Raw genomic sequence first — 144,179 nt, 5'->3', positions numbered from 1 at the left:
TACATCTTAGGGTATTGAGTGTTTTGATAATTTCAATATTGGATTCAATTCATTTTCATTCTGTATGTATTGAAGAGTTGTGTGTTCCTTTATGCCACTCAGAAATGTGAAATGTGAAATTTAAAAAGTTAGAAATCAAATGGCATTACTTCATTAGAATATAATCATTCAACCCCTAAATCATGTTTTGGCTCTGAGTTAGGAGGTGGCATTGTTATTTCAGAAAAAAGAAGTTTGCAGAAATAGCAGTTTTTTGGAAAATGTCCATATTTTTCTTTTTTCCTTTGACTCATTTTATGAGGATAGCTTTGAGAGAAAGCCGGAAAATGCTATGAACTACTGACCCAAGGAAAATGCTGATCTTATAATGAAAAACAGTGTAGCTATTTTCAAATTGGAGATTCTCCTTTGAATGGTTTAGGCAGGTGAGCAATTAAAATCTGGTAATTCACATAGGAGACATTTGGCTGGTTTATAAATTTTATTTAGTAATTGACTAATTTGGGGCAAACAGTGATTTATATTCATAAATGTGAGATGAATTCTCTAGATTTTGACATTACCTCCACATCCATCTGCTTTGAATGCTTAAATGAGCATCAGACACATACACACCAAATTACTCATCATTGGAAATGTAGAGACTATTGAAAAGTTATAGCAATAAACTAGAAATTTCTACTTTGGACGTGCACACACTCCTTAAATTCATTTTAAAGACGAAGGATAGTAAGATAATATTTTCCATTTTTACTTTCTATCTTCCCAAAGGCATGCACAAAGAATACTAAATATATACCACAAATTACAATACCTTTAGGAAGTGAAAGTTCCCATGCTGCATGTCAGTCTGACAGAAAGCTAGTAAAACATTCCATAAGAACATTCACAAGAACCAAGGACCTTACCAGTCCTCATATACTTTTAGTTATCACAGTCCTTCTTGTCTCTAGTCACAGCCATAAAATGGATAGACTCAACTGTGTATTTTTGTGTAGTGTCATAGAGATTATAAACATTCAGAAGCATAGACAGAACCACACATTGAACCTGATTCTCCAGTCCAGGAAACAATAAATAGGGGGTAGAACATTTCAGAGAGAAGATCTAAAGACTTTTAAAAATGAAAATGAATGCTGGAGACCTAATTTTATGTTGTGAAATTTTATTTCTTGGTGTGCCTCTGGGAGGCTGGCTAAGAAAGGCTGGGCAGAACTTGACCAGTATTCTCCAGGCATACCGTAGGGGGATATTTAGAAGTAAAAAACAAAACAAAAAAACTTCAGGGAACCATAAATCCTCACTTGGAAGTCCTCCTAATTTTATTCCAGTGCCACTTCTCTGCAAACCCCTCCTCACTGCTACCCAACACCCCAACTATGCCCCAGTCCCCTCAAGATCCATGGTGGTGACCCAATTTCCAGAATTTTCTTTTTCATCTATAGTCTGAAAATATCCATTAGGGATGTGCTAGATGGAGCTCTGTGCTGATAAATTAATGCATGTTATGATGGGACAGATAACCAGGCTTAATTTGATATGGTCTCAGGCTGCATATTTACCTTAACCCATATATCTCTTTTTCACAGCTTTCCCTCACACTCCACCACCAAGTCCCCTGTGAGGATAAAAATGCAGTTATATAGATGAAAGCACATTGAAATTTGAAAAGCAATATATAAGTATTAAATATTACAGCAAAAGGATATATATATTACACAATTTAAATATTTGAATTAAACACATAGTAACACCATATATATATAGTGTAGTAATATATATATATATATGCCTTTCAGTGACTTCCTATTTCACTCAGAATGAAATCCAGAATTCTTACCATGGCTAAAGCCTTTGCCTAAACTGTTCCGTTACTCATGTGACCTAATCCCCCTTTGCTCACTCTGCTCCAGCCACAATGGGCTCCTTGCTCTTCATCAAATAGGTCCTGTGTTCTCCCTTCTCAGGCTCTTAGCTTTTGCTCCTCCCTCTCCCCAGTACACTCTTGCCCTAGATATTTGCCAGCCTCACTCCCTCATCAAGAGATTTTCTGCTTAAATGGCACTGAATCAAGAGCCCCAGATCTTCCTATCAAAAACACGGACTTTTGTTCCCCAGCTCCTTTTACCTAGCTTATCTTCTTCAGAGCATTTCCACAGTCAGTGCTCTATTTATTATTTTTATTTTCTGTCCTTATCCTTCCATTAGAATGAAGCTCCAGAGAGTTTTTGTTCCCTGGTAAAGCCCCGGCACCTACGATCCTGACTGACACATAGGACGTGTGCAATGTCTGTTGAATGAATGAAGGAATATTAATTAGTAAAGGTAGCCCCAGCTAGCACTACTCTTCCCTCCTTGTTTATTGACCTGATGATTTGTACTTTATTTTCTTGGAGCAGTTTTAGGTTTGCCGCAAAATGAAGGGGAAGGTAGAGAGATTTTTCATATACCCTCTGCCCTGACTTTTGTCTCTCCCACTAGCAAAATCTTTTTTTTTTTAAAGATTTTATGTATTTATTTGAGAGAGAGAGAATGAGAGACAGAGAGCACGAGAGGGAAGAGGGCAGAGGGAGAAGCAGACCCCCCGCCGAGCAGGGAGCCCGATGCGGGACTCGATCCCGGGACTCCAGGATCATGACCTGAGCCGAAGGCAGTCGCTTAACCAACTGAGCCACCCAGGCGCCCCCACTAGCAAAATCTTATACCACAGCAGTACAGTGGTTGCACTTGGTGAACCTACGTTGACATTTCATCATCACCCAGAGTTCATAGGTCACATTAGGACTCACTCTTGTTGCTGTACAGTCTATGGGTTTGGACAAATGTATACTGACATGGATCCACCGTTATAGGAACAGACAGAGCAGTTTCACTGCCCTAACAGGCCTCTGTGCTTCACCTATTCATCTCTCCCTCCTTCCTGACCTCTGGTAACTACCGATTGTTTTATTATTCCCATAGTTTTGCCTTTCCCATAATTTCATATGGTTGGAATCATACATCATGTAGCCTTTTCAGATTGGCTTCTAGAAAGGGCTTTTCCAACTATAAAGTACTGAGCCTTGCTAAAACTAACCAACAAGAAAACGAACCATAGATATATATAACCAATAAGGCTTCACAAAACTGAATGAAAACAGCCAAAGTTAAGTCACATTAAAACAGTACAAAAGGAAACCTCTTGGGTTTAGAAGACAATTGTTCTTAAGGAAGAATTTTTGGATGACATGAGCTATGAGTCTAACTTTAGCTAAAGCGCACTTTGTTGAATTTTGTCTTTTAGTGGTCCTGTCAGCCTTATGTGTCGACGAAGATCCTCTGTAACTTCCCCTGTGTTAACTGGTATGAGCCCCAGGCCTGCAGCTTCCTCTGTGTACACTCAACTCAGCTGAGCCACTTCACCTTCTATGATTTTAGCATTCCTACCTTTGAAATAACACATTCAAGCTTAATGACCTCTAAGGGTTGCTCCTTGGACTGATGTGACTTGACAGTTGCATTTGATAAATTCCTACAATTGAATTTAATAAATTAGTTTTGTAGTGACTGGTATTTTTTTTCTGGCACAGAACGTAGAGATTACTGTAATCTCTATAAGTCAAGGTACCAGGCCTATTTGCTTATTGCTTATTACTGCTTATTGGTTATTATTCAGGCCTCATTGCTATCAACTCAAAATTTAGTGTTTGACACAAAATAGGTCCTCAATAAAAATCTGTTGATTGAATAAATGCCTGAATGCATGAATAAGTGAATGAAAGTGATTCTAAAGTGGGTGTCTACAAATGTACCAGGTTTACTTTTTAGTAACCTGATGGACTTTTCTGTTTTGTTCTCCTTAGTATTAAGTAGAAATACTGCCTCTACTATTTTAACTTCAATGCTATCTCATAGTTTTAGGGCCTGATTACTTAAATCCATGCTCCAGACATGTAAAAGCCAATGTTTTTATTTCCAAAGACATACTTCAAGCCTGGTGACATGAAAACAGTGCCACCTGATTGGATTTTCTCCTAAAGAATGGAGACCATAAAAAGGACTTATGTTCAGTATGTTATTCATACTCCCAACAACTTGTACATTCACAGGTTATCACTCGCCTCTTCACCAACAATAAAATGAAGCTCTGCTTTGAATAGAATACAGGTTGCTGTCAGGTGAAAATATATCCTGGCTTGAACAATGGATATTTGCATCCATCCCCTTGGGGGCAGCCACATGTGGCCATTACTTGGGTGAAACATAGCTATCAAAGCAAAATTGCAGTGAGGGAAGCTAAAACACTTCTTGAGATGTTCTTGCTGTGTAACCACCAGTCTCTGGAGTTGGGAGAAGAGAATAGAGGCAGAACATTTATTAATACTCCTTTGTTCCTCAGACCAGCCAGTCAGCTGAGCACTTCATTGCCGATGGCGTGTGTTAGGGTCATTAACTATCGGAAACATTCAAAATTAATGATAACTTCATGTCATCATGGATTTGTATCTTTTGGGTGACTCTGAGTACCTGAGGAAGGAAAATCTTGGAGAAAATTTTGGCTCCTGCGACATTTGGGGGCAGGGCAATTCTTTGTTTTACACGATTGCCATTTGTGCTGTACTAAATGCCAGGAGCATCTCTTTAGAGATAGTGTCACCCAAAATGCTACCACATTGTTCCGAAGACTCCCTGGTTCTTGGTGGTAGGGTGGTGGTACCACTTCTCATGGTGAATCATGCCCATTAGGGAGGGCTGTATAGAAAAGGAGTAGAGAGGGAAGAAGATATTTTCTTGAGATGATCACTTTGAATTTAAGAGCTTTGGGCTTAAATCTAACTTTTATTATGGCATTTGGACAACTACATCCTATACCCTAGTGTGTAGTTCTGTAAAACATTCACTAATGAATTCAGCATATACTTTTACTGACTGCCTATATTGCCCCAGACATTTTACTGGGTGTTGGGTATAGAGTTATGCATTAAACTATGCATTAAATATAGAGACATGCTGCTGGTCTCAGGGAGCTTAAGGTCTAGTGGAGAAAGGGGACAGAACAGAAACAAGTAAACAATATTTGATTACATCTTGGGATAAGTGCTGTGAAGGCAACACAGGAAATTGTGATGCAGAGCAATGCTAAGGGGTCACTGGAGACTTCCTCAGATCACATTGTTAGGGAAGTCTTATTATTTGGTATTTCAACCGAGATCTGAAAATGAGAAACATGGGGCATCAGTATGTGAAAGAGCAGGAAAGAGTGTGGCAATAACAGCCCAAACCAACAAGTGTGAAGAGAAGTGACACAGTGCAGTGAATAAAAGCAAGGACTTCAAGGTTCTGCTGGTTGCCCCTAAGAAGTATGCATATCACCAGTGACTTTGAAAAAGTCTCCTCTCTCTTCTGTGTCTGTTGCCTCACCTAAGAAATAAGGATGTTACATAAAAATATTCCTATGGTGTCTTATAGCTCTGAGTCAATTGAATTGTTTCTATTGGCTTGTTCATTCTTGAAAGCTGCCACAAAGCAATTTATTAGTCCCTCATACGATCATAGAGCTAGAAATGATCTTAGAGATCATTTAGTCTAACACCTTTAATTTGTTTTTAAGAAAACAGTGGCCCTGGGGAATTCTTCACTGTCCTGAAGCTGGTTATACTGGTAGAGCTGGGACTAGAATACAGGTCTCCTGCCTGCTTTCTCAAATAAATAGGTAATGAAATCCAGAGCAGTCAAAAAGAGACTCTGGTCTATTTAATATATTAAATGATTCATATTCAGATACTTTTTTTTTAAGAATGAGCATTTCAGGGGTACCTGGGTGGCTCAGTTGGTTGGGTGTCTGACTCTTGATTTCAGCTGGGGTCATGATCTCAGGGTCATTAGACAGAGCCCTGAGTTGGGCTCTGTGCTCAGTGGGGAGTCTGCTTCTCTCTCTCTCCCTCTCCCTCTGCCCTTTCCCTACTTGCACTCATGCACGCTCCCTCTCTCTCAAATGAATAAGTACATCTTTAAAAGAAAAAAGAGTGAGTGTTTCAATCAGGGCAAGAAACAAATGACACACTCAAACTGGGTAATTGGACAAGAGTTTAATGAAATGTGTAGGTAGAGTTTAGGGAAACTACAAGGCATGGTGAAGTATCCCTGGGCTAGTGTCAGTGGGGAATGTTACCAGCCATGGACCTGAATGGGGAAGAGGAGGGAGCCAGCAGAAACAGCTGCTTGGTAAAGATACCCCGTGGGAATTAAGACTTTTGTTTGAGAGTCATAGACCAAATAAATACTCCAAGTAAATACCCTATCTTATTCTTTGTTTTCCTTCTGATCTCCTGAGGGATCTCCCTGTTGACCAAACTCAACCAGAAACCCAGTAGATAAGGGAACTCATTGATGTAGTCCATGCAATGTAGGCTCCCTGGGAAGAGATACAGGGAAGAGGGATGGAGATTTGATCTGGAAGGACAAGATGTGAGGTATGTGGTACAGAAAGGCTTAACACAAAGAGGACTTTTATTTCTATTCAGCATTTTGTTCATGTAACACTTTAGGTATCTTATATCATGCCATATATTTGCTCAAAAGTTGTTATATGATGAATAAACATTTGGCCATTATTTTGGTTTCTACTGTCCTGTCCTTAAGTACTTGTCTACAGATTGCCAAAATGATAGTCAAATCACATAAAAAAATGAAATAATGACTTCATCTAAATAGTTTGATAAAATTATTTTCTCTCTCCATTTGAATTTGACCAAACACTAGTTTCAGTTAAGTTCTACTTTATAGCTATTTATTCTTTACTGGGAGACATGGGCTAGTCATTGAAACCATTTATTTTGTTTGTAGTGCACAAGGCAGTTGCCCACATTGAACGTCAACTGTTCACTCCCAGCATGTCCAAAAGACTGAGTAGACATCTGGAGCAGATTCACTGAGATTTTATTTGTATGAGAAATGATGAAGTCTCCTGGGCAAGGTTCATCCTCAGGGAGGAAAGGGGCAGAATTATGTTCCCATAAAATGTCCCAGTTTTCAGAGAAGAGTGGATTTTTTTTTTTGAACAATAAGAGCACAATGTCTATCACTAGAATTTGTCCTAAAGCTCTTTCCTTGTAGACCTATGGCTAAGTTTAAGGGAGAGAAGAGGATGTTAGGTCAAAAATGAAAGCAGTATTTTCACAAGATAGCCCCTGAGATCTTGGGAACATGCACTATTGCTTCTTTGAGCTTAGCATCTTCAGAAAAAGAGCAGTTTTCCCAGTAGCTCAAAGTGCAGCATTTTCTTCATTTGTTAAGGAACAGAGAGAACATAGGAAGCTCTGGCATATTGGAGACTCTACCCTTTCAGTGGCCCAGGCCTCAAGGTGTGTGTTTGTCCTAACTCTATTGGCATCTGTGGCCAGTAGGTTTTAACAACAGCCAGAGGCGGACACGGCACCCCAGTCATTCTCCAGGTAGCTCTGCTCTGCTACTGCAATACCCAGAATTTCCTGCAGTAACAACAGTACTGGTGGCTGGGCACACCAAACCATCTTAATGGTGGTCCTTAGCAGCATGGCAGTGCCAAATGACCTTCATGCAATCTAGTGGTTGGCATATGGCTAGTCAATAACATCAGTCAAGGGGAGTTGGAGAGAAAGAAACTGGAAGATGCAACCTGATAGGAGTACCTAGAAATAGTCTCTGGGGAATCCTCTTTCTTTGTAGGAGTCTGGAAGTCCTACAGTAGCAGATGAGGCCCAGGATGGGGAGGTACCATTTACTAGATTGCTGTGGCCTGGAGAAACACAAACCTCATAAATATTTTAATTTTGACATTCATTCATATATAGCTTCATGATGGGCAAAACGACTTTATTTCTGGATTACTGTAAGACTTTGCTGTTTATGCAGAATTATCTAGAAGACTAGTACTGCATTTTTCTTATTTAAACATTTTCCCTAACTATCCTACCATATTGTTATTGTCTAGTTTAATATTTTATTGTTTATATGTATTTTTTTCTTTTAAAATTCTGCAGAGATCTTGAGTTTTCTTTTAAATGTATAACAGAAAGCTCACAACCAGTTCGTAGGAATATTGAGATATGAACAAAGTAGATACCAATTTTTACAGTTTTCATTCATGCTACCAACATTCCTGACTGTCCCTTCAAAATTATTTGTTAAAAGTTTACATCATTTTGCATATGTCCCCTTCTTTTATCTCTTTTTTATAAATATTGACTCATCCCTTTGTCCTGGTCAAAAGGAAATATAGAGCATTCACAGAAAATTCAGAGTGGTTTCTGTATTAGTGAAAATCATGCCCTGGGAGATAATTGGGTGAAGGTGTCTACTGGGACCAGGTGCTGTATCAGAGATAAAAGAGTCCTTTCACTCTCCATTTCATTCACAGTGTACATAATAACTGGAACTGAAGAAGACTAAGTGAGGAATTGCAGCAGAAGCCCAAAGAGAAGAATATGAGTCATTAAGATTGTTCAAACACGTATAATCATCCACTTGGAACTCCAGCCATGGAAAGGCAGCTTCTATGACCAGCCACAGGATCACCATGGGTAGCCCTTACAAGCAAAGAGTAAATATGCAGATATTTCTTTGCATCATTAGCAATTTATTCTCACTGGAAAAAAATTTATTAAGACTATAAAGTGATACATTTACAGTTTCTAGATCTGCAAAACGGGACTAATAATATGTATACCCTGGGATTGGAAGATTCAATGTAATTAAGTGTAAAGTGCTTAGAACAGTGCCTAGTACCAAAAAAAAAAAATGATGATGTAAGGTAATAGATTTCTAAGGATCATTTCATTTAGAATCTTTTTATAGTTGTATTATTCCTTTTCAGAACTTGGATAAATGCACTGTTGCTCTCTATACATATCAAATAATAAAAGCACAAAAGTTGGTAGCCATTTTATTTTAAACCCTATTTCCAGCAGTTTTCTTCTTGCTTCATTTCTGAATATTCAGTGTTTTTTTTTTTTTTTTTTTTTTTTACAGACCCCAAAGAAATGGCACTGTGAAAACTGTGACATCTTATTTTAGTAAAAATGCCTTTAGTGAATCCTTTGGATACTGCTTCTGAAGTCTAAATTACATTGTAATCTATTCTATGGGAAAGGTGATTTATGAGGCAATTCTTTTCTGATATTTGGTTGGTATTAGCATCCTTTCTTGATTAAAACTCTCCACTGTGTAGGGATAGAGGAAACATACCTCAATATCATAAAAGCCATATACAAAAAGCCCACAGTGAATATCATTCTCAATGGGGAAAAACTGAGAGCTTTTCCCCTAAGGTCAGAACATGACAGGGATGCCCACTCTCACCACTGTTGTTCAACATAGTACTAGAAGTCCTAGCTTCAGCAATCAGACAACAAAAAGAAATAAAAAGCACTCAAATTGGAAGAAGAAGTCAAACTTTCACTCTTCACAGATGACATGATAATTTATGTGGAAAACCCAAAAGACTCCACCCCAAAATTGCTAGAACTCATACAGGAATTCAGCAACGTGGCATGACACAAAATCAATGCACAGAAATCAGTTGCATTTCTATACACTAACAATGAGACAGAAGAAAGAGAAATTAAGGAATCGATCCCATTTACAACTGCACCAAAAACCATACAATACCTAGGAAAAAAACCTAACCAAAGAAGTAAAGGATCTGTACTCCAAAAACTCCCAAACAGAACACTTATGAAAGAAATTGAGGAAGACACAAAGAAATGGAAAAACATTCCATGCTCATGGATTGGAAGAATAAATATTGTTAAAATGTCTATGCTACCCAGAGCATCTACACATTCAGTGTAATCCCTATCAAAATACCATCAACATTTTTCACAGAGATGGAACAAATAATCCTAAAATTTGTATGGAAACAGAGAAGACCCTGAATAGCCAAGGAATGTTGAAAAAAAGAAAACCAAAGCTGGTGGGATCACAATGCCAGACTTCAAGCTCTATTACAAAGCTGTCATCATCAAGGCAGTATGGTACTAGCACAAAAACAGACACATAGATCAATGGAACAGAATAGAGAACCCAGAAATGGACTCTCAACTCCATGGTCAACTAATCTTTGACAATGTAGGGAAGAAAGATAGTCTCCCAGTGGAAAAAGGACAGTCTCTTCAATAAATGGTGCTAGGAAAATTGGACAGCCACATGCAGAAGAATGAAACTGGACCACTTTTTTTTTACACCATACATAAAAATAAACTCAAAGTGGATGAAAGACCTAAATGTGAGACAGGAATCCATCAAAATCCTAGAGGAGAACACAGACAGCAACCTCTTCAACCTTGGCCTCAGCAACTTCTTGCTAAACATGTCTCCAAAGCAAGGGAAACAAAAGCAAAATGAACTATTGGGACTTCATTAAGATAAAAAGCTTCTGCACAGCAAAGGAAACAGTCAACAAAACTAAAAGGCAACCTACAGAATAGGAGAAGATATTTGCAAATGACATATCAGATTATGGGCTAGTATCCAAGATCTATAAAGAACTTATCAAACTCAACACCCAGAAAACAAACAATCCAGTCAAGAAGTGGGCAGAAGATATGAACAGACATTTCTCCAAAGAAGATATACAAATGGTCAGCAGACATGAAACAACGCTCCACATCACTTGTCATCAGGGAAATACAAATAATAACCACAATGAGATACCACCTCACAGCAGTCAGAATGGCTAAAATTAACAAGACAGGAAATAACAAATGTTGGTGAAGATGCGGAGAAAAGGGAACCCTTTTACACTGTTGGTGGGAATGCAAGCTGGTACAGCTACTCTGGAAAACAGTATGGAGGTTCCTCAAGAAGTTAAAATAGAGCTACCCTGTGCCCACCAATTGCACTACTAGGTATTTATCCCAAAGATACAAATGTGGTGATCCGAAGGAGCACCTGCACCCCAATGTTCATAGCAGCAAAGAGCTGAGATGTCCATCGACAGATGAATGGATAAAGAAGATGTGGTATATATATACAATGGAATATTACTCAGCCATCAGAAAGGATGAATACTTACCATTTACATCAATGTGGTTGGAACTGGAGGGTATTATGCTGAGGGAAATAAGTCAGCCAGAGAAGACAGTAATTATATGGGTTTCACTCATATGTGGAGTATAAGAAACAGGGCAGAGGACAGTAGGGGAAGGGAGGGAAAACAGAATGGGAAGTCACTGGAGAGGGAGAAAAACTATGAGAGACTCATAACTGTAGGAACAAACTGAGGGTTGCTGGAGGGGAGGTGGCTAGGGGGAGATGGGTAGCTGGGTAATGGGCATTAAGGTGGGCACATGATATGATGAGCACTGGGTGTTATATGAAACTGATAAATTATTGAACACTAGACCTGAAACTAATGATATACTATAAGTTGGCTAATTGAATTTAAATAAAAAAGAACAGAGTCTGGCACATAATAAATGCTAAATCATTGGTTATTGGTAAAAAAAAAAATGAGCTTGATTTTAATCTGAAGAATTATAAGAGCACCACTTCCAAACTGGCATGTTGTCTTGTTTCACTGAGTCAGTCAAGATGAGCATGTTCATTTACTTGAGTGGACATGTATTAATACTATGCTTAAGAACACAATCCAGCTATATCTGGATGGACATATATGATCAGTTAAAAACTATGAAACTGTAGCCTTTTATCCAGTTCTCTGACCCCTATCTTGGATTATGGACCACCACAGAGAATATGCTGCTCACTCTAAACTCTCTTCCTCTAATTCTTAAAAACACATTTAACCAATCTGTGACAAGGTATATAAGAAGGGTACAAAATAGGTACCAACAGGGGCAGAGGTGAGAATCCATGAATTCTGACTGGAGAAATAACCACACCTCTTAGAGTATAAACCCTTTAGCTACGTCTGGAAAGATGAGCAGAAGTTCCGCAGAAGAAGTCAAAGAGGTTTTGAAGAAGAAAGTTTGTCTTGTGTGTTCAGGTGGTGGTGAGAGACCCAGGGAGTGAGTCTCTCGGTGCATTTTCACAGACAAAGCAGAAGGAACTATTTAATTTCAACTATTTAATTCTTCTGAAGTGCCTTCAAGTTCTTCCCAGTCAACAGAGAAAATAATACACAAGATGTGTGATAATGAAGACACTAACTATCAATAAGATACAAAAAATGGGAACGTTGGATCATTTGGTTCTATCCATCCTTCAGGTCATGGAAACAAGATGAGATCTCTTATTTGCTTATTGCCTACATCCAAATGTGATTCAGAAAATGATTTCCCTGCCTCCTCTCACACTAAGATGTGTCAGGCAGCACACACTGAAAAGCTGCTCAGAGCTGGGTTGGAAGAGGCGAAGCAGAGCCAAAATGGGAATCAAAGTGTCTCACCGAACAATTTTTTAAAACCATTTATTCCTTAAGGCATCCAGAGAAGGCAAAATTCCCAGCACATGTTTCTGCAGTTCCAAACATTCCCTTAGATTTGTTTTCCATTTTTAGTGAAGGTATTCAAGATTAGGTTAGGTGGCAACTCGATCCGCTGAACACTCATCTGGAAACTGGTCTCGGAATTATTTTCTTGATGGAGATGAAATATCTTGGAATGAAGTTGAAACAAAGGTTCGAACTGGGGCCACGTTAAGACTTGTTTATAAGGTATGTGGTGTGTGGTTTACTTCATTCTGTGCCAAAATGCGATGTGCTTTAGTGCAGCTCGTAAATGAAGCTCAGGAGAAACACAAATGTGGTGCGTCTCCATTCGGTATTCCTGAGCGGCACTCCCCCAGGTGGCATGGCCCCATGATTGTCACTGGCTCTGTCCTACCCCTGTCAGTTCACTAAAAGCAATTTGGTCACAGCCAAGCTTGGCCCTGCGATTCTTTCAGCTGTTGAGCTGGTATATTCCTGTTAGAGGGAAGATTGCCTAAACTCCAAATAATGGACTTACAGAGAATGAGATGAAATATCCCTGCCATGGTAGGCTGACTACTAAGATAGCTAATGCTCTCGCTTCCTGGTATTTGTGCCCTCATGTAATCTCCTCCTCTTTTTGTTCAGCCTTGACCTAGTGACCTGATTCTAAGGAACTGAAAGTGGCAAAAGTGATAGGATGTCACTTCCAAGATTGGGTTTTAAGTCTGTGACTCCCCTCTTGCTGGCACTATATTTTGCTAGCATGTTCTCTCACTTTATGGCTATCGTTGCTTGCTTGCACTGGGGAAGCAAGCTGACATATTTCAAGTAGCAGGTGTCTCTGGCAAATAGCCAGTGAGTAAATGAGGCCCTTAGTCCAAAAGCCTATAAGGCATAGAATCGTGTCAACAGAATCCTCCATGTGTGTGAATGAGCTTGGAGGCAGACCCTCAGATGCACACTGAGATGGCTCCAAAGGGAGTCCCTGAGCCAGAGGACTCAGCTAAGCCACACCCAGGTTCCAGGCCTAGAGAAACTGAGATCGTTAATGGTGTTGTTTCAAGCGGCTAAGTGCTAAACTAATTTGCTACACAGCAGTGGTATTTATCTGCTTATAGAAGTGGTAAGTCTTGGAAGTGGGAGTACAAAAATTGGAAAGAGAATAGGTACATATATTTGTGTCTGTCTGAGTCACCAACCCAGACAGAATCTTTATGACAGATGTTTTCAGTATACTGTTTATAATCATTGCAACAACCTGGCAAGGGTGGTGTTATTCACATATTTTGGATAAAACTGAGGTTATGGCAACCAAGTTACTTGGTGTAGAGCACATAGCTAGAAGGTGACAGAGATGAAAGAGAAACAAAGTCTCTCTTACTCTGAAGCCTTTGATCCTTCCTCTGCCTTAACGTTCATAGGTGACAAGGGTGGGATAAGGCTTAGGATGGAAATCAGAATCACCTGGAGATCTTTTTTAAAGCTCGTTATGGTGCTTTCTTTTCTGGAGGTCCTGACACAGTTTGAAATGAATCATACCACACGGTGGGATTGTAGCAGAAGAGCATTGAACTTACAAGTTCAGCTATCCCCCCTCTGGCAGCTTGGGCCTATAATTAGAAAATTAAAATTCCACATTTCAACTACATTCTGACTGAGGATCTGGAAGTCCTTAGCAACTTCCGTGGTGATTAGGAAGATGATCATGTGATTTGGGTAGTCTGATGTTAGGTTGTTTTAATTAAGTTACAAATAAAGCAATAGCACCCAGATCTCCACTTTTGATGGAGATCCACATAGTCTGATGCATCCTGGACTCTCCCTCACTTAGAGCCAAAAGTTAGTGAAATGGGTTTGGCTAAACAAGGATAGGTTGAAAGTAGAATGGGTGAATGGTAAGTGCTGCTTTCGTTTGGTGTCAGGAACAAGATTATGAAATAATGGAAGAGCACACCTCAGTGCTGCACCCTAGGAAGATATGTTCGGCCCTGGCTGCTTGTAGAGTGGCTTCTAGAGCTGAGAAGGGCAGCTCAGCAGAATGGAGTAGCCTGTGAGCTGTCTGACCAGCTCCTGGGCCAGGTCCAGAGTCCCTCTTCTAGATTTAGCCCTTCAACTCTTGCAATAGCTTCCCTGCTTCTGGCCCTGAGAAGAGACTGAGTGGGCTTCTCATTGTAGATCACAGTCTTACTTCCACAGCCATGGCATCTATTTGTGGAAGACGTCACAATTAATGACAAAGTGCACAGTTTCTCCTGGACCAGATGACTGTAGTGCTGCTTCTTTACCCCCTTCCTGCTACCTCATTGCATAGATTTTTCTAGAGAAGCACTGCCCAGTGAGCTAGCTGCTAGTTACTTGAGGCTATCGATGCAGCATTTGGAATGCAGTTAGTGAGACAAAAGAAGTGGATTTTTCATCTAATTTAATTTCAATTTATTTAAATTCAAATAACCATATGTAGTTGGTGGCTAACGTGTGGGATAGCATAATTCCAGAGGCTGTCATCCTTATGGTATTCTTTCGTTAATTTATTTTTGGCTAATATTTATAGAACATTTCCTATGTGTCAGGCAGTATACTTAGAATTTTGCATGTATTCATCCAATTTTCACAAAACCTGATGAACCTCATTATATTATTTACATTTTCCAGAGCAGAAAGTTAAATTTCATAGAGATGAAGTGGCCTGTCTCCCATCATACAGGCAGGAGACAGGATTCAAAATAAAGTCTATTTGGCTTCAGTCCTGTGTTTCTGTACAAAAGAATGAGGCTAAATCAGCAGAAATGAAGGGTGAAACAAAATGGGCACAAGAAAATTAAAATATAACCCGTTATGGTGAGTTATTTCATTTTATTGTTTATTGTAAACACTCTGGCCACAGAACACACATTAGTTTTTAAATAACCATAATTCAAAGCTTTCACATTATATAGTATTTTCCTTCAATGTGTATCATCTAGGAAAATATCAGTGAACTCCAAAAGTCTATATGGATAATGTGCACATTTATGCTCTTCTGACACTAAACATAAATAGTAAAAATGGTCATTGCTTGTAGGTCTTTGGGTCTATGCTGTGCCTTAAGGGAAGCCATAAAACAACGGTGTGGACTCAGATGGCTCCCTATGTGGGTAATGTTTGCAGAACATAGGAGGTATGCAGTAAATGTTTATTGACGGCAAAGATGATGAGAATTCAATTTGCGCTGGTCTTTTCCTCTCCATTTTTCTTAAGGAATTTATGGCTCATTTGCAACCAACATTGTGAATGTCACGGAGACCCCCACAATTTGAGTTGCAGAGCTGCCGTGTAATTGGATCTGATCACACTTGCAGAAGAGAGAGAAAGCATATGTACTGCTAAAATTCCAGTCCCTAGAATAGGCTGGAACTCTCGAATTCTTTGTGTCCTTATAAGTCAGAAAATCATCAGTGCCTACAAATCAAGCAAGTCATTCAAAACAAATCTAGCTTTTAGATCTCACTGACAGACAGACCTCATTTCAGTCAGATCAATGTATTTGAAAGAAAATATGCTACTTATGTGAACTACTAAGTTTCCTAACTATAAGGACAGGAACTATAATTTTATACCTTAAGACATTTATTTTCATTATTTTATTCAGCAAAATTCTTAGCATCATTTTGGGACTTCACTGAATTATGATGATGATGTTACATTAAACATTTTAGATTTAATTGCAAAGTGACATAAAAATTTGAACCTCTCTTCCCAGTATTTTTTTATGCATGCAGTGCAGTGTTTAAGCAGACTTGTAATGAAGATCTTTCTAGGGTTCCTGGGTGGCTCAGTAGGTTAAGTGTCTGCCTTCAGCTCGTGTCATGATCCCAGAGTCCTGGGATAGAGTCCCACATCGGGCTTCCTGCTCCGCAGGGCATCTGCTTCTCTGCCTCTCTCTCTGTCTCTCATGAATAAATAAATAAAATCTTTTTTTTTTTTTTTTTTTTTTTTTTAAAGATTTTATTTATTTATTTGAAGAGAGAGACACAGCGAGAGAGGGAACACAAGCAGGGGGAGTGGGAGAGGGAGAAGCAGGCTTCCCACAGAGCAGGGAGCCCGATGCGGGGCTCGATCCCAGGACCCTGGGATCACGACCTGAGCCGAAGGCAGACGCTTAACGACTGAGCCACCCAGGCGCCCTCTTTTTTTTTTTTTAAAAGATCTTTCTAACCAGCTACTAGCAAGTTGTGTTCATCACAGTGTTCTTTTGGTGAATAGAAGTGATACACGGTTTTGTTTTGTTCAGTTTTATTGAGAAATAACTGACATGCATCGCTGTATAACTTTAAGGCATACAGCGTGATGGTTTGATTTACATATGTTGTAAAATGATTATTATTGTAGGTTTAGCTAACATCCATCTTCTCATACAGATACAATAAAATGCAAGTAAAGAAGAATAAAAGAAAAAAATGTTCTCCTTATGATGAGAACTCTTAGGATTTACTCTCTTAACACTTTTCCTATATATCATATAGCAGTGTTAGCTCTAGTCCTTATGTTGTACATTACATCCCTAGTGCTTATTTATCTTACAACTGGAAGTTTGTAACTTTTGACCACCTTCCTCGAATTCCCACTCCTCCCACCCACCACCTCTGGAAACCATAAGTCTGATCTCCTTATCTATGAGTTGTTGTTTTCTTTAAGATTCTACATATAAGTGAGATCATATGGGATTTATCTTTTTTTTTAATCTAACTTATTTCCTTAGCATATTACTTTTAAGGTCCATCCTTGTTGTCCCAAATAATAGGATTTCCTAATTTTTTAATGGCTGAATTACATTCCTTTGTAACACACACACACACACACACCCCCCACAACTTCCTTATCCATTCATCTATTGATGGACACTTAGATTGTTTCCATGTCTTGGCTATTGTAAATAATGCTGTTATGAACATGGGGGTACAAGATATCTTTTTGAGGTAGTATTTTCATTTTCTTTGGATATATTCTCAGAAGTGGAATTTCTAGGTCATTTGGTAGTTCTATTTTTAATTTTTTAAAGATTTCTCCATACTATTTTCCACAGTAGCTGCACCAGTTTACATTCTCATCGGCAGAATCTCTTATGATCCTTTGAATTTCTGTGGTATCAGCTGTAAGTCTCCTTTTCTATTTGTAATTGTGTTGATTTGGGTCCTTTCTCTTTTTTCCTTAGTTGGTCTGGCTAGCGTTTTGTCAGTTTTATCTTTTCAAAGAGCCAACACTTAGTTTGGTTTATTTTTTTCTATTATTTTTCTGTTCTCTATTTCTGTTGTAATCTTCATTATTTTCTTCTGCTAACTTTGGGTTTAATTTGTTCTTCTTTTTCTAGTTCCTTAACGCATAGAGTTACGTTGTTTATTTGGGATCTTTCTTGCTTCTTACTGTAGGCATTTATTATTATGAACTCTCTTAGAACTGCTTTTGCTACATCCCATAAGTTCTGGTGTGTTGTGTTTCCATTTTTGTTTCTCAATAAACTTTTTTATTTCCCCTTTAATTTCTTCTTTGATCCACTGGTTGTTGAGGGCAGTGTTAATTTCTATATGTTTGTGAATTTTCTGGTTTTCCTCCTGTTTCACACTAGTTTCATCTAGTTTCACACTATTGCGATCAGAGAAGATACCTGGTAGGAGTTCAGTCTTCCTGAATTTGCTAAGACTTGTTTAGTGGCCTAACATATGGTCAGTCCAAGAAAATGTTTCATGTGCTCTTGGGAAGAGTGTATATTCTGCTGTTGTTGGCTAGAATGTTCTGTATACTTCTGTTAGGTCCATTTGGTCTTATAGTGTTGTTCAAATCCACTGTTCTCCTATTTCCTTATTGATTCTCTGTCTGGATGATCAATCCATTGTTGAGAGTGGGGTAATAAAGTCTTCAAATACTGAAATACTGTTTATTTCTCCTTTTAGCTCTGTTAGTTTTGCTTTATATATTTAGGTGCTCCTATCTTGGGCACTTAAGTATTTATAATTGTTATATCTTCTTGATGTGTTGACACTTTTATCATCACATAATGACCTTCTTTGACTCTTTTTTTTTTTTTTTTTTTTTTTTTAAAAATTTTTTTTTTTTTATATAAATATAGCTATCCCTTCTTTTTTTTTTTTTGGCACAATTTGCTTTAAATGTCTTTTTTCTGTCTGTTCATATTCACTCTCAGTCCATGTGTGTCTTTAAGGCTAAAGTGGTCTCTTTTAGTTTGATATTGTTGGATCTTGTTTTTGAAATACACTCAGCCATTCTATGTCTTTTGATTGAAGAATGTAATGCATTTACATTTAATGTAATTATTTATAGGTAAGGGCTTACTATTGCCATTTTGTTAATTTTTTTCCTCATTTCTTTGTAGATCCGTTGTTCCTTCTTTCTTATCCTGCTTTCTTTTTTTTGTGTTTCGATTTTTTTGGTATCAGTATGCTTTGACTTATTTATTGTGTTCTTTTGTGTGATTACCTCAAGATCTTCCCTTGTGGCTACCATGAGGCATGCATAATATATCTTAAACTCATAACACCCTATTTTAAACCTATATTAAGCCTATAAATAAATACAATTTTTATACTTTATACTTTTACTTCTGCCCCTCACATTTTAGATTATTGCAGTTATAATTTATTTCTTTTAGCTGGTGTAACTAATAACAGATTATTGTATTTATGGTTATTTTTGCTACATTCCTTTAAAAAAATTTTAAACTAGAGTTGTGAGTGAGTGATGTATCACTATTACCATATTGCAGAATCCAGTTATGACTATATATTTGTCATTGCCAGTGAGATTCATGTTACCTTTTTGTGTTTTGTTTCTTGTAAGGTAGGTCTGGTTGTAATTAACCCCCTCAGCTTTTGTTTGTTCAGATAGTATTTATCTCTCCTTCATTTCTGAAGGACAGCTTTTCCAGGTATACAGTTTTGGTTGACAGTTATTTTCTTCCAATGTTTTGAATATGGCATCCCATTTTCTCCTGGCCTGAAGAGTTTCTGTTGAGAAATCCAATAGTCTTATGGGGGGTTCCTTGTATGTAAGTTCTCTCTTTCCTCTTGGTGCTATTAAAAAATATTTTGTCTTTGACTTTTGACTATATAATTATAACGTGTCTCAGTGTAGCCCTCTATCCTTAGGTTCAAACTGTTTGGGATCCTTTGGGCCGTGTGGATCTATATATCCATTTTTCTCCCCAGGTTCAGGAAGTTTTCAGCCATTATTGCTTTCTGTCCCTTTCTCTTTTTTTCCTTCTGGACATCCTGTGATGCACATATTGTTTCTTTTCATTGTCATATAATTTCCATAGGCTTTCTTTGCTATTTTTAATCTTTCTTTCTCCTTGGGTAATTTCCAATGTCCTATCCTTCAGGTTGATGATTTTTTTTTCTGCATGTTTGAATCTACTTTTGAAACTCTCTATTGAATTCTTCAGTCCATTTATTGTATTTTTCAACTCTGAGATTTCTGTTTTTGTTTTTTTGATGGTTGCTATTTCCTTGTCAAACTTCTCCTGTTCATGCATTGTTTTCCTAATTTTGTTAGTTTTCTGTCTCTGTTCTCTCGAAGTTCACTAAACTTCTTTAAGAGATTTGTTCTGAATTCTTTGTCTGATAGTTTATAGGTTTCCATTTTTTTTTAGGGTCAGTTCTTGGACTTTTATTAGTTTCCTTTGGTGGCATCATATTTACCTGATTTTTCATGACCCTTGATTTCTTGCATTGGTATCTGAGTATTTGAGTAATTAATCTCTTCTTCCAGACTTTATAGGTTTGCTTTGGCACAGATAGTTCTTCACTAGTCAGCTCATTTTATTTTGCTGGGTGTGTCTGTTGGTAATGTCGTTGGGCAGGCAGGGCCTGCTATTATGGACTGCTTTGGTCAAGGCAACTTGCCTTGGATGGACAGGGATGGGGTATTGTACCACTGGATGAAAATAGTTGGATATGACTCCTGGCTTGGTTCGCTATCCAAGTGAGGCTGTAGGATGGGGTCCTCAGTTGCCTTATTCTCTGCTCAGCCTTACTAGACGGTTGGGACTGGGTCTGTATTCAGTAGTAGATGGAGTTATGTTCCCTGCTTCTCTTCTTGGCAGGACAGCAGCCCAGGTTCAGGGCACACAGAGATCATTGTTTGGGGGCTTCAAATCAGGCCTGAGTGTCCACTGAATTCCCTGCTCAGGTGATGCTCTGCAGATGGAGGAAGTTGTGCTCACTGTTCAAGCGCCACTGTATGTAGGGCTGTTAGATGGACTATATGGCTTCCCTTGTGCTCTGGTTAGGTTCCCTGGTCAGATAGCTGAAGGCTATATTTAGCCATGAGCAAGGCCATGAATTAGATTCCCTTTCTGTGTGCAATAGGAGAAGCAGCTGTAAAACTGGTAAAGCTCTTTGTCTTAACCCAAGAAGACCCACGCCTTAAGTTCCCTGGCCAAATTAGGCCAATGGCTCTGCAAACTACTGGCTCTGTCTGCTCTTCTCTCAGCTCAAGTGCCACTGGGCCACACAGCTTCCAGGAGTTGTCTCTAGCCCTTCTGGTCAGATGGTGCTGAAGGCACTCTCCACAGTGTGTGGGGCTGTGACTCAGTACCCTGTCTACGTATGAGCAAACTGGGCCATAGGACTGGCAAACATCTTGTTTGAGGATCTCAATCAGGCAGATCTGTACCTCTCCAAGTTCCCCAGTCAGAGTGTACTTCTAGCTTGGTTCTACAGATGAGCAAAGCCACTGGTTGAGATTACTATTTGGGCACTGCCAATATGAACTTGGTCTGCCAACATCCATGTGCTGGTTGTTGTAAGCTCCTCCCTCATTCTCTGTCATAGTTATATTTCCAGTGGCTGAGCCCTGCAATTCCAGTGGTATGGGATGAGAGTAGGGGTGCTCACAGAGTGACCCACAATGCTGGGGGAGCAGTGCTGGTTGTTCCCTCTTGGGTTCTCTTTTCCACTGGAGGAACTGGAGGCTCAGAAGACACCTCTCCCCGTGGTGCTGCACTGTCCTGGGGAACGGGCAATACAGTCAACATGCAGTAACTTCTCTTACCCCTCTAATACAGTCTATCTCAGTCTCTGAAGTCTGTGTGGGGGGTATTCTTCAGCTTCAGTCCTGCATTCTAGGATTCTCTCAATGACGTCTTGTTTTGGGATAGCTGTTAGTTGTTCTTGTAAGGGGGAGCAAATTCAGGAATGATGTATGTCACCATTTTGGTGGCATCACTCTCCCCCAATATTTTGTCAGTGTAAATTTTAAATATATGAAAGGGCCCACATAAAAATATAAATGTTAAGGTCACTTGCAGCAAAATACAGCACATCAGAATTATTTAGCCAAAATTTTATACTTGAAGGTAGGCACTTCATAACATTTGGACTTTGGCAAAAGGCAACAGTTTGATGTCAATATCTTAACCTTTCTATTAACTGTATAACTTTTTCAAGGGAATATATTTTCAAAATATTACAGAAGAGAAAGCTGTCTAAGCTACATATGAATGGAATTCCACAGAACAGAATGCAAATTTCATTTTCCCTTCTTCTTTTCATAAACTGTTATATATCTTCACGGTCAAGTTCTACAGTTTTACTCCCTGATGTAAAATCCCATGGGAATATTCAGCTTCTAATCTTTTAATCTGAAATGAAGTATCTGTTGTTTGTAGAACTTGATACAGTGTTTTTTTCCCACAGTTGGAATAACTTTTGTCATAATAAAACACTAAAGTCAGATGATTTTTAGACGGCAGTAGCTAGCACTGAAGAGTTCTTGGCTTCAAGCAGCTGTCGAGTCCCTTTGATCCTGTTTTAACTTGTCAAATTAAATAGATAAGATTAAACTGTTCTAATTGTTTTCATTCTTGGAGGCATAGAAATTTACTTCACACTTAACTAAACCATGAGCAGAATGTTTGGGTCCCAGTGGACCCATCTACCATTTGATTTAGCTGTCCTTTCTAGAACATGTCTCTACCAGATAGATTCTGTTTGAAGTCTTGGTAATAGGAAACTTCACAAAACAATCTAGTCACAATAAGGAAGCTCCAACTCCTCTTTCTTATCCTGAAACCAAAGTTCCTTGTTCTTATCCAGAAACCAAAGTTTCTGTAGCTTCTATCCAGTGCTTTAAACAGTGAAAGGCACAGAGTAGGCTCTCATGCACTTGAACAGTATTTAATGATGAACAAAAGAATGAATAATTCTAGTTCTGACTTTTAAAGCTACACAGAATATAGTTGTTTCCTTATGTACTCCAGGCTATTCTCCTCTCTTACATCATTCTTCTCTTTTCCAGGATCAATATTGTAGTTTCCTTAAGCAATATGATTTTCAGATGTTTTGTCTGTCTCATTACTCTTCTCTGAATGTGATTGCATTGATCAGTACATCTCTTCAAATGTGATACCATTGAACCAAACAGTACTCCAGATGGGGTCAGCTCAGAGAGGGGTAAAAACTCAGTATTTCTTAGCCTGGATATTCCACCTGACATATTGTTTGACCCAAAAAAGTATTCCTTAGAGCAATCCTTTCCTGTTTCTGAGTAGAGGCATTTTATTCCAGGCAAGATCTCTGATTGGCACATATTCTGTTCTGGGAGAAGGATTGTTTTCTTGAATTTCCAGGGTAAGGAGGGGGTGGAGAACGCTGTGCTGAAGCCTGTGGGGTCGGGGAGTAGGGAGGTGGCAAGTCGGCACAGTATTCCATCTCATGGTCATAACTATAGGGGGGTGGTGCCACTGAAAAAGAAAAAGTAAAGGGCATCAGGCATTTAGCAAATATTTGAGTGTCTACCATGTTTAAACCACTGGGCTGAGTGCTTTGGGACAGGGCATAATTTTTGCCTGCAAAAATCTTAGTTTTATTGGTTTGAGGACACGTGTATGAAAGGGCGAGTGCTACAAAAAGTGGTACCATTGGCCAAAATGTTTAGAATTGGTTGCTTAGGGAAAGTTTCTTGGAAACAGGATGCTAAATGGGCAGATAAAGAAAAGACTAGGCGCTAATTCCAGATTGAACAAAAGCACAAGCAGGAGAGCACTTTTGTTGAAAGCAAAAAGTACATGGAAGGGGGAAATGGGAAGTGTTGAGAAATCTGATGGTATCATCATCATGGTGGACTTTGACTTTCACATAAGGAGTGTGTGATGTGCAGTTACCAAAGATTTTTTGAATATGCTAGTGAATATGCTTGGGAGGGTGATTTTCTCAGCAGTATGGATTGAAGTGAGCAGAAGAAAAGGAGAGATGATGTAATAGCATATGTGAAGGATTATAAACGACTCATGGCATTGGGAGGGAAAATCATAAGAGACCTTGAGCAGCTGAGTGCTTCGGTGATGACTAGGTAGGTAGAGAAAGAGGTGGAGAGTGAAAGAAGACATCCAGGTATTGGGCACCATTTATTAGACTCCAGTAACTTAGAAGGTCTTGGAGCCATTATAGGAATAAGAAAAAAAAGCGAGGATGGGCAAGCACATTTGTGGATGGGAATGAAGAACTTAGTTTTCTAAATATTATTTGAAAATGTTTCTTAAATTATTTTTTTACTGTAATATATGTCAGTGTGTTTTAAATCACATTTAGTACACTTCATTATGACCATGTATTGGGGTCTATTTTGTAGTGATCTCAGTCCCATGTCAAGGGTTGGAAGAGAGGTACCCCTTGAGTATTCCATGTCTTCAAGAACCAATCATTCTGCAACATCTGAGCAACCCCTCTGATGATTTGCCAGTATTTGAATTATCATCAAGATCATGATGCTGGTTGGAAACTGGCATGCCTTAATTGCTTACTATGAATGTAGCCTAAATCACAAGACTAGTGTCATAATAATGCAAATAAATGGCCAAGATTTTTAAACATTAGAATGGCAGAAAAGAACAAGCAACATTTCAATAAACTTATTTTTAAAATATCTTCTAGGGATGCCTGGCTGGTCAGCTGGTGGGGCATGAGACCCTTGATCTCAGGGTTGTGGGTTTGAGCCCCACATTAAGTGTAGAGATTACTTTAAAATAAAATCTTAAAAAAATAAAAAAATAAATAAAATGTCATCTAAATTGTGCTCTTACCAATAAGATTATGGTAGTGTTCTGATCAATATACATGCAAAAACATAGGGCTTCACCCTATTTGCAAACACTAACAATGTTTCTTCTGGATCCCTTTAATTTGGCTTGTTTTACCAGGAGCTTGATGATTTGAACCACTACTGATCTGCCTATACTCAGGGATGTGAGGACACAGAATTGGGTCACCTGAGAAAAGAGGAAAATGGAGACAGAGAACTGGGTGGGATGTCCTCTGAGGACTGCTCTACTGAGCAAAGGCTTTGCAAGTCTCCCGGTGAAGGGCTCATAGCAGAGGACAGCTGTATTCAGCTTCTCTAAGGCTGCTTTAAACACTTGAGGCTGGGCTAGCAAAAGCTTTGTTTTCTGGGCGCCTGGGTGGCTCAGTTGGTTAAGCGACTGCCTTCGGCTCAGGTCATGATCCTGGAGTCCCTGGATCGAGTCCCGCATCGGGCTCCCTGCTCGGCAGGGAGTCTGCTTCTCCCTCTCCCACTCCCCCTGCTTGTGTTCCCTCTCTCGCTGTGTCTTTCTCTGTCAAATAAATAAATAAAATCTTTAAAAAAAATTAAAATTAAAATTAAAAATAAAAAAATAAAGTAAATAAAAAAAAGCTTTGTTTTCTATAACAAAATGGAACAACTCCTGTGGAGTCTAAACACACATTCCCTCTGCATTACACCCACTCCTTTGCTTCATTATATCCAGGAGGACTAAGACAAAGAGATTTAGAATATACTTCATCCAAGCCAAGAAATACAGGCTCCATGTAAAATAAGAAGTTACAGCTGGATACGTATTGAACTTTTCTTATAAGCATGTGGTTCTAAGCTGTTTTTATGTTGAAGCTTTTTCCTGCCTCCCACTTGTGGAGCACACGCTGAAAGAGTCTACAGATTGCATCATTCTCTGTCATGAAGCCGTGGTGTCTAGTTATGCTTCAGTAACAAAGCGTTTGTATTTTGCCATCTGCATTAAAACTGCTAGAGGACATTTCAGTGAGATTCCCTATGGTTTATACAGCTGCTTGTTGAACATGAAAATTTAAGATATGATTAGATTCATATGGCCCTCTACTCATATAGCTTTTGAATTTTGATAAAGTGATAATATGCAGAAGAGCAATATTTTGAGGACTATCCATCATGAAATAAACATGGCACATCTTTTATAGTATTAGCTACTAGAAGACATTTTAAAATAAGACTTATATAACTGTGGACTCTGCTTTCTTTCTTTTTTTCAGATAATAAGGTTTCACTAGGAAGTAAACTTTTCAAGGTATCAATTTTAGAAAATTCCTGATTAACTCTAAAAGGTTTTGTTCTTTCTTAAAGGTCAAAGCATCTTTCGAAGACGTATGGATGCAGCTGGAGATATGGTGTCTTTGAAATTCTTTCATCATCAATATTCCAACTCTCTTAAGTACAGCAAATATGCCATTTATCCTTAATGTCATTATAGTTTTCTACAATATTACAAAATTTAGGGATGCTATGAAATTCATAAAAGAAATTTATTGTTTTTCACCCACTCAGGCCAACATCTCTGAAGCAAACATAAAGGGAAGATGCACGGTGTTACCAAAACCTATACAACATTATTTTTAAAAATTTGGAAACAGAGGAAAATCATCCATAATTTTGCCACCACGATTTAACAAGTAGCATCTTTATATAATCTCTTCTAGTCATTTGTGGTTTTTATACCCTTGTAGTCATGTAAAATGAGTATATGCTTTTTTACTTTGGATTATAACAGTCTTTTTCATTCTGCTACATATTCTTCATAAACTTTATTGTTAATGGCTGCCTATTATTCTGACTGTTCACTTATTTTGAGATTAACAATTTTTTATTATTATAAGTAATGGAAAGATGATTACCTTTTCACACATTGACTTTTTTATTATTATTTTGAATTAGTTCTTTAGAATAAGATTCCAGGAATCAACTAACTGGTTATCATTTAATATTTTGGTAATTTAACGTTAAAAAATAGTTCTTTATTTTATATTTCTTTGATAGTAGCTAGATTTGACATTGTTCTACAACTTGTTTACTGTCTGTAGTTTACTTAACATTTTTCTTTTTTAAAGATTTTATTTATTTATTTGAAAGAGAGAGCAAGCGGGGCAGGTGGGGAGATAAGGGATAAGCAGACTGCGCTGAGCTTGGAGCTAATGTGGGGCTCGATCTCATGACCCTGAGACCATGATCCTGAGATCATGACCTGAGCCAAGAGTCAGACATTCAACCAACTAAGCCACCCAGGTGCCCCTACTGTTTATTGGGTAATTGTTGTTTGTTTTGGACTGGTAGTTTAAAAACTGGAATCTTAATTAGAATCAAGATATAATTAAGATAACAAGATATAAACAAGTATACAAAGGTATGTATCTTTTCTAGGTATCTTTCTAAAAATAACTGTCAAAATGGTTAATTATATTATTTTTACTTACTGACATACTGAAATTTAAAACTTGTATCTAACAAAATATATGGTTATCTTTTTTATCTTTTCTCTATTGTTAAACTCAAAAATTTGTCTTCTCTTTTGGATATCTGATTCATAGCCAAACTATTTCTATTTATATATTTAAAGTTTCCTTATATCTGTTATTTTATTTGGTGTATTTTTGTGTCAAAGTTTATTTTTCTTAAGTTTTAAATTTTAGCTAAGCCAAATTATCTATGTGGTTTCTTAATCCTCATTTTTCACATTGTTTGTTATCTCTCCTTTAGTTTGTTAAATTTTAATGTACTAGTTCTGTTCCAATGATCAAGACATATCTTTTTATACCATTAACACCTCATTTTAATTATTTATTAATTTAAATGGTTTTAATATCTGTAGGACAGGTGAATCTCATGACTTTTTTTGACATGTTTAAAAAAATTTTTATTGAGATATAATTGACATATAACATCATGCAAGTTTAAGGTGTACAACATATTGATTTGATATATTTATATACTGCAATATGATCACCACCTGTTAAATTAATTAAACAAGGAGACTCTTATACTGAGGTGGCTCTATTGTCATAGTGAGTAAACCAAAATGTAAGCCTGTAAATGCTTCAAAGTTACAAAATCAAAACACTAAGGACAACCAGTCACAAATTGCCAACTAGGCTTTAAGCTATAGCCAGTGAAATAATTTCCTTTCTTTGCTTCTACATTTTCTCTGTATAAGGCAGGGAACTCCTAATCATTTCCAGTATGGTGCTATCTGATTCAAATCAATTTTTGCTCAAATAAACTCTTAAAATGTCTAGTATGCCTCAATTTGTCTTTTAATACACCTTAGCATTAGCTTATGAGATTTTTAAAAAGATCTATTTATTTACTTTAGAGAGAGAGAACAAGTGGGAGGAGGGGCAGAGGGAGAGAATCTTCAAGCAGACTCTCGGCTGAGCACGCAGCTCCATGCGGGGTTCGATCCCACAACCCATGACATCATGCCTTGAGCAGAAACCAAGAGTCACACGCTCAACCGACTGAGCCATCCAGGCATTCCTAGCTTATGACATTTTTAAAGACAACTTCTAATATTATTGCTAGGAGCAAACCTTCTCCTCCACCCTCCCCCAAACCACACTACTCACAGTTTCCTTGAACCTTACTCGGAGCAGAAACCCACAGAGCTCCCAGCAAGACCTCCACTGCCTCCACTCCCACCACAAAGACCCAATCCTGCCCATTTCTCCTCAACAGTGGCTTAAGATGTAGTTCCCAAAAGGATGATACTATTAGAAGCTGTCACTCCCCTTCCCCTCAGATAATATCAAGACAAGTCCAGTCATATTTTACATTCCTCTGTTACCATGAGGAAAAGCTCTTAGAACATCTTTCATTGTAGACCTCTAACTCTGGAAGGCTTTACACATAAAATCTCATTAATTTTCTAAACTTTCCCCACCCCCTTTCACTGTGCTCAAGAGACCACTATGTCTGTCCTCGGAAAAGCCCTTTGTGTCCTCTCTTTTCCATCTCTTTACATGTGACTCTAGCTCAGAATATGAGGAAGTCCTCTTCTAATTGTGTCTGTTTTCCAGAGAAATGAAATCTACTTAGAGTGAGAAAAGTAAGGTTTTTGTTGTTGTTGTTGTTGTTGTTTTGTTTTTTTAGCTTTGAGAAGAGAGAAGAATGCATGAGAGAGTAGTTCAGAGAGCAGAAGTGGACATTTACTGCACCTATTAAAGTCAGATTTTCCCGAGAGGGCAGCTTCCTCTGCAGCAGTACTAAATCAGAAGTATTCTTTCCCCCCACATCCTACATCCTGTAAGGCCAGAAGGTGCCCTGGGTGTTTTCTGGGATTCTCACAGCCATTTTTCAAACTATGGTCTATATTCTCTCCTTAAAAACCTGAGCTCTTTTGTAGCACACACCATGAGATTATACTACTTTCTACTCCTCCTTGTTAATATCTGTGGTGTGCTCTGCCCTAGACTCTCATTCATTGAAGATTTAGCATCAGGCCCATTATCTTTCTCTGCAACATAACTTTTATTAGTATTCTTGATGATTTCAACATTCATATGTTGAAGTAAATTTCTAGCCCCAAGATGGAGCTTGCTCCTGCCCAGGGTGCCACAGTAGCAAACCAAAACTTAGATAGCTTTCATGTCCCTGTGAAGCTCCACTTGATGGGAAACTTAGTATATCCACTCAGCTAATCCCCAAATATCAAGCCAACTCTGAGCTCTATACTTACTTCCTGTTCCTTCTCACCCCAAACAAGGTTAACTATGTGGCCCAAGCCAATCAGATATTTTCTGTTCTTCTCTTGTTTTTTATCTTTATCCTGTAAAAGCTCCCTGCCTTCCACCTATTTTGCAGTTCTCTGTACAAAGACCATCCACTTCATGAAGTATTAAACAGTCTGTTCGTATCATTAAGTTGTTTTCTTTAATCATTTTTTAAATATCTGGACTTCTTTGTGTTAAAAATCTTTTTCTCACCCTTGTACCTATGTAAATCTGACCACTACTCTTTATCTTTCTAGAATACACATTCCAATGTATCTTGAATCTCACCTAGATTTCCAGTTTTACTGATGACATTTAAAAAAGTTAATTTAAACCAATGTCACCTCTTTCCTGTCTTCATGTCTTTCTTTATTCAGCTTAGATTTATGGTCCATCACTAAAATTATTTCTGTGCATTTATCATCAACTTTCTTATCTCCTTTTCTCCCCGTTTCCTGACAAAACTCCAATCTTGATTAAATTCAATGTTTTGGCTCTCCCAGACTTGTATCTAGGAGCTTCATGTGGCTAGAGAAAAATGCACAATCATACTGACTGATCTCATTTTCAATGAAAGAGTATATTCTTAAGTGTGGAGACTCTTGGCATTGCTTGGAAATTATGCATTCCTGTAGGTATTTCACCACCCCTCCATTCTCTGAGATTCCTTATCTACAAGCATCTCCTTACCTCACTTTCAGGATAAGACTTGCTTCTAATTTCAGTAAGAATATAGGCACAATCAGAAGAGAATATCCTCATATCACCAAATCCTTTGATGAGTACACGAAAGTCTTCACATGTTCAGTACATATACTAATAAGGCAGCCCTCATTTGTGAATTCAATGATGCAAATAAAGTTTTTATTTCTTTTTTTAAAATTATTTATCTTAGAGAGAGAGAGAAAAAGAAAGAAATCATGCACACGTGCATGAGTGGGGGGGAGGGGCAGAGAGAATCTGCAACCAGACTCCCGGGTGAGCATGGAGCACTATTCGGGGCTCGGCCCCATGATCCATGAGATCATGACCAGAGCCAAAACCAAGAGTTGGATGCTCAACTGACTAAGCCACCCAGGTGCCTCTAGAGTTTTGATTTCTTAATGAAATATTTCCAAAGATTTTAAAGACTACAAGTCAGTTATTTTATAGAATGTTCCTTAACCTGGGTTTGTCAGATCTTTTCTCATGTTTAGACTCAGGCTGTGAACTTTCAGCCAGAATCCTACACACGTGAAGTTGTATCATCCTCAGAGTAATTAACACCCAACGGTGCAAGATGTCCATCTGTCCTTTTTTGGTGATGTTAATCTTTACCCCCTGGTCAAGGTGTTGTCTGGTTTCTCCACTATGTAGTTACTATTTTTTCTCTTTATAACTAGCAACAAATCTGGGGGTAAGACACTTTAAGACCATGCAAATGTCCTGCCGCACTGCAACCTCTCCCCCCAAATTTAATGCCCATTAATGACTCTTGTCCCAAACTTTTCTTATGATGGTTTTAAAATGATGATTTTTCCAATTCCACAATTCCTTTCAATATGTATCCTTTGTCATTTTTCTGTTCCCCAGAACCTCCCCTCTTTCTCCATGATTTACCTAAATCTGTCTATCATCTATCTATCTATCTATCATCTATTATCTATCTATCATCTATCTATCTATCTATCTATCTATCTATCTATCTATCTATCTATCTATCTATATCATCTATCCATCATCTATCAATCACGAGGGGACTCAATAATGGACTTCAGATCACAAATTTCTTGATAGCATTGAAATCTCTTGTTTTCCTTTAACCAAAGGAATTTTGGTTAAAAATCATTTGATTTTTACATTTTTGCCAAGCCTTCTGTTACAGTCTTTCTGTATTGTTTTCTTTCAAGTGTGTATCATCCAAATCTATTTTTTTTAAGGGTTAACATGATCACTTTCTTTTATTTACATTGAAATTCTGAAGATTATTGGAAATATAAGACTTGACAAATAATTTTTTTTTCACACTAGCAGTTTTTTTAAATAATTGTATTTGAACAAGACACTGTTCATTCTACCCAACATAACAGGAATAAAAAACTATTTTGGAAGATCACTGTCCAACAAATGATCAGGTGTAGCAGATCACATTTTCTCAGTAATCTCCTCCCCAGGGCACAGCAATAATCTCCACTGTAGGTATCCCCACTGAGCACTTTCACCAAGACTTTCACCAAGGAATATTATCTTGGCTAAATTATTTTCTACTCATGTTATGTGGCCCCCAGGCTGAAGGACTACTATACAATAAATTGAGTTGTTATCTCATTTATCACAAAGTTAATTAATTATTGTGGATAAAAATATTTTATATTTCCAAGGATGAAAGATTTTGAAAAGCATTCAATACCTGCTCTGTGTTTTTTCCTATCTTTTAAGTAAAAGCTTAATTAGTGACTTTGAGAAGGAAATGAGAAGTAATCAGCACATTATGCTTTCTGAAGATCTAGCTTTTTTGTGGTAAAAATGCTTCCACCATAAGGTTTATGATGTTTCTCACATTATTCAGTTCCCAGAACAATGCATTTACTGAAAATGTAACATGCTGCTGTGATCTGCCAGTGTAAATGATGCCACTCTAAAGTTTTAAAAACATGTTTCCATGCATGAAATAGAAACCTCAAACCCAGGAAAACACAAGCCCTCACATTAAAATATTTTGTATCTTCTCTTCTAATTTTATAAAAAATATTTTTTAATGTTTTAAAGTGTTTAATGTTCAATTTTAACTAAACTTTTTTTGATTGAGCAAAAGTGTATCTGGAATGTTATCTTCTCTCCAATTAATGTCTCCCAACTCTCCTCTGTTTTCTTGACTTATGGGTTGACCAGGTAAAAATGGGGAGATGTGAAGAATAAAAAATAGTTCCCCCTATTTTTTCCTTATACCTTAGTTCTAACATCATTACACTAATCCCAACAATATTTTTAGTAAGTTGGAAAGAAAAATTGTGAATTGCTTTTGTAGTGAGTAAAAGTTACATATTCCAGGGTGGAATTTAAGATAAATTCCTTGGGTTTTGATATATATCTAAATCAGATCTTGTCATGAGTTGTGTTCCTCACTTGTTCAGATGTGTCTGCTGAGTGCCCGTTATGTGCCAGTCCTGGTATTATAATTGGGATTGGGTGGTGAACAGAATAGATCACGATTCCTGCCTTGTGGAGCTAGGAGGAAGGGATGGACAATGAACAATAAATATAACAACTGGACAAACTATATGGTATCTTAGAAGATTAAAAGCACTCTGGAAAAAAATAGAGTAGGCTACGGAGGACACAATGGGGAGGGATATAATACAATCTTTTTTTTAAATTTTTTTTTAAATTTTATTTTATTATGTTGTGTTAATCACCATACATCACATCATTTGTTTCTGATGTAGTGTTCCATGATTCATTGTTTGCGTATAACACCCAGTGCTCCATTCAATATGTGCCCTCTTTAATACCCATCACCAGGCTAACTCATCCCCCCACCCCTCTCCCCTTTAGAACCCTCAGTTTGTTTCTCAGAGTCCATAGTCTCTCATGGTTCATCTCCCCCTCTGATTCCCCCCCTTCATTTTCCCTTCCTACTTAATCTTTTTTTTTTTTTTTTTAACATATAAAGTATTATTTGTTTCAGAGGTACAGGTCTGTGATTCAACAGTCTTACACAATTCATAGGGCTCACCTAGCACATATCTTCCCCAATGTCTATCACCCAGCTGCCCCATCCCTCCCACAACCCACCACTCCAGCAACCCTCAGTTTGTTTCCTGAGATTAAGAATTCCTCATATCAGTGCAATCATATGATACATGTCTTTCTCTGACTGACTTATTTCGCTCAGCATAATACTCTCTACTTCCATCCATGTCGTTGCAAATGGCAAGATTTCATTTTTTTTGATGGCTGGGATATAATACAATCTTAAATAGAACAGAGCAGGCCTCATTCAGGAGGTGATCTTTGATCAAAAAGTTGAATTAAGTGAGGGAGTCCATGTTCTAGGCAGAGCCTTAAGATGGGAGTGTGTCCCGTTGTGTTCACAGAGCACGTGGAGTGTGTTTCTTTGTTCACAAAAGTGTGTGACTGGAGGCAGAGTGGCAAGAGGGAGTAGAGAAGAAAATGAACTCAGAGAAATAAAAAGAGGAGCAAATTCATGCATTGCCTTGCAGGCCCTGGTTAGGAATTTGCTTTTTACTCTGGATAAAATGAGGAACCACTGGCTTTTTCCTTCTCTGGAGAAAATGGAAAGCCATTGGAAGATTTTGAACAGATGAATGATATAATTTGACATCTACTTTAAAAGGCTCAATCTGGCTACTGGGTTTAGAATAGACCCCTGAGGGCCAAAGGTAGCTGCTGGAAGAGCAGTTAGGATGTTATCACAGCAAAGCAGGTGAGAGCTGAGGGTGGCTCCCACCAGGGAAAGAGCAATGGGGACTGTGAGTAGTCAGATACATATACACTTTGAAGATGGGACTGGAAGTTTTCCTAGCATGTTGCACATAGGTTTGACAGAGGCGAGGAGTCAAAGATGACTCCAAGGTTTTGGCCTGAGCTACTAGAAGTCCAGAGATGCCATCAGTTGAGAGGATAAAGGCTGTGAGTGGAGGTTTGGGGTGATGATCAGAAGTATAGCATTGAACACGTTCAACTTGAGATAGCTATAAGACATCCAATCTGAGATGTCCAGTAGGCAGTGGGACAAATGCATCTGAAATTCAGGAAGGAGGTTCAGAATGGAAATTTATAATTTTGGGAGGTATTAGCATATAAATAGTACTTAATACCACGAGGCCAAATGATATAACCAAAGAAGTAAGTGTAGATACAGTCTAGAAAAAGACACAAGTCTGATCCTCGAGACACTCCAATGAGGATATTGGAGAAGAGGAGGAACTGACAAAAGAGGAACAGGAGAAATGATCATTCTCACATTCATCTGAAATTTGTTCCCTTAAGTTGAAGATGATAGGGAACAAGTTAAGAGAGGAAGGGTCATTAGGGAATTGAAACATGGGGCAGATTGCATGTAAAAGGGACACTCTTCTCTAAAGGGGCTGAGGAAGGACATGGCTGTGGATAGGAAATTATCTTTCTAAGAATGTGTTAAATTCAAAACTTGACTCCTTTTTATATGTCAAATGGTACATATACAGACTGTCTTAGAAAGCACTACTGAGCAATTACCTAATGCAAATTGCAGTATTTTGTTTATGGAGTCATATGTATTCAATATATTTATATGTAGAACTTCTAGCAGATTCTCAACAAATAACGTGTTGAACTCTTAATGTATCACCTTTGTTCTTTGTTGAGAATGTTCATATTATGTTAAAACTGTTTTCCTTGCATACATAGGACACATAAAAACTTTATTCAATCCTTTTTCTTAAGACATACATACCTATTAAATCAGATGCCAGTTTGTTAAGACATGTCACTTACACTTTATAATTACTACTCAGAACTTTGGCAGGTAAAGTGGGTGTGAACTGTCTATTTCTCTTAACTCTGGCTGGTTGGGAATTGTAGTCAATAAGACAAGCATTAAAAATATGAATACCTTCAAATATGAGCTAGATTTTATTACTTGGATCTAAGTAATCTTCATGGAAAGCTAGAGCTTCAGTCTACATTAATTTAGAAATGCCCTACATTCTTGGAGATCATTGCATTGAAAGTCTTCAATGTTTCCTCTGTCCAAGGAGTAAAGCGTAACTAACAAATCTGACTCTTCTTTCAGAAGGAGTGAGCGATTGTGCTTACCAGGATAGGAGGAAATGGCGTTGATGTGGGTGGTCCTGATGACGCCCACGCGGGTCCCGCGGTTGTTTTTCATACACATGCAGATACATATGGCAATTCCAGCGATGACCCCCATGATGAATACAATTCCAAACACTATGCCAGCAATTGCTGTACCCCTAAAAAAAGGAAAACAAAAGTACATTTGTTGAAAAAGCTCATAAGCCTTTCAAATACACATCCGTGACTATGACAAATCCTCTTTGGTGAATCTCCTTAAGGATAATGTAAAAAAAAAAAAAAAAGATGATTCCCTGAATCAGTCAAGTAAATCGTCTTGTGTATTTCAGTAAATAAGAAAAAGTTATAAGCTCTCAGGGAATCTAACCTATCATTCAGATTCTGATCTTAGAAATCCGTGTATTTATACAAAACACAATTATTCAGATACACTCTAAAATAATAATTTAAAAAACCATTCTGCTGTTAACTTGAACAGCAAAGAATTTATTGTCTGTGAGTACACATTAACTGAAAACAACTTGATAAATGTCAAAATAGTAAATAAAATTTAACATTTATCTTTCTTAAAACTATTCACAAAGTAGAACTGGAATTTTTTTTTCTTAACAGAACAGAGAAAAACAAACCAAATGTTTTTTTAAGAAATTATTCAGAAAACAGTTATGACAAATGGTATTCTCATTAAATTCAGGAGCAATGCAAGCAAAACCTCTATTCTGTTAATGTTATGTTTTTCTCCAGGTTTTATCTCTCACAACAAAATCATAGAAAGAAAAAATACTGCATGCAAGAGTCAACATTACCATTATGTGTAGATAATATGATTTGTAGGAGTCTACATTTGTTCACATTTTGGAAAGTAATGGAGAAATCTTTGTGAAAAGATGTAGATTTTCAACCAGCAGTATCATTTCTAGCAATGCTTTCTGAGGAAAGACAGCACATGTGGGCACAAATAATGTAATAAGAATGTTTGCCAATATATTGTTGCTGATAGCAAGATATCAGAAACACTCTAATATCCAAATGACAAAAAAGAAAAAATAATAATGATAGACCAGAGAATGAATCCTATACAGTGATTGAAAAGGGTGAAGAGGTCCACGTGTATTGAGGTGAAATGTTCATGATAGATGGTTAACTCAATAATAATACTACAAATGAAAAGGCAAATATCAACAATACCAGTATTAATAGAATGATTGCAAGGAGAAAATTGTATTTTTAAATTTCAAATTTTTGAATGTATATATAGTGATTATCTTATAGATATGAAAAAATGAAGAAAATTTTTACTTTCTAATTTGGGTATCCCGTCCCCAGAAGTAACCATTTCAGCTCTTTCAAACATTGTTTTAGTACCTTTTTAAAAATTTTTTTTATTTATTTATTTTTATTTTTATTTTTATTTTTTTTTTAAAGATTTTATTTATTTATTTGAGAGAGAGAGAATAAGAGAGAGCAAGCACATGAGAGGGGGGAGGGTCAGAGGGAGAAGCAGACTCCCTGCCGAGCAGGGAGCCCGATGCGGGACTCGATCCTGGGACTCCAGGATCATGACCTGAGCCGAAGGCAGTCGCTTAACCAACTGAGCCACCCGGGCGCCCCAGTACCTTTTTTTTTTTTTTAAAGATTTTATTTATTTATTTGAGAGAGAGAGAGCACGCGTGAGCATGAGCAGAGGGAGGGGCAGAGGAGGAGGGACCAGCAGACTCCCTGCTGACCTTGGAGCCTGATGCCGGTCTCAATCCCAGGACCCTGAGATCCTGACCTGAGATGAAATCAGACACTTAACCGACTGAGCCACCCAGGCACCCCTGTTTTAGTAACTTTCTTCCTATTTCTCAGTAATACAATTACATTCTTTTATTTTTTTAAATTTTGTATTTACATATTATCTGTTGGCTCCTCTTACAGTATTTGGGAATTTAGATCCCACAGACAAACTTTATCCTTGGTTAAATCAGTCATCAGTTTATATTACCAACTCATTGCTTACTGCTGAGCCAAGCAAGGCACCATGGTTACGTTTCATTTCTCTTACACTTACTTTGTTTAAGGAATTTCCATGAGTTCCCATCTTTCCATATGTCTGTTGTTTTCCCACCCCCCCCACCAAGGTCTTAGAAAATTTTTGAACAATTATCAGAAGTTCTTAACATTTTCTTTTTACTACTACTATTATGAAATTGCATAATGTGCTTGGATTTTTTTTTTAATTATTTTTCCAGTCCCTTAGGATTTTTCATGTCTGGAGACTCATTCTTCAGTTCTTGAAACTGTGCTATAAATGGATAATTTCATTTCCACCATTTTATCTGTTTCTCTTTCTGGAAGCCTATTCTGAAAGAACTTTCGGGATAACTTCTCTAATTTTTCTGATCTCTGTTTTCTTGAACTACTCTCTGGGGAACTTCATTGACTTTACCTTCCAAAGTTTTGTTGAACTTTCAGCTAGTATACGGTTAATTTCTGGGTGCTCTATCTTATCCTCCAGGGTACCTACCTCCCTATTTTATAGTGTCCTGTTTTGCTTTCATTGATATAGTTTCTCCTCTTAATCCCTGAAGGTAATAATGACATATATATTTTTAAACTTTCTCTACTTTTTGTATTTCTTCTGTCCTGTTTAGTTTCCTTTTTATTGATTATTTTGATCTGTTTCATGTTTGACATTTTCCTTAAATGTCTGGTGATCCTGAATCTTCTGCTCTTTAAAAAAAAGAGGCACAGAAGAGCTGCTTGGAAGTTCACTGTGGCCATCTACCATTGCACAGGTGAAATCCACAGTCTCAGAGTTCCCATAGTTATTTCGTTGGGGCTGTTCATTTTTCCCCTTAAAAGGATCCTCCAATTTCATGTACGAGCCAGCGTGACACTTTGCCGGAGCCTAAGGTTTTACCTCTAAAGGTATGAATTTCCGTAAGATCCTGGTGCTTTTAGGTCAGAGACTCAGTCTCACTCTGCTGTGACAGTGGGGCCATTCAGAAGAAGTCTTCAGTAACAACATTTTTGTGGTTTAAAAGCATGATTTCTAGGGGTGCCTGGGTGGCTCAGTCGTTAAACGTCTGCCTTCGGCTCAGGTCATGATCCCAGGGTCTTGGGATCGAGCCCTGCATTGGGCTCCCTGCTCTGCGTGGAGCCTGCTTCTCCCTCTCCCACTCCCCCTGCTTGTGTTCCCTCTCTCGCTGTGTCTCTCTCTGTCAAATAAATAAATAAAATCTTTAAAAAAAATAAAAGCATGATTTCTAAAGCCAGACTGCCTAGGTTCCAACTGTTCTTTGGGCAAGTTGCTGAACACCTCCCACCCCCCTAATTTTCTTATTAATTAAATGAAGGTCAGCTTGACGCTTATCTGACTCTCCTCTCAAATTTCGTATCATGAAATATCTGTACCCCTAGACTCATTTGTCAGGTAAATAATTTCTTATTTTTGTGCCATATACATATCTATCCTACACTTTTCTAAGACAGGTCTGTAATTCTCTTTCCAAACCTTTGGGGCCAGATCTATCTCATAGGTCAGAAATTTTAAGATTTTGGAAAGGGAATATTGTACATATATCATATATTGTAGGACACTTCCAGGGCCAGCTCAGGATACAATCCTGAGCACACATACATTTACATTTCTGCAGTAAAGAAGAGAATATTAACAGCCATAGATTACATAGAGCCTAGAAAAAAGCCTTAGGTTCCTTTGGGTCCAGTCTTGCCACCAAGTCAGTTACATAAAACATTTCACTTTCGAGAGTTGTTTTTTGTTTTGTTTTGTTTTGAGGATTTCAAAATTGCAGATAAGGAGTTGTGAACCTGTATTTGTACTTTTCACAAGAGATTTTCTATTTATGACTTTTCCCACTCTTAAAAAAAAGGATACCACTAAAAATTCCAACAGACTCTTTTAAAATATTCCTACACACATTTTAACTATGTTAGTAAATTATGAAAGCAGAATGTGAGACATATTTGGATGTGCTGTGATTAGTAATTAAAAAATGGTAGAGTCCAGAAGCTTAATAAATAAGCCTTTTCAAAAAAGAGAGATGTATGAAAGAGCCAAGATGTCCATCGACAGATGAATGGATAAAGATGTGGTGTATATATACAATGGAATATTATGCAGCCATCAAAAGGAATGAAATCTTGCCATTTGCAATGACGTGGATGGAACTGGAAGGTATTATGCTGAGTGAAATAAGTCAATCAGAGAAAGACAAATTTCATATCATGAAATATCTGTACCCTTGGACTCATTTGTCAGATATGAGGAATTCTTAATCTCAGGAAACAAAGTGAGGGTTGCTGGAGTGGTGGGTTGTGGGAGGGATGGGGCAGCTGGGTGATAGACATTGGGGAGGGTATGTGCTATGGTGAGCGCTGTGAATTGTGTGGGACTGTTGAATCACAGACCTGTACCTCTGAAATAAATAATACATTATATGTTAAAAAAAAAAAGAAGAAGATAACAAGAAGGGAAGAATGAAGGAGGGGAAATCGGAGGGGGAGATGAACCATGAGAGACTATGGACTCTGAGAAACAAACTGAGGGTTCTAGAGGGGAGGGGGGTGGGGGATGGGTTACCCTGGTGATGGGTATTAAAGAGGGCACGTACTGCATGGAGCACTGGGTGTTATATGCAAACAATGAATCATGGAACACTACATCAAAAACTAATGATGTAATGTATGGTGATTAACATAACATAATAAAAAAAAAGAGAGATGTATCAAAGGAGATAATTTGAAATAAGTAAACCAAAAGTAATCTGGAAACCTTTTTATTGTAATTTTGAAGTCGAAATAAGATTGATTTGGAGGGCTTAATTTATGTTCCAGAAATAATCAATGGCCCAATTATTCAGGCATAGAGTTTCCAAAGTAAGTGTTATGGAAGCTGTTAAGATATCAAATTGGGACATATTTATATTCATTAATTCACTTTTTAAATAGAGGAAAGTAGAAAATTAGTCACATTTTGTTTTCCTGTTGGCAGCTCCAGCAAAAGTGCCTGCTTCTGAGGTCAGTAATTAGGTTGCAACTAATGTGTTAAATGAGGCTTCTGATTAAATCATGATTTTGGTGTCCTTGATCTTTTGATACCCATTAGCAACTGTAAATTAGTTACTAAAGACATGGCAAGTACATTTATAGAATTATTTACTCCATTATTAATTAAAAGAAACAATAAACAGTAACCTTCTGGCATATAAATAATTTGGTTTTGTCAACTGTCGGAAAGAGAGAATCTATTAACTCGAGAAATTTGGCGTCATAAAAATCTTGAAAAAATGTAGGGAATGTATTTTTCTTTGAAAGAATGGACTGCAGAGTATATGTATTTCCCTTTTTGAGCTTTTGTTTTTGAAATATTTACAGATTCACAGACAGTTATAAAAGGAGTACAGAGAGGTCCTGTGTATCCTCCACCCAGTAGTACTCCCCAGTGGTTACATCTTAGGTGACTAGGGTACAACATTAAAATCAGGAAATTGACATTAGTGTAAAGTGTGTGTATCATTCTGTGTCATTTAAACACATGCAGAGATCATGGAATCACTATGGCAAGCAAGGTACAAAACTACTCCATCATCAAAAAGATTTCCCTTGTGCTACTCCTTTGTGGTCACACCCACCACCATCCTCCCCACCATTAATAACTGCTCAGATCACTACTCTGTTCTCCATTTTTGTAGTTTTGTCATTTTAAGAGTGTCATACAAATGGAATCATATAGTATGTGACCTTTTGAGGTGGACTTTTTTTTTTTTTACTCAGCATATGCCCTTGGAATCTATCCTAGCTTTTGTGCATACTAATACATAATATTTCATGATATGGAGATAGCATATTTTGTTAACCCATGACCTATTTGCAGGACATTTTGGTTATTTCCAGTTTGGGCTTTTGCAGATAAAGCTGCTATGAACAATCATATTCAGGTTTTGTGTGAACATATGTATTCATTTCTCTGGGAAAAATGCCCAAGAGTGGGATTGCTGGGTTATTTGATAAGAATATGTTCAATTTTTAAAAATACTGCCAAAGTATTTTCCAGAATGGTTGTACTATTTTATATTCCCACCAGTAGAGTATGAGACATCCAGTTTCTCTCCATCCTTGCCAGCATTTGGTGTTGTCATTATTTTTAATTTTAGCTATTTCAACAGGTGTGTAGTGATATCTCATTGTGATCTTAACATACATTTCCTTAATGGCCAGGGAGGGTGAACATCTTTTCATGGACTTAGTTACCACTTATGTATCTTCTTCAGTGAAATGTCTCTTCATGCCTTTTATTCATGTTCTAATTGGATTGTTTGTGTTTTTACTATTGAATTTTTGAGAGTTCTTTATAAATTCGAGATAGAAGTCCTTTATGAGATACATTGTTTGCAAACAATTTCTCAGTCTGTAGTTTGTCTTTTCATCCTCTTAACAGAATCTTTTGCAGAGAAAAAAGTTTTTAAATTTTAATAAAGTCCAATTTTTCAATTTTTTTCTACTATGGACTGTGCTTTTGGTGTCATGCCTACGAATTCTTAAGCCTTAAGTTCTGAAGACTTCTCCTATGTTTCCTTCTAAAAGATTTATTAGTTTTATGTTTGATATTTAAACCTATGATCCATTTTGGTTTAATTTTTGGATAAGGTGCCAGGCTGAGTTTGAGGTTGAGTTTTTTGCCCATGGATATCCAACTGCTCCAGCACTATTTTTTGAAAACACTATCCTTCCTCGATTGCATTGTTTTTGCACCTTTGTAAAAAATTAGTTGGTTATGCTTATTTGGGAGTATTTTTGGGTTTTGTATATTCTCCTGTTGTTGAATAAGGTATTTGAGAAATGTTGATTAGATTCAGTTGGTTGTTCAGTTCTTCTGTATCCTTGTTGATTTTCTGTCCAGTTGTTCCCTAACTGATGTGGGAGGGATGTTGAAGTCTCCAATTATAATTGAAGATTTGTCTCTTTCTCCTTTCATTTCCATCGGTTTTGCTCCACATGTTTTGTAGCTCTTCTGTTCTGTGTGGTCTCCCCACTTGACCTTTGCTGGTAGATGTAGTGTGGGCTGTATTTTTTTTTCCCTTCGGTGTTTGGCTATCGTCAAATTGTTATTATTTAAAAGTTTTCTGTCTTGCTAGGCTGCCTCTTTCTGGTTGCTGCTGCTAGAGAGATTAGGCTGTTGTTGGGGCTTTTATTGTATGTGCCCATTGGTGTTTCTAGGTTGCCAGTTACCTCCAAGTCTGGGATAAATGAGGCAAAAAGAAAACCCAGGGAACTCACTCTTGTGTTCTTCAGGCCATGAGATCCTAGCTGATCAATCCTCTTCTCTTCATCTTTTAGACTTTTCTTGTTTGTTTTATATATAATGTCTAGGGTTCTAAAGTTGCACTTAGAGAGAAGAATAGGAAAAAGTATGTCTACTCTGATAATGTATTTTTGAAAAATAAAATACTGTGGAAAAGGTATTGTTTAAAATTGTGAAGTGATTTTTTTAAAGATTTATTTATTTTAGAAAGAGAGAGAATGGGGGGGGGGGCAGAGGGAGAGGGAGAATCTCAAGCCGACTCCCTGCTGAGTGCAGAGCCCAATAAAGGGCTTGACCTCAGGACCCTGAGATCATGACCTAAGCCAAAATCAAGAGTCAGATACTTAACTGACTGAGCCACCTAGACACCCTGTGAAGTGATTTTTTTAAAGTAAAATATAGAAACACCTTTTTAGAAGAGATGAAAACTGTGATAAATATCTTTATAAAGACACAACTGTTAATATTACTTAGGTTTCAGGGCAAAAGTAATATGTCATTCACATACATAGATATATGATTCCAAATCTATTTCTATTCATATTGAAGGTGCTCAAAAAATCTTTAATAAATCAATGAATTAAGCTATCTCACTCACATTTATTAAACTATTATGGAAGTATCACCCACAAAATTCTTTGTAATGAAAGTATTTCTTTGTTTAATTGAAATATAGTTGACATACAATGTGACATTAGTTTCAGGTGGAAAACATAGTGATTAGACAGCTCTATAGTTATGCTACGCTCACAAGTGTGGATACCACCTGTCATCACACAATACCAGTGACTGTATTCCCTATGCTGTACCTTTTATCCCCGTGACCTATTCATTTCATAACCGGAAGCCTGTCCCTCCCACTCCCCAACACCCATTTTGCCCATCCCTCATCTCCCTCCTCTCTGGCAACCATCCATTTGTTTTTTATATTTATGGGTCTGTTTCTGCTTTTCTTGCCTGTTCATTTGTTTCATTTTTTATATTCCACATATGAGTGAAATCATATGGTATTTGTCTTTCTCTGCCAGACTTATTTCACTTAGCATTATACACTCTAGGCCCATCCATGTTGTTGCAAATGACAAGATCTTATCCTTTCTTGTGGCTGAGTAATATTCCATCGTATGTATATGTACATACATATATAAACACATAATATACATAAATATGTAATATACATATTATATATAATATATATAAATACAAAAAATATATATTTTAAGGAATCGTCATACTCTTTTCCACAGTGGCTGCATTAAGAGTGCACAAGGGTTCCTTTGGCTCTACATTCTCACAAACACTTATTTCATGTCTTTTTTTTTTTAAGATTTTATTTATTATTTGAGAGAGAGAGCATGAGCAGGGTTGGGGCAGAGGGAAAGGAAGAGGGAGAAGTAGGCTCCCCGCTGAGCAGGGAACCTGATGTGGAGCTCAATCCCAGGACCCTGAGATAATGACCTGAGTCAAAGGCAGATGCTTAACCGACTGAGCCACCCAGACATCCTATTTCTTGTATTTCTTTATTTACATAATCTCTACACCCAACATGGGGCTCAAACTCATAACCTCAAGATCAAGAGTCACATGCTCCTCCAACTGAGCCAGCCAGGCACCCCTATTTCTTTTGATACTGGCAATTCTGACAGGTGTAGGGTGATATCTTGCAGTGGCTGATTAGGGGATGATTAGTGATGTTGAGCATGTTTTCACGTGTCCATTGGCAATCTGTAATATAGTGGAAGTATTTCTTATAGGCACCTCTTTATTATTAAATTAAACCTGAAAGGGCATTTTTCTTGAAAAAAGAAAGAAATCTAACTTATTTTTGATGCTGTTAATTTTTTTAACTTTAGCTGCTGATTTCTGGATTATAAAGCACAATTTGGGTATGTATGCAAAGAGAATTTTCTGTCTTCAGGGAGCTACTGCAAAACTTTTCATGAATTCTAAAAAATTTCAGAAATAATTATATTCTCATGGTATTTAATAACTGTAAGCTTAGTACTAAATAAAAACATTCAGTTTTTTTTGGTTCTATACAATGACCAATAGGCAAAAATCCAAGGTTGTTAAAGCAAATTACTCTTTTTAATTATCCATTATAATCATTTATTATGGTGAATGCTTTTTTACTCAGTTTATTCCAGGAGTAAGCAAACTAAGACCATGGGCCACATGGGGCCCCCTAGTTGTTTTAGCAAATAAAGTTTTATTGGAATAAAGCCCAACCCATTTTTTTACATGTTGTCTGACTGGTTTGGTACTATGTCAAACTTGAGTAGTTGTGAGACCACATGGCTTTAAAGTCTACAGTATTTACTCTCTCATCTGTTGTAGAAAAAGTGTACTGACTTCTGATCTGATTCACTTGCTAATAAATTAATGTTGCTTTTCCCTAGATGACTTTTTCTTAAAAGTTATGCCGCTAATGATATTATAACAAAGCCAGTGGTTGCAGAGTCAGGGCAATTTGTACTGAAAATCTAACAGTCTATGGTATTTGGAAGATCTTTTAATTCTATTAGTTAGAAACTCCTCACAAGAATTGCAAGGCTTAAATATTCTTTTTGATTACCCCCACTGGTATTTACTGTAGTATGTTTCGGATGCTACTTCAATACAAAAATTACTCATGCTTTGTGGTATAGTAAAAAATAAATATTTGGTCTTTGTCCCAGTTTCCTGGCACACAGCTCTTAAAACTCTTAGGATCTATGGAATGATAAAAGTGTCTTTTGTATGATAATGAATGACTGGTGGCTGGAGGCCACTTAGAAGGGGGCTGGGCCCCAGAAGGACCTAAGCACTATTAATGGGTTGGAATTTTCAGCCCCACTTATAACCTTTGGGAAAGGGGGCTGGGGCTGGGGCTCGAGATTAATCACCAGTGTCAGTGATTTAATCATGCACACACAAAGAAACCTCCATTAAAAACCCCTACATGTTGGGGTTCAGAGACCTTCTGGGTTGATGAACACACTGTAGTGCTTTGGTGGGGGGAGCACCTGAAGAGAGCGTGGAAGTTCTGGAGGCTTCATGCCCCTCCCCCCAAACCTTGTCTTATGCATTTCTTCCATTTTGTCGTTCCTGAATTGCATCCTTTATAATAAACTAGTTATCGTAAGTGTTCTCCTGAGTCCTGTGACCTCTAACATTGATTCAAACCTGAAGGAAGGGGTTGTGGGAATCCCTGACTTTGCAGCCAAGTTAGATGGAAGTGTGGGTAGCTCGGGGACCTGATACTTGTGCCTGGCATCTGAATTGAGGGCAGTCTTGTGGGACTAAGCCCTTAAACCTGTGGAGTCTGATGCTAGCTCCAGGGACTTAGTGTCAGAATTGAATTGAATTGTAAGGCACTCCATTGGTAAGAGAATTAGTTCCTGTCAGGAGGAAAAACACCCCATATGCTTCCTTCTCTGTTCTCCCAAAATCTCTGTCAATGTCTATTGGTGTCTATCGTTTAGCTCCATAGGTAGATATTGACCACCTGCTGATAATGAAAAAATTTTGAACGAAATTATAGACTGAAAATTTGTACCAAAATGAGTCTGTAATTAAGATGTTAAATGTATTTGTCGTCACTCTAATGATACTATGAATCTGTAGTTTATAACAAGGCTCGGAGATAATATATTTCATTCCATGAATAGCTTTTCATAAGCAAAACATGATTCTGATAATGTTGCAATTGGTACAGTAATATTTACAACACACTTTTAGACTCTGCATTACTATACAGCAACTTAATACAGATACCTTGACATGCTTTTACAATTAAATAATGTTTGAGGTAAATAAGAGATATGAAAAAAAATGCTACTGTAATATTTCCCTTCTTCACTGACATGACCAACTTACAAATGCATTTCATAAAACAGCATAATACAAAGGACTTATGAATAATCAATTCAATAATTTAATTAACACCAGTCCTAATAAAATAGGAAAATAAAAAAGGGCCACAGAAATATTTGATGCCTATATAAGATGCAAGCAGAATTACAGAATATTTTTATTAGGGGAAACTTTTCATATGGACAAAAGAGTTTTTAAGAAGTACATAAAAAATAAGTGAGAGGTAAAATTTTTAGGAGTTTTCTAGAAAAAAAATGACCACAATTTCAAAAGAATAAGCTTAAAATGGGTTAATCTCCTATTATAATGAAAATGTGTAAGTGAAGCTGAAACATTTTTATGTTTTTAATAAAGAAGAGAATACTAAATAATCCTATTTATTTATGATAACCCATATGTGATGAATTAAAGCAATGAAAAAAGTATTCCAACTATAGTGCTGAAAGTAAAATGCACACATGAGCAGAATAAAACTTGGCATAATTTTTTCTTCAATCCACTCCATTTGCTCAATAATTGTTCTTTTAGCCAATGCATGAAAATTTGTAGTACAAAATATTGTACTACAATATTTTCATGTTCAGAAGTCTTTAAAACCAGTATTTTATCTAAACCTATTGGCAACTGATAAGGTATATAATTTAGTAAAACTCTGAATTGCTTAATTTAAAAATGATGCATTTTCCTCTCTGTTGCTTTAATAAATTATTATGGAATGGTAAGAATAGAAAAACAAACTCAATGGAGTATGGTTTTTAATATAAGAGTATTTACTTCTGTAACTTCCATTAATAGCAACAGGACCCCAGAACTACCTGCATCTAGGTCATCCAGCTAGCTACATATATATGTATATATAAATAAATAAGGCTACTATAATTTCAAGTGGTTAAATTATAAACCAAATATTGTTATAATCCCTAAAACACTTATTTTAGGAGGGTACAAATATCAATCCATAAGATTCTCCCAATAAATCCATATGACTTGCAAAAAAATTCCTGCAAAATTCAGATATGCCCAAGGTTTTTATCTTGTCTTTTTTCATGCTAGTCCTCTTTACTAACTTCATTCAACATATCCTTGGTGGGGGAGGGCCTTACAAGTAATTTTTCCGTTATCCTCAGAATAATAAAATTAGAAACTAATGTTTCTCTAGTATATGTGCTGCCAAAGTGAGCCCAGTGTTTCTTTAAATGAATAAATTTACCTGATTTACTGACTCAATCCCTGTGGTGGATAGTTGTCTACCTCAGTATCTGTTTTCTACATTTCCCTTGATAAAAAAACTCTTTTTTTTTTTTAAAAAAAGGATTTATTTATTTGAGAGAGAGAGAGCGAGCACACGGGCAGGAGGGGCAGAGGGAGAGGGAGAGAGAATCTCAGGCAGACTGCACTGAGCAGGGACCCCGTCATGGGGCTCCATCCCAGGACCCCGAGATCATGACTAAGCCAAAAACAAGAGTCAGATGCTCAACCAACTGCAACACCCAGGCACCCCTCCCTTGATAAAAGAACTCCTGATGGCTAACTGGGTACATGCGTACCTGAAATAAATACTATTATCTTCTAGATACTCTTAAAGCTAGTTTTTTTTTATTTGATAAAATTCTGGAAAGTAAGTTGTAAGTAAAATATTTTGTGACATCTCTCAAGAAACCTCCCTAAAAGATTGCTTGAATGGGCTTTTTGTCCCTCCATCCTACCTTCCATCCTTCCTGGTTTCTGAAATGAAGACAGCCCTCCTAGGGATGGAGGAGGAAGTATGAGTTTGATGGACATGTTGTATCATCCTTGAGTTGCCTATCTCTGGATTTCCTTTACATTAGAGAGAAACAAACTATTTAAAAAATTTCATTAAAACCTTTGTTATTTCAGTTTCTCTGTGTGTGTGTGTGTGTGTGTGTGATGTGATGCTTGACCCAAGCTTACCTGATACAGCTCCTTTGCCAAGATTAACATACAGTGTAAACAAAAAGAAACCTTTAATATGAATAGCAGTTTTAAGGAGCATACGGATACTCTGAGATCCCCGTGAAGAGGTTCTAAAAAAAGCATTCCAGAACTAAGAAAGCATGAGACTGCATCCAACTTCGATTAAATTGGGATCATTCATCTTACATCTATGTAGAACTAAATTTGTATGAAACAGTGAGAGACCTTCAAGAAATCTCTACATTGCCTAGACGTCAAAGAGTACACAAAATGAGAATAACAAATGATCTTGAATGTGTTGTGACTTGTAAGGTGATCTCCAAAATAACATTTTGTCACTGGAGTTCAATGGTAAATGATTTGATTGGTGAAGAAAGCAAGAATAATTCAAACCAGAAGGTACCCTTTGAGAATTGGTTGGTTTCCAGTTATCTCCACTGACCAAATTTTCTGAACAAGTGCCCAATTCCTATATTAGATTTATAAAGTGAGTTCAATGAAGGTCAAATTCATATAATAAAATAATAGTAATGTTAATCATAATTTGTAAATATGAATATTTTTTATTTTTTTTAGGAAAAAAGTAATCTGATGGAAGATTTCCTTAACTATATTACTTGATATGATCTGTATACTACATGGATTCTAAGTGTCATTATCTGATTAGCTGCCAATAGAGTCTTGGGATAGACTTTAACTGACAGTTAAAGTCTAAATGCAGTAGTTCACAGTTACAAAAATTTCTAGAACATTGTGCAAATACAGAAAAATATGTTTCATTTCATTGTTTATTAGATACCGATATTTAGAAAAGTAGTATTGACCCACACTTAGATCAGTTTATTTTCCAGTCATGACCTTGAGGTGTTTGATTTAGTTCTGTCATTATACCTGCAATTCTAAATGGTTGTCACTAGATAGCAACACTCATTATTTCACTCATGAAATAGGTACTGAGCCTCTACCATGTGCTAGCCATTATTCTAGGTGCTGAGATAAAAGTTGAATGATACATGGTACCTGCCTTCAAGAATTTTAGAGCCAATCTCTAGGCATATAAGACTAAGACAAGAAAATAATTACAGAATTTGATCGTACTCAGTAAAAGAGAACTGTTTTTTTCTTTCTAACAATATGAATGTCATACACTAAAGAGAGCAATAATGATTTCTTAATACCTCTTAGTTGCATATAAAAGGTTTTTGATCTGCAGGGTACTGATGTGAAATAGAAACAGACTCACTTGTTTTGCAGGTGAGAAAACCAAGTCTGTAAGAGGTTAAAATAAAGATCTTCTAGCCAGGTTCATGGTAAAGAATAGAGCTCAGTGGTCTTAATTCCCACACAGAGCTGGTTATATTCCAGCAGACTGCCTGCTCTCATTCTCTCATCCATTCAACAAATAAACATTTGTTTATTCTTCACTCTGTTTAGCACTAGGCATATAAAGATGAACAAAGTCCCAACAGAAAGCAGAGAGGGAGAGGAAAGAGAGGATTCCTGGAATATGTGGGAAATTGAAGCTCTGATTACTGATTGAATAGAGGAGTAAGCAAGAGGCCAGAGGGCAGAATGTCTTTCATGTGGGCGATGGCCCCTTACTGCACCATATGCCTTTCATAAAAAAGTGTTGAAATCAAGACTATAGGAGATATGCAATCATAAGCTAGATTTAAATAGATACAGCCACTGCACACAGGTTCTCCTACCTTTTGCCTTTCAAACCTAAAAAATTTCCAATTGCTTCTAGATATAACACTCATTTATAATGCTTTGGCACAGTTCACCCATTTGAAGTAACCTTTGTTGAAACTTCATACTGAGCTAATTACCTTAACTTGCTATGATAATTACTTTAGGCAGGACTATCTTTTTCTTTCTGTACCTTTTTTAGTTGTATTTTGTGTGGGAAAAAAAAATCACAAACCAGTTTTTTAACAGTGACTATAAGGATTTCTACTGAAAATCTATTTGTTGGTATTTGTGTGAGATGTAAGAGATTGAATTTGATTATGAAAATTCAGAGCCCTCAGAGTAATCTGCTTTCCTTTCCATTGACTCCAGCATGGAGAGTTTCAAATAAATATGGAAACTCACACAGTTATTGACCTGGCAGAATAGTAGCTACCCTCCAAGCCTAGACGTTTAACATTTAATGTTCCCATAGGACTTGGGTGGATGTTGGCGGTTGTAAACCCTTCCAGATTACCTGCTGAAGCAGGTAACAGACCTTGATAATGTAGTGGGTCCTTGGCAGTGAGCCCACGTGCTGCCTAACCTCATGTTTCTTCATTATCAGCTGGCCTTCCCACCCAAACAACTGTTATCCTCTTCCTGGACCTTAGCAAGTCCCCACCCTCAGCCGAGACAAGTCTGCAATTGATCACTGTCTGCTGGGGCCTGCCAATGATTTGCCAATGATTTGTTCGGTTCTGACTTTTATTACCTGCAACAGCTCTCAGGAGCCTAGGACTGCCCAGACCCAAGAGCTGCTGTTGGATCACACCTCTCTGAAGGCCTTGCTCACAAGCCCCCCTGTGCTAGCCTGATGTGGTTTATCAGAAGTGTTACACTTTGGCTTCCTCATAAGATCTGGCCTCATGCTTATTTCAGTGATTCTGAAAGTCATTCACAAGCAATACATCCTTATCATTGCATCAGTAACATTCTTTCACACTATAGGTGGCTGCCTCTACATAGGTTCAAACAGTTTCTGAGTTTTTTTATGCCTTGCAATTACCCATGAGAGAAAAACTGATTTCAACCATGTCTCATTCCAGTACATACAATTCCAGTGCAGGAAAGTGACTGGCCCATCTGCAGCCGGGGACCCACCTCCAGGTGGGTCCACAGTCAGGAAAATCACAATTGGCCCACCTTGGGTCAAATGTTTATTTCCAGACCTTCTATATGTAACCAATGGGGAAAGACATAGGGGAAATGGGTCAATTCAGGAGCAGAGGCAAGGGGTTTGGCATATGATGACACAGATATTCACATATACTATAACTTTGTGTAGTTGACATTATTAAGATTCCAGATCCAAATTTGAATTTACGGATATGAGCTACAATTATAAAGAAAGAGACAAATCCTCCCAAATCTCAGTGTTTTCTGTCCTCCACCTAAATATATAACTGGTGCCACAAAGTCAAAGAGGTAAATTCAGGCAAATTTGCAGATATAAAACTATAAGGATTTCTAGTGGCCATCTATCCTAGCAGAACTTATTTCAAAAAAATGTTTAATCTCAAGTTTGGAGAGAATCATAAATTATGCAATATCAAACACCTTTTAGTATCTTTTCTAGCTTCGAGGATGTTGTTAATTCAAGAAAGACAAAAGCTGAGGAAGACACAGACATGCATGTAATTATAATGCATGGCATTAAGTGCAAATGGGGAAGCACAGACCAGGTTCTATGAGAGCAGAGGACAGTGTCTAATCCAAATGTGATAGCGTGTGTGCGGGCTTGTAGGAGTAGAGATTGGGTGCATGTGAGAGTATGAATGAAAGAGGGTGTGGGTATATAAGTGTGTTTGGGCAGTGGATTCCTGAAGGAGGTAAACCCCTTCTGAATTTTAAAAGAAGATCAGGAATTGGGGCACCTGGGTGGCACAGTCGGTTGGGCATCTGACTCTTGGTTTAGGCTCAGGTTGTGATCTCAGTGTTGTGAGATCAAGCCCTATGTCAGGCTCTGTGCTCAGTTAAGAGTCTGCTAGGGACTGTCTCTCTCTCTCCCTTTGCCCCTCCTTCCCATCGAATAAAGAAAACTTGAAAAAAAATAAAGGAAGAGTAGGACTTAAAGGGAATTGGGATTACAGCAGAGGCACATTTAAGATCAAAAGAACAACATATAAAGGCTATAGGAATGTAATATATCATGATATGTTTAAGGAAAAGTCAAGGGATGCTGGAATAGAAAAGAGGTGAAGCTGGAGACTGAGCCAGGGTTTAGGGGGCAGATCAGGAGGATCTTCAATGACACTCTCAAGAACTTGGCCTTTTTATTGGAATTAATGGAAAACAAGTGAAAAGCTGTAAGTATGAGTCAGTCTAAGAGTAATGTGGAGTGGAGTTGCTGGGTACCATGCTGTGACCAGGCAGTCCTATTACAAGATCATTGTAATTATCTGGCCAAAAGATGGTGAGAGACTGAACCTGACCATGGTAGTGGGGTAAGGAAGAAGGTAGAGAGGAGGGAGTTCAAGAACAACATAGAAAGTAGAGTTAGCAGTACCTTAAAGTCATCAAGTTCAAACTCCAAAAGGATTACCATAATTCTGTGCCACCCACCAGTCACCCAAAGCTTTGGGGCACTCCCAGGACTTAAAAGTCATCGAATCTGAAAGCAGCTTATTCCGTTGTGGAACAATGCCCTGTAAGTGTGTGATACTTCAGCAGGATTTAGTTCACCAGAATTCTTACCTCTCCCAAAGAAGAGACCTGTCATAGGGAAGAAAAGAAGGGTCTGGCCCAGAAGGTGCCATATAGAGGACAGGGGATAAACTTTCCTTACCCTTGTTGACCACTGGTCTGACTTTAACCAGGTGTGTTTTCCAAAGATGAATATATTTATAGAGGCATATCTATTCTTTAATATTGTATTACATAAATTTTTAGCATAATGAGCATGCATGGATAGGAGGTTTGCTTTATTTGTATAATCAATGAACTCTTAATTGTCCTTCTCTGAAACAACTGTCCTTAAACCTCTGTAAAATGTATAGTAAAAATAATAATCTTTAAGTTATTTTTAGATTGCTTCATGAAGTCTGATCTTCTGATTCAGGTCTTTGTGCAGTTAGAATCTAATTGGATCAGGTGATGCCAGAGGTCCCCTCCAGCTCCCTACTACCACAGCCAATTAGCAGAAATTCAGCTTTAATAATACAGCTGCTGCAGGTCAAGCAAAGGAAAGCAAACCAGAGGTGGAAATCTCAGCCTAATGAACATTAAGAAAAGATTAGAAGAGAGTTAAATTTCAGTGTGATAATTAATTATAGTCCAACAAGAACAGAATTTTATGAATATTGGCTAATTGTAATCTAAGCTATATTTATTCACACAAATCTTTCCTCCAACGTTACCTCCAATTCTGAGGTGGAAAGAGAACACCTCTTTTCAGTATTTTGTCTCTCACTTATTGCCAGTATAAGCAACAATCTCAAGTCTGTGGAGATGTAATTAATCGTCAAGGTAGTATTACATATGTTACATAAGTAATGATAACTGCATATACTCATATTATCTAGTCAGCTCTTAATTATTTCTACTTTGGATATAGTTTTGTCTTAAGCATCTTGACAAAAATGCCTATAACCATGATGCAATAGTTAGTATGGAGGATAAAGAGAATAAAAGATTCAAAAATCAGGTAGATTCTGTGCATTTTTAGGAGTAGCTGTTATAATATGCTTCAATGTTTCACTGCATTCTTTGAAATTCCAGTAGTCAGGGGGCTACTCACTCTTACAGCCATGCAACTTACAGGGAAGGAATTATGCCTGGTTGGAACTACCAGAGTGCCCTCATACCATGGTTTTGTCCTTTTTCCCATGTCTCAGGCAAACTTTATCCTGTCCCAACTATTAGGACAGACGAACGGGTGGAGGAGTGGCCTGAGAAATAACAATTCTACTGGGAAGAAGAAAATTAGCCAATATAAAGTACGTAGGCTGGCAGGACAAGGCAAACCACATTTATTCAAGTAGCTTATATTGCCTGTGCGGGTAGGCAGAATAGCAAATTACAGTGTAAGTGATTACTGTAGGTTAAAGATTCTTCTGACAAATTAATGCTGATTGGGCAGAAGGAAGCAGATTTAATAAGGAGCGACACAGTCACAGGGAATTAAGGGAGTAATAATCTTTAGTTCTGTGGATCCACCTAAGGCAGGCAACTGAGGGCAGCAGGTTGTAGAAACAGTAATAGCCGTGTGTTCCTCTACATTTCCTAGCTTCTCCTGCATCTTGGAGGGAAGGGGGCCGTGTGAACAATTCTTCTCAACAGAATATTAAAGGAAGAGATGTGTCACTTCCTGTCAAGTTTAGTTAAGATTTGGTGTTTCTTCCTCACCTTCTACTACCCCAGCCTGCCTGTGTGACTGGAAACAAAGGATTCTGGGATGGTGAGCTCACAATATGGAAGGAGGCTGAGTCACTGTGTCATGGCTTGAGAGAGGCACACAGGGGAGCTGCGGATCGGCTCAAGAAATAAAATGGTGTTGGGCCAAGCCACCGAGATTTCAGGTTTTATCAGTTTCTGCATAGCCTAACTATCCTGATTAATGCATTGGTGTGATTCGGAGCACAGGATATGAATTCAGAATACCAGTGTTTAAATCCAGTTTTCATTATTAATGAGCTCTGTGACTTGACCTCACTGAGATTGAGTTCTGGGGGCAAGAATCTTGTTATTAGAATGATACTGTAAGAAGTTTCAACTCAGGAAACAAAATGAAGTCCATTGGTGGGCCCTAGAAATACTACATTCCAAGACAGATGAAACTTCCAAGGACCCAGTGTGCTTATCAGGCTCCCAGAATTATACAGCTGAACAGGCCCCACAGGGCACCTGATTTGGTATAGAATATGAAAGCCAATCTCATTTTGTCTTGGAATGAAGGCTATAGTCCTCAACTCTGGATTCACATTAGATTTAAATCAAATCACAAAAATACTGAGGCCTGAGCCCTAACCCAAATCAATTAAATCAGAATCTCTGAGGATGAGATCCAGGTAGTGTTATATTTTTAAAGTGACCCTAGTGGTATTAATATGAACCAAAGTGGAGAATCAATGACTTAGAGTAACAAAGAGGGCCTAAAGCTGCTTATGGGCTTTCTGTCTCAGTTGAAATTGGTTCAGAAGGTAAAGGTCAGAGCCCAGAAGGAAAAAGTCAGGTGGACTCAGTTATGTGGAATGGGGGAAAAAAGGTGATTTTAGCAGCAATTTCTCAGCAAAAAAGAGACAGCAGTTTAAGTCAAAACATTTCCATTTATAGAGATTACATGGAAGGAATATTGTTATGAATACTATTATTATTTTCTTTTCAGTTCTCATTCTATCTCATCTTCTCAAATCTACCAAATGCACTTCAAGTGTGAGAAGAAATCACAAAATTAATATTTAACATAGAAAATTATTTCGGATTGGTAATATACAAAATTAATAACAAAATGTTACAGAAACATAGAAACTAAACAATGCTTGAGACCTTTTCTCCTCATGTATAGTCATTAAAATATATGTTTGACCATGAAAATAGGCAGATCAACAGTGCTTCCCAAATGGGGAGAAAGTTTAGCCCAGCAACCTAAAAACTGCCAGACTGATTCTGACCCATTGTTTATCCAATGCCCTATTCTATTTATGATCTAACCCACATTTAGCAAGTAAGATCAGTTTCCCACCAGACGTGAATGAATCTTAATAGAAGGTGTCCCTTAATTTCCTTTAGTCATTTATAACTGTTACTCAAATTGTTCCTGTTTTTGGACTAAGATTTAGTGGGATGACAAACTTGAAAATATCTGCTGGTAATGACAGGTATTGATTGGACAGTAACATATTAATTACTTGCTTTTGATACTGTGGAAAGGTTACTAAAGAATACTCAGTTTAGGTACACTAAGTTGCATTGCATCAAAGCTTTCTATTTTTTCCTCTTTACTTGAAATCAAAGTTAAGAGTCTTAATGATTTTTGAGTGGTCCTTAAAATATTCACATATCTGCTCATATTTAATTTAAAAATGATGCCTTTCCCATCAATGTACCCTCATGAGGAAATCCAAATCATAAAAATTTTTAGGGAAAAACACCAATAACTGATTTCATGTAAACAGTTTGAGATTATGTCAATCAATTCACCATTTCATGATTTCAAAGATTGTTTCATCAATCTTCTATCACTCAAGTCACAGAACATAAAATAAACCCTTTAACAAGAATTTGGGTTTATTCTATCAGACAGACAAGGTCATTTTTTAAAGCAAATCACTAGCAGGAGTGCTATGAGAACATGCCAACAGAGAAAAATAGTCATAGGGCTTTGGGCTCCATTCCATAAATCTTGACCTCTTTTTTTTCCCTTCTGCTACTAGAGGATAGTTTGTTTCTCATATCATTCCCTAAGGGAAGTTCTAGCACCACATGAGGCTAACAAATATAATTTGTTTTTTTACTATTTTAAGTTCAAGTTATTAAAATGCCATGGACTCAGTGAAGTGTGGTTCATGTCATATGACCAAGCTGAGAAGGAGTCATACATACTGCCCCCCCCCCCCCCCAAAAAAAACAGTATTATGACAGTGTGAAACTAATCATTGCTTTTTGGGGGATCAATCAATTTAAGATTAAGGTGCCTAAATATGTTTCAAAACATAAGAAATACACATTCTTTCTACACTGGAAGACAAGCAAAACATGGGGCTTTCAGGAGACTCAGGTGTAAATATTGATTTTATGCTCTCCACTGAATTAGAAGTCTGAATTGAATCTCACACTGACTTCCCTTATTTCACTTGTGTCATATATTTTCATTTGGTTTGGAATTTCAAACAGCTAAATTTGTCATCAGCTTTACAGTATTTCCATCTTTTACATTTGATAAGTTCTTGAAAGAGTGAGGGACACATCTCGTCATGTATTCATCACCTATGGATGAAGCACCTATTCAGGTGTGTGTCTAGGAGCTGTGGACACAACAGTGACCTGGAAGGTGTCTGACTGGCCTCTCTATCAGGGAAGAAAGACAGCTAAACAACAAGATAGTAAGAAATATTAAGGAAGTGGTAATTAAAATGATATTTGAAAGGTGAGTTAGCCAAGGAAGAAGAGAAAGTACTCAGGAAGAAGAAATAACCCGTGGGAAAGCAAGAAAGAGAAAGGGCGAATTTTAAGAAAGAAACGTTCAGCAGAGCAAGCACTGTATACAGTTTTGATAGCAGGAAGGTATCTGACTAGTGCAGATGAGTTTGGTGAACTAAACTGGGATGAGATCATGAAGGACTTTGAAAGCCAAGGTAAAGGGGAGACTGGAACGCAGAAGGGTCAGTGGCAGGAATAGTGTTTCAGGAAGATGTCAGAGAATAATAAATAATCACAAGAGGCCAAAATGGAGACAGGGACACCAACTGGGAGGTTGCAAAAGAAATGAAGGAAGTCACTGGCAAGTATAGTGATGGAATGGTGTCCCAAAAAGATATGTCCATGTCCCAGTTCCCAGAACCTATGAGTGTTACCTTATTTGGAAAGAGTCTTTACAGATGTAATTAAATTAAGGATCTCAAGATCAAGAGATCACCTTGGATTATCTGGATGGATTCTAAATCCAATAACAAGTATCCTTACAGGAGATACATAGAGGAGATTCGACAGACAGAAGAAGAGAAGGCAATGTGATCATGGAGACAGAGGTTTGAGCATGAACCCAAGGAATGTCAACAGCCACAAGAAACTGGAAGAGCTAAGGAAAGATTCTTTTTTACAGCCTCCAGAGGAAGCATGGCCCTGTTGGCACCTTGATTTTGGACTTCTGCCCCCAGAAATATGAAAATAAATTTCTGTTGTTTTAAGCAACAGTTTGGTAATTTGTTATAGCATCCACAAGTAACTAATACACAAGGCAAGAGAAAGACACACGAGGAGGGAAAGAACACAGTGCATTTGAGACACTGCAAAAGGCCAGGAGAGCAGGATCCAAGGGCATTCATGAGTGAGAGACCAGAAATGAGGTTGGACAGCCAAGCAAGAAGTTATATTCGTGAAAAGCTGCTGGGTCTGAATGTACATGGAATGCCAAAGTATCAGTGAGTGGATCAGACTGGTGGAAGGAGAAGAATCATGGTCTTGAAGAATGGGAAGACATAACTGGGAAGGGAGGAAAAAGGAATGAATGCAATATTTTCTTGGCAGAGGAGGGGTCTATGGCAGTGCAGGGAGGAAGGGGGAAAGGGCTGGGGATAGGGAATTCGCACCTCAGGCAAATACAGAGCCCTGTCTTAGTCAGCTCAGGCTGCTATAACAAATACCATAGACTGGGTGACTTAAACCACAGACATTTATTTCTCAACAGACCATTCTGGACACTGGGAAGTCAAAGATCAAGGTGCTGGCAGATTTGGTTTTTGGTGAGGGTTCTCCTTCTATCTTGTTCCTGTCTTCTTACTGTATCCTCACATGGCAGGGAAAGAAAGCTCCAGTGTCTCTTCCTCTTCTTAGCACGACACTAATTCCATCATGGGTGCTTCACCCTCGTGACCTCTTCTAAACCTAATCACCTCCCAAAGGCCCCACCTCCTAATATCCTTACATTGGAGATTAGGAGGTGTGGGTTGGGGGCAGGGCACAAACATTCAGTCCACGATAGTTATGGAATTGACTATCTGTGGACCGGATGTGGGCCGTGTGGGGTAGAGTCAGCTGGGAGCTGTTCCAGGTCCTAAGAAGACCACATGGGGGCAACAGGGTTGTAATAGGGGAGGCTGCTAAGTCTGTGTGTGGAATGGATGACGGAAGGCCAAGAGGTGGTGCAAAGGGAAAGGGACAGTGGCCACCTGAATGAGATACCAGCAAGTCCACCAAACCAGCAGGGGAGAAGCTCTAACTCCTGGAGACTGCCGTCAGAGGGGCCCAACACAGGCGTAGAAGCCAGCGAAGAATCAGGAAGTGACAGAACTTTCCTGTGCCCTTCTCTTCACTCTGCCCTCCTTAGCTTTCACACCGGTGGGGCATGCGCTGGGAGGAGGGGACCCACTGGGCAGGAAATGAGTGGGAGAAGAGATCAATTGGCTACATTTCTCCCCCTGAACGCAGTCAACCTACCAAATACTGCCTGCAGCTAGAAGATGGGGACAAGCTCGGCCTGAAGTCTGAAATGTTCACATCTTAGATTAGACATTTACAATTTCCAAAGGAGAGTGCTTTGGACTTAGAAGACTTAAGGACTAAGAGTGAACAGGAAAGTCAGAGATCTGCCAAATTTTCAGCCATTGCAGGGGAAAAGCTTCCTGTAAAAAGGTAGTGGGATAGAGTTGAATTCTGCTTATCTACGAAACATCATGCTCGTTCAATGTACTGTTTAGATGTTCAAAAAAAAGGGCAGACGTTTCCTCTGAGAAATCCTGGTAATTTCCTCAGAATATAATCAATAAGGTGGCAAAGGACCATTCTGCATAGATGCTTCCCCTGTTCCCTAGTGCTAAATTTAGGCTACACTAATCATGGTGTGGTTATTAAACAGCGTTTTTCTTTCATTTTGTCACATCTTAAAATTCTTAGAGAAATTTCTGTACAGAATGCATCGCATACAGGTTCCATTTGTTTTCCCTGGCCAAGAGAAAGGTCTGTCACCAGGTAAATATGAAAGACCCGGGACTGAGAGGTGGAATGAAAAAGCTTTTCCACTACATTCACACAGACTCTTTTTCCTCTTGATTCCCCACTTACTCTTTTGGTCTCATTTCCTTCTTCTGTAGAGTGGCAGTAATGGGTCTCAATTTCATTTTGTTCTTTTGATGGACGGATTCCCACAGTTAGACCAAATGAAAATCTGACCAGTAATGCCCACTTATCTACCTCTCTGAAGTATTGGAAGAATTAATGATGGACTGCAAAATGTACTGAAGATGAAGAGCACACCATGATAGTTGATGAGTATTATTGAAAAGTACCAATGGATAAGTATATTTTAACAAATATGGAAAAATCATACAGCAAAGGATCTTGGCTTGCTTGCCCTAGTACCTCAGTGCATTATGGTAGAAAGGAATATGCATAATATTTAAGGAGAAAAATAAAAGCAATAGCAAAACCCAAGACCATAAACACATTAAGAGTGAAATAGTCTTCGCATCTTAAAAAATCCAGCTAAATTTTTATTTATTTATTTATTAAAAGATTTTATTTATTTATTTGACAGAGAGAGAGACAGCAAGAGAGGGAACACAAGCAGGGGGAGTGGGAGAGGGAGAATCAGGCTCCCTGTTGAGCAGGGAGTCCGATGCAGGATTCGATCCCAGGACTCTGGGATCATGACCTGAGTCAAAGGCAGCTGCTTAACTGACTGAGCCATCCAGCTAAATTTTTAAAATAAAGCACTGGTTTATATACCCAGGATATAACGTATGCCTTGAAATTTTAGAATAGTCTATACAGGAAGGCAAGGGACCAAAGACAGAGATGTTCGAAATAAAACCACGGCAAAGAGATCAAAGATACTTTCCCCCGGATTCAAAATGCAGCATGGGCAGAATTCATTTGCTATGTATAAATTTGATAACTGCTTTTTATGTTATTAGTCTTGCAAAAAGAGATGAAATGGAGATACGAAAATTGCTTGCTTTGGAGGATAGTCAGGGAGCAGATGAAAACGCATAGCAAGTTTGACAGGAGCAATGAGAGAGAAGTATGTTATTTATGAATTTGAGTATTTTAAAAGAAAGTTAAAGTCACTGTTTCCTTCCTGTACACTAATTATTCCAGGCTGTAAACTCTCCGGCAAATAGCAAATGGTTAAATTATTTTGGCCCTTAAAATTTCTCTTGGTCTTTGTACCTATAAGGATTAGATACTGCAGTCCTGTCTTTTCTTTGAGAGGGCTCTGATTCCTTGTATATATAAAAGAGGTGTCCTAAGTCCATTCATAATATATTTAACTCCAAGTTTATTTTCTTTTCCATATTGTTTGTCTCTATGTTGTAATACACCAGTGAGCTGTAGCTAATGTTAAAGCTAAGACATTTAATTTAAATTCTCTAATCTTTAATACCATGTGGAACCAGTCATGCTGTGCTCTTGTAGATTCATATTTTTTAGGACAATTTTTTCTTTTTATTCTTTATTCACATGTGCTAGTTTTTCCCCCAAATGTTTATACTTTTCCTTATGAATATGGTCTGAGTGTATTCACTGTAGTTAAAAGTATCTATTTTATACTTGATTCTGGAGGTAAGTGGATAAGGAAAATAAAAGTAGGAGTAGGTAGATTCTAATTTCAGTAAGGTAATTTTATTACCATTAAAAAACTTGGAAATACTATAATAATGGAGAGAATATTAAGGGACCTCATTTATTTAGGATTCTGGTGAGATAATTTGGTTTCTGCTCCTGTGTGGTGGGACATACATTCAAATATTTAAGTCCTGCCTTCCAAAACTGCTTATTTTAGTTTAAAAAAAAAAAAGAAAAAGAAGAAAGTCACTTGAGCATTTGATCAGATTGAATCAAAATTATATTTTCAGAGTATTTTGCATTACATTTTATTGATAAAAATCTAAATGTTACCAGACAAGTCCCAAATAAATAAAAATTTCATAGTCTAATTTAAGAAATTCTAGATTAAAATTTTTCCTTTTAACTTCTCTCTCTAAGACACTAAAACATTCTGATATATATATCTCAAATACATCTAAATTTCCTTTTGAATTCTTCCTTTCTTCAAACTAACCATCTTATCTCATTTCTGTTCACTTTTGTGTCCTCTGTAGTAATGACGGGAATCCCGTTGCCTGGAGACCACTGTTGAAGAACATCAGTGCCACGGCCTCTTGGAGATTTAAGACATCTAATAAGGAGTTGACAGAAATCATCAGCTTGCCCCTGAGAATGTAGCATTTTTTAAAAGTCACAATAAAGCACTTGTCTGGATATTACTTATTTCAGGTAATTTTTACAACTAAAGCATAGGATACAAAGGAGAAAAAAAAATATACCTCTGGAAAAATCTAAATTTTACAAATCCATGCAAAAAGAAGGTGAGGCAAAAAGAAACCCTGAAATGTGCACTTTTTTAAAAAAATGGAAGAAACTTTCAGTTCCCCCCACATCGCTTATTTATTCTAATTTTTAAAACTATTCTAAAAGTCTCTATTTTTAGCTGTGTTTTATCCCCTTTGTCATTGATTTTTTTTCGCAGTTGACCTTATGTCATTTTATTGAATTTGCTGCTTCAAAATTCCTTTGGGCTAGAGAATGTTAATAGACAAATAATAGAGCTAAAAACACAGCTAAGAGAACCCAAATAGTAAAATCAGCAAAATGAAATGGCAGCCTACAGAATGGGAGAAAATATTTGCAAATCATGTATCTGATAAGAGGTTAATATCCAAAATACATAAAGAATTCATACAACTTAAGAGCAAAAAAGCTAATAACCCAATTAAAAATGGGCAAAGGGCCTGAATAGACATTTTTCCAAAGAGGATATTCAGATGGCCAACAGGTACACGAAAAGGTGCTCAACATCACTGATCATCAGGGAGATGCAAATCAAAACCAGGGTGAGATATCACTTTATGCCTGTTAGAATCGTCATCATCAACATGACAACAGAGAAATGCTGGCAGGGATGTGGAGTGAAAGGAACCCTCATGCACTGCTGGTGGGAAAGTAAATTGGTGCAGCCACTATGGAAAACAGTATGGAGGATCCTCAAAAAACTAAAAGTAGAACTATCATATGATCCAGCAATTCCACTTCTGAGTATATACACAAAGGAAATAACTATAATTAATGCTGTATGGTGTTTTTGAAAGTTGGTAACAGAGTAGGTCCTAAAAGTTCTCATTACAAGGAAAAAATCTTTTGGTAACTATATGAAGTGATAGGTGTTAAAGAATGATGGTATTATAATAATCTTGGAACGTAATAAAATAATACAGATAAATCATCATAATAAAAAAATCCCAAAGAACCCTATATCAACTTGGGGCATTTTTTTTTTTAAGATTTTATTTTTCATTTTTTTTTTAGAGAGTGAGAGAGACAGTGGGGGAGAAGCCGAGGAAGAGGGAGAGAATCTCAAGCAGACTCCCTGCTGACCGTGGAGCACAACGTGGGGCTCCATCTCACGACCTCCGAGATCATGACCTGAGCTAAAATCAAGAGTCAGAAGCCCAACCAACTGAGCCACTCAGGCACCCTTGGGGCATTCTTAATAAGGTCTTAGAGTCCAGCACATCTTAACGGTATCTGAGCATCAAGAACAGATTAATATATGGTAGAAGGTGTGCCCTGTTTAAAAAGTTAGGATGTATTTGAGTCATATTTTGCATTTTTGAAAGATAAAATATTTTTAAAATGTTTACACTCAAAGGAAAAAACTTCTGTAAACTGGAAATTTAATATGAATTAAAACACAGATCAGGGATAAAATTAAAAAGAAAAAATGGCCCTTCTTTGCTAAACATCAATTTTTTTTTAAAGATTATTTACTTATTTGAGATAGAAAGAAAGAGCACATGAGCGGGGGAGGGGGGTGGGCAGAGGGAGAGGGAGAAACAGGCACCCCCCTGAGCATTGAGCCTGACATAGGACTCTATCCCAGGACCCTGAGATCATGACCTGAGCCAAAAGTAGATGCTTAACCGACTGAACCACCCAGGCACCCCAACATTTATAGTTTTGATGCTATTAATTACACTTTGTTTTTCATAAACAAATATGAATGATCTATGCCTCATGGTCACCAAGGTATGGTAAATTATTTAGAATTAATCTTTCCTCCAAAAATCTTTATCCCCAAGCATTTAAAAAGCAATAAAAGCATGAGTTGCAATTAAGATGTGCTTCTCCATGAGAATTTGGAAGCTGCTGGGAGGTGGTACATTCCAGAGAGCTTTAGGTTGTTGTGCTTTGATAACAGACAGAACTAAATCTCTGCTACATTTTATGATGTGACCATGCATTGGCTTTTCAACTTCACTAAATTTCACCTTCTTTGCAGGAAAAATGCATGTATTTATTGTACTTAACTCCTAAGGTTGTTATGAGGGTGAAAAAGTAGGTATATAACCAGAGTTTGTATTATAAGTGCTTAATAAACAGGAGCTGTTACCATCATCATTCCTATAAAGTTCTATTAAAGCCAAGATGATCATAAAGTTCTGAGACTGAGTTTGAGGGCAATCACAGAGCCACATAGTTAATTGTGAACTGCTGTTCAAGAAAATAAAAGGAAGTTATTGTTTACTTAGCACCATACCAAGTACATTCTGAAGAAACTAGGTTAAGATGAACAAAAAACAAACAAAAAGGTTTTTAATGCTTTTTGTAGATGTGAGAGAAGAAATGGAGGTAATACTGCATTAGGAACTAGTCATTCTTGGGAGAAATACAAAATCAAGGTCCTGCACAGTTCTATCCCATCTCTGTTTTGTTTGCTTGTGACCATTCACCATCAATACGCCCCCCACTCCCCACTGGCAATCACTCTTCTGCTAATGATATGAGGCTTCAGATTCCCTTCCTAATCTAGAGAAAGGGCGTATGAGAAATTCAAAGCCCTCATGCTCTACCCTAACTAGACTTGACCCCTAATCCATTGTCTTTACTTCTCACAGTCAATGTCACCTTGCCTCTAACCGACAGTCACCCTATATCAACAACACGCCATTAATCTAATTAATCTGCACTATGTTAAGTATTCTCCAGACATGAACAATTTATGAACTGTGACATTCTTCTGACGTTTAGGGGGCTTTCCCTCCACTGTTGTGTTAATTATGTTTCACTGCATTTTTGGATTCACAAACTCTATAAATATTATTCTCAACCGTCATTGCATTGTGTTTTCCAAAGCATCCTGGGTCAACGCTAAATAAGGAGACAGAGAAAATCAGTTTTAAAAAGACCTGAAGGTGAACTGTAGGGGCAGCTACATTTTCAAATTCGACTTCCCCAAAGAAGATTTTCTGGTCCTAGTTTCAGAGTTAAATCATGATGCAACAGCAGAATGAACTTGGTGCTTTTGGTCTGAAGCACCTCTTCATGCGTTTCTATTATCAGTGGGTTCTGTGCTCTGAATCTTATCTCGGATATCTGACCCAGGTACCTGTGTTGGGAATCCTCCCATTCTAGGGGAAAGAAACAGGAGCAAAAGGTGCATGAATCTTTGTAGGCTCCTTACCCCATCTAGGTGGGTGCTCACTTGCAAAATGCTTCTGGCCCCTCATTTGAACACTTGACCACTGATAACTCTACAGGCAAATGAGGCCCATAATGGGCAAAGGATCGAGGTTTATAGCTAATCACAGAGAAACTAGAATCATTTCTAATATTATCCTTTTCATAACAGTGCTGGTTAGCTCTGAGCTTGGATTTTTCCACTTGCTGCATGAATATACAAAGACTATAAGAATACGACTGGGGGAAAAAAATCAAATAGTTCCTACAAAAACCCCTCAGCCCACAGGTTGCTGTGATTTTCACTTGAGTATGCTCAAGGGTTCATTTTACTTTCGACTTTAAAATTCACACTCAATTTTGACACAAGACGTATGACTCAGTTCTTTACAGTACCAATCCTGTAAAAACAGATGACTCAGCCACCAGTTATAACAGCAGATTATTGCAGTATTCATCCAAACATGCCTTATGCTGACTAGAGAGGGCTTTCAAGTTAATGAGGCAAAACCCACAATGTCCCAATAGAACATATGCTGTCCTGTAATAAGGGGGAAAAAGAAGAACCAAATATAAATACTAAACAATATAGTATCATTGAAGTGTAATCCCTTAAAAAAATCAGGCATCTTTACTTTTCCCATCATTTGATTATTAATTTTAGAATAGCTGCTCTCTTAAATCAAATCTATTTTTACACAAATTTCAGAATTCAGAATCCCCACATGAACCAAGAAACCAGAGGCTGACTTTTCTTAACAGGTTTCCCTTTCATAGCCAAAGCATCCACTGCAAAAGAAAATGAGGTTAGCCCTAAGAAGAATGGTAATCATTCAATAACACTGGCTGTAAGCCAAAGAAGAATTATAAAAATAAGTCAATCTTGTGCAATAAAAAGCCCCAAAATACCCCCCAAACCTGAGTAAGAACAAGTTCAAAATTAAAGTACTGTTTATTTTCAACTCACCCAACAAACTGCTGAAAAAAATTACATTTTCCCTCCAGAAGGAAATGATGACACAATGCCATTTTCTACCCATTGAGCATCACGGGATGGGTATCAAATACAGACATGACATCCTCTCACTTATGTTAATGCCAGGCAATAGAGCCAGAATGGGAGAGTTATTAATTCATTCAACAGGGACTGAGCACCTACCATATATCTTCTATTCCTCTATCTGAGGGGCTTGGCATACAAAGGGTTGTGTGGTGGGGGTGACAGGTGCAAGCTCCAGTTCACCACTGAAATAAAGTTACAACTGAGGGGGCCTGGAGACGGGGTCAGGGAAGCCTTCACAGATGCCATGACATATAAGCAGAGGCTGAAAGCAGTAGAAATTTGCCAGTTAGACAAGGCGAAAAAAATGTTCCAGCAGAGGGCATGTGATGTGCAAAGTCACAGATGTGTGAAGTAGCTTTGGATGTTTGGAAAACAAGCAGTGTTGCGTGTCTGTTGCAAAAATTGCAAATGCAGGCAGGAACTTGATGGTAAAGGATCTTTAAGTCCAAAGAGGTCAGCTCCTCCCTTGCAGAGAGGGGAGTGACACGACCAGATTTGTGTTTAAACGAAAGATACTTCCTGGAGCTGTGTGCAGTGAGATCAGTTAGGGGATGTTCCCGCAATTCATATGACAGGGAAGGCAGGTTGGATTTGAGGAGAGAGGGGGAAGGGTGGATTTGTGTAGGATCAAGAACCTGGAAATGGTTACCAACCTCTGGGGTTTCTGACTTGAGCTACTGGGGTAATGAGTGTTTTCTGAGCTGAGAACAGGAATACAATGGACATAAATTCTGGACTCGGCTGATGTAGATGGGAGACACTGAGGCAAACGGTGTCTTTTGAGTGTCCAGAAGGAAATGACAAAGTAAAGAGTTTGTAAGATTAATGTATTCTTTCTGTCGTTACATAGGACATTCCAAGTGCTGGTTTCATTTGCTATGAAATTATATGCAACTATTTTTGATGATTTACAGTGGAGGCTCGGGAGAATAAAGACTCCTGCAAGGATTTCTTTGATAGCTTTACGGCAAGTGTTTCAAATAAGGGCACTGCAGCCTAGGGTATCACTGGGAACCTTGCTAGGAGTCTGACTGTTATCAATATAATTTGCAGTGTGAGTTAAAACCACCAGCACTGGTTTGGTGAGAATTAGTCATGGATCAAAACCACACATCCTGAAGTCAGGATTATATTGCAACAACATCATCCATCATAAATAACTGTTTAGTTATTTAGTTAGTCATAAATAGGCTTTTAGAAAACAATCCTTTAAAAATATAAATTAAACTATGTCACTACACACTTCCCAGTGGTTCCTGCTTTCCCTCAGAGCAAGTGCCTTCAAAGTCCTTATAGCCCACAAGGCCCTCCATGATGCACCTCTTCTCCTCATCTCTCTTCATTTCTCATTACTGTCTTCGCTGCTTCTCAAATGTCAGACACTTGACAATTCCCTTTGGCTGAGAATGCATTTCCTGCAGATTTCTCTGCATGGTTTTGAGTTATTAATCAAATGCTATCTTTTAAGTGAGTCCTTCCTTGCCCCTTGATTTAAAATTATGGCAAATCCCTATTACCTTCTCCTGCTTTATTGTCCCGAAAGCACCAAAGAGGAGTTTTTGTACTTTCTCTGACCATCATAGCAGCAGAGAATGCTAACATGTTAATAGCAGCTGTAGATAGGATCGAGATGGGGTGTATTAGAGCAGGCTGAGCTTATGCTGCTGTGACTAACAAGCCCCAGATCTCAGTGGCTTAACTGAGAAAGCTTAGTTCTTCCTCAAAGTCTGCCTAAGTCAGGTGACTCACTGTGATGGCTCTCCTCCATGCAGTGACTCAGCGATCTAGGCTCTTTGCATCTTTTGGCCCCACTCTCTCAACATATGGCCTCCATGCTTGCCCCCAAAGGGATTGTGTTGAAAGGACCCACAGAGCCTTTTACTTAACTCAGGCTAGAAGTGACATACAGCACATCTGCTCATGGTCCAATGGTCAGCGGTTCCATGGTCCCACTTAACTATGAGAGGGCTGGTTAGAAGTGTAGTCTTCTACGTGCCCTTCAAGGCAGGAAACCTGGACACTGGTGCACACTCCTCAGGTTTCACACAGCAGCCAGCTTTGGAATGATCTTCTTAAGATGCAGCATGAAGCAATGGAGAAAGCGCAGGAGTAGGATCCAGCAGAGCTGAGCTCAGATCTGGTTGAACTGATCACTACCTATGTTGCCTTGAGTAAGTCAGTTTTTAACTCTGGGTCTCTGTTTTCAAATCCACAGAGTGGGGAAAATAATACATAGCTTGCTTGTATCAGAGGGATTTTTTAGTTTCAACTATAAAAGTTTGCAAGCAGAATTACCAAATTTAGGCTAGTATTGAAATGCAAGTACATACATAATGCAGTATGAAACCTAGAAGCCTAACTGGATGAGATATAATGAATTATACTATTTTACATCAACTTTGTTAGAGCCATAGAGAATGGTACCATTTTCAGTCTTGCTTGCTTAACAGCTGTGACACCTAAGCAGTGAAGTAAGGAACTGTTTATGTATTAGCGTTGGTGTATTTTCTATGTGTGGAGCATGAAGAAAATGCAAAGGAAACTGTGATATATGATAAACATTATATATGATAAACATTAAAGATTACCCAAAGCATGAGTTTGCAGCCTCTGGAGACACTTTTGTGTTATCACTGCCTTCAAGAGTGAATGAATGCAATATTGGCAGCTCACATGGTATCTTACACTCTGTTCCTGGAGGGCGTCCACCTGGATCCGCTATTCCACAACAAAGCCAACCGTATGTTCCAAGGATTGATGTGTAGTTAGGACAAGGTATAATATGACCAGCTATCAGCTATTTGAAAAATTTCATTAGAATGTATTTAAGGATATATCAAAGTCCTTTAAAAACATTACTTTTTATAGATTTGGGTAATTAATGAATACATTTGTTGTCAGACTTCAAAAAGATACTGAATTCATATGTAATTATTTTGCAAGTCACCTCCAGATTACTGATGATGGCAAAATATTATGGTAACAATGGTAATAACGGTATTCTCTTTATCAGTTTTCTAGATGCAAAATAATCTTATCAAAAGCAAGTCTAATCTTTTAAATCCATGTAATGTGAGATACTCAAAGGTGTGAATTCTATGATTAAAATATGCTTTGGGTTCTCTGGAAAACTCAGTGGAATCTATAGCATTAGGATAGGAAGAGTCCAAGTCACCTGTTTCAAATTAACAAACTGTCCCTGTAGAGAACTTCTTTTTGACTCAGCCTGCCATTTATTTTCTGAGAAAGCTCATTTCACTCACTTGTATCTATGTCTGATAGAAAAGTATTTCCTACATTAAGCAGATTTGCCTCTGTGGAACCTCCACCCATTATTCTAGTTCAGAAGATGTTTTTGTGCAGTTAGTAACAGTACTCTACACGCACTAAACATTAGGAACATCCTGACTGTCATTTAAAGGTCACAGATTCACAGCCTAAAATATTAAGAGTCCAGAAACCAATCAGAACTACACTAACCAAGACACAAAAATCCATATAAGAAGTTTCTAATTGAACTTTGTCATGGAATTTTTCTGCCTAGTCATTGGCCCACATAACTCTACTGTGACAAACAAGAGAAATGGATCCAAAAAAGCCAGCTGCAAATAGATACCCACAGCCACGTGCTGGAATACAGACAGCATATCAATAATGAGATAAAGCTTCTGAAGCCGAAGGTCACTGAACCAAGATTTCTGACACATATCCAAGTGCTGACTTTTAAAATGGAGAGTAACAGAAAGCACAGTGGATTTTATAGGACGTTTTATGCGATGTTATGATAAAATAGGACCAGGTTATTGCAAAGTGAATGCTCCTTTGTTTCCTTTTACCAACAACTTCTATGCATTACCGCCTTGACCCCAGGGTCTGGGTTACTTCCCGCCCCCCCACAAAGATTACAACCTTGAGAATGACTGCTTTTCTTCTTTTCTTCTCTTTAGACACTTCTGCCATCCTTTTTTATAAAAGAGATTCAGAGAGCTGGTCACAGTGCCAAGCTGATGATCATATATTGTGTGGACGTTTTTGAAATAGAGAGTGTACAATAATAAATGGCCCAGGTCAAACTCCCTTTCTACACGGCAGTTCAAAAGTGTGTCAAAAGTAGCGCACATGCACACACAGACACAGATACACACAGCATGAACCACAGTCTCTTATCTCACATCTGTCTCCCTACGAATCTATTTCTTGTTCAGGTTTGACAGTATCATGCTTGTCTTTAATAAACACCATCAATGGTTTTCTGCCATGGCCTGTGTATCATTCACATTGAGTATAGATTGGGGCCGGCAAACAATAACCTGAGGGCCAAATCTGGTCTGCTGCCTATTTTGTATGCTTATCATTTTTTTTATTTTTATATTTTTAAGAGTTTGAAAAAAATCAAAAGAATAATATGTTGTAAAATTCAAATTTCAGGGTCCATAAATAAGGTTTTATTGGAACACATCCATACTCATTTCTTTACATACTGTCTGTGCCTTTTGAGCTACAAAAGCAGAGCTGAGTACTTGCAACACAGACCACATGGCCTGCAAAGCCTAAAATATTGACTATCTGGCCAAATAAAACAGAAGTTTGCCAACTCCCAGCATGTGAGAATGGACCTCTTGGGGTTGGGTAGCGCCTAGCCTGTGTGGCTCTATACTAAGCCCTGATCTCTAATACTCATCATACGAAGGGCTTTTTCCCTAGGCAGGCAATTAAGATTTTCCATACGTTAGGCCCAGATCAGATTCTCTCCAGCCTTCCCATCCGCTACTTACTCTTTTCTTGGTGCCCTGTGTCTGTTTATGTTGCTTCTGTGTTCTAGCTGTGTGCTCTCCTTTATCTGTTGGTCGATATCCAACATTGGAAGCACAGCTCAGATGTCACTTTGCACATGGCAGCTCAGAAATGTGCCTACCTAATCTGATTTCTTGTTTCTATGAATTTGCACAGGGTTTTGATGTTCTTCGACACACTTCCCATATCCTGTCTTGCACTATACTTCATTACGCACTTGTGTCATTTCCCGTTTTGTCATACAATCCTTAGGTGTAAGGACTTGCCTTAGTTACGTTTGTACCTTTTAAGAATGGTACCTTTTAAGAATGCCTGGTACTGATCCCAGTAGACTGACAGACTAGTGCCAGGAACCATGCCAAGCCTCTGCACACACACACATAATCACATACTTCCTTAGTTGCAGGGTCCAAGGAAATTCCAGTGGCATGGCAAAAGACCCAAGTTAGTGCTCTAATAAAGCAGCTGTGGGGAGGGGTGGCTCAGTTCCATAAAAATAAACAAAATCTTGGAAGGACACAAGCCCAGGACCCAATCCAGGATCAGGAAATATGCTGAATAACAGACAGGCCCTACACATGGGCGACGTTCAATTCATGTAGCAGGATTCCAGTCACCAGACCAGCGTCCAGGACAACAGAACCAATAGAAAAAGGGATAGCATGAGGCAGTGGAGTTTGGCCAGGAGAAAAGAGAAGCCAGGTCTGAGAAAGACTGGGGTTCTAAAGAGTTGACTGGGCAAAAGTCCAAAGACAGAAATCACACTCAAAGTCAGAGCTAAGCTGCTACCAAGACTGTGACTGGAGCTGTGTCCCGAATATTGGGTAAGGATTCTTTAAATTATTCTTGCTGAGGCTTAGATGTAATTCTAGGATCTAGAGAGCAGAGAAAGTTATGAAGAAGGCTTCCGTGGCCCTAGCAGTGGGGGAAGACAAGAGACCCGGAGGGAGGGACAGAACAGAGCCTGGGAAAGGCCAGGGTAAGAGGGAGCTAAACGAGCACTAACCACCTACCAGGCCTGTGATAAGGCTTTTACTTACAATATCTCATTTGGCATGCACAGGAGCTCTGCAAGGAAGCAGCATATCTCCATTTTACAGAAGAGGAAATTGTGGCTTAGAGAGATTATAAATAATTAGTGGAGCTGAGGATTGAAGACAGACATGAATGAACCCAAACCAATTCCCCTTGCTCCCTACCACTACATGTCATAATTCTTCAAGAAATATCTATTAAGTGAGTAATGAAGATAGAGAAATTATAAATGGACTCTCTTTTTACCATTCAACATGGTAAACCGGATAGCATGTTGGTGGCTGTTTTTTTCTCTTATCATGGGCCCATTGAACTCACAACTCACTCATGGATACTCTGTGTCCCACAGGCCAACATGCACATGAAAGAATCTAAGAACATACTGGTTGCTCTAGTCAGTTGCTTTGGATTTCTGGCCTTCCAAGCCTTTCACAGACTTGTCCAAACTTCACTTCCAGACTTACGTTAGTTTGCACAGTCCTCCTGGGCTACTAACTGTCTTCCAATGAACCCTTGTACACCTCGTTCCCTGCCTGTTAAATGTTACCTCCTCAATAAAACCCTCCTTGATTGCTTTATTCAGAAAGCTATCTCTTTCTTTCTCCCACTCTGACAGCATTTCTTTCTATGCCTTTCACATGGCTCTCTACTTGATCTGAAATAATACTTGCATACATACTATAAACTCCAAGAACTTTAGCGTTTGTGTACATCTTTTTACCCACCCCCTACAGAGCCTTAGAATAGCATTCATACAAAAGGTGTTTAAAAATAGAAGTACAGGGGCGCCTGGGTGGCTCAGTCGTTAAGTGTCTGCCTTCGGCTCAGGTCGTGATCCCAGGGTCCTGGGATCGGCCCCGCATCGGGCTCCCTGCTCGGCGGGAAGCCTGCTTCTCCCTCTGCCATTCCCCCTGCTTGTGTTCCCTCTCTCGCTGTGTCTCTCTCTTCAAATAAATAAATAAAATCTAAAAAAAAAAAAAAATAGAAGTACTAAAGAACAATGTATACATGAAATTTCACTTTCTTAGACTCCTCTACCTGGGCATTTTTTTCCCTCGAGGTTTTGTTCTCACACTCACCTTATTTTGACTTGGTTCTTTCTGGTCACTGAAATTCTTTAGAATGAAGCAGTTGTATGAAACGGAAAAAGATGGCATATTGAAGGTAGACTACGGCTCTTTGTTTTATACTACCTGCAAAGCCAATGTGACGACCTGAGTCTAAAAGTTCTTTTCACTACCAGTCGGATGTATGGGCTTATTGCCATACAATCTGCTTTTCAAAGTCTTTAACAAAAATACTGATTTGGTCCTATGATCACGTCCTCTCTAGAAGTACTATTTAAATTACTATATAATTTCTTTTCTTATATAATTTATATCATTGTGACAGTCTGATAGTTCGCAGGGGCCCCTTGAAAGCCAGTTTGGATTACAGGGCAAGACTTATATTTAAGACATTTTAAAAGCATATCAAAAAGAATTTTTTCTCATTTGATAAATATTAATGCACTTATTAATGGACAATCTAAGGGTCCTAAATTATGAAAAAATAATTTTGAGTTTGCAGTGATTACAAGAAAATTAACTACTACTAAAGCTAAAATATGAAATATAGTCTTCTGGAAATTGCACCTTAAAAGTATTAATGACAGAATATCTAATGGATGGCTTCTGCTGGATGATAAGTTCCCTAGTTTTGATATATTTACAGAGGCTTCCCAAAATGTAATCAATTTTTAATTATCTGTGTAAATAGACAATAGTAGCTGTGTATATTATGTATGATAATGGTCAAACTTAAAGCCACTTATATTGGCCTCTAGAATGTATTAAATATTTTAAGGGATATTGCTTTAAAATTCTTTGCTTAACTTAATATTAAGATTATTCTATAAGCTAGCAAGTAATAAAGGGATTCTAGGGAATAATAAAAGAAATGTTTAGCCAGGATTTAAGAATTCACTAGGATAATCTATCCAATTATAAATTTGACTACGATTGAGGCTAAAAATAATGTACCTATCAATAAAGTGAATTACAAGGAAAAAAGAGAACATCCTGTATGGGATTATCTGAGCCAATGCTTTCTAGAATCCATTTTTTACTTTTCATGTTATTATATGCAGTTTTAATATGGTATTACTTCTAATCTTTCAAGTACTGCTGTCAGATAAACCTAATTATTTCCTAGAAGTGGCTTGTTCCTGAAAGAAAAATGCAGCAGAAAACTTATTCACCCATTTAGATATATTTACTTTACATTAAAATATTTTCTTCTTTATTCTTTTTCTAAAATAGGAGGATTCAGGTGGGTGAGGAATCAGACATACTGGCAAAGGTAAGAGTAAGTAAGGGTGGGTAGAGGAGGGGGAAGGAATCCCCAGATTTGAGAGAGCCTAGACCATTCTTCATTAAATCTCTAAGAGACCCCAGAAAATTTCCACACAGGCACATACAGATATTTCTTGGAGACTGCTATGGACTGAGTACTGGTGTCAAGATTCATATGTTGAAGGTCTAATCCCAATGCAATATTTGAAGGTGGGGCCTTTGAAAAGCAATTAGATTTAGATGGGGTCATGAAGGTGAGTCTCCATGATGGGATTAGTTCCCTTACAAAAAGAGACCAGAGAGCTTGGTCTCTCTCCATCCCGTCTCCCATCTTGCTAGCAAGAAGGCAGCTGTCTGTAAAACAGGAAGAGGGGCCAGACCAAGCACCCAACCATGCTGACTGATCTGCGACTTCCCAGTTCTTAGAACTGTGTGAGAAATAAATGTTGGTTGTTTAGGCTACCCAGGATGGTATTCTGTTAGAGCAGACTGTACAGACCATAACCTGGAGGAACGTCAGTGTTCCTCTCATGTGGCCCTGAGTTCTTGGCCGACAAAATCAATGAACCTTTGTGTCACAGCACTGATGCTGACTATACACAGCTTGCTGAAGACACTGGATCTTTAACTCTGTGGCTGGGGCCACTCTCTGTGCATTTGTGAGGGCAATGCTGAGACAGTGTCTGGTCCTACGAAATTAGCTCCTAAGTATCTGCACCCTCTGAGATCCATACTTAGACACCTGACATGGTTGTCCAGGACACTGACTTCTTGAAGCTATTTAGTTTTAGTCTCATTTGTGAAAAGAAGAAATTATACTATTTTCTTCTTTGTAGCTCCATACTTTATGATGCTCAGACTATTATCCTCCTAACATTCAGCTTTCTGACACAGCAACGAATGGTTCAATTTAGTTCCTCACCAAATGATTACTCAAAGAAAGGGAAAGGGCTCAGGATCAGGTGTCACCCTGAATTCAAAAATTAAGCAGTAATTTACATTCTTGAAGTATCATTGAAATCCTTGCAACAGATGTCTTTTTTTCCCCCAAACTGAATAGATTCAGTAGAACCATCCCTGTTCCTTTACTCAGGGCTAGATCCTAACATCAGAGGCACCATCAGATAGTTTTTGTACAGGATCATGTCTTCTTATTCACTGTTGTATCCTCAGAATGAATTAATATGTAAATCTTAGGCTGTATAGTCAATCCATTCACTCATTTGATTCAACAAATATTTATTGAGAGCCTACCATGTGCCAAGTACTATTTCGGATGTTTGGAATACATTAGTATGATTCTTGTCCTTGAAGAGATTACATTTTGGAAGCAGTAGGGGAACAAGCAATAAACATAATAAAGTATAAATATTGTCAGAAGAGATTAAATCCTACAAGGAATAAAAGAATAAGTCAGCAGTATAAGGAGGATCAAAGGAAGGGATGCAAGTGAGTTGACATACAAAGACTTGAAGGTGGTGAAAGAGTTGGCTAAGCAGACACCTGGAAAAGGACATTTCAGGCAGGTGGCACAGCCAGCGCAGGAGCATAAATTTTTTTTAAAAGAATCCCTGATGGACTGCTATCTCTATTGAACTCTTGAGTATATTTCATTCCAAAGAGAATGATCAACAAAATTTGATTGTTTGATTGGGTCTTGGATACATGCTATACATCCTGATAAACCTAGTCATAGCTCATCTGTGACATAGCTTCTGAATTAAAGGCAAAGAAGAAAACAGGAAGAGACAGAATAAAATATTTTTTCATGTTTGGAAAGAAATTCAATTCACTTCTTTAGAAGATTAAGGTAGGATTTATAATGTTTCTCTCTCTCTCTCTCTCTTTTTTTGTTGGAGCTCCTTGTTAGCTGTTTTGTCCTTCAGGAAAGGATATGGAGTGGTATGGATTGAAAAGGTTACACTGTCATCATTTGCAAACGAGTTCTATCTGGAATGAAAATTCGCATAGTTTTACATCGATGTTGTATTGTTCTATGTGGTATTTTGTCAAAACTGTATGCTGTCTACAACAAATATTTACCTTTATGTATTAGCACATTTAAATCAACCACAGTATTAGACACTCACACTATGAGAATAGTAACAATTGACAATTGGCAATGTGGACAATACTCCAACTATAGAGAAGATTTACCATATATTATTTTTAAAAGTTTACAGAAGATACTTTAACCTAGTCTTGATCTATTCCATGAAGGAATTTTAGTGGACTTGAAAGCCTCCAAAATTATTTGCAAAGCTGTGTATTCATAGGAATCTGTTAAATTATCCAACAGTTTTAATGACAATTTTAAAGGCACCTGTGACAGCCCCCTCTTTGGGAAAAAACAAAGAACTTAAAAAAACACTGACTTAGAAAAATGCACAGATGGTATTTTTTAAGGGTTATTTATATATCAGAAGAGTACTCTCCCAATTTATGAACAGTTTGATTGCTCACAAAATTTAGTTTTGTTTTGACCAAAGTGGACCTTTTGCTTTCACATCTTGATTTTTTAGAGAAAATATTTTATTTTACCTGCAATAAATTTTTATAATGAGGCAGACCTTAATTTATTTCAATCAACACTGATAAGCACCTATCATACACTGGGGGATACAATAATGAAAAAAGATAAAAAGACCAGGTTCTTGCCCTTGAAAATCTCACAGTATATCAGGAGAGATGGAGACACAGCGATTGGTCATAAATTGTGAAAAAATATGATCAGGGAAATGAATTCAAGGGCGGTTTTATCCCTGGGATAACTGAATTCCCGGGGAAGGAATTGGTTATTGGTACTGGAAAGATGAACAAGTTTTTCCAGGCCCAGGAAGAAACCAAGAGTGTTCTGGGCACAAAGAACAATAAGTATTAAAGCGAAAACGTTCAGTTTTGTGAGAATACAGGCTTGGGAGGAAGGCGTGGGGGATTTGGCCAAGAGGAAGTCTGGTAAGGTGAGGCCAGACTACAAAGAGCCTCGGGACCATCCTAAGCATCTGGACTTGTGTATGTCAGGTGATGAAGTACTGAAGGTGTCAGATAGAGGAGAGATATAATCAAATTATTTTAGAAATCAAACTCTGGTGGATAAGATGAGGCCAGACTGAGAGTACCAGAAGCTACTGAAAAGAGATATGCTTGAATTTGTAACAGAATATAGCTACTCTTGTCTCTATTTTATTTGTTTATTTATTTATACACCTTTCTTCTTTATTGTAGCCTATAGAAGGATCACAACCCGCTTTCAAAACAATTCCATGGTTCAGAGAGAAAGGCTGAGTAGTAGCAGAATGGGCAAGATTCACTTCACTATTGTCCTTCCATGGTTATTTCAGATTGAGGTATATTCACTTTCATTGTAGAAGTCTAGAACACGTCTAGTCTAGAAGTTTTCTTTCCCTAACTTCATGCATCTAATCTATCAACAATTACTATTGTTTCTTCCTCCAAAACATTCTGAATCTGACCTCTCTTTCTTCCCAGGCCATTACCTGAGGAAAAGTCCTCATCTTCTCTCCTGCTCCCCAAGATGGCTCCAAAGTGGGGTCTCTGCTTTCTCTCTTGCCCTTCACAATCTGGTGCCCACATGAAAGTGAGTGACCTTTTAAAATAAAATACAAATCAAATCATTCTCCAGAGGCCCCAGTCCTGACGAACATCCGTGTATTTCTATTCCTTTTTTGTCCATGGAGATATCGGTCTTATTTTTGAGCCCTACTGCAACTTTTTATTGGCTAAGTGCTTTGTGAGCCCTATGGAAGGCACTTTACCTCTTTGACTCTTGGTTTTGTTTGTTTCATTTTCATCTTTCAAGTGGTATAATAACTCTTGAGCTTACTTCAGGGTTCTAGATATCAAAGGAAGGTGAAGGCATTTTAAGATTCAGGAACCCCACTTAGGGACAAATCACACGTCCTCCAAACACCATGGCCCTGTTAATTCTCAAAATCTGCCTGAGCGAAGGCAGTCCTTTCTGTTCACAAAATAAGCCAAGAGTTCAAGTCAATCAGTCATAATGAATTAGGTAATAAAGTAAGTTGACCCTTCAGTGAAGAAGCTCTGGATTCCTCTTTTTTTTCTTGCAAATATTGTGTTTATGACATGAATGATCAGAAGTCACGGAAAGGCTGCCCTCCTATAACTTTATTCTGCCCAGGAAACATAGCAAAGTCATTGGGACATTTGAAGCAAATTAGAGCCAGAGCAGAGACCAGAAGCACAGCCAGTTTCCCACTTTTCTTTGTCCACAGGCCAAAATATGACAAACGTGAGTAGTCCTGTCAATAAACTGGGGCTTGGAATTTGAAATTAGCAAGTACAACTTCTAAAATATTATGGTGTTTTATTTTGTTTTTTCAGGCATGAAGTTGTGTGAGCTCAGTATGTTTTAATTATGTAAAATAACCAATTAAAGTCAAACCACTTTTATTTTTCTCAATGAATGTTGTATAAACCTTGAAGGTTAGAAAGTCAACCAAAAAAGAGTTCTAAAAGGGAGCTCTTCATATCAGCCACGAATCTAGAAATCTTTCTTTTTATGGACAGTTACTTGATTGTTGAATAGTTCTGTTTTCATCAAGTAAAACTGGCCTATGTTGGGATGAATATATTCCATTTCATTGCTGCTTCTGTACATTTCTTTTATTTTGCATGAATATGGCCAGATGAATCATACATAAAGAAAGCTTAGTTCCTCCAGAACACTGCTATTTTACAAAGAGCTCTGCTGCCAAATTCAAAGATAAATTCAGGTTTTAGGTATCAGAATCTTTTTATAGGTCCCAGGAGAATATCTCGTTCAAATAATAAAACAGCTCAGCGATCAGAGGTTCTGTTCACCTGTTGTGTCTCCAGAAATACGATATTCTACAAAGTCTGAGATAATGAAGGGTAAGGCATTATCATTACCCTTTTTCAAAAAGCTCAGTCAAAGGAATGAACTGTTTTATGAAAACATCATATGGAAAGTTCAAGAAATAAACTCAGGCAATTCTATAAAAAAAGGTAAAGGAAAAACTTAAAAATCTGGAAATGTTCAGAAATCTGGTTAACAATCAAAAAGAAGCAAACTATTTTGACAGAATAGAAATAGAAATATTAATTTTATGCCAAAATATCATTTTGTTAGTAACTAAATTGCTGCTTTTAACTCAAAGGGTATTCATTTAAAACCCTTAGGTTTCTTTTTAGAAATTCCTGTTAAATAATATTTGCCAGAAATCTGTTGATGCAACTTTAGAAAGACCCTAAAATGGGAAAAAAAAGTGAAAATAAAATCTAAGATTCAGTTCAATCTACTGGGATGGTACCATTATTTATATAATCAGAGAGAAGCAATTTCCTAATCGGAAATCAATTTGACTTGTTATTGAGGAGCTTGGTTACTGATTATCTGTGGCCATCAGACAAGAAAGTGTGCAAGAGAAGGAAGAACATTCAAATAAATCTCTTATGCCCCTTTTCAACAAAAGTCTTCTGGGACAGGAAGGCTAACACTATAAAGTTTTGCTGGTTTCATGTCTATTTCACAGATACCTAGTCCATTATTGAGAGCAAACAAAGGGGCATAGTGAAATTAAAATAATTATTGAGTCCTTCCTCTTTACACTTTACAGATACTTATATGTTTTACTTATTTTACTTATATAAAGTATCTGTAAACAGATACTTATATGTTTTCCTTATTTCTCACAACAATCCAATAGTTATGTATTTTCATTGATGCTTAGCATATAAAGAAAGTAAGGCTCAGAGGTGTTAATTAACTTGCCGAAAGTCCCCGGGTTACTAAGTGGCAGAGGTGGTGATTTGAATAGGAGTATGCTTAGTTCAAAGCCCAATCTGTGTCCATCACATCAGAATTTGTTACATATGTTCCTTTTGGGTAGTTTTAAAAAGGTAGAAGGGTTTTTGAAATAAAGGAACTTCTGATAAACTGGATATAAATGACCTTTTATAGACTGAGTCATATATGAACATATAACACACATATATAATTCATATATTGAATTAATGAGTGTCATGCATTACATTTGTAAAGTATAAAATTCATGAAGAAAATAGGCAACCACAACTTTTATTTAAATCTTAAAATACAAATGACCACTCTTGGCTTTGCCTAAAATGGATTAAACCTGTACAAAACATGGTTTTACTGGAGCCAGCAACAGCCGTTAGCATGCGTTAGGAGTAAGTGCCCACGATTGCAGAGTTGGGGGCTGAACGGACCATGAGTATGGCACGTACAGACCCACATCCTGAAGGCACAGGGCCAATACCATCAGTCTCTATTTTATTTAATTTAAAATTATCAGCTGCTGGTAATGTTTTTAACAGAGGTCATTGTGGTTCAGTGTTATTGGATTTTGTCTTATTAAGCACTTAAATTGCTTGCTAGAATGACTGAGGAACAGAGGTATATTTGGAGGCCTTAAGAAGGAGTTAGCTCTTAGGCCTTTGGTAATAACGTATCTTCAAATTAGAGGAGGCGTGACTGGCTGGCTCAGTCGGTAGAACACGTGACTCTTGATCTCAAAATCATGGGTTTGAGCCCCACACTGGAGGTAAAGATTACATTAAAAAATAAAATCTTTAAAAAAATCAAGGAAACAAAGGATCTTTGAAAGCTTTCCTTTTTTAAAATTAATTTTTTATTGCAGTATAGTTGACAATGATATGTTAGTTTCAGGTGTACAACACAGTGATTCAACTTCTCTCTGTTAGGCTGTGCTCACCACAAGTGTAGCTCCCATCTATCACTGTGCAATGATGTTACGAAACCATTGACTATACTCCTTATGCTGTACTACCCATCCTTTTGACTTACTCATTCCAAAACTGGAAGCCGGTACCTGCCACTCCCTTTCACCCATTTTTCCAATTCCTCACCTCTTCCCCTCTGGCAAACCACCAGTTTGTTCTCTCTATCTATGGGTCTATTTTTGTTTTAGTTTGTTTGTTCATTTGTTTTTTTAGAGTCCACATGTAAGTGAAATCACATGGTGTTTGTCTTTCTCTGTCTGACTTATTTTACTTAGCTTAATACCCTGGGTCCATCCACGTTGTTGCAAATGGCAAGATCTCATTCTTTTTTATGGCTGGGTAATATTCCATTATATGTATACACCACATCTTTATCCATTCATCTATCTATGGACACTTAGGCTGCTTCCATATCTTGGCTATTGTAAATAATGCTGCAATACATATGGGTGAATATATGTTTTCAAATTAGTGTTTTCATTTTCTTTGGGCAAATACCCATGAAGGCTTTCTTGACAATTTTAAGTTACTGTACCGAACCCATCTTTTCTAGTGATACTGATGAATTATGGAGCAACACTAATATATATTCTCAGGAATATTGACATGTAAGTACTTGTAAGCAGCTCCACAGTGACGGTAAATAAATTAACAAACCCACACTATATCATTTGAGGTACACTGTGAAGCTTAGGTTTGTCAGCCAATTTGCTTATATTTGTGTGTTATAAAAGTCGTCAGAGCTGGGAAACATTTATGGAATTCAAGCTGTTCGCAATCAGCCTGCATGATTGTTTTTTGCCATAATAAAGTTATATTTTATTAATGGAGAAATTTTACTGGTATCTAGAAGTTGAGTGTCCTGTTATTTTGTGTGTTTTCTGTGCAATGCTTGGTATGGTTCTGAGAGTGGAACAATTACAAAAATGAAAGTTAGCAAACACTAGTTTATGTAACATAGCCAGCCAAAGCCACTTACTCTTTCAAGGTGAAAGGTCTAGAAGGTTTTGTTATGAATTTAGGACTCGGGCGCCTGTGTGGCTCAGTTGGTTAAGCAACTGCCTTCGGCTCACGTCATGATCCCGGAGTCCCGGATCGAGTCCCCCATCAGGCTCCCTGCTCAGCAGGGAGTCTGCTTCTCCCGCTGACCGTCCTCCCTCTCATGCTCTCTGTCTCTCATTCTCTCTCTCGCAAATAAATAAAATCTTAAAAAAAAAAAATTTTTTTTTAAAGAATTTAGGACTCAAATGTGTTTGCTTCAAATAGGGCACCTGGATGGCTCCGTCAGTTGGGCATCAGGCTTAGGCTCAGGGCATGATTCCAGGGTCCTGGGATCAAGTCCCGCATCTGGCTCATTACTCAGCAGCGAGTCTGCTGCTCCCTCTCCCTCTGCCCCTCCCCTTTGCTTGTGCTCACACGCTCTCTTTCTCAAATAAATAAATAAAATCTTTTTTAAAAAAGACTGATTCAAATAATAAAAAATTCAGTATCAAATTCTAAATACATGGAGCTTCAAGTAACCATATCATGATATTCACCAGTATTTCTGGCACTATGTCAGCATTTGTCTCAAATCAGTTTAAGGAATTTGTCAGCCAGAATCTCAAAATAATGACCTTGCAAAATACTTCGTCAATATTTCACTAATATCACTATGATATATTGTCATTTGCTTATTTATTGTCTGATTTCTCCATTACAACTCTTTGAAGGCAGCAATCGCGTGTTATTTCTTTGTGTGCTCAGGGACTAGCAGAGTTCTTTTACATAATAGGGGCTTCATAAAGGGCTAATGTTAAATGAGTAAATCAATGAATATGAATTACTGCTTTCTCATTCCATTACACTCAGCTTCAGAGTCGGTGGCCATTTATCGCATCTCTACTACGTGTTAACGCATTGGTTATTTTCTTACCCCTCTTGACCCCCATTCTGGCTCAGTAGTCAGGAAGGCTGACCCATAACAACTGCATCAATAGACCAACTTGCCTTCTGGCTTCTGCCTGGGTTTGGGCAATGACAGCCAAATGCAGGGGACTGGAGGTTGAAAGGAAAGTGAGAATGAGCCTTATGATGTTCTGGCTCTGCCTCCAGTCAGTTGCTGACTGCCTTCCACAGACAGCCATAGCTCTGGTGGAGAGGCCCTTTCATACAGCTACTCTCTCTGGATTTGGGTAACTCCTCCCCCTCCTTGTGTTAGGGATGTTCTCAGGTGTTGACAGCCTGGAACACTGCACCAGCTTTTGTTGGTTTCTCTAGTCACTATCCCTTTACCAAGGCTCCTTTTATTAAACTCTCTTCAACTGCTGGTTTGAGTGTGCTGTTCCCAGTTGGAACTTTTGGTACCATAATAGCTGTTTGCATAAATCTTAAGTAATTTTACTTTTTACACTTGCAAGGGAAAGAGGACTATTCCCATTCTACAGAACGGTTGTGATAGAAACACACCTTACCTGGGACTTTTATTATTTTCATTCACTCATTCATTCTTCGCTCATTTTGTTACCCATAAGTCACTGGGAATTTTTGTCTACTGACATCACAATTGCTAGGTGTAATTCCTGCTAAAGCAGAGTGGCACAGAGACAGCCTGACACAAAGTGAGTATCTCTTTCAGATAAAAGAAAAACTAGTTTAAAAGAGCTTTTCACTGAGTGAGGTCAAAAAGGGGGTGGGGGAAAGTTATAAAAGGAGGAATGACGGCGGCTCAGCTCAGAATACTTTTGCTATTATAAAGAACTGTACCATTGAAGTTATGTTCATTCTATTCATTTGGTGGAGAGAGGCAGGCTCATGAGACTTTTACTATGGCTATGGAGGGAAGTCAATGACTTTTAAATCAGGTTTTGTTATAGCACCCTCTAAAATTTAAAGGGCTCTCTCATTTCATTTGTGTTATACACAACGTTGGCATTCTAAGGTTCTTCTTGCATGTGCTGCCGTGGTAGGTCAGTGGCCATTCTCACATCCCACCCTCCGAGGGCTGCCTCAGTTTCCCTCCATCAGGCTCGAGAGTTAAGTGAACCCTGAGGTACTCCCCCTGGAAGATATTTGTAACTTGTCTATCCCAAAAACCACCAGTGAATTTGTATGTCTATTAAGAAAGGTCACTTAAGACTTAAGTTTCCAGAGAAGCATGAAAGAGAAGGGAGATGTAATATATTGTTGAAAGCCACAAAGGCATTAAGCTGTTTTTCTATGAGATGTTTCATTATGCTTTTAACAAATAGGTTTATGTGTGATCTATATGAATTAAGAAATAGCGTACATTACCAAAGGAAGGCAACGTCAAATTATAGCATTTCAAAATGAGGGATGGCAGGAAGTTCAGACTTTTTTGGGGAAAGTGTAAGTCACCTTACTTAGTACATTTTAAACACCATTTCCTCCACACTTCAGAGGCTTTCATTTTAGTAAAGCATGGCAGGAGTCACTCTAATGTGATTAGAAAGGGCCTGAAGCTTTGCTTTTAAAATTCAATACTTAGGTAGAAAGAAAATGATAACTTTTCCCCTTTGAGTTTGAGTCACTATTTTTATAACACCGGCTGCCCTGAGATGCCAGAATGGAAATGTACCTGCTTCCTGATGTTACCTGAGCACCGCTAAACTAGAGCCCTTTAACCGGCTCTGTTTTCAGTTGTGCTTTCATCTTTATTTCTGCCTTCCCCCAATATATTATTTCTATATTCTCCAGACTTATTCTCGGCTTTCTTGATGCTACATTCACTTGTCTCTTTGTTTGATGAATATTTATTGAGCACCTACTGTGTACCAGGCCCAGCCAAAGATTCTGCATCAAAGAGTCAAGCAAAAGAGCCAAGAATTTGTAAACACTGATCATTGTGAACACTGGAAAGAAAAGTACAAGTGCAGGAGCAGAAAGCCAAGGAATCTTACCTGATGTGTGGATTCAGAGAAATTTTCCTAGGGAAATGATCAGAAGGGATTGTGATGGACGAGCACGTTAAATAATTGAAGAGTACAGAAGAAGGTCTAGGGAGAGTTCATCAGATAGAAAGAATGGGATATGGAGCGACTCAGGTATGAATATATGCAGTATTTGACTTAAAACCACTGAGCTCCAGGTAACTTATGCATGAGATCGAGGCTCCACTATTAAAGGGTGCAAGGTGGCTTCCTCTATCCTGTTCTTCTGTGTGGCATCCCCCTTTGGTTCACAACTCAGAACACATAAAGAGCAGATGCAAGGATGTAGACGGTAGAGATTCTAGTTTATATTGCCATACGAATGACCTCGAGCAGTCAGTGCTTAGCCCAAGCAAGGTTTATCTAAGTGCTCAAGCTTCAAATCCAGCTTGGGTTGGCAGGAAGCGGTTTTTGTTCTGTATTAGCATTCAGTGACCCAGGCTAGAAGAGGTTTCATTGTGACAGAAAGAAGAGCATGTACCAAGTAGTGAACCTTTGAAGGCTTCCCAGAGCTGTTGCACATTTCACTGGCCAAAGTAAGCCACAGAGCAATGCTTAACCTCAAACTACAGGAGAGAGAACAGCCTACCACCATGAGGGGGGTAGACAGAAAACTAGGAGTATCTGGTAAGCAAGAGTAGTGATTACCACAGAGATGAACCTTCATTTATCAGAAACTGCAGTCTCTGGAAAGAGTAAGTTTCTGCCTCAAACCAACCCATTTTCTGCCTTCTCATGTTCAACCAGCTGTCACTAAATAGGAGAATGTGTATGTGTGGGGAGCACTGTAGTGGAGTGAGTGTGCTGAAATGGAGGTCAGAAGATGTTCACTAAGCAGTGCAATGATTTGTAAGTAGAGAATAGGTAAAGCAGATAAAATACTATTTTTATTTCTTTGACTTTTTTCTTCTACTTCCTGAAAGAAGGAAAAGAGTAATGTTGTCCTTAATATTATTTTCTGTATATCTGTTAAACTTTTTATTGAAGCTATCTTTTTTTAAAGATATTATTTATTTGAGAGACAGAGAGAGAGCAAGTACAAGAAAGCACAAGCAGGAGGTGGGCTTGGGAGGGGCAGAGGAAGGGGGAGAAGGACAAGCAGAATCCCTGCTGAGCATGGAGCCCGAAGCTGCCTGATCCTAGGACCCTGAGATCATGACCTGAGCCAAAGTTGGAGACTTCACTGACTGAGCCACTCAAGCACCCCAAAGCTATCTTAATTGAGTTTCCAAGAACTCCTTCGTGTTCTTTGTTCCCTTGTATGTGCAGTGTCTGGTCTTGTTTTATAGATGCAATATAGTCTTTTAGTTCTCTTAAGATGTTAATTATGATGTTGTTTTCATGTGTTTACTTTCTCACCACTGTGTTCCTCTCCCTTCTTTGTTTCTTATTTGAGTCTATTTTGTTTTGTTCTGGCTCTACCTTTCATATTAGAGGTTGTCCTCTAATGTCTGGTCTTCCTTAGCTATTAAATCATATTTAAAAGTGAGGCCCAAATGAACCAGATTGGGAAGCACGAGTATAGCTTCTCAATCTGTAAGTCTCCCCCTGTAGTGTTGCTACTATGGGATCATTCGTTTGGCTGGGGGAATCTCCGAATGCCTGTATCCATGGTTTGGAGGTTCTTTTTTTAATTTTTTATTTTTTTTAAAGATTTTATTTATTTACTTGAGAGAGAGAGAATGAGAGACAGAGAGCATGAGAGGGAGGAGGGTCAGAGGGAGAAGCAGACTCCCTGCCGAGAGGGAGCCCGATGCGGGACTTGATCCTGGGACTCCAGGATCATGACCTGAGCCGAAGGCAGCCGCCCAACCAACTGAGCCACCCAGGCGCCCACTGAGCCACCCAGACACCCGGTTTGGAGGTTCTTAACTTATTTTGTGCCATGGCAGTCTGGTGAAGCCTGTGGAACCTATTTCAGAATGTTTTTAAATGCATGAAACCAATTACAGCAAAGTATTAAAAATTAAATTTGTGATACAATATGTGCTTATGGTAATACTGCGATACAATAACAGTAATGCATCATATCATAAGCTTTAGAGTTATATCTAATAACTGTTGAAGTAATGATGAGTGCAAATACTCTTTCAAGATATAAGCAATGAGTAATGTGACAAAAAATTACCATGATTCCTACTGGTAGCAAAGTTACGGGTACTGCTAGGATCGCACTGGTTTGTTACCTACATTCACACATGAGAGAGATGCTAATTTTCAAAGGTTAGTGGAAACAAAAAATGAATTATTGTTCTCATTCAAGTTCATAGACCCTCTGGTTAAAAATCCTATCGTAGGTCTTTACTTTTGAGTGGATCAATTTTCTTCCAGAAGGCAGTTCACCAATCTCCAACCTCAAGTATGTATGCCTGGCTGCAGGCCTTTCTGGAGCCATGCAGGGAATAAATCTCTTTTCAATGGGAAGATTTTCCCATAATCCCTCTGATGTCAGCATAGTAGCTCACCCTCCAACCTCAACTATTCTTGATGTCTCCAAATCCAGAGGCTATCTGATATCAGAGGCTATCTCTCCAAAATTAGACCCCAGATTTTCTCTTGATGGAGCCAGGGTACAGAGGGAAGATGGGAAGTCTAACTTCTCTTTTAAAGATGTTCAGTCCACACTCCAGTTTTCAGTCCCATTTTTTGCACACCTGCCCGGCAAGCACCAGTTCTTACAGTCTCTGAGGATTTTCATAGTTTTATGTGAAAATGACTGGCTTTCTGGCTTGCTGCCTCAACAGATTCAGATGACTGCATTCTCCAGTCTAAGAGTTAACAATGGTAAAACTATTTCCCAGAGTTCAAAATGTTACTTTTGCTGTCTGCTGTCTTCTTTTTGTCCTTGTGATTTTTTTTTCCTCTCAATTCCTTTACTGTCATTGCTTTGTGAGGCTTCAGGAGGAAGTTCAGATAGACATTTGCATTCAGCCCATGCTGTTTAACCAAAGCTTTGATGCATTCATAAATTCATAAGTAGCATTTTATTATGTCTGGGACTCACATCTTTTTTTTTCTGTTCATAATAGCGTATCTCCTTCCCTCTAATTTAATATAAAACTAAGCGAGACAACAAGGTTGATATGCAATGCCACTTTAAGGGAGACATCTATTATGTGTTCTAAGGAAATCAGTTCTTAAAAGAAATTTTCTTAAACTCTCCCTAATTGCTTTTAGCATCTCTGCTTAGAACACTAGGCTGCATTTCTCAAAGTCAACAACCAGGGATGTGGGCAGTTTTTTCTGCCGGTACAATGGTAAAAGTGGAGCAGTTCCTATGGGTACAGCCCTACCACAGGTAACAACTGAATTCTTGGTCAATATAAAAAACAATTCCCCGAAGTCACTGGAGAAAAAACAAAAGCAGGCATAAATTGGAAGAGAGTCAAGACCTGGAAGAAGAAAATGGGATTGGGTGAGTTTCCTGTTGATCAGACTTTTTCCCCAGTCAGACTAAGCAGATTCACTAAATTTTGGGATAGAAATCCTTGGAGTGTGCTGGTTTTAAGAATAAGAGGACAGAGATTAGGACTGTCAAAGTAGATGGAAAATGAGGGAGGAAATCAGGGAAAGGAGAAACTCTGGGGCAGTGGGGAATGGGAACATCAAATTGTATACATAAATTCTAGGAAAATCTCAGGATGTCATCTGAACTATGCATGCATGTAACAAACTGTGAGCAACCCCGAGGCTAGAAGAATTGAACAGAGATTTTAGCAGCTACCCACCGCAGAGGTGATAAAGACTGGGACTTGATAAAACAAACAAACAAATAAATACTTGAGGAAATAACAGAATTCAATCTCTACCATGTATTTTTCACAATGCCCAGGACACATCTCAAATTACTAGATACATAATCAAGAGGAAAGGCAGTTGGAGAAACTGATCCTGAGGTGACCCAGAAGCCAGAATTAGAGAACAAGAATTTTAATTTAGCTATTATAAGTATGCTCAAGGATATAAAGGAAAATATATTTGTGATGAATGGATAAACAGAACATTTCAACAGAGAAATAGTAACTGTAAAAAAAAAAAAGAGCCAAATGGAGATTCTAGAAATGAAAAATACGGTATCTAAGACAAAAATATCATTGGATAAGCTTAACACCATGTTGGAAATAAAAGTCAGTGACTTGAAGATCATTCAATCAAAATTATACAATGTGGAGAACAAGGAGAAAAAAAATGGTAGAAAAAAAAAAAACCAGAGTCTCAGTGATTAGTGGAACTATATCAAAAAAGTACATACATATGGAGTTGTACAAGAAGATGAGAGAACTGGTAAACCCAACATTTAAAGAAAGAATGGACAAAAGTTTCCAAAATTTTAGATTCAAAAAACTCAGAGAACCCTATGTGATATAAATAGAAAAAAAAAAAAAACTTGGAAAGGTGACAGTTAAACTAATGAAAACAAAGGATAAAGAAAATCTTGAACGTTTCCAGAGAAAGAAGACACATTTCATATACAGGACAAAAATACAAGTTTCCAATGACTTCTCAGTAGAAACATTGGAGGCCAAAATATAGTAGGATGGCATCTTTAAAGTGTCAAATGAAAACAACAAATTGCCAACCCAGCATTCTCCATGGAGCAAAAATAACTTTCAGGAATAAAGCTGAAAGGGAGGTATTTTCAGATGAATAAAAACAAAGGTAATTTTCTAGCAGACTTTCTCTTCAAGAAAAGCTAAAGAAAGTTCTTCAAACCCAAGGGAAATGATTCCAGATAAAAATTCAGATCTTAATTTAAAAAGATATTTATGGGGGTCCCTGGGTGGCTCAGCTGGTTAAGCGTCTGACTCTTGATTTCAGCTCAGGTCGTGATCTCAGGGTCATGAGATCCAGCCTTGCATCAGGTGCTATGCTTGGCATGGGCACCTACTTTAGATTCTCTCGCTCTCCCTCTCCCTCTGGCCCCATTGCCCTGCTCTCTCTCTCTCTCTCTCAAAAAAGAATCACAACCATTTAAAGTGAAAATCATAGCATGTATAGCTTATGTAATAAACATGAAAACTATAGCATAAATTACAGGGGTTAAAAAGACCTAGAAGATTGCACTAACAAAACAAAACAAAAAGATTGCAAAGGTATTACATTTTATGACAACATTAACTTTCAACAGACTGAAAAGTTAAGAATGTTTATTGTAATCTGTAGAGCATCACTAAATAATAGTACAAAGTGGTAAGCAAAAAAGCCAAATAGATAATTAAATGGAATTCTAAAAGCAATTTCAGTGAACTCAAAATAATAGGAGAGGAGGGACAGAGGAACACAAAATAAATGGGACAAACAGAAAACAAATAGTAAGTAGACAGACCTAAATCCAACCACACCAATAGTTAGCATTAATTAGAAATTAAGTACTCCAATGAAAAGGCAGGAAATGTCAGAATAGATTAAAAGGCATGAACTATATGCTGTCTACCTGAAAGGTACTTTAAATACAAAAATTCAGTTAGATGTACTCAAAATTCAAAGACTCACTAAAAGGCAGGAAAGAAAATATATAAATATTTTCATAATGCTAAAAGGTCAATTCATCAGGAAGACTTAATATTCAGAAATGCATTTGCACTTAGAGACAAAAAGTTTCAAGATCCATGAGGCAAAAATTAGTAGTTAAAGGGAGGAGTAAACAAATTCACAATTATGGTTAGAATTTTAACAACCTTTATCAGCAATTAATAGAACAATAAAAAGTAAGAAAGGATACAGATCTCCTGAACAGCACTATCAACCACCTTGAGTAATTGACATTTATAGAACACTACACCCAACAAGTGCGGAATACACCTTCTCTTCAAGTGCACATGGACAATTCACCAAAATAGGCCATATGCTGGGCCAAACACAAATCTTAATAAACTTCAAAATTTGAAATAGTACAGAGTATGTTCTCCAACCAAAGCAGAACTAAGTTAGAAATCAATAATAAAATGATATTAAGAAAACCCCCAAGTATCTGGAATTCAAGAAATACACTTCTATGTAACTGATGAGCCAAAAAAAAAAAAAAAAGTCGTAAAGGAAATTAGAATAGACTTTCATGTCAACAATTATGAAAGTTCATTATAACATTTGTGGGATGTAACTATACAATGCTTAGGAGAACTTTAAAATGGCTAGATTAGAAAAGAAGTAAGCTATAGCATCTATGATCTAAGCTTCCAACTTAAAAAGCTAGGGAAAAAAAGAACAGTGCAAACATAAAATAAATAGGAGATAACTAAGATCAGATATCAGTGAGTTAGAAAACAACAGAGAATATCAACAAAGCCCAAAGGAAAAAAACCGACGAATGAAGGGCTATGTGGACACTGGGCAAGGAGACTTAAGTCTTCTCCGGTGGAGAGGACCTGACTGAGATTCAGGCCACTGCTCCTCACATCCCTGGGCCACCTTGCTCAAGAAAAGGAAGCTGCCCTTTGCACTTCCCACTGGCCCAATTCCCCACCTCAAGCCTTTCTGCGGGGCCTCTGCCAGGATCTGATCTAAGACCACCAGGGCAGGGACTATGTGGCTCTCAGGACCTGGCAGATGGGGCTGCTCAAGAAATATGTTAAAAGAATACCCTTGCAAACCTGTCTTCAAAAAAACTTCTTTCTTTGAAAATACCAATAAAATTGAAAAACTCCTAGATCAGATAGACCGATTTTAAAAAGAAAGAGAACAAGAATACAAATTAGCAATACTTAGAATAAAAGACGGTTTATCACAAAAATCCTATAGATATTAAAGGATAATAAGGGAATATTATGAATTTAATAAAATTAAATTTGAAGACTTAGGTGAAATGAATTTTTAAAAATATATAAGTGGAAATAGAAAATTTAAATAGTCCCATAACTATTAAAAATTAAAATTAAAGTCATTATTAAAAATATTCCCCAAAATAGAACTCTAGACTCCGATGACTTCACTGCTTCACTGATGAATTCCATCTAGCCTTTAAAGAAGAAATAAATCAATCTCACATAAATTCTTTCAGAAAATAGAGATGGAAAGAACGCGTCCTCAGCTGTTATAAGAGACTTGTATAACCCTGAGCACAAAACTAGACATTTACAAGGAAATGAAATTACAGACCAATTTCCCTCATGAGCATAGATGCAAAGATCCATAAGAAAATCTTTACCTAAATTAAAGTTGGAAACATATACAAAGGATAAAAAAATCATAACTACGTAGGGATTCCCCCAGGAATGTAAGGGTGGTTTAAAATTTGAAAATCAATCAGTATCATTTACATTACAAGAAAACTAAACATACAATTATTTCAATAGTTGGAAAAAAGTATTTGAGGAAATTCAACGCAATCATTAGGAACAGAAGAGAATTTCCTCAATCTGACAAAGAGGATCATTGAAAAAAATTTCAGTTGTCATACTTAATGGATGCTTCCCTCTAAGTTCTGGAGCAAGGCAAAATGTAGTAACTTATATTTCATATTTCCCAGGCAGTAAGGTAAGAAAAAAAAAAGACATATACAGATCATAAAGGAAGAAGTATAATTTTCCCTGTTTGCATATGATAATTTTTTATTTAGAAAATCCTAACTACTGGGGTGCCTGGGTGGCTCAGTGGATTAAGCATCTGCCTTCAGCTCAGGTCATGATCCTGGGGTCCTGGGATCAAGCCTTCCTTGGGCTCCTTGCTCAGCAGGGAGTCTGCTTCTCCTTCCCTCTCTGTCCCTCCCCCCACCCTGCTCTTGTTCTCTCTAATAAATAAAATCAAAAGAAAAGAAAAGAAAAGAAAGAAAAGAAAATCCTAACTACTGTACAAAGTAATTACCAGAGGTACTAAGTGAATTTAATAAGGTCATATACAGGATTTATATACATACACTAATTATATTTTTATATTCTACCAGCAAACAAAACAAATTTAAAAACAATTCCAAGTACTCGCGTGTTAAGAAACAAGTTACTACTTAGGAATATATTTAACAAAGGCAAGGCCTGAATCATGTTTATCTGTATTTCCATACTGATTAGCAGAGTTCCTGACAAATAATATTTAAAAAAATTTATAATATAGAAATAACACACAGACCTGTACCCCTGAAACAAATAATACATATGTTAATAAAAAAATAAAATAATAAAATAGCATATTTAATAAAATAAAATTTAATATTTACGAAATGATATAAGATATTTAAATTAATGTCTTAAAATACTAGATATTGTTTCCCCCCTCATCTATCTGTTACGGAGTAAGTGTACCAGACCTAAAAGGATTGCACTCCCATGTCAGGGTCTACACTCCTTTCTTTCCCCACTTGGACCTGAACTACTTTTGCATTCCAGCCAAAGTATGTGTACTGAAGTTGTACTTATCACTTCTGCTCATATACCATTGGCTGTAAGTTAGTCACATGGTCACACATAGCTACAAGGAAGGCTGGGAGATGTAGTGTTTATCCTGGGCAGATACTGTGCTCTATGTAAATTACATTACTATAGAAAAAGAAAGATTGGATATTGGAAGACAATTAGTGGTTTCTGGCACACCAGTCCTATTTAATTACAATATTCTATTGTTCTTCCAGCTAAAAGGCTTTGAAACCATCAATTAATTTAGAGCTCATTTCTAGAAACTCAATCCCTAGAATACAGAGAAAGTTCTATTCAGCTGCTATATTTATTTAACTGAATCATGGCAAATTATCACTTTTAATCATCTACATCCTAAAATATGCACTTATGAGACCCACTGGTAAATGCAGAACACTTAGAAAACTGAAAACCTATATTGACCAGGATTTATGAATTAGAGGTTAAAACAGAAATCACCAAATAAGATTTATGCCTGATCAAATTATAGAGTTTAGCATACTGACTCATAAATCAGTCCCTTGAATCCCAAGGGCAATAACAGGATTTATAAATCAAAACTTATTTAGGATTTATTAGCTGAATGTCTATCATAAGAATGCAATGTTTATAAATCTCTTTTGACTTACAAAACTAAATTTATAAGCTCTTTGTAGTCAGGGTCCTTCTTTAATGACACTTTTGATGGGTATATATTGTGATGTATGCTGGTGATACTCAGGAGACATTGATTAATGACAGTATCAGAAGGAAAGATAATTTTATTAAAATTGCTTAACATTTAAATAAATTTTGAAGGCTAACTTTGTAATTAAAACATAGCATCTATTTATACATTTTTAATATTATAGAGATCTGGGTTTAAATTTAGAGAATAAAATAAATTTTAATTTGAGTAAAAAATGACATGAAAAGAATAATTTAGCTAAATGGCAAAACCATTTCAGAACAAGTTAAATGTTTCAGAAAACATTTAAAAAGTTCTGTACCATAAGTCCTGGTCTGTGTTTAATTCCTAATTTGGCAAATAATTCTATGTTAAAATTATCGATTTTATTACAGATATATTTGTACTATTTCAAAATATTTTACTTTTAAAGTTCTGTTTTCTCATTTATCACATCCTGTTTAGGGTCTCCAGATTTGTCTTCCACCTGGTAAAACGATATTCTTTAAAATATTCACATAGCTGGGGCACCTGGGTGGCTCAGTCAGTTAAGCCTCCAACTCTTAATTTCAGCTCAGGTCATGATCTCCAGGGTCATGAGATTGAGCTCAGTGTTGGGCTCACTCAGCTCAGTCTGCTTGTCCCTCTCCCTCTGTTCCTACCCGTGCTTGTGCTCTCTCTTGCTCTCTCGCCAATGAATAAATAAATAAAATCTTAAAAAAAAAAAATTACATTCACATAGCTGACCTCCTCATTTGGTTTCATTTCTCTGCTCAAATGTCACATTCCCAGGGCCAACTATCTAAAATATCACCCAAGTCACTCTCTGTTACGCTGATTGATTGATTGAAAGATATCACCCAAGTCACTCTGTTATGCTGATTTATTTATTTATTCATTTATTGAAAGATACCAAGAAGCAAATGGAAGCTTAATTTCAAGATAGCAAAGTTAATGAGTGATAACGTGCGGACTGTTACACGGTGAAGTTTCTACCTTCTGGTTAACTCCATACTCCTAATGAAGTTAAAGATGGTTTACCTTATCCACTTTTCAATAATGAAAGCTTAAACAGATAATTTAAAGTACTTTAAACAGGTGCAGACATTAGGTGTTTTCTTAGGTGGGACATGGCCCTTGCTACCTTCAGATATTAGAGATTTTGAAAACAAAAAACAAAGCAGGAAGAAATTAACTATTAAAACAAAATGCAAGTTCAGTGAATATATCAAGAAAACTATGATCTGCTTAGTTTTTAACTTTAGAAAAAGTTAGGATAATATTTCTATGGGCTTTAATTCTCCTGATTTTTCTTAACATGTAGTTTTAAAAAATACAAAAATTTTTAAATAAAATATAGAATACAAAATCACTTTAAGAAATCGCTTCCTGGGGCACCTGGGTGGCTCAGTCAGTTGAGTGTCCCTCCAACTCTTGGTTTGGCTCAGATCATGGATCCTGGGATCTCAGGCTCTGTGCTCAGTGGGGAGTCTGCTTGAAGTTCTTGCTCCCTCTGCCCCTCCTTCCACCCCTCCCCCACCCCCACCCCCTGCTGCTCTCTGTCTAAATTAAACAAATCTTTAAAAATCACTTCCTATTATTGAACAGGCCTAGTTAAATATATCCCTCCCAAAGTCCATTAATTGTATTGATAATAATAATACAACAGCAACTGATGTTGCTGCTATAACATGATATATGTATTCATGGGGAAAAAAGTTCTACAATATCATGAATTAAAAATTAAAAATAATAAGACTTATGGGAAATACAGTGTAGAAACAGACCAGTTAATTAAAACCAGTGGTAGGTCAGTGTTTCCTGGAGTCTGAAGCTTGCAAAATTTTGAGGACGCTTTTTAAAGAAAATACATTTGATTAACTGCCTGACGCAACTCAGCAGAATAAATTCCTATATGTTTTACTACATTTTGTGGCTGCAAATTCTTTGAGCTCCTCTTCACATGACAATAACTTTGCAATATCTTTTCCTAGACAAAGAGAAAGATAATGCAGTCTTTCCTCTAGCATGATGAATGCGGCTGTTTGATCATTTGGGGGAGCCATTCCTGTATAAGAATAGCTAACAATAGGGGCGCCTGAGTGGCTCAGTCGGTTAAGCGTCTGCCTTCAGCTCAGGTCATGATCCCAGGGCTCTGGGATCAAGCCCCGCATCGGGCTCACTGCTCAGCGGAGAGCCTGCTTCTCCCTCTCCCTCTGCCTGCCACTCTATCTGTGCTCTCTCTCTATCTCTCTGTCAAATAAATAAATAAAATCTTTAAAAAAAAAAAAAAGAATAGCTAACAATAGCTTAACTATATATGGAAGTGACTATGAACCACATAAATGATATACTAAACTTAGACAAAATATATCCACAATTCCACTTACCCTCAGCTGGATCCCTAAAATGGTGCAGCCATTCCAAAGCCCCTGACGGAGAATTGAAGTGGAAAGAGATTGTGGTCTTAAAAGAAACAGTCAAAATATCTTACTTTGCAAGTGTTACAAAAATGCACCCTCTTAGATGCAATGAAGGGTCCCATGCAAAAAAAAAAAGAAAGCATCACTAATGCCCTAATAGATTCTACTGAGCTTAGAGTGAGTACTCCAGCAACAATAATGGATGCTCAGGAAATAAGTTGCCCAGCTCAGGGAGGAAGCTCACTGTGGCCGGAGGCTGCTTCAGAGGATATTAAAAAGGCACAAAAACAATCAGGAGAGGAAAGGCCAGCTTCCCAGCACTGAGACAATGCAGATGGAAGTGCAATCTGCTAGAAGTCAAGAGCTGAGCAAGGCTGAGGGTACGTTTTTCTGATAAGGGAGCCTTGAGTGCAAGTACTCATTTTCATTTCTTAAAATTGAGCAAGAAAGGGTCCAGCCTGTGCAACATTTAAGCTAAGGTTTTTATCCTTTCCTGGTGAAGACTGTATTTATATTCCCACTTTTTGGATTCCCTTTGCCAAGGAAAAAATTTTGAACCAACACAGCTTCCTTGTTATACTAATACCATTCCCTGCTTTGCCCATCATCTGTGAGATAACAGATGATCATGGAGAATAGATGGTAGCTAGAAATTACTGAGCACTAGCTATTGTTCTAAGTGATTTGTAAATTAATACTAATTTATTCTTTGTAGCCACCCATGGGACAGGTTCTAATGTGATCACCATTTTACAACCCTATTTTTGCAGAGGTATAAGCTTTGTAAACATGACTGTTGTGGACCTACCAAGAAGTCATTGGTTGCCCCCTCTATTCAATTACTTTAATTAAATATAAATAAATTTTTATAGCCTTTTATTTTCACTCCTCCTGAATATATTTACCATAGTAATTTGAAATAAGTCTGTATGTAAGTTTATAGAAAGGTAAAGAAGTTATAGTTCATTATATGGCAGTTTGATTCTATTTCTTAATTTGACAACTAAACAGGATAATAGGAGCCCAAAAATGGAATGTGTTTTGGTGTAGTTAATTTAGACCATTGTAGCCCAAAGGCTATTTGTTGGTCATTAAAAATATAGGTTTCTGGCTTTCATTTTGGACCTACTGAACCTGATTTTCTTGATTAGATCCTGGGGAAATGTATTTTTAGCAAGTACTCTTAGGTGATTCTCATGCATACTCAAGTTTAGGAACGTTTAATTTAAGCCAACGTAAATGCTGGGAAATCTCTACTTTCCTATGAACAGACATAATTAATGTCTGGTGTTTATAATTGTAAGACATTGAAACGCTTGGATGTGATTTAAGAATGAATAAATACATTTTAGTTTTTTATATGCTAATATAGGCTTGAAAGTGTTATTTGAAATAAATGATGTGGTACAGGAAAAAAAACTACAAAGTTTTGCAGATCTTTAAATCATACCATCGATTAATTGAAACACCTGGGGGTTAGTCTTCCTAATAGCATAATCTGAAAAGCAGAACAGATTTTGCTGGCTTTGGATAAATCATTTCAGGATAAGCTCTTTTCCCTCATGAACTATTTCTTCCTGCACCAGGAAAGGGATGAATTTTGGGGTCTTGTAGTTATTCGTGAGCTCTCCTTTCTCATAAATATTTAGATTAGAAGAAAAAAGCCAAGATCATTCTTTTAAATAGTTTAATTAATTTTTTTAAATGCATGAACCTAGTTGGGAAAGCCTGCCAGTGATTTGAGTCTTGGTTTTAATATTATATTCTTTTCCCTTCCAAAATTCTCTTCCGCATTTCATGAAATAATATATTTCTCCTAATAAACCTAAGTTGAAATTAATTATTTTAGTCATTTTTATCACAAAATTTAATTACCGACACTCTTAATTTTGTGTTGCTTGTGTCTTTGTCTTTATTCCGTGTCACTTCCAAGGCACACTCTCCATCCAGTCTGCTAAATTTAGTATTTCTACCATCACTGCAACGGGTTTTTGGTGCACTACAAAAAAGCCTACGTGTGGGCCATCCCCTTAAATATCTCATTTCCTAGTTGAGGTGTTTACACATAAAAATGCCAGGGATTGCCAAGTTGTAGACTGGTTTAGAAGTAGAATAAATCTAAGCTTCCATGGTATTATCTGCAATTCACTGACATGACTCACAAAAATAAAGAAGAAAAAGAAAGGGAAAATGCACATAATTTCATTTAACCCTCTATGTAAGTCAACATGCGCACATATTGTTCTTCTGTTGTAAGATGTGTTTCAACAAACAAAATTAGCTTCTTTATTTGCTCTTTATAGAAACCAAACATCAAAATTTTGAATTTCTCCTTTGATTGTTATGTCTTCTTGATTGACTGACCCTTTTCTCATTATTCAATATCACTTTTTATCTCTGGTAATATTTTCTGCTCTGGACTTTACTTTGTCTTGTATTAATGTAGTCACTCTAGCTTTCTTTTGGTTAATGTTTGCATGGTATATTTTTTTTCTGTCTTTTACTTTTTTTTTCTTTTCATGACTTGATAGCTCATTTCTTTCTGCCCTCCCCAGCTTTATTAAGGTACAATTAATTAAAAATTATGTACACTTAAGGTATAGGACTTGATTATTCAATATACGCATGCATTGTAAAGTAATCATGACAATCAAGGTAATCAACATACCCATCACCTCACAGTCACCTGTTTCTTTTGTGTGTTGAGAAAAATTTAGTATCTCTGCCCTTAGCAAATTTCAGTTACACAATATAGTATTGCTAACTACAGTCACGAAGTTTCACATTGTATCTCCAGAGCCTATTCATTTTGCATAACTGAAACTTTGTACCCCTTGACCAACATCTCCCCATTTTTCCCTCCTCCCATACTTTTAACCTACCAGTATCATTGTAGTTGACATGAGTAGCATATGGATAGGATAAATTTCTGTCAGTTAAAAACAATCCATTCTCTGTCCTTTAGTTGATGCGTTTTGACAACTAATGTAATTACTGGTATGTTTGGTCTATCATTTATTATTTACTTTGTTTGTTTCCTTTGTGTTTCATTCCTTCAATTCATTTCCCTTCCCTGCCTTACTTTATATTGTGCTGTAGGTTTTGCAGGGTTTTGGGGTGGTTGTGTATTTGTTTTTGTTTTTCCTTTTAGCGAATGCTCTAAGGATTACAGAACACATACTTCTCATCATTATGGAGAATCACTTTCATACTTTAGTTAGAAAGTGGAACTACATCATCTTAGAGATTTCTTTACTCTCTCCCCTTTACTTCTGGAATGGTTGTGTTATTTACCTCCACTGAAAACACTAACATACAATTTATGTTTCTACATCCAACAGTCTAACCTATCTTAAAGAATTCAAAAGGGGAAAAATAGACTATTATATTTACCCAAATATATGCCAATTTTTTACTCTTCTTTCCTTCCTGATACTGCAGATTTCCTTTTGGCATCATTTGCCTTCTTTCTGAAGAACTTCCTTTAACAATCCTTTTAGATCAAGTCAAGTCAGCCTGCTAAATATTTCCTTAGTTTTTTTAAATTTGAGAATGTCTTTATTTCACTGTTATTCCTGAAGGATATTTTTGCTGGTTATGGAAGCCTGGATTACCCATTCTTTTCTTTCATCACATAAACAATGTGCTACTTCTCCATCCTCCATGGTTTCTGATAACAAATGTGGACTTATTCAAATCATAGCTTCTCAGTAGGTAATCTGTTGCTTATTTTTAGCTGCTTTCAAGATTTTTTTCTTTAGTTCTCAGTAGTAAATGATGTGTCTGGGTATGGATTTCTTTAAGCTGATGTTCCAGGGAGTTTATTGAACTTCTTGCATTTGGTTTCTTTCTTTTGCCAAACTTGGAAAGTTTTAAGCAATCACAGTTTCTCCTCTCTTCTGGGGCTCGGTGACATCAATGCTAGACTTTTCCCTGAGACTCCTTCCTTCTTTCCTTCTTTCCTTCCTTCCTCCTTTCTTTTTCTCCTTCTCCTTCTTCTTCTTCAATATTTTTTCTTTCTGTTGTTCAGATTGAATAATCTTTATTCCTCTGTTCCCACGTTCACTCATTCTTTATCTCTATTCTGCTATTGAGCCCATCCAGTGAATTTTTTAAACCTTAGCTACTGTATTTCTTATTCTGAAATTTCCATTTAGTTCTTCATATTTTCTGTTTTACTCTTTTCACTAATTTCAAGTAGTGTCTGCCCTTACTTTTGTGGTCATTTTTCATAACAGCTGCTTTAGAAGCTCTGTCAGATAATTTCAACATCTCTGTTGCTTGATGATTATGTTTGCCTTTTGAGTTGAGATTCCTTGTTTTTTTTTTTTTTTTTTTGTATGCTGGGTGATTTTGAATTGTAACCTGGGCTTTGAGTATTATGTTATGAGGTTTTTGGGTTTTGTTTAAGTGGATGGGGAATTTTGAGATTTTTATTTTAGCAGGCAATCAACCAGGTTCAATTTAGACCACAAGTTCCAGGCAGACTGGTGGTTGTGGTTTTAATGTCAGTTCCATTTTCAGAGCCTTTGCAGTCAGGTTTGGATCTGAGCCGTGTGTACACCACCCAACTGCCAATCTGTGAACTGGATATCCTGTATTCAGTTCTAAAGTTCTATGTATACTTTTTAGGGTTTGATCCACACATGTGCAACTTGAGATGAGCCCAGGAATTCACAAGGAACCCTAGGGTCACTTTCTTGAGGACTTCTATGTTGAAGATCTCACTAGTTCATCCCTGTCCCCCCTTTCTTTCTATGGAATGCTTCACAAATTTGCATGTCATCCTTGTGCAGGGGCCATGCTAATCTTCTCTGCATCATTCCAGTTTTAGCATATGTGCTGCCAAAGTGAGTACAAAAGATCTCACTAGTACTTTCTGGTTCTCTTGGGGCAACTTTTTTGGTTCTCTGGTCAGAAAAATGGGCTTTATTTACTTTGCTCTTTGCTTATTCAAAAATGGGCTCATATCGAGGGTTGAACACTGGGAAGACAAAGACAGACAAAAACGCAGTGGGGATTCACTCCATCCTCCTGACATACATCATTCTGATCAGAAAGGAAGATTCCCCAGTCGCAGGATTTTAGGCTTCTGTCATTGTCACTGCCACTCCTGCAGCAACCAAAACATCACTTGGGGACTACACAAGAGAACAGAGAAGAGAAAAAAATATCGGGGTATTTCCCCCGCTGTCTTTCAGCATGAAGAGACCTTGCTTATTTAGCTCGAGCTAGAGGGATTCCCCTGTATCTGTCTGTGTCCATATCCTGAAGCCTACTTACGTGTTTTGGGCTACGTTTAGTCCAGAGTGGAGTAAAGAGAGGGAAAAAACACTGGTAAACTCTTGGCTATTTAGGCAGTACTTTGAATTTTGGTCTTGTTCCCCAATCTGCTTGCTACTCTTTACCTTCCGTGTATCTGAAATAGCTGTCTCATGCCTTCCACCCAAATTCTATAGCTGCATTCAGTGGGAGGCAGTGAGTGGAGCATACTTTGTCTTCCCCAGAACTGGAGCCAATCCTTGCAATGAAAGGTAATGAGACAAAAACTATTTTACCACCAACACTAAAAAAAATATATAGCACATACCATAAGCCGGCTGTTTAAGGCCAACAAACTGAGTGTAAAGAAATTCATTTTAGAATTGATAGACCTCAGTGGATCCTTGTTATGATCAATGACTTTTTATTCAGCATGCCATCTGGCATTTTATTCACTACCACTGAAAATATTTTCAATCTGGCGATTGTTGCAAAATGTAGGTTATGTATAATATCATCAGAGGCAAGTCATTGCGTTTTTTATTCTTGTCTTATAAGCACTGACTTACATTGAGAGAACTGCTGATTAAGAAATTTTTTAAAAAGCCTAATCAGGGCATTTCTAAACTTTTACATGCAAAGGCACACTCAAATCTATAGAGTACTGTGATCACTCTGTTGAAATGGCCAGCAGTTAGAACACTGTTTTGTGCCTTAATTACTGACATATCATCAATGGAGATGCACCAGCCTTAGGTACAATATATATTTCTGCAAAGTTGTGAATAAAATAAATTTTGAAAGGCGAATTAATTGGAGCTCCATAATGAATTGTTTAGTAAAGCAAATCATTGCCCCCCTGATATTTGCTATTACATGTGTGATTTTTTTTTAATAAATCAGGTTTATATATTTTTATTTAGACTTGTTTACCCCATTTTTGAGTTGGCTTCTCTAATTCATAGGTCAGCCTAGGGCAACGTGGCAGATTTGTCTATTTAATGCACATGACTTACTGGGCTGTATTATGCTTTTAGCAATTGCTGGGCAGCAGAACAGAGAACTCAATTAGCTGCTTTTGCAGTTTTTAGACTGCAATCACATTTGATTAAAAAGGTCGTTTATTTCATTGAAGGCTGAGGGTGCTCTCCTGAGGACAGAAGCCCATGTTTTGGTCCAGAGGACCAGGGAAGGCCCTGCACCCAAAGTGGCATTTGCTCTTCAGGTCTGTCATGGATTTCTGAATGACCATGGAGAAGGCACTTTGCTCCCCCGACCTGTTTCCTCTTTTCCAAAGCTCCAGACATTTTCAAAGCCCAGCATTTTCATTAATAACAGGGAAAATGTGCAGAGCTCTTCTAAATGCTTTTATAAACAAATATATTCTTTAGCCAAATTCTGAGAGGTAGGCAAGTGCTTACTGCCATTCCCTTTTTACAAATTGATACACTGGGACTCAGTGATATTAGCAGAACAGAGTTTACACAGCAAAGAAGAAAAACTCAAACGCATTTTTTTGTGAATACAAACATTCTTGGTTTTTCTTCGATGACTTCCTGTCACTAAGACTACTATTAATTAATAATAGAATCACAAAGAATTGTTTTTTGTTTAATTCCACCTGACAAAGGGCAAAGAGGTCTATTTACTTAATGTAAGGATGGGTATTGCTTGAGACTGCAATCGCCGTTTACTTGATAAATTTAAATTCAAGTATTTCTCTATGTGTAACACTTTGGAGGTTGATCCTCTATTATTCCTGGTGTCTGAGAGGAAAAATGTTGTATCAACGCTGTGCAGGTGGTCATTTGCAACCACAGGTAGCACTTAGTTCTTGCAAAATGCAGCATAGAAAGAGTTCTGCTCACCTTTTTAACAGCATGAATTCAGACTGAGTATGTTTGAGGTAATTTGTCATGTTTTTCTCTATTTGGGGCAGATGTGTGCAGAGGCATAAACAAAGCATTCTTCCTGTTACCTGTAAGATCGATCTTCTTCCTCTTTCCTTAAAAATGAATATCGAAACTTGAAATTCCATTGGTCTCTGAGTTACTATGGGTTAAATAGCCAAGGCTTTCACCCGTGGCACTTCCAGATGGAATCCTATTACACTTTATGAGGTTATTATTGCCCTCTGAAATTTTCATTAGTTATGGGTGTATTCATCCTAACATTTCGTAGTCGGGAGACAACTTAAAGACATTGTGTTCTGGCCAGTAGCTGCCGCCCAGGATTCTCCCAATAGAATGCAATAAAAATCACTGTGTGTGCATAATTCTTCCCTCCTCAGTTTGATCAACAAAACATTTTATCTCCAAAATTATGCAAGTGAAGAGAGCTGCACAGGAGGCCGTTCCCTTAATAATTACAGGCTGGCAGATGACACGGCATCACTCAAGGATCACGGTCACGCCAGAAATGTGACAAGAGGTTAAATCGTTATAATCAAGTCGGTCTTTGAAGTCTTATCCCTCTCATCTGATTATAATTTATCCTAAATTGTGTGACTGGAAAGTGATGACTGGCTACACAGAAACCATGACATGAATGATCCCTGATTTATACTCCATGAAAAGAGATTCTCTGACATCAACATTTTCCAATTATGATTTATTTAAGCAAATACTTATACAGGTGATATGTATTTAGGTAGAACCCACAAAACCTCAGGTTTTTCATGAGTAATTGGAGGACTGACCTGCATTTGGAACAGTCTGTTCTGGATCATACAGTTGGCTCCACCCTGTGCCTTCAATGCTAAATCGTCACACTGGCTTCCTGTCCCCTCAGGGTCTAGAGTCCGGAAGGGCGGACAAATAATTTAGGAACTGGAATAAAGTGAGAAATAATAACAGAGTAGAGAAAGGATCATGTTATGGCAGCACAAGGGAGGGAATTTAATCCAGATATTAAGAGTAAAAAAGGGCTTTCCCAAAAACATGGGGTTTAGGCCTTTACAGGTCTTACAGCAATGAATAGTTTCTATTCATCCCTTTTGAAAACTTCAGATCTTCAGGAGCCAGTGGGGAGTGGCAGAAAGAGGTCAAGCACCAGCTCATTGCATGGCAGCTGTTTAAAATTAGACAAATTACTTAGCTCTGAGCCTTAACTTCCTCATCTGTACATTCAAGAATAATAATACCTTGGTCATGAGGGCTTTTCTGGAGATTAATAAACGAATATATTTTTAAGCATGTGGAACAAAGAACACATTAAATAAAGGGTAATTCCTTTCATTCTGATAATACTTGCCACCACCAAGCACAGTCTCTCTTACAATACCAAACTCAGGTTTCTACCTAAATAAGGTAGCCCCTAAAACCTGGGATATATGACCAGATTGAGTCAATTCTGTTTGGGCACCATCTGAGTAAATAAAGATGGACCAGCACATAAATTGCTTTGTTATGACAACACATTCCATTCAGAATGAACTGAAATGCCATGAATCCTATCTTTTAGATGATATAAAACACAAAAAGCACATAGAAGAAAACAAAGGCATTATACAGGAGGTATATTCAGGCTGATTAGTGAAGAACAGATCAATTTTCACAGAGGTGCAGGAAATTTGAAGGGATAGAAAATACTTTAAGGGAGGCTGAAATAGATGTAGAACACTTTTCAAAAGGCTGATTAAATATAGAAAGGGAAGAAATCACAGTGTGTTTCCGATTTTCCCTGGGGCTCTGCGGTTGGCTTGCTGTTCTCTTTCATACACCTCTCTTCTACACCTTTTTCAAAGGGCACCTCTAGGCTTTGGACTCTCAAATCTGTCTGTGAGTGCTCCCGGCTTCCCACTGAGTTCAGATTAGTACATTTCACCAGTTGAAGGCCCACTGAACGTAGCCTATAGGCTATCAAGCCGATTACCACTCCTCCCCTGCTTCTCCGCCACGCAACGTAATTAAAAACGGAATTAATTCCCCTTTCTGAACCTTCTTGAATATTTCCTATTAGTTCCCAGCACACCATCCACCCAATCATCCAAAGTGGAAGCTCCAGAATTAAATTTGGGCTTGTTCCTTTCTTTTAGCCCCAATCGCTAGCCCCACATTCCATCAGTCTGCAAGTCCTAATCTCTCCTACCATTCATCCCGTGGGATAGGGCACTGTCACACAGCACCAGCCTTGCCCACCCAAGTGTGCAGAGGAAGGGCCACATCGGCATCCTCTGGGAATTTGTTCAAATTGCAGATTTTCAGGTACCACCCCACACCTACTAAACCAGAAGGTGCATGTTAACAAGATGCTGCGATACTTACAAGAAGAAATACACATATGGTCTTCATTCTATTTCTGGCACAGAGTTCCTAAAATCCTTGAAATTTCCTAAAGGTGTCTTTTGTTAGGTTAATGAGGTGACTTTCAGAAAGCACCTGAGGCTGGGGGCGGTTGCCAGGGGAACCAACCCTGTGATTAGAGGTTTAGAACTTTCAGTCCCACCCACCAACCTCTGGGGAGGGGAGTGGGGCTGGAGATTGAGTTCAATCATGCCTCTGTCATGAAGCTTCCATAAAACCCCAAAAGGACAGAGTTTGGAGAGCTTCCCGGTTTGGTGGACACACAGAGATTTGGGGAGAGTGGAGTGCTAGGGGGACATGGAAGCTCTGAGCCCTTTACCCTTGGCTTGCCCTGGGCATCTCTCCCATCTGGCTGTGGCTGAGTTATATCTTTTTATAATAAAGTAAGTAAAATGGGTCTCTGGGTTCTGTGAGCCACTGCAGCAAATTAATCAAACCCAAGGAGGGGGTCGTTGGAACTTCCAGTCTATACCTGGTCGGTCAGAAGCATAGAGGACAACCTGGACTTGCCTTTGATGGCTGAAGTGGAAGGGGGTTTTGGAGGACTGAGGCCTTCACCTGTGGGATCTGATGCTGTCTCCACATAGAGTCAGAATTGAGTTAATCGCTTGGTGGCGCTGGAAAACCCACACAACAGAACTGGTCTCAGAATCACAGGTGTCCAGGTGATTCCATTCCAGCGATCATCAGGCTTAATTACTTCCTGCTTTTTATTGAAAGATTTTCAAATATGTAAGAATTACGGATAATAATATAAAACACCCACATACTCCCCACCCAAACTCATTCCATGTTCATAATGTATATTTGCTTCAGTTCTTTAATTTTTTCGGTAATAAAATACTAGAACTGAAGGCCTCCTCCCTGTTCTTCTCCCTAGGTGACCAACTTGTCCCAGTTTGCCAAGGACTGTCCCCATTGCAGCAGTGAAAATTCTGCATTCTAGGAAACCTCTCAGTCTTGGGAAATCCTAAAATTCATGTATATCCTTCTCTCCCTCAGATAATTACACATTTACCACATGCCCATGTTTCCAGTAACACACAGAATTATTTTATGTGTTCAACTTTACACAAATAGTACCATGTTTTGCACACTGTTTCTGTTAGCTCTTTTTTCACACAGCATTGCCAGTTTTGAGACTTACTATAATGATACATTATCATGCACAGAATTATTGTAATTGCTGTATCCCATTCCGTTGTATGAACACACCCTATTTATCCATTTTCTTCTGATGGAAATTTAGGTTGCTTCCAATGTTTTCTAGTTTAACATGTCCACCAATATGACAAAAATCACCTTTTGCAGATCTGGAAAATTTGTAGGGAATATATGTGGAAGAAGAATTGGTAAACCCCAAAGTATGCCCATCTTCCTCTTGACAGCGCTTGCTCCCCATGTGTTGATAACAGTTTCTGTTCTTCCACCGGGAGTGTGAGTCCCCTTCTTCACCTTGGCTCACATGGCTCAGCACGGTCTGACTTAAGAGCACTGATAGTCTGACAGGTGCGAGATGGTATTTCAGGTCCCTGCTTAACTAGCAAGGTGGGGCATCTTCCATATGTTTATTGCCTTCCACTTCTCTGCTCTGTTACTTTTTTTGTGTACACACATTGCCCATTTTCCTATCTAGTGTTCTGGATCTTAATCTTTTGTGAGTCATATGAATTGCAAATATCTTCTCCAAGTGGGGGATTTGCCTTATGCTTTGTCTCTGGAATTCTGTTGCCTTATATAGTAAAAATTTTTTCAATGGAGATATATAATTCATATACCATAAAACTCACCATTTAAAAGTATATAGTTCTCAGGGGTGGAGATGGATGGAATAGATAAAGGGGGATTAAGAGATACAAACTTCCACTTACAAAATAAATAAGTCATGGAGATAAAAATCTAAAGTATACGGTATTTTGGTTTTTCGTTTTAGTAGTTTTATTTGTGCTTTTCTCTCTTATTTTAGAAATCTTTCCTATCCTGATACCATAATGTCATTCTTCTTTTTTAAAAAGCTGTAAACGTTTGCTTCTTGCATTTATGTAATTAATCCAATAGGAATAGGCTTTTGGGTGGGGTGTGATGGAGTGATCTAGTTTAATGTTAACCCATATGGATAGCTAATGCACCATTTATTAAATAATCTATCCACCTCCACTGGTTTGTAATGCCATCTGTTATCTATCAAATTCCCATATATACATGAGTCAGTCTCTAAGTTCTATATTCTATTGGTTTATCTGTGAACCAATATCACACCATTTATTTTCTATAACTTTATAATAAATCTTGATGTCTCCAAGGCATGTCTCCTCACTTTGTTCTTTCTCATATCTGTCTTTTATTTTCCTACTGTCCCACATAAACATGAGGCTCAGTTTGTCAAAGTCAACAAAAAAATGGTCCAAAAAATGGGTTTTGATTAGAATTCTACCGAATTTACATGGAGTTCAGGAAGAACTGACATATCCCAGTATTGGCATCCTTACTGTATTCCCATCTACAATTTGATAAATCTCTTAATTTCTTCAGGCGTCTTTTTCATCCCTTGAAATTTTTATATATTTATATTACTCCATAAACGCCATACATGTATTACTGTTGGATTTCTGACCAGGTATCCTATAGTTTTTGATGCTGTAAGTGAGATTTGTGTATACATAAATATTACATTGTCTGAACGTTGCTGATATATAGGAATGCGCTAATTTTTGTACACTGAGCTTGCATGATGCAATCTTGGTGAGTTCTCATTCATTTTTATAGTCCGAGGAGTAGAGGCAATCATATCATTTAAAAATAATAACAATTTAGCTCCTTCATTTCCAATTCTTATCACCTCTTTTTAACTTACCTTGTTGGTTACACTGACCAGAGCAGTAGGATGCTGAATAGAAGGTGCTAGCTTGCCTTACAGTTGCCTTTAAGGAGAAAGGTTATAATATTGTACCACTAAATTTTTGGTATTTTTGGTAGGTGTGGTCTTTGTTTTGAGATATTTATAAGGTGAAGACATTTTCCTCTATATTCTTAGTTTGCTAGTTTTTTTTTAACTCTAAATAAGCAATGAATTTTATTAATTGCTTTTCAAGGTTAATCTTAGAATTATTCTCTTTCAAGAAGCCTTCCTAGGACCCTAAACTTGGACCTAATTCCACTGCATTTTGTGCTTCTCCTAGTAGATTAAACTATCTCTTATAGGTCTATGCTCCCCAGTAGCTTATAAACAATTCAAGGGCAAGAGCCATGTTTGATTCAAGGCTATATCCCCCCAGAACCTGGTGTAGAACATAGAATATCTCTATTCATATTTATAATTTCCTGAGAACATGTTCTAGAAACTTAATTTCTTCCTAAAAACAAATTATGTTTCTGACATTTAAGCTTAATTTACAAAGGCAATTATGATGAAATAGAATATAAATTTGACTGAGAAGAGTTTTAGATTTCTAGATGTTTATACTTGCTCTTAATAAAATAACCCATAAAATATAAATGGCTTCTGAGAAACACTGACTTAATTCTTGTATTAAACATAATTTGTTACTACATTTGAAATCAAATTCATATTTGTTTTAACATTATATTAATTATTATCTTTGTCTCATGATTAAAAATAAGACCCCCCACAAATTTCTATTTGCTCAGTAAGCACCTTTCAGAGTTGTTTTTTTAATATCTAAGTACTAAGAATATTTTAAGTTAATTAACTTAAATGATGTTTTTACCAATACCAAAAGCCTTTCAAATGCATTATGTTCCAGTCAGTATTTGAAGAGCCTCATGTGTTTTATTCAGAATGCTGAGCTACTTAATGAGCAAAGGACTTCAAATGCCATTTGAAAATATGAAACCTTTATCTTTTTAACTTGGTTTTGCTTCCATGCATAATATGGCTCTAAAATCACAGTGGTGATATTTATTAGCTGTCCTTGCAAAACTGTGTGCAATACATCTTTCACGTTTCATTGAGAAGAAAAGAAACTTAATCCCACCAGGATCTCCATTATTAGTTCTTCCTCTTGATTTTTTTTTCCCCCATGGGGATTTTGTGTTGACCGGATGGTGCTCTGAAATCCCTAGACAGAGCTGCATTTTACAGAGGCAAACTGGAAGAGCAAAAATCTGTTTTTGAGTAAAAGGATTAAATCTTATATCTTGTTATCTGGCTCACTAAGTCCAACCTAGGCATTATTGGGTTAATATTCAATATTGGGCAATTCTTTTTTTCCTCACATAGCAGTTTCCCTTCATTTCCAATAAAGTCCTGTTTTTACTTAGTTCCATTGCTAACAGTAATTAGCCACTCAATGACCCCCTCTCTCCCTTTGAATTCTTCCAATTCTAAAGAGTACTCTACAACCACATCTTCATGCTGGATCGTCTCTCTTGAAAATGTCAATTAATCAGCTCAAAAATTGAAATATCCCTTTCCATATTCATCACAGATGTTTATTTTTCATGGGCAAGAGTGGCTGAATGAAATATTTGAGAATCAACTTGAAGAGGAATTGTTTACTTCTTGAATTGGCCCAATCCTCACTTTGAAACATAGTGAGGCTTTTAATCTTCAGGTAGTTACCCCTGTGAGGAAATATGTCAAAAATGGAGAAATAATTCCACGGTCACATAACCTGTCATGTTGTTCTAAATAGTGCAACATTACAAAGTGTTTATTCCAAGTCCTTTCTCTATGGCATAAAGAAAATAATGTCCATTTGGCCTTTCTCACCTGTGTCCCTTGTTATAGTGATGTCTAAGAATGTGTCATTTCTATATAAAACCAGCTATCTTATTTCCAGAAAAATAATGGAGTATTTTGTTTCAGTTTTGTTAGGTATGACCGGTCAATAGAAGTATGTAATCTACCAATAAAAGCATGTGAAAGTCAGGACCTATCTTTTTCTTCCCTATGTACTCATTTGCCATATTCAAAGTTTAACCTTCACTCTCTAGCGACATTGAATGACACGGTTTTCCCAAACTGATCATTTTCCTTTCTTATATCTTTGCCTTTGCAACTGAGAGTCTCTCTCTCTGGAATGTACCTCCCTTTCTTTTTTTTTTTTTAAAGATTTTATTTATTTATTTGAGAGAGAATGAGAGACAGAGAGCATGAGAGGGAGGAGGGTCAGAGGGAGAAGCAGACTCCCTGCCGAGCAGGGAGCCCGATGCGGGACTCGATCCCGGGACTCCAGGATCATGACCTGAGCCGAAGGCAGTCGCTTAACCAACTGAGCCACCCAGGCACCCTGTACCTCCCTTTCTTGACTGTCCATTTATGTAAATATCTACTCTTCCTTCAATACTCTGATCCAATGTCATGTTTATGAGACTTTCTCTAAACATTTCTTTCGAAACACACACATACACACACAAAGACATAGCTGTTTTCTCTCTTCCTGGCCCTCCAATGGCACTTTATAGATTAATTCACTGAATTAGAATTATTGGTTTACACTTTCTTCTCTTATTAGATTGTGAAATCCTAGAAGTCAAGTTATATCATTTATTCATTTTTGGATCCCAGAATCCATACTGCCATGGTAATTAATGGGCACTCCATATGTATTTGTAAATAACTGATTGGATAGTATATGTTGACTTCTGTAAAAGCATTCTTAAATTCTGGAAAATGGTACTATTTTTCTAGATTGAGCTTATTATCTATAACCATAATGACCAAAGGTAAATATGCTATTTTAAATCAACTAATGTTAAATAGGCTTATTGCGGTGATCATTTTGCAATATATACAAATACTGAATCATTATGTGGTACACCTGAAACTAATATAATGTTATATGCCAGTTATATTTCAGTTAAAAAGTAGATACGCTATTAAAAGTTTAATTTTTAAAGGTTTTCATGAGACATAAGTAAAATTAAGAATTTTTAACTGAAAAAAGAAAAAAAATGTGGTGATGTATAATCTGAATTTATTTGTCAAAATTAACTCATATTTAGAATATAAAGTGTCTACAAAGGAGGGATCTGAGTAAAATAAGACTTCTCAACTAAAAGGTAAGTTGAAAGTTAGCTCTTGTGATCTCTTTATAAAATGAGCCTTCGTGGTTAACTTGCAAAACAGAAAGGAGAGTTGAAGTAAACAGAGTTAAGGGCTAAACATCTCTATTCTGATTATTTTAGAGGGGCCTCAGCAATGAGGATTGAGTGTACCTTCCCATACCAACTTGTGAACAGTCTAGAATGACCCAAATTGTATTTTGCGAGCGCTCTTTTTACTTCATTTTAAACAGAGCCAAGATATCTTCTATTTTGAAAACAAACAAAAATAGAAACCAAATTATAACCAATTTATAAAATTAGTCATTTAGGATACATAACATTCCATTATGTTTATTGCTTTCTTCCTTATTACTTTTCTAATAACTAGAAAGATTTAATTTTCTGTTAAGATGATTAAAATGATTTTAGTAAGAATGTGCCTGGATACTTGGAAGAGAGGAAGTGTAGTTTATGAGTTCCAAAATAGCAATATTTGAAAACATGTGCATGAAAGAACTTTTGTAAGCATTCTTGGAATGACTTTTCTCCCTATCTACTCGCCACCCCCTACCCCAACTTAAAGAAAAAAAAGCCTTGGGTGGAGTTAAGAACTCTTTTCAAATCTTAAACAATAAGTGGAAATCCTGAAAATGTATTCTCCTTTATTCAGTGGGGGAAAACACTTTAAAGCTTCTCTCTCTCTTTTTTTTTTTTCTCCTAAGAATTGTTTAGCAAAGGATTTACTTGGCTTCTATTTTGAACAGAAAATTCAGTTTTAACAACCTGAAATATAATGCCATCTGTTTTTCTTCCTCTCCCCCCACTCAAAACACAATTCCTTTTTTCAAACTTAACAAGTACATGGCCCAAAGAACCCAGATAAATATATCAGTTCAACTAATTCTTTACTTTAACCAAGGGTAAAACTAAAATGTGCCATAAAAATGTAAATGTGAATGCAAATATAAAACATACAAAGCACATCTATACATTTAAATTTCTTAAGTTCTAATTAAGTCATTTTGTCTTCTCTATATATTTACTAGGGTAGAGGTAGCTATGAGGTGAGAAATGAGGGCACAATACAAACCATGATGGACATTAGCAGGTGGGACCAGGAGCCAGGGGACCAAAGAATCACAGAATCCCTCTGAAGCCAGTTTCCTCAAATCTATACCACCTGCTGGGCCCACTTAAACATCTCCCCAAAGCAGCAAATAGCTGGCATGTGGAATCCACTCAAAAATAGAAATGGAATTCAGTAATAATGTATTTTAAATTACTTTAAAAGTGAGAAATGATATACAAATGTGAAATATCATTATATATTTATATTCAGGGTATTCTGAACTGATTAGTTCTTGTAAATATCATTCTGACTGATCTCTAATGTAAAAAGGGGACTTAATCCCATTTTCAACAAGATTCCCATGAGAAAAAATTCATTTTATTTAGGGCTTATTTTGCATTTCAAAGAATGCTTAAAATTCCACTCACCAATCTTTATTACAGCCTACCATTTCTTATATAGCCATGATAGACTTCAAGAGCATCCTGAAATATGATTCTTTTTGGCCTTATTCAGAGAGACTTGATCTCTAATAACAGCCCCAACTTTGATTCTAGGAAGGTTATGTGGTACCAGGTTTTCTGGCCTCAGAATGGAGGATGAGTTATAAGCCATATGAGTGGACACAGCCCTGAAATAGCCAGGCACATTTCCCTTCATGCCTAATCTTTCCTGTTTCTACTAAAGCCTTCACAGGCCAGGAGTTAAGCCACCACAGAACAGCTCCCAAATCATCTTGATATTCACTTGAAAAGTAAAAACTAAGGAGCTAGTCTGAGAAGCTAGACTCTTACTGTTATTGGAAAGCCATGGGTGATTTTTGACTCCGAAAATTCTTAACATTCCTAATTTTCTGATTTCTCCACTTCAAGATGTGTGTAGAAGGACTGAGATTTGTACACCTTTCAGACATACAACCCTGAAGGTGGTTCTTGCTTCTCCATTTCCCTTTGCCCAGAAGCAACTCCAAAACAAATTCTTTTTTTTTTTTTTTTTTTTGCATAGGCTCCACACCCAGTGTGAAGCCCAACGTGGGGCTTGAACTCGTGACCCAAGATCAAGACCTGAGCTGAGATCAAGAGTCAGACATTTAACCAACTGAGCCACCCAGGTGCTCCTCCAAAATACATTCTTAATTTGTTATGGGGAAATGCTCAACACATCCTATGTGTGTATGTTTCATTGATGTTTGTAGTTGGTTACCCCTTTACATTCTTGATGGCCTTTCTTGGGCTCTAAACTTATTTCTTGAAGTTATTTACTATGCATTATGTAGAAAATTGACATTTCATATCTCAACTGTTTTTTATTCATAATGTCTCCTTTCCCTGATATCTGCTGAATGGGTTAGACAAATACATGGCAAAATAAACTAGCCATAATTAAATGACAAATTCTAGCTTATAAATCCTTCAACAAAGCAGACAAAAGCATATAATTTACAATGTTAAAAAATGATCAATAATATGAATGCAGTTGACTAAAACCATTATTATTCTGGAACACAAATTAAGCAGTCAGAAGATACTTTTTAATTCCCTTCTAATAAAAGCAGCTTATTTTGTGTATCAATTTGCACATTTTGTCAAATAATATAACACACTAGATAGTGATGAGTGTTTAGTATCTCCGTGAAGATTTTATGTCAATAACGACTCTCAAAATTTCTGCCCCTAACTATAACGTAGTGCTTTGTGAGAACATAACTGAGCAATGGGAAGAGCATCAAGAGCGCCAAAGTACTCACGAGAGGATATTCCCAATATAAGCGTAGTAGGAGCAACAGTAGGGTGTGGTTCCATCACAGCAGTAAGATCTGCAGTCTTTCCCACACTGAGCAAGGCAATCCTCTGCAACATAAACACCACATATGTCCTTTACAGTTCTGAAATCACAGCTGCATGAAAAAGTCTTCTATTTCACATCTCACCCTCAAAGACCACTCTTCAGTGCATTTAGATATTCACTGTACGTACTCAGAATTCCAAGACATGTGTAAGCATCTAAACGAGTCTTCCTTCCCTCCTGGACATAAATCTAGAAGAGGCAAAGATCATTCTTTTTTGAATTTCCTGATCAAGTACCATAATTGGTAGTTAGAATTGTTGAATGAGACAATGAAAGGAGAAATGAATGATCCAACGAATCAGTCATTCAATTTTTCAATAGAAATCTTTTTTTAAATAGAGTTCTTAATAATAATCTCGAAATGATAAAGTCTTGACTTTAGGGTAGTACTCCCAATTAACTTCATTTTATGGAAAGTGTGATTGACATGTATAAAGTCAACTGGAGATAATTTTAAAATAATGTATATTTTCATGACAGTGTATTATATGTTATCCTTTCTCTACACTTTTTTATCTTAATAATTACACTTTGCACACATATGGTTACACAAATTAGTCTGCATATATATCTTGTCAAGCCATCTGGATTGGAAGATAATCAGTTAGTTGTAGGAAGAGGTTCCTGTAGATAACTAACTTGTAAATAATTAAGAATTTATTTAATGCCAGATTTAAGAATCAATAAGTTATGAAACAGCACTGTGGGAAGAGGAAAAGGTATTTTCTGAGTAAAAGGAACTTGTTGGAGCTGATAAAGCCAAATTACTGTCTTTTTTTCCCTATGTTTTGGGTAATGAAAATTAAACCCAAAATGCTGAATAAAAGTTACCCTGGCTTTTAAAATTCTTTGTGCTACCTCAATGATTTATGTTAAGATTATCAGTTATACTCAGTGGTATAAATTATAATGGATATGTGAGTTTCAGGTACATGACTAGGAAAACATTAAGTTATAGGCTGGTAATTTAAGTTATGGTGTTTAAGAATCACAAAATAAGTCCTTTCCAGCTCACTCTCTAAAGGTAACATCAACTATGAACTAAATTATGGAACACTTTTGCTTGCCTGTCAAGTCATAACTGAAAAGTGAACTATGTTACACTCCGTCTGTATGTCCATGTGATTGATTTACCTAGAAAGGAAAATTCAGATTTTGTTTTTAAATCACCTCCCTGGCAGAATGATTTTTGACAAATGGATGTGATCAAAAGTTCATTCACCTTTGTCAATACTGCATGGCCTTCGTAGAGCAAGTGAAAACACTCGTATTTTTCCCCTTGACTTTATTTCTACCTTAATGTTTTCTTCTGAGATGTCGTAAGAAGAAATGAGAGGAAAAAATATCATGATGCCTATGATAGTGACATCTTATTCAGCTCTCCATGAATATCAAAGATCCAATTACTATTATTGTATTCCAATTACTACTGTTGTAAGGACATGGTGTTATCAAAATATTTTGAACCAATGCTACAGGAAACCAAGCCCATTATCTTGTAGCCAAGAAGCTGGATTATACCTGCAGCAAACATCAAGATCATGTCACACATTGTTCATTATTTTTTATGGCATTTTCCAGCACTCCTGTCAACTTCCCAGAATTAAACAACTGAAAAGGGCAGATTTAATAGTACGGCAAATACATTCACAATCACATTTCCAAACTCAGGTTTTGACCACACCTCAAATCTTATTTTAATGTTAGTTGCTTTCTCCAGTTTATTTCAGAATAATTCTATGAAGATCAGATTTGGAAGATACCAGAGCATTTTCTCATTTGTAAAGAATGGAACATTCCAATTGTTTCAGAAGATAAACAACATTACTTCTAATATTCAAGTTAATATCCTTGACAAATAGCCAGTGGAAACTTTCTTCAGTGACTTTAATTAAAAGCATGATCTGGAAGAAGGTTCTCCAACCCTCACCCCGCCTTAAGGAATGTGAAGCACAGGAAAAGCAACATCTGGCCGCAAGCACTTGCTCAGAAAAGGTTCTTGTAAGCTACAGCTGAGGATAAGAGAGGAAGGAAAGGGAGGGGACAGAAGTCACTGGCTGAGGCCCGGGGAAGGTAAAACCTTGGCCAAATCCTGTCTTTGTCGCCTGCATTGGGAGTTGGATGATAATATAAACTTCACTGGGTCTCTTTCCAAAGGTGGTTCCACAGCAAAACATGATGCTTTAGGTAGAGAAACTTTGCTCTTACCTCCTTAATGAATGCAACATGAATTTAATGCGTTTGCTTTGGGGGAAAATAATTCAGGCTATGAGCAATGCATCTACTTAGGTTTTTGTCCCATTAAAGCTGGCAATTCATTTAACAGGGTGTCTCAACTAGTATAGCTGCATCGTCTCCCCACTTAACTCCAGTCCTCACTTCCAGCCACATCTCTTAGTTCCAACCAAAATGAATCATGTACTTTTGCAAATAGGTATCTCATGGTTTTTGCCTTTGTTCACATTATATCCTACTCCATTCCCTTATGTCCAAGGCTTCCCTATCAAAGGTCTAGTTCCTAAAATCCCTCCTTAATTCAGTTCCTCTGAGCAAATATTTATTGAGCTCTTCTTGTGGGTCAGGTATTTTGCTAGTCTCTGGATATTACGCTGAACAAGACAGACAGACATCATCTTCATAGAGTTTACACTCTTAAGCCAGCGACGAGGTCCCCTCCCGTGAACACCTACAGCACACAGCTGTACTTCTAGGGCACAGCCTTTTATACATTAAAGTAGGCACGCCTTGTCTCCCAGACAAGACTCAGAGCATGGCTTCTGTCCTATACATCACGCAAAATACCTCACTCAATAAATACTGCGTAAATAAATATAGCAAGCATAAAAGGGCTTCTGAAGTGAAGAGTTCAGGAATTAACACGAAAGAACACATTAGCTAAACATTTCTTATCAAAGACAGTATGTCAATTCAGTATTACTGGCTTGTGATTACTTTGTAGCTTCCTAGGGAGGGATGGGGGAGGAGAGAAGAAATGAATGGAGGAAAGCTTTCTAAACTAACCAAACTTGTTGCCAGCCAGCTCTGCAGATTTCCTGAACCCGGGGGGTTGTGCAACTAGCCCTGGGGGCACAGGAGGAAAGGAAGGAAAAGTGTGCACATTAGAAGCTTTCGGTTTACCACAGGGAACAAAATAGACAAAAGAATAAGTTGTTGTTCAAGGGCGCGACTGAGTAAAGATGAGTGAGGTCGTGTTCTATTTTTTTATTTTTTTTTCCTTTGGATAAACAGAGGAGGTAGAAAGAATCATAGCTTCAGGGAACTAATAAGATTTTAATATAAAACTAGTATTAATGCAATTGTCTCAGTCTCTCAAATTCTGAAAACTTCACACACTGTAAGTAAAAGAAATAAGCATTGTAAACAGGTTAGAATGTGGTTTCTCCTCATTAAATAGGAAGTACTTTTCCTACTTTTGTAAGTTTTTGTATTTGAAAGTCAGCATTTTCCTTGCAATAAAATATCTTTTACATAACTTATAGACAGCTACTAATTTACATTTTAGTGTACAAATTGAAAATTTCTATAGAAGTTTGGGGAGTCATTTCTGGCAAGGTTGAATGAGTTCGATTCTCTTGATGTTCAGTAACAATGTTGAAGAACATCTTCATTTCAGTTGCAATATCTTTGTAAGTATCAAAAGCTAAATCAGTGCTACATAAATTTACTACTGTCTGTGATTTTTGTCCTTGGAAGTGAGAGACATAAAAACACTTTACAAACAACTTTGCTTTTAGCTTGTTTTATGAATACAAAGCAGATGCAAAACCATATGATTAACCTTATATATGAATAACCAGTGAAGGTCATTTTGAGCTCCATCTCAGTACAAAACGAGAAAACCGCTTTGCTCCATCAATTATTAGCAATGCTCAGGAAGAATAATTAGAAGGAGGGAAATGAAATCCCTTTCACTTATAAACAGTGCTTAACGAAATCAATGAAAACAGATTAGTCTCTGGTTGAATTTACACCCCTCAAAAACTTTATATTTGAACTCAAAGCATCCAATTACCCAGACTACTACCCTTGAGAATGATCTGAAGAAGAAACCCAAAGGTCTAAAGCTTTTAATTCAGAAATATTCAGAATGTGGGTGTAGCAGGGGCAGGGGGTAGCCTACTCTGAAATGGAAAAGTCACCACATTAGTTTATTTTAAAACTTCAGCAAATACCTCTAATCTCAGGTGCTTTTTAAAGATGCTTTTCTCCCACCTTCAGTCTCTGCCCTCAACCCTCAGATTCCCGAGTCGTGAATAGGATTGGATAACTTTTATGCTATCCAGAGAGTAAAATTCCCTAACTGTGTGACTGGGATTTTTAAGTTGCTTGCGGAAAGAGAAAGGAAGCGAAAAGGAAAAAAGGGGAAAGTTAAAGAAAAGGAACAAAACAAAACAAAAACGCGTGGAGGTCGAGCCGAGGGTCCCGGCGCACCGGCTTCTGTGGCTACCCGGCGGGGACCACACAGTGCTGGCCCTCCCACAAAGGTCCCCGTGCGTCCCGCCCTACCCGCGTTGCCCCGAGGGCGACGCAGGCTCAGTCCCAAGTCCCCTTCCCCTCTCTCGCCTCCCCAAGCCACTGACCTGCGTAGACAAAGAGCAGGACCAACTTCGGAAGCAAGATCCCTGGACACCCGGGCAGCCTCCGCGCGTCCATCCAAGCCGGTGGCCGGAGGTTACGCGCCAGGACCGACGGACAGACAGACTGGAAAGGGGGCTGGGAACGAAAGGAGAGCCCCAGACGCGGAGGGGCTGGAGGGCGGTCAGAGGGAGAGGTCAGCATTCCCGAGACGAGGATCGCGGGGGGGCCATTGCCCTGGGAGCCTTCGAGGGGAGCCCGGGCCGGCCCGCGCGGGGTTGCGCTGGGACCGAGGTCTCTTTGTCTCTGACCGCGGCGTTCAGGCGGAAGACTTAGCAGCCCGCTCCTGAGTCCTGGGCCACCCGGGCTCACATTTCATCTCCGCGGGTGGCACCGACGTGGGGCTGGGGGCGGGGGTGGCCCCGACTCCTCCCCACCCTCCGGTTCTTCCTTCTGTAGAGAGGGACTCCCTCAGCTAGATGGAACTTTCTCTAACCCTATGTTTTGGCCATTGTTGTGCAGTTTAGCAAGCTCCTCTTTCTTCCTGCCCTCTACTCCAGTTTTTCCTTTGGAAACAATAGGTGAAGAAGAATTTAGTTTTTTTTATCTTTAAACAAATGTAGGGATTTTCAGGGTTGAAGGTACTGGACAAAGAAAGCCAATAAAGAAAGCCCAGGAGAATTGGAAAGTACAGAAACGGTGTAAGGTATCTCTGCTGAAAGCTGATAAAATGTTTATTTGTTAAACATCTAAGGCCTTGCCAGTAAAGTCATGGAAAACAGAAAAAGAACATACATGGTCATCACTATTATTTGACACTGTTACGGAGTTACTGGCCTATGCAATTAGACAAGAGAAAGAAAAAAAAGAGTTATAGAAACTGGAAGCAAAATTATCATTTGCAAATGATATGCTTGTATATGTGGAAAATCAAAGAGAATCAACTCTACAGCTCTTAACTAGAGTTAAGTGACTAAAGAATCAATCATTTTCTTTCATGCAAAAAAATCAGAAAGTTCTCAGTTTTATGTATGAAAGAAAAAAAAGAAATGAATAAGTGAATAAAGACAATTATCTTTACTTATTAAAGAAGACCCAACATCATAAAGATAACAGATTTCTCAAAATTAATCTAAAAATCTGGGAATTAAACTGAATTTAATAGAAATACCAACATGAGCTTCTTTCAAACCAATCTGATTCTAAAGTTTATGTCGGAAATAAACCTGTAAGAATATCTATTAAAAAATGAGAGTGATGAATGGGATAAGCATCAATAGAAAATAAATACATTATAACTTCACAATAATTGAAACAGTTTTGATTAACACAAGAATAGATGGGCTCAATGGAACAGAATGGAGAATATAAAAATAGAGATGCATATGTATAGAAATTTACTTTATAGTTTTAAAAAAAGACAGTTTTAAAGCAGAAGAGGAAATGATGGGTTATCCAGTGAATTGTGCTGGGGCCTTAAGTAGGCATCTGTGGATTCTTATCTTCTTTCATTAATATCAATTTCATATGAGTTAAATATTTAAGCTTGAAGATGCAATTATAAAAATATTAGATAAAAAATGGGAGGATGACGTGTAAATAATTATGAAATAATTATGGAAGTCTTTTCTAAGCATTATAAAAAACTCAGAAGTCATAAAAGAAACAAATTGACCAATCTGGCTGCATTAGAATTAAAACTTTCTATATATGATAAGCCACACATTTAACTGGCAAAAATATTTACAATGCATAGGACAAAGTCCTGATCTCCTAATTTGTAAAGAACTTTAAGAATCAATAAGGAAAAGAAAGCCAATAGAAAACTGAACAGGGATATTAATAGAATTATCTATCTATCTATCTACCTATCTACTTACCTACCTACCTTTAGTCTTCTAAACATCCTAACTCCCCAAAAAGAAAAAAAAGTAAAAATCAAACTGACAGCGAGACATCATTTTTCATATATCAGATCAACCAAAAACAAAACAAAACCAAACAAAACCCAACTTTTAAGGGAGCAATGTGGTAATATGTATCAAGATTCAAATGCACATGCAATGTAATATAATCAGTCCTCCTCTAGGAATTTAGGCCTATAAATATGTTGCTGCATGGGTGTAAGAGGATAGGAGGAAAAATCACTTTCAAATAAATATAACCTGAGATCCCTAGTGTATTCTATGCCTCAGTGAAGTCTTAGCCATCCACCAGTCCAATAAGAAGTCTGATCAGGTCCTTCTCTCTCTCAGTCCCAACAGCTGATCTAGCACCAAGTTTTACTGATTGTGCACCTGAACAACACTCAAATATATTTGCATTTTGCTTCTATCTCTCCTCTAATCTAGGCCTTTAGAGTCTCCATTACAACCAGTCTCCCTGCCTCCAAGGATATTCTCCAGACTGAAGCTGGAATATTTCTTCTTAAACTATGGATTTTATCACATTCACTCACCTGTTTAAAACCCAGTGCATTCCTCTTGCTCTTGGATTAAAATCCAGTCATTTAATCCGTGGTTTTCAGAAACTCTATCACTAGGTCCTGTTGCTCTTAACCCGATCTCAACATTCTGCTGAGGAGTACAATTTCAAAATAACTGTGAGAATTTCTAAATAGCTGGGAGAATAACTGGAGGAAGTCTCAGATATACAGGATTTTGAGTTCTAAAAGAAGATATAGGTGTCAGTCAGTGTTTGTGAAGCTGGGGAATGATACTGAAGGTTTTTGGAACGGAAAGATGCTTGCGTCTGCAGATGAAACTGGCTGTAGGACCCTAGGTCCGGGATGGAGAAGCAGGCATCTAGTGAAGGACAGGACTACACCTGCCCAGTTGTTGCACGCAGCTCTGGGAGAGGCTGCCTGTTGCCACTGATGCCAGTAGAAAGTTGAAGTGTTGATCAGAGTAGCCCCTTCCAGCTTACTTTTGAGAACAGGGAGACTTCTCCTCATACACTTCAATGATATGACCAAGTAAGCTTACCTGCTGGTTCAACATTGCACAAGAAATTCCATCTTAAAGTACTCAGGTGATTAGGAGTCCTAATTCAACGGACATCCAAAGACAAAGAAAGATATCAAGCCAGTTAAGGAAATGTGACAGCCTAAAAAAAAGGATTTGGGAAAAAAAAAAGGAAGAATATGTATGTATATATGGATGGACATGTATACACAAAAAATGAAATGAAAAACCTTAAAACACAGCAGTAGAGGGCAGAAAAAGAGTTTCTGGAAGTTAAAGTAAAACTTGATTGGAGATTTTAAAAATATCACAGAAAAAGTTATAAAATTGTCACAGATGAAAAAACAACTTAGGCTGTTAGGTCAAATAGAGAGCATATTTCATAAGATAGAAAAATATGCAATGAAATAGATGATGAATAAAAATATAAGAAATACTAAGGCACATAGAAGAGACCAAATATGGTCTAGATGCAAGCTAGAAACAGTTTTAAAAGAAACAAAAAGTGAAGAAGCAAACATTTAAAAGATTATTTTTTTAAAATTCCAAGCTATAATAAAATTTGAATTTTCAAATTTAAAATGGTGAGTGAGTTCCAAGAAAACTTTTTAAAAATTTTTTATTGTTATGTTAATCACCATACATTACATCATTAGTTTTTGATGAACTTTTTTTTTTTTTTTAAAGAGGCACGCAGGGGGGATGGGCTAGATGGGGGATGGGTATTAAGGAGGGCACTTGTTGTGATGAGCACTGGGTATTGTATGTAAGTGATGAATCACTGAATTCTACTCCAGAAACCAATATTGCACTATATGTTAACTAAGTAAAATTTTAATGAAAAAATAAATTAAAAAATTTAAAAAGAGAAATGCATATATACATATCCTAGAGACCTATTTGAACTAGTATAAATTTAAAATCATACCAATTTTTCAATATAGTAAAAAAAGTTTTCTTAGGAAGAGAATTAGACAGATATCAGACTTCTCATTTGCAACCTTAGAATTTAAGAGAGTGAAAATATTTCTATACCTTTGATAGATAAAGACTGCAGCCCAAGAATCCTATTTCCAAATCAGATTCCAATATGTTTATAATATTATTTATTATAATTTCAAAACATGATAAAGAGCTTCCATATCTAGCAGAAGTAGAACAGTTAAGTGAATTAGGATACATGCGTATTATGGATTAATATCCAATACTTCAAAATAATGAGGAAAGTCCTTATGATATACAGTTAGGAGGAAAAATGGAAAATATCCAAGGGAAATAACCCATGGATAAACATATTGTGCTATATATCCATGCAGTGAAACACTACTTGGCAGTAAAAACAAATTTGAAGAACATGCAACAACATGAATGAATCCCTGGAAGAATATGCTGAACAAAGAAGCCAGACACAAACAAATCACTGCATAATATTTTTTACATGAAATTCTAGAAAAGGCAAAATTAATTTATAATGACAGAAAGCAGATTAGTGGTTGCCTGGGAACAGGGGTAGAAATATAAATTTGATAGCAGAGGGTCATGAGGGAACTTTTGGGGGATGATGGCAATGTTCTATATCTTGGTAATGGTGGCCATCACCCTGATGTATGCATGTGCTGAAGTCATGCATGCACTTAAGTGTACACAGTACACTTAAGATATGTATGTTTCAATGTATGTAAATTATACCTCAAGGAAGTTGAGTTTTTTCTTAAAGATTTATTTTAGAGAGAGAGAGAGCTGGGGGAGGGGCAGAGGGAGAAAGAATCCCAAGCAGACTTCCCGCTGAGCACAGAGCCTTGATCCCAGGACCCTGAGATCATGACCTGCGTCGAAATCAGGAGTCAGCTGCTCAACTGACTAAGCCACCCAGGCGCCCCAAGGAAGTTGAATTTTTAAAAGCTATCACTAACACATATATGGGAGATAAGAGTACGGACAAATTTGTAAAAATAGCTATTTTTTTGACTCCTGGAATTCTAATTGTTATTTAATAGTTTCCCCAAATTTACACTATAGCTCTACATAGCTCTTAACATATAATAACTACTAGCTTTAAAAAGATGCATCCATCTTTTGCAATATTATTTTTGTCATTAAACTTATGTCTGTAGAGAAGATTTAATAATACAGAAAAATCTCATGGTCTCTCTAAGGAAAAAGCCAAACTACATTTCCTTTGAGATCCTAATTTAGTGAAATATAGATATGTACTTCTTTATTCTTGTTTATGTGTTTTGCAAATGCTTTATAGTAAACATGTATTCTTTTATAATGAGAACAATGGGTTTTAAACAAAATCGTTTAGTCTGATCATGTCAATTAGAGTGGATATTTCCTAACAATTAATATGAAAGTAAATACTATTGCATTTTGAAAATTGAGTGGTTTTATCCGAAGATATTTTAATTTCTGCCATAGTCCTAAAACTTTAAGATACATATTCATCAATGAACATATATTAGTATATCATGTGTAATTTGGTGCTGCATTTATATTATAGTTGTGCCTTTGGATGACCCGTAAACCAACATTTTAAATGTCATAAGATGATTAAAAAGCTATAGGTGATATATGAGAGGTGAGTAATTTTAACCTACAGTATTATTTAGAACCAGAGAGTTAGAACAGAACAGGATTTCACAGATTGTCCAGGTCAATTTCCCTGTTTCATAGATGAGAAAACTAAGGGCAAATTATCAAGTCAGTGAGAGGCTCGACAAGTTCCCATGCGGAGAGATCACATATCAGATTTCGCTATGATAAAATAGAGTATGCCTGAGTATGCCTTGATGATGATTCCTTTTAAGTTCTTCTGACCCACACTTTCTTTCTTCAAATAATTTATTTCACCATGTAGTCTGACTAGCATAACTTCTCGCCATTTGTTACTCATTAATAAATAAAAAAAAATCAAACATTCTGTGTACATGAAAGTCTTCTACTTGTGTCTCGTCTTTATCTTCATTAGAAGATATGTGGTTGCCAAGAAAAGTAAGACTCAGACAAAGTCAAAAAATCCAGAAGAATGCAAACAGAACCACCCCCCCCACCACCACAACAACAAAACAGAGAAGAAAAAGGGAGATGACATAAAATATGGCATTCATGGCATAGAAAGAATAATTGATTGCTTGTTTTGTGCCAGAACCATTTCTAGGTTCTTTAAGATTTTAATTAATACTTTCAACCTCTTAATGAAGTGGATACTATCGTTATCACCCTTGTGGTATGAGCAGAGTCACTGGGACCCAGCATGAATAAGTAACTTGGCCCGAGGTCACACAGCAATGAGTGGTGCCCTGATAATATAATTTCAGAGCAGAGCTTCTACCCTTAACCACAGAGGCTAAGTTGTCTTTCAAAACAAAGAGCTTGTTTGGATTTGGTGAAGTTTAAGATTCCCGATTTCGCCGTATCAGAAACGAGAGGCCAAGTACTTGCAGATGAGCTTTCTCAATAGCAACTGTTTTAGTTTCAGTAAAGCTTCATGAGCATCTCTAGTGTGCAAGACCTAGTACAAGCTGTGAGAAGGCTTAAAGAAAGAGCCCTCTTTCAAGCTTTGAGGAAGAGCAGTTTGATAAAAGCACAAAGTACTATTGGCTGTAGGACTTTTTTTTCTCCCTCAATTCTATGTCACACAGTAATAATCCTCATTATGATGAAATGTTCCTTACATTTTAGAAAATCATCCCAATGTGTGTAGCATCTCACTTAACCAACCTAACAGTCCTAAAATGGACTGTGTGACTATTATTATTTTTTTGCTTTGTATTACTATAATTATGTTACAGTTTAGTTTAGAAGTATAGTTGGGAAAGCTTCGTGCGTTACAGAAAGACCTGTAAAGTCTGTTGAAACACAGATCTCTAGACCTATCCCTGATTCACTAGGTTTAGGCAAATCACCCTTTGAAAGTCCTCATTTGGGGGCTCCTGGGTGGTTCAGTCGGTTAAGCATCTGCCTTCAGGTCATGATCCTGGAGTCCTAGGATCAAGCCCCACATCGGGCTTCCTTCTCAACAGGGAGTCTGCTTCTCCCTCTCCCTCTTCCTGCTCCCCCCCAAATAAAACAAATCTTTTTTTTTTTTGATTTTTTTTTTTTAAGATTTTTTATTTATTTATTTGACAGAGAGAGAGAGAGAGAGAGCTAGAGAGGGAACACAAGCAGGGGGAGTGGGAGAGGGAGAAGCAGGCTTCCCGCCGAGCAGGGAGCCCGATGCGGGGCTCGATCCCAGGACCCTGGAATCATGACCTGAGCCGAAGGCAGACGCTTAATGACTGAGCCACCCAGGCGCCCCCCAAATAAAACAAATCTTTAAAAAAAAGTCCTCATTTGTATGTCTCCCAAGGATGTTTGATGGGCATCTCAAAATTAAAAGTGGGTTTTGAGTTTGTGGGGGTGCCCACTCAATATGGCCATATTAGCTTTTCAAAGGAAATTTGGGAGAGAGTTCATGTAATAACCATATGCTTTGAAATATTAATTTAGTTTAAAAAGTATGTCTATAGGGAAGTAAGTTCACTGAATAATACATCATGGAAATCACTCTATATCAGTTCATAGGTATTGCTTTCATTCATTTTTTATTGCTCCAGGATTTCTGGGAAGTTGGCAGAGTAGGAGGATCGTAAGCTCATCTCATCCCAAGGACACACTTAGACAACAGCCACATCAGTGCACCCAAGTCAGAAAATAACCCAAAGACTGGCAGAACAGACCCTCCACAGTTAATCACAGAGAGGAGGCCACATCAAAAGGATGGAAGGGTGGAGACATGGTCAGGAACTAAATTCCTAGGGAAACTAACCACAAATGGGAGGAACCCCACAATCACAGGGAGGGGAGAGGAGCAGACCCACAACGGGCACCTCAGGCACTGGGGACCCGCACCGGAAGACAAGTCCTCATAACATTTGGCTTTGAAAACCTTAGTGGGACTTAACTTTACAAGTGTTTATAACCAGTGGGGCTTACCATCAGGAACTTTAGAAATCAGTGGACAGGAGAAAACTTGGGAGAGAGGGAGGGTAGTAGAAAACAGTTCCCACCCTTAAAGATCCAGCATAACAAACCTACCTGCCAGGAACTGCATAAAGACAGCAGTTTGAAAGGTGCCTGGGGTACAGGGAAGGAGATTTATTTATTAAACTCAGAACAAATGCTGGAGGGGAGGGGATCTCTAGGAAACTTCTCCAAGAACGTAAGAACTGGTGGGCACCATTCCTCCCTACCCCTCAGCCTATATACACGGATACCCACAACAACTGGCACGAATATCCTCCATCATTTTTTATTGCTCTATAGTATTCTGTTGTAGGTGTGTACCATAGTTGTCTAATATGTTGGGGCATTACAGTGTCCAATATTTTACAATTACAAATGATGCTGCAATAAATAACCTTGAAAATATGTATTTTCTTATTGCTGTATTTGCAGGGTAAGTTCACAGAAGTGCAATTGCTGGGTTGAAGGGTAAATGCATATGTACTTTTGTTAAATGTTGCTAAATTCTCTTATAGAGAGAATGTACGGTTGTTCCATTTCTACCAAAAGTGTATGTGAGCGCCTGTTTCTCCCCAGCTCTGACAATATACCGCATTGTTAAGCTTTCAAGTTTTCCTGTTTTGTCAATTTGATGGGATAGGTAGTATCTCTTGCATTTCTGTTATTGTGAGTGAAAATGAACGTCTTTCCATAGGCTATTTTTGATCGTTTTGTGAATTATATATTCAAATCTTTACCCATTTTTCTATAGGAGTTAGGTGGGTTTTTTCCTCAATTAAAAAAAATTATTTTTTTATTTTTTATTTATTTATTTATTTTTATTATTTTTTTTTAAAGATTTTATTTATTTGACAGAGAGAGACACAGCGAGAGAGGGAACACAAGCAGGGGGAGTGGGAGAGGGAGAGGCAGGTTCCCCGCTCAGCAGGGAGCCTGGTGCGGGGCTCAGTCCCAGGACCCCGGATCATGACCTGAGCCGAAGGCAGACACTTAACCGACTGAGCCACCCAGGCGCCCCGAAAAAAATTTTTATATGATAGATCTTTTAAAGTGCTGTATTTTGCAATTTTTTCCTACCAGTTTTTTGTCTTTTGATTTTGCTTGTGGTGCTTATGCCTTGTAAATTATTTTAATTTTTAAGAGATCATATTTTTTATTTTTACTTTTTTGGTATCTGACTTTTGAAGTCATGATTAGAAAGCCTTTTCCTGCTCCCAGGTTACAGAGGAGAGCACCTTCAGTAACAGTCGTCGTATGTAGTCGTCGTATGTTTTCATTTTACACATTTAGATTTCTTTGTTGTTAGGTTCGTAATTCACTAAGATAACAGGATATAAAATTATCATGCAACAATCATTAAGCATTTAAGTACACAAATCATAACTAGTTAGAAGACATTGTGCTTGTCTTTGTTGGTGTGAGGTTGTACAAGGAGATTTGAAGTCAGAACGCCACCATTGTCTTCCAGTTGGAGACATGATGCATTTATTTTTAACAGAATTTGGAATTCCTCAAGTGGATAATATCTTCTTTGTGATGTAGTGCAGAGACTGATATAGAAAAACTAACATAATGTCTCTGTAGTGAAAACATAAATGGAAACTCACTCTGTGGAGGGTTAAGCACAAATGCAGATGTGGCTCATATTATCAACAATTTTATCTTCTGGGCTGATAAAAAGATCTCACCTTACTAAGAGGGTAGGCAAGAGAAATCTTTGAATTAACTGAAGATAGTTTCCCAATTTATGTTGTTCTAAAGTAATATTACGTTAAATTATTTCTTGGAAAAGGAAAAGTGTCATCCATGTTTCTGCTAATTTTTTCTTCTTTGTGGTGGGTGGGGTATATTCCCATTTAGTCTTTGTACACATACATAAGTTCATGTAGTTGAAGGGTAGTGTCTGCTCAATTTTGTGTTCTGCGTTTGTGTCCACGGACATTGAATTCTAAACATTTTCAGTATTTGGACAGTCTTCATCATCACTATTGTCAGTAGCTGCTTAGAATTCCATTAGATTGTTTCAGCGTATTTGACTTAGCCCTCCCTTTATCTTTATCCTTGCAATAGCCTTCTTCGTGTTCTGCCCGTTTCCACTTTGCTCACGTTCAATCCGTTTTCCAGGTAGTAGCTTGAGGAGTCTTTTAGAAATGTTATCAGATCCCCATATTCCACTGATTGAAATTCTTTCATGTATTTCCTTTGCACTTTGAATAAATTTCAGACTCCTTACCAAGACCTACGGAGCCATGGCAATTTGGTTGCCATGTGCCTTTTTGATTTCTCGCCACATTTTCGTCCTTCTGCCACGAAAGCCTCTAGGAACTTGTCAGAAATACCAATCATTTTCTTGCCTCAGATCCCACTTCATGCTGTTTTGTCTCTTGGTAGCAGTCCTCTTCCCAAATTTTCACCTTCAGACTTCTGAAAGGTCACTTCTTCAGATTCCCTCCTTGACCCCCTCCTGCATTCTCGATTAAAACACTATATTTACCACGCCTTCCAGGTAATTCTGTTACATATTAAAATTTGAGAGCCATTCGTCTCGGCTGTCCAATAAAAACATAACATGAGCCACGTATGTAATTGAAAGTTTTCCATAGCCATGTTAAAAGAGTAAAATGAAAGAGGTGAAATTAATTTAAAGATATATTTTATTTACCTTGCTCAATCCAAAATACTATTATAATATGTCATCAATGCATAGTATTAATGTATAACTAATTATTAATTATAGTATTAATGGGATATTTTACATTATTTTTATGAAGTCTTTAAAATCCTGTGCGTATTTTATCCTCAACAGCTTGTCTCAATTTGGATATTAATTTCTATCAGAAAATCTGATCTGGATTTTGGCTTCATAGAATTTACAGTTGAAAAAGTAGATACACATAACAAAGTTGTTCCATATAATATACTTAACAGTTTTTCAATAACTAAATGAAGCAGCTGTTTTCAAATACTAATTTAAATTAATTCTAAAATTTACTTCATCAGTCGTATGAGCCACATTGTGAGAGCCCAATAGATGCACCTGGCTGTTAGCTACCATATTGAATGGTACAAATCTAGGAAATGCCAAATTATACCGTAAGGCTGCTTAACTGGGGACACCACATCTTGGACACTAAATACTATTATAAGAACCCCAATAAATTATCCCTCTCTGGCCTGGATGACTTCGCAAAGCCATGCCATCCTCACACACACACACACAAATAGATTCTGTTTATGCCTTCGTCATCATGGTACCTTCTTCTGTATTTTATATCTTAACAGTGTATGTGACCAGAAGGGCACTTTCATATGCCTCTGCTTTAGTTGTAAGAGAGGTTGGGATGTTGAGTTTTTGGCATCTTCCTTGGGGAGCCAGAGGCTTATGTGAAAAATTTGAAAAACACCAGAAGGGTACTCAAAGAGTTCTGAGCAGTCACAGAAGTGTGGTGAATAGCCACTGCATGTCCCTACTGCAACGTAAACTCATAAAGGTAGGAACTGCATCTATTCTGTTTGTGAACTATAGTTTGGCTCAAACGGCTGTGCAACAATTTTTGATTTAATACATGAGTTTATGATTCACACCAGAGAATGTGAACTAGGAAATAGAAAATATATGTTCATCTCATCGTCCGCGGGAGATCAGTTTCAATCTTACACTGTTGTGAGGAAGACATATACTTATCTTTTGCTTTTAACCTCTGCTCCTGCCAGGACGATTTTTTATGGTATCTTCCAGGGATTTCTCCGGATGATAAATTAAAAATGGAACATGAATGATAGCAGAGCTGAAGGGTAGAATGACCTTGAGTACACAGCAAAGGACGATTCAGCTGGTGATGTCAGGAGATATTTCAATCAGGAAGCTTGCTTACCCACAGGCTCTTTAAAGATGACTTGACTACATTCCTGCTCCTGGGAAACTGCAGGCAAGTATTCTGATGCTAATTTTTTTGGTCATAGACTTGATAAGATTAGGAAAGGGTGTCTGATCTACAAGTCAATCCCTGAACTGGCAAGCAGTTTATGACATTACTTGGAACAAAAAGATAAATTCAGCCCATCAGATGATTTCAAATTAGGAAATACCACAATAATGAGGCAGGTAATAGTGGGAGCTGGAGATGGAGAAGGTGATACTAGGAGAGAACAGGCAACTCTGATGACCGTTTGCTGGCCTATGTCAATGAGGGAGGAGCTACTATGAATGAACAGAAGGGAGGAAGTAGAGGAGTTAATTTAAATGCGTATGGTCTTTATCTGCTTAGGCTGCTATAAAAAAATCCCATAGACCGGGTGGCTTATTAACAATAGACATTTATTTCTCATGGTTCTGGAGGCTGGGAAGTCCAAGAGAGAGAGATGCTGACATACGGCACTGATTCTTTACTTCTAGATTTCTCTTTCTAGGTCTTCATACAGGAAACCTTTAATTATCTCCTGCAATTATCTCTTGAGTTTTGAATGAGATGTCATCTCTTTACTAGGTCTTCCCCAACTTACCAGTCTAATCTTGCCCCCTCTGCTTCTTGTCCCACTGCTATTCCTTTCTAACACATTATGTTCTCTTATTTTCCATGTAGCATTTATCACTACCTGTGTTAATTTATTTATTGATCAGTTTACTATTTACTCTCAGTTGCCTGGCATGAATATAAGCACCACGAGGGTAGGGGCCTTGAATGTCACATACACTGCTGTATGTGCAATGCCCCAGTGGTCTCTGACAGACTGAGGGTGGGAAATAAATATTCATTAAAAGACTATGTGATAAATATAAATTTCTATATGACATATATTGGAAGGCTGGTAGAAAAGAAACAGTTTGTGCTGCAGAGGTGTTGAATGATGTAAATAGAGAAATATTTGTGTGAAGATCAAAGGATCCTACTGCTGAGTTCCTCAGAGCCACCTTGGCACTTTCCATTTCTGCTTCTTCTGGAGTCTGATTTCTTTTTCCCAAGATCATATGGATAATTTAGAGTCAAAAGAATTTTTTTTATTGAGGTGTAATTGGCACACAACATTATATTAGTTTCTGGTGTATGACATGATGATTGGATATTAGCAGACATTGCAAAATGATCACCACCATGTCTAATGACATCCACCATCACACACAGTTACAAAATGTTTTTTCTTGTGATGAGCACTTTTAAGATCTACTCTCTCAGCAACTTTCAACTTTATTAACTATAGTCACCGTGCTGTACAATAATACAATCCTGTGATTTAGTTATTTTATAACTGGAGGTTTATCTCCTTTTGGTAGGGTGACGGTATAAGGATATATCTTGCTGCAAGGTTTTCCAAGTCTTATTTTTGTTGATTAAATCAAGCAGTAGAGGATCTTTCTTGTGTTTGTCACCCTCTCTTACTTAGCCTGGTAACAGTGCTCCCGTTTTTCTCTAAATCAGTGGTTCTCCATCAGGGGAAATCTCCCCCCATCCCACCCCTCTAGGAGAAATCTAGTAATATCTGGAAACATTTTGTTTGTCATGACTAGGAGGGTGGGTAGTGACCAGAGATGCTGCTAAACATGCTACAATGTGCAAGACAGCTCCCCACAACAAAGAGTTATCCAGCCCCAAATGTCAAGAGTGCTGAGGTTGAGAAATCCTGCTCTAACCTATCACCCCATTCATTGTTTTTATACAGATGGCATCATGTTTACTTTGCTTCAAATCCAGGCATTTTCTGCCCCTTATAATGGAGAAATCAAGTAAATGGTGTGGATACTTCCCATGAATCAGGCAGATTGATTGCATGCATGTATCTACTCTCACTCCCAACTTCACTAAGGAAAAAATTAAGAATTAAAGGTGTATCAACTGAAGAGGTCAAACAGAATAGGAGAGAAGACATTTGTGGAAGAGATTGCTATGAATTTTGGAAGCTAGAAAGTCAGTTAAAGAAGTACCTGACCTAGCAGAGAGAACAGACACCTCAACTGAAGTATCTGCAAACGGTAACCCAATTGCAAAGCTCAGAACTTAGAGGTATCAGGTAAACTGGGAGCAGCAGTAGGAAGCAGGAGTGAAACAAGAAGGATTGGGTTAAAGTGGGTATATAAAAGTGGGCCCACTCTCCATTTCCTTGCAACCATGAAATGCCAGTTGCTATGCTCCCATTCTCTCCCTCTCCCTCCCCCTTCACTCCTCTGCTTCCTAGTCTCATGAGCATCTCATTTTTGGATTCTGGACAATTTGAATGGGATAGTTGCTGGAATCATTGACTCCAAGCATGACTGGGCTAATATAAGTGGAGGGGTAGTGGTATGAGATGGTGGTGTTGGACTCAAGCCTCATTAGTTTTGGTAGACCATGGTGAGAAGTTCAAAACTCATTCTAAATATGGCAGGAAGACTTTGAGAGTTTCAAGAAGAGGAATGCTGTGGTTTGATTTATCTTTTAAAAAAAATGACTGATTGCCACATGGAAAATGGGCTATAGAGTAATGATGCTATAAGCAAGGAGATAATTTTGGAGGCTATTTTTTGTGTTCCATGGTGATTTGGACCTGTATGGTGGTGGAATAGATGAGAGAAATGGATGATTCTGCTCCCATCACGGAGGTTGAAGAATAAGAAAAAGCTATTAATGGGATGTATGTAGGAGATGAGGGTAAAGGAGGAACAACAGATGACTCGTGGATTTTTTTAATTGAATGGTGAGGCAGATGTTAGCCCCATACACTGAGATGAAGAAGGCTCAGAAAGGAAAGGCTTGGGGGACGTGGGTCAGTGGGTAAGTTTTGCACATGTCGAAATGCCTACTTAGATATCCAAGTGGAGATGCCAAGTAAGCACTTGGGAAATCATTCAGGATCAGTACTAAAGATATAAATTTGGGAATCAGAATATATGGATGTTATGATAGTCAAGGCAAGATGAGGTCATCCTGGAGCAGGATGGGCCCTAAATCTAATATGACTGGTGGGTGTCCTTATAGAAAGTGGAGAACAGACACAGAGATAACAGACACATTGGGGGAATGCCACATGATGTTGATGGAGGCAGAGATAGGAGTGATGCAGCTATAAACCCAAGAAAGCCAAGGCTTGCCAACAAACCACCAGAAGCTAGAGGAGGCAAGAATGGATGGATTCTCCTGTTGCAGGGGAGAAGGGAACTTGCCCCTATTGACTGATGCCTTAATTTTGGATCTCTATCCTTCAGAACTGTGAGACCATGAATTTCTGTGGGTTTAAGCCAACTAATCTGTGGTAGCCATCTAGGAAACTGTGGCAATGCTAGGAAACTAGGAAGTTGGTATTGAAGGGCAAAGACCTGGATGAAAACATTCAGTGACAGAATATATATGGAATATATACAGAGAATATATATAAGAACTAAGCCACGAGGCACTCCATCCTAGGGATTCTATGGTGTTGCCTCAGTTTCTGATTGGTTTCTGACCCCAGCATTAACCAAGCACTTCTTCCCACATAGACAAGCTTGTGTTATCCTACCTAGACTCTCCATTTTTATCATTCTCTTACCGGGTATTGTCCTTGCATTTCTGTCTTACACTGATTCAAACCAGTGCTGCCTCATGGAGATGGGAGAGAGAAAAGCTGGCAAACTTGTGAGGTACCGCTTTTACTACCATCTTCTTCAAGGGGTTTCGAGACGTGTCTAATTCACAAGTAATAAACAATGGAGCCAGGATATTAAGATAACAGGACTTCAAAACTTAATTCTCTTTCCATCATAACTTACGCCAGTTCTGAGAGCAGACAGCCTTTCCTACATGATGAACATGGTGATATTCTGCAATCTCCTTCATCACAACTGTTGCAATCCACGTCCCATATCACAGACCTAATGATTAACCACCTTCACTATAAAACGTTCAAACTAACGAGAGAATCTTGCCTTTTGTCTGCTGCAATTAGCGCCTCTGCTCTAATTATCCAGCAAGCATACGAAATTTCTCATATATATTCCCTCTTGATCACGGACAGGATATTACATACCTGAATGCAGGTTTGCCCTCTTCTCTTTCACTATAGCCAGGCATTTGCTATTTCTATGTCTTAATGTGACAAATAAGCAGCGATTCAGTGATATTTCTTTTTTATGAAGTTAATTCAAACTCAGAAGGGTAAAGAGGTGTATTTGCTAACCGCCCAGGAGTTAATTGTGGAATTGAAACAAATCTGCTATTGTGTTTTTTCTACTCTGCGGATCATATTAGAAGTTTCCATTTCAGGGCGCCTGGGTGGCTCAGTTGGTTAAGCGACTGCTTTCGGCTCAGGTCATGATCCTGGAGTCCCTGGATCAAGTCCCACATCGGGCTCCCTGCTCGGCAGGGAGCCTGCTTCTCCCTCTGACCCTCCCCCTCTCATGTGCTCTCTCTCTCTCATTCTCTCTGTCTCAAATAAATAAATAAAATCTTAAAAAAAAAAAAAAAAGAAGTTTCCATTTCAGGTTGGATTCTTTCCCCAGACCTCTATTCCCAAACCTCAACCAGCTTTACCTTCTTTCCAAGTTTATTTCATCCATTCGTGATCTGACTTCCATCTCATTTGATTCCCAAATTATAGTCCTCCTAAGAGAATTTTTTTTCCTGCACGTATATCTTATTCCGCATTTTAGTATCTCTTTCCTCTCTGGCTCTTTTCCTCAGTATGTAAACATGACTGCAGATGTTATAAACTGAGAAACTATGTAGTCTCTTTGGTAATTTTAACTGTTGTGCATAAGTTTTTGGCAAAGCTATGTCTCTACAGATTTTGTTGCTTCTTTGAGAGATGTGTTTCTGCTTTATGAATATATTTATAATGTAGGCTGCTTGTATACTGTAATTTATTCTTTGAGATTGCATGTATTCTTGCTTGAGCAGCTGTTTTCTGGAATGAGAATCTCAGATGAAGAGGACTTCAAGAAAGAGATACAGACATAATTTTCAACTTGAAATAACTGGAAAGAAACCAGCAAAGGAAGGACATTTGTTTTTGTGTGTGAACATTTTTGTGGACCTTTGATTTCTTAGCAATGGGGTGGTCTAAGACTGAATGACCTGGATGCTGAGAAGTGACTTCATGCAGGGCTACTGTTTTCAGTTAGGGCCAGAGGAAAAGGCTAGATCTCTGTGAGGGGTGTGTGTGTGGGAGGAATGTCTCTCCTTGAGTTAATCAACCAGGAAAACTAGTTTCTAATTAATCAACTGGGGAAAATAGAGAACTTGTGACAAGAAGACAAAGCTCACAGTAGGATTAAAAGGAGAGTGTTCTTTCAGTGGGGTCTTGGGACAGAAGAGACTATAGTCAGAGGTCTGATGATAGTCAGAACACTGTTAGAGATGTGGGTTGGCCCCGCCCTGTTGAAGATGGCCAGCCCTTAAGAATGCTCTCTGACTCTGAGAACAGGCATGAACCTGGCTTCTCTGAGGCCATGAATATACAGCAGATGCTGATGGTTATTCTCTATGTTGTAATTCCTTCATTAGCAGTCCAGGATGGCTGAGCCTGGCAGAGTGGCAATCTTATTCCAGAGCAGCAGCGGCCAATCCCATGGGAAAGACAGCATATTTAGAAAGGATTATGGAAGGGGATCTTGGGTGGCTCAGTAGGTTGAGTGTCCGACTCTTGATTTCAGTTAGGTCATGATCTCAGGGTCCTAGGAGTGAGCCCTGCATCAGGCTCCCCATTCAGTGGGGAGCCTGGTTGGGGAATCTCTCTCTCTCTCTCTCCCTCTAAAATAAATAAATAAATCTTTTAAAAAAATCCTTGAAAAAAGAGAAAGGATCATGGAAAACTCAGATATAATTAGAATATTATTAAGTCTCTAGGAAGGTAGATATGGGTTCAAAGTTGTAGCACTTAGGGGCATTCAGAGACAGGTGACCTTCAAGCCTGGTGAATACATCATTATCTTCAGTAGTTCTTCATTTACTTTCCTGTCTCATAAGAAAAATGTCTTTCCTCTAACCCTGAGAATATACAATGAAGAAATAATGACTGCACTCTAAATCATTGACATGTTGAACATTAAAGTGATGTCAAGAAAAGTGTATTAACTGTTTTATTTGAAAAATTGAATTCCAGTTTCTTCATAAAATATTGTATTCCTCCTTTAATTACATATAACTTAAAGAGTCATCTTTGAAAGGAAGATCTCTGAGAGAAGATGTATTGTGCAACCCTGTGTTATAGAAAGCTTATTTCCATGGTAGTATGAACATCTCACTAACTGACCAAAGAAATGATAAAAGAAAAAAAAGAAAAGAAAAGAAAAGAAAATGAGAGAGAATTTAAGAGAGGATATGTGATTTCTCTTTGGACAATAGCTGGTTTGGGATAAAAAATATTTTGTGATATCATACATTTAAAAAATCTTTGTGAGACTATACCTCATGGAGACATGTAGATGACCAACCATATCCAGCAGTGCACAAGAACAGATGAAAACCCACTTGGGATGAATAACCATTACCGCTAATTCTGTAAAAGTTTTGTGGGCTGCTTTTTGTTTTGTTTTGTCTTTTAATAAGGAAGATTCCCATCAAATCTATGGTATAACATTGACGGGTAGGGATAGACATCTTTACTCTGTCAAGTCACAAGACTGGGGATAAAGCATCCTGTGTACATTGCTGACTATACTTGAGTTTTGCCACTATTCTGGGAGATGAAGTCTGTTTAGATGATGTCATTCATTATATTTAATTTTGTGACTATTCTGCTGTAGATTCAAGTCATCTGCCTTTTATTCACTTGGAATAAATATACCCTGAATGATCATCTTGATTCCTGGAATCGTTACTGATTGTTATTGATTCTTAAAATGGCTGGAATTTTATTAGTCTTAGAGATCCAGGATAAATTTAACTTAATTGACGTTTTATGCAGGAATGTGTTTACCAGGTATCCATTTTTGTGGTTACTACATTTTTAAATACCCTTCCTGCTTTCAGCCTACCTCCCCTCACTCTCAGTCAGCCAGTGAATAGGGAATTAAAATGAATTTTAATATTACACAAAGCAAAACATAATTAAGAAAATGTGTAAAAAATTAAAAAGCTGCAATTTTTATAATGCAATTCAAGACTAAATAGAAATGATTTTTTAATTATATGCTCATTTGAGTTATGTGCCACAGCTTCCCAAGAGAGATGCCTGTTTAAATCCAAGCAGTCACCTCAGGATTTCATTATTACACCATGTGATGGTATAAAAGAGACTCACATTGCCCCTCCTGGCCCTTCCTTCTTGTCCAGGTCTGGGGTAGAGTATGATGAGACCATGACTCCCACTGTTCTCAATCCAACGTGCACCCCTCTTCTCAAGAGTGTGCTCAATTCTGGGGTATTGGATGGGGGAAGGATTGTTGCCCACATTGCTTCTTCTAGGGAATCTCAACCATCCCTCCTGTTTTGAGGCCCATCTGCCCACCACATCCAGTTCCTTGGCCTTTTTGTAGTTCTGTTGGGCCAGCAGATTTGCTTTCTGGGAAGGCAGGTAGCTTTCAGCTTTTTCCAGCCACCTGAATGATTTATCATTCATCTGTCTCTTTTTTCTATTTCTAGATTTTTTTTTTTTTTGACTTGTCTGCTCCTGTCTCTTCTACTACTCTTTTTATCCTTGTGGGATTATGGCTTTTACTTTTTTTTTTTTTTTTTTTTTTTTTTTTTTTGATTTTTTTTTTCTTTTTTATTTTTCTACTTTTTTTTTCCTTGTGGGATTATGGCTTTTTTTTTTTTTTTTTTTTTTTGGTCTCTGTACTGTCATTTTGGTTAGATTCCTGAAGGCAGCATAAGAAAATGCATCCGTGCAATCTGCCATTCTTAAACAGATGTCCCCGAGACAGTATTTGGAATGAGGGGGAAATATGGAAATATGTCTTTGCTCTTCTCCTTCCTCTCTACATCTTCCTCCTATTTCCATCTCACTTATGCCTTGAAAGGTACCTATAAAGTTCTCAAGCAGCTGTCAGGTCATCTCCATCAAGACATTAGTTGACAGCAGCTTAAAGAATTAGCCTATCTAGCAACACTGCATATATTTTTTTCATACTCTAAAAGAAATGCATTCTCTTTGCTGCAAGAAAAAAAAAACAATACAGACAGGTACAAAGAAAGAGTGTAATTTCTTTTAAATGGGAGCCTAAAAGACCAAAAAGACTTTTAGGCTACCAATGAATCTTGATTGAAATTTCAGGATGAACCAATTGTTTAGAGATAGAAGATTGTCTCCAATCTAATCTGATTAATCTGGGTCAATTCAGAAAACCTGCTCCTCTCTGAGAGTCTAGCAGCTGGTATGATATTAACCAAAAATTACCTATTGAAGATAAACGATTGAGTGAATTAAAAAAAAGGATCATATGAAGGGGCGCATATTTTTCCAACAAAGTCAGTATATAAAAAGCCTCCCCCCCCCAATTTCTAAGTATCAGTTCAATATATGAAACAAATACATTTTTAAAAGCATTGCAGTTGAGGGCATAAAGAGGTTAAGAAAATAATCTGATAGTTCTGTGAGATCTCTGAAAAGCAGGTCTCTTTTGAATGACTATTTATATTCCCTATGCCTTAAAGCCTTGGTAGCTGGAGAGATCCTGGGGCCAACATAAGACACAGGTTCTCGAAAGTGTTCATAAATTCTTGAAAAATAAATTGCCTGTGTTATTTCTTCAAAAAGTAGACAGAAAATGAAACAAACCTTCCAAATCCCAAAGAAAAAATAAACAGTAATTAAAAATCTATTATTAAACAGTGAGAACAGCAAAATTTATTTTTATGGCTCTCTGGAAATAATAGAAGTGGTTTTTTTTTTTTAAAGCTATATGTGTAGCAATATTTACTATAAGCTAGCTACATGTACAGAACATTCCCAAATGAAAATTTTAGAAATTTTATCCAACATTAAATCTTTTAACAAAGATGATGACATAGTAATGTTAAGTCCTCCTAGGAAGACCACATTGTTCAGGCTTTCATCCTATTTTACCTTAAAAAGGAAATTTCTTAGGTTAGATCATCTTTCTGGTTTTGATCTAAGGTTAAAGAAAAAGTTTGCATATTGATGCCATCATTTAATGACTATAGATGTCTGGGGTGCAGAGCTGAAGGTAATGAGACATAAAACAAAAATTCTTTTCTAATTACAGTATTTCTCACATTATTTGAGATTTTCATCTTATCACTAAGTATTTCTTAATTTGCCTTCAGGAATAAACCTCAAACAGGTCTGGAGTCTGGCTGGGCTTAGAAAAGAGCCTGGAAAATTGGCTCCTGCCCTTCAGGGAACATTTAACATTGTGTTTGGGGTTGCTTTACACAGGATTCATGCACCTACTGAGCAGTCAGAACCACACATTCTGATCCTTTCCAACAATTCAAGAGACCCTAAAACCTCTATGTAGATGCGGGAGAAACTTCTCTCACCAAGTTGTATTCTTCCTCCTCACAGACAGAATCATGCACAGCTGTGCATCCCTAGCTCTTTCCATGATAGTCCTGGGAATTGAGAAACTGTACCTGTGTGTAATCTCCCCCTTTTGTAACAAAGTCCATACATTTCTGTATCTTTTGCTATTAGCTTCTCTCTTTTAACGGTATTTGTCAACTTCATTCTATCAAGGACATCATCATTTCATTGGGGTAACAACATACTACCTCAGGTTTAGAGTATTTGAGACATTAGAACATTTTATTGGAAACAGATCTGCTTTTGAGAAGGAGAAGACTTACCCTCTGAAATGCAGGAAAAGTTGTAAACTTGTACTTTTAGGTCAAAAAAGGGAAATACTCTCAACTTTCTCTGTTAAGATCCTATTCTTCTACCCTTTTTTCCAGTCTATTTATTGAGGCGCTCTGCATTCGTTTAATTGTTGGGAAAATCCGGTATCATCTTGGGCAATGGGTGACTTCTGTGTCAGACCTCTCTAATCTTTAGAAGTCTTCTGTGACAACTCTCTCTTACCTTAATATGCGAGAGCCTGCTCATACTAGCCAACTGTGCACATCTCTTCCCAACTTTGCATTCATCAAAGGCAAGCTGGTAGCGTAAATCAACCATGGCTCGAGTGATTACACCATTGGAATTGACCATTGCTACAAATCGGGCTTTCACTGCTCTCCTGTCCCTAAGCAGCTTGCTAAACTTACCAGCATACCACTGTCCCCAAATTATCTCTTTGTTCATATTCTGATCTAATTAAATGTTATGTTTGAGCACAAATAGTAAAAAGGATCAAGCAGAAAATGTCTTTTCAAAACACCTTCTCCATTCTTGAGAAAAGATCAGATACCCTTGATGTTACCCACTTTCTCACTCTTCATGCTTAACTGTTTGCAATGCTGATTCACAGGATCAAGAATCTGAAAGTTCATCTGCTTCTGTGTCTCCCAAACACTCTGGTTTCAACTCTTTTTACTTTAGCATACTTTCTGAAAGATCCTCTTAGGAATTTGTTGAATCATGGATTCACTTCTGAGTGGATTAGTACCATGAAAGAAAATTTGTTATTATTAAATATTTTAGACATAATACAAAACACAAGAGATATGATGATGATCGCTCATGTATCCACAGCCCAGCTAAAAAAAATTAGTTGAAGCTTCCTCTTATCCTCTTTTCATTTCTGTGGAAGTAACTATAATCCTGCATATGATGGTTACCATTTCTATTTATTTCTTGATACATTCTCTACACAATATGTGCTATTCTTTTATCCCTTTAAATATCTGAATAAAAAGCATCATAATATCTTTTAAACTAGCTTTTCTTGCTCAGTATTATATTTGTGAGAATTCTCCAAGTAGATACAAGTAGTTCATATTTAGTCATTTTCCTTGCTATATTACCTCCAATTTAAGGATATATATCACAATTTATCCATTCTGTTGACAACACATTTATGTTCTTTTGACTTTTTTGGTTTTTATAAAAAATGCTGCTATGAGCATTTTTATAGATGTCTCCTTATGCATGTATCCGAGAGTTCCTTTAAAATGTATAAATAAGAGTGGAATTACTGGATAGTGGTGAATGTGCCCCTACAACTTTCTTAAATATCACCAAATTGCTCTCCACAGTGATTGCAATAATTTACATCCCATCCAGCAGAATATAAGGGTTCTGGTTGCTACACAATCTGCCCTAAATATGCTACCGATAGACTCAAATTTTGACTGGTATGATGGATAAGAAATTAACAAAGTGGTTTAAGGAGCGTCTGGGTGGCTCTGACTCTTGATTTTGACTCAGGTCATGATCTCAGGGTTATGAGTTTGAGCCCCATGTCAGGCTCTGCACTCAGGACAGAGTCTGCTTCTCTCTCTCTCTCTCCCTCTCCCTCGGCTCCCCCACCCCCCACTCGTGCTCTCTCTCTCAAATAATCTTTTTTTTAAAAGAAATTAACAGAGTGGTTTTAAGTAAAAACGTAGTAGATCAATATGTTACTAATCACAAAATAACAAGAGAGCCCAAAACTGGAAAAGCACAAATGTACCTCAACAAGAGAATGGATAAACAAATAATGGTATATTCAGTCAGCAGAATACCGCTTAGCACTAAAAAGGATACATGAAAAATATGGATAAATCACAAAATGATTATAGAAATTATCACACTGGTTGGCTCTACTGATTGTGGGGAACTGGCTGGCAGGGGTGCAAAGGAGCTTTCTGGGCTAATGGAAATTTTCTATATGGTTTGAACACTGTGAACACAGGTGTACATATTTGTCAAAACTCACCAAACTGTACATTTATGATATGTACATTTTATAGACTGTGAATCATAAATCAATTAAAAAAAGAATGTTAGAAGAAAATTATCAAAGAAAAAGTATCGAAATGAATATTCATGGCTTTTCCCCCACCTCCCTATTAAAAGAAAGAGTCCTTTATTGCTTTGAGCAACTCCCAGGGGTGCCTTTTTATTTTATATTATTTTACATATGTAAGTTAATCAGAAGCATGGAAGCAACTACAAAGATTTAGGGAGAAAGAATTTGGAGGAGTGAGGTGAAAAGAGAAGGGAGATGAGGAGCAAATGCCTTACCATGTTGTATAAGATATTGAAAGAGAGTCTCAGATAAAGAGATTTTAAACACATTTTGCACAGAGTTAAAAATATAGTCCCTCTTTAATGCTTTCCAAAAGCAGCAGTAAAAATTTAAATTGCCTTCAAATTTCTCTTGGATGTCGCACTGGTGCTTCATCTAAATGTATTCTCTCTGCGGAGACAGACCCAGGAAACAGTGTCTCCTGAGACACATTGGTGTAATATGTTACATTTTAGTACATTTTTATGATTATTCGTAAGATGTATAAGTTTCAGGCTTTTTTACCAATGATAAATGACATCTACCTGTTAATTTATTTTAAATTAATTATACAAGAAAAGTGTCATTTAAAAATAAACAAAAAATTAAATGATGCATTTTATTTTGGAAATCAAATGTATATGGAATATTAAGTATTATGGTATTAAATACATACAGAAGCAACTTTCATTATCTGCTGTTGGGAAATCTTGCAATTTGTAGTTTTTTTCCTTGTAATTTTGTGCTGTTTTTAAGTGAACAAATAGGAGAGACCATTTAAAATGATTTCAGTCGTGATTTATAAAATGCTTTGGGAATTTAGGTAATCATTATTTCCGAAAAGGTGAAGGTCGAGTAGGAGGTACTCCATCCAGGTGTTTTGTCTTTTTAACATTGATTTTTAAGCTCAAAGAATACTTTTAAAATGCTAGTTAAGAATTTTTTTAAAAAGATTTAATTTATTTATTTGAG

At 37.6% G+C, this 144,179-nt stretch overlaps 1 protein-coding gene and 1 non-coding gene across 2 annotated transcripts; both read right to left on the bottom strand.

The window, feature by feature from the left end:
- Positions 1-22,893: 22,893 nt before the first annotated feature.
- Positions 22,894-119,821, bottom strand: CYYR1 (cysteine and tyrosine rich 1). Its single transcript, XM_021678041.1, has 4 exons — positions 119,465-119,821; positions 114,763-114,865; positions 35,011-35,168; positions 22,894-23,126 (listed from the first exon to the last, which is right to left on the bottom strand). Exons 1-4 carry the CDS (start codon positions 119,661-119,663, stop codon positions 22,942-22,944), a joined length of 645 nt encoding a protein of 214 aa, XP_021533716.1. The 5' UTR covers positions 119,664-119,821; the 3' UTR covers positions 22,894-22,941.
- LOC123326936 lies at positions 101,123-101,229 on the bottom strand. The gene has a single exon (XR_006541407.1). It is a non-coding gene; the product is annotated as a U6 spliceosomal RNA (small nuclear RNA).
- Positions 119,822-144,179: the final 24,358 nt, after the last annotated feature.

This window comes from Neomonachus schauinslandi, chromosome 1 (assembly GCF_002201575.2).
Source record: "Neomonachus schauinslandi chromosome 1, ASM220157v2, whole genome shotgun sequence".
NCBI lineage: Eukaryota > Metazoa > Chordata > Mammalia > Carnivora > Phocidae > Neomonachus > Neomonachus schauinslandi.
Note: the sequence above shows the minus strand (reverse complement) of the source record. Positions and strands in the feature narration are given on the sequence as shown.

What these genes read in the sequence shown, in the direction of transcription:
- CYYR1 (XM_021678041.1), bottom strand. Translation starts at nt 119,663, where the DNA reads ATGCTGACCTCTCCCTCTGACCGCCCTCCAGCCCCTCCGCGTCTGGGG. An exon ending in TATATTGGGAATATCCTCTC is followed by an intron (nt 35,169 to 114,762) that starts GTGAGTACTTTG and finishes TCCTTTTTTTAG; the next exon opens with GGGTACAGCAATTGCTGGCA. An exon ending in CGCCATTTCCTCCTATCCTG is followed by an intron (nt 23,127 to 35,010) that starts GTAAGCACAATC and finishes TTTCTTTTTCAG; the next exon opens with TGGCACCACCCCCCTATAGT.